The sequence below is a fragment of the Meriones unguiculatus genome, chromosome 1 (assembly GCF_030254825.1).
Source record: "Meriones unguiculatus strain TT.TT164.6M chromosome 1, Bangor_MerUng_6.1, whole genome shotgun sequence".
NCBI lineage: Eukaryota > Metazoa > Chordata > Mammalia > Rodentia > Muridae > Meriones > Meriones unguiculatus.
In genome coordinates, this window is record NC_083349.1 from 8,045,555 (window position 1) to 8,168,563 (window position 123,009).

Genomic DNA, 123,009 nt, shown 5'->3' on the forward strand with positions numbered 1-123,009 from the left:
TGTGCTGATCACTCCTGAAGTGAAGTTACTCGGGTAACAGGAAACATTCAGATAAACAAACAAAAACAAAAGCCCCCCACTTTTATAACTAAGCTCATTGCTCTCCAGGCTTTCCCTCTAAGTCAGCCTCCTTTATTTCCCAGCTTTCTCAACCTAAAGGATGTTTATCAGAAGCATTACCTCAAGTGTAGCCACCATCTGCTGTAGAAGCAGAAGCCTCAATCACAGTCTCGGCCTCTCTGGTTATTTGAAAGACTCCACCATGGAGCTCTCCAGGACGGACAGAAAACCAGACCAGCGAAGGTTACTCTTCCTTTCTAGAGATGGAGTCCCTCACCCAGCATGGCCAGCACTCACCTCTGGTTGCTCCTGGCAACTTCCCACCACTAACAGCTCTGCGCGGGGGAACTGAAAACAACTTCTGGCAAAGTCAAGCCAACCCCTGTATCCAAAAAGCATGCTCACACTGACATTCCCTAAGAGGACATCAATGCAGTTTTGGTTACAAGCAGACTGTGCTACTCAGCCATCAGCAAAATGAGGCTGGGAAGATGAACCAGTGTAGCATGTTTGCTATGCAAGCATTAAGGGAGCTGAGTTCAAATCCCCAGAAACCAGTTAAAATGTACAGTGTGGTTGTGTGCTCCTGTAATGCCAGTGTTGTGGGGGTTAGAGATAGGAGGATACCTGGGATTTTCTGGCAACCAGAAGAGTTACTAAAATTACAATAAATATGTTTTCTTTCTTTCTTTTTCTTTCCTTCCTCTTTCTCTTTCTTTCTTTCTCTCTTTCTCTCTTTCTTTCTTTCTTTCTTTCTTTCTTTCTTTCTTTCTTTCTTTCTTTCTTTCTTTCTTTCTTTCGTCTCTGTCTCTCTCTTTCTTTCAAGGCAGAGCTGCACCCCTCCCACTCTGCCTTCTGGGCGGGCTGACTGATGAACAACCTGGCAGTTGCATATTAAATAGTTCAGATGGAAGAGGAGTGCAATGAGGATTTTTTCCCGCTTCTCTTCTGCAAAGTCAGGCCTCTAGATTTGGGGGTGAACTTTTTGGGGGAAGGTTCATGAAAGTATTTTTATTGCTCTACATCATCACAGAGCTATGGATAAATCTACAAAAACTTCTTTTTGATTAAAATAAACCCATAATTCAATCCTCTGAAACCCCGGGAGGAAATGTATGACAAAGTATGTAGCCGGTTAATTTAAAAATGTGTAAAGATGTGTTGTCTGTGTGTGGGCATGTGCGAGTGCGCAGGTGCCCTCAGAGTGCTGGAGCTGGGGTTCCAGAGCCCATGAACCACCTCGTGTGAATACAGGAAATGGAATAAGATAACATATTTTAGAGTGGGAATACACTCGGAGGAAAATGTGAACATTTGAGCAACTGAAGCCTTTCTTTAAAGAAGTCCCATCTCTGCATTCTTCATGGTAAACCCTGATACAGCTGTGATGCCAGGAAATGGACACAATCCCACAGTGTTCAGAAACTACAAGTTCACACACAGCGTAACTGTGACACTTCCCAGTCCCTGGTTCAGTGAGAAATCCTGTCTCAAAAGGAGTAAAAGAGAATGGCAATATCCTCTTCTGGCCTCTGAATAGCATCCTATACACACACACTCAGATACACACATACATACACTCACACACACAATGTACACACTCGACAAACTCAGAGGTCAGTAAAACAAATCCTCAGTCTGGCCATCTCCCCATGTCCAAAAAGATGGTGGACAGGCAGGTGAAAATGTGTATGTGTAACTGAGATGTTGTTTTTCTTGTTTCATGGTCAAAAAGTCCCTTTAGTTGAGAGAAGCTATTCAGGCATACAGAGTAGTGAATTAACAAAGTGTGATGAATTGGAGCTCATGAAGAATTCATGAGTTCTCATTTAATGCTAATTTTTTTAAAGGCCTATGCTAGATGATTTTAAAACCCTGACTGACAAGCACAAAAATTAAAGTTCAGTGAAAATTCAATCTCAAACCACATAGTCAAATTATCCAAGAGTACATATTTATGCCCTTTCTTGCAGTGAATGCCTCAAGCCTGTAACATTAAAATAAAAATTTAAGGCTATTTTCTCGTACGGCAGTTAATCAAACTTTAATGGCCCTTTGATCCTTAAACAAGAAAACATTTGTGCTGGTCAAAAAGAGTCTGCTTTGTGCATCCAGACAAGTGAAGGATTCCTGTCTCTGTGGAGGATAGAACACTCCCTCCTGAGTGTAAGTGTCCTGTCACAGTGAGATTTACTCGGCATTGATTCTTCCTATTGCAAATGAAGAGATGTGTTGAGAAAACCAAGCTATTTTGAAGCTCTAAACAACTAATAGTCGTGGGGTAGCAAGATGGCACAGTGGTTAGAACTGCTTGCTGTCCACGCCCTGGCTGCCACCAAGGGCCATGTCTGTAACTGTGACCCTACCACAACTGGGGATCTGTGCTGACATCTGTGGCCCATGTTGCCACAGAAAGACATTTGGATATCCACGTTCTGGGCTGCTGCCTGAGATCAAGTGATGTCCAGGGGCTATACTGATGCCAGGGCCCAAACTGATCTGAGTGGCCTGTGCTGCCACCTGAGGCCATGGTGACATCCAGGCCCATGCTGTTGCTGGGGGTCATTTTCGGTCTGTGGTCCTATCACAGCAGGGGTATGGGTCTGTGCTGATATCCTAGGCCCATGTTACCATGTGGATGTTCCTGGTCTGGGCTGATGCCTGAGACCATGTTGCTGAGCTGGCCCTGTCCCTTACTGGATACCACACTCAGAAGAACTGGCCCCCACCCCTCGCCTGGGCACCGCAGAAGAGCTGGGTCTGGTGGCATGGGTGCTGGAGAACAGGCTCTAAGGGTGTAGGCATAGAAGAGTTGGCCCTATGGTGTTAGTGCAGGAAAGTTGGCCTCTGGCTACAGCACTCAAGAGAGCTGGCCCAGCCCCTCATCTGAGCAGCACAGTAGAGCTGGACCCTCATCTAGGCAGTACAGGAGAGTTGGCCCCGTTGGCAAGGGTACAGGCTAACAACTCAGCTACCACTCAAGCCCAAATCCTGGGCTTTGAGCTGGCCCACCCCAACATCTACTCAACTTATGAGCTGCTAGAGTGAGTAAGGGGCTTGTCCTGCAGAACCTCCATAACTCTGGGCAGCAGCAGGATTACGTGAGAGGAGTCTTGCTGAGGGTCCAGTATTGATGGTGTTAGAGAAGTCAAAAGCCTCCATCCGGACCAACGACTTAATCACAAAGAACATTTGCAAGTAGGCTGTCTGGACAAACGATTATACTGTGAGACGCACCATGACACACTGTTGCCTACATGATGAGATTTTTTTTGGAGGGGGACCGGGTTACAAAAGTGGAAGGCAGATATGGAAGGACTGGGAAATGAGTGGGATTGGGGTGCATGATGTGAAATTCACAAAGAATCAAAATAATGTTTTAAACCTTGTAATTTGGGAAACAGTATTATATGGCAAGTTTAGCGCTTGGTCTCACTGAAATAGTCAACACACAGTAGTTTCTGAATAGAAGAGAAAACATTCTAGCAACTGACTGGATAGAAAAGTACAAATTCACTCAGGTTAAATCCCAATACACACGATGTACTAAACACACGGCTCAGCTCAGTTAGAGTGGCGTGGTTACTCATTCATTTCTGTACACTCCCCTTGACAACCTCTGCTTTCGAAGGCACCAGGGATTCAGAGCCTCAATGTTCTAAAATAAACTTAAGCCTTTAAATTAAAGCATTCTGTTGGAATTTTAGAGGCATACAAACTTAAAAACAATAGTCTAAAAATCTAGTAGAAAGAACAATGAGAAGAAAGACAATAATCTTTCAGAGCTTATTTTCCGAAGGTTCAGGTAAAGAGGCAAAGGGAGTTGGGGAATGAGGAGTGAAAATAATGCTAACAGAAATAGGTTGGAGCTGGTAAAAAATGCAGATTGGAGGTGCAAGACAACAGGAATTCATTCCTGAGTTCTGGAAGAAATTCTTGGGAAGTTCAAAATCAAGGTGCTAGGAGACTTGATGTCTGAGGAGGACACCCTATCTAGTCACAGATCCTAGCTTGCTTCATCTTCCTGTGATGAGAGAGATACAGCTTTACACAAAGGGAAGAGATAAACGTACAAGAGTATTCCCTTGTGATCTGACGACCTGCCATGGGCCTTACCTTTAAAGCCAGCACAGTAAAGCTAAGGGTTTCAATACTGTGTAGAATTCCATGAGAATTCACACACAGTCTAAGCCCCAAATACTGCAAAAAGGTAGGTAAAAGAGGGTAATGGGATGAGTATACTCATATTATACACAAACACACACACACACACACACACACACACACAAAATCATTGGATAAGTGTTTTAGTCAGGTCATTTGATGCAGTGAGAAGAACTACAGTGCTGACACTAATTACATGCTGAAAACCTCACAACAAGGCTAGAGGTGGCCTTCCTCTTTGTGAAGCTCAGGAGCAGAGTGCTGGCCTGACATGCGTAGGGTTTGATCCCCAAGACTACACAGACAAAGAATATTCCTTTTATAATTGTTTCTCCTGCCTGAATAATACATATGAAATGCTAGCCATTTTACATTAAAAAAAAAAAACAAAAAAAACCTTGACTTTTCTTAAAAAGGAAACACAGCAAATTAATAATAACAAAAAACCTGGTAACACTGCTAATGATAGTTGCCATTATGCATAAAGAGGGTTCAGGGTCACAAGCCTTCTTCCCGTAAGTACATACTGGGGATACTCTGGATGAATCAGGATCAAATACACACTAGAATGCTATGCAAGCTTTAAGACCATTCTATTTTAAGATAGTCAAAGTATAAAGATGAAAAAGCATGAGGCCATATTCTTGGAGTGATTTCACTTTTCTTCAAAAAAAAAAAGTGTATGTTTAAGCACATATATGTACACACACATACACACAATAGAAAGTAAGTTTGAAAAAATACATACCAAAAGGTGAAGAGTAGAAAGTGACGGGAAGAGATTTTCTAGCTTGGAGCTTGCTCTGTAGACCAGGCTGGCCTCAAACTCAGAGGACCACCTGAGTGCTGGGATTACAAGCAAGTGCCATCCTGCCCGGGAGACACTGTCTCTTTCAAATCAGAAAAACGATAAAACCATAACCATTCTGTCTGGGCAGAAATTTAAAAGTAATACTTAACTTCCTTGAAAATAAGGCTCATTTTATCACTCAACCTACCAGGATCCTCTTTATCATAGAGAAAGGCAAAACACTGGTAAATATATCCCACCAACAGCCTCTGAATTAAATATACTGTAGCCTTATATTTTTGGAAATATCACTGTAAACTTTAGAAAATTTCTTAGGATAAGAAAAAAAAAGTTCATTCTAATCTACTTTGTGAAATTCTACACATATTTCTTAAATTGAGATTTATTTTATTCTCTAGAGAGGAAGTCACCCATACTCTGACATAACAGTTTATATAGCCAACACTTTCTACATATTTACTATAGGTATGATGTATTAATGAGTAAATGAGACAGGGTCTCATTTATTCTAAGATGACCTCAAACTTGTAGCTGTAGATGACCCTGAACAATCTTCCTGTGTCCATCTCCTGAGTGCTAGGATTACAAGCATATACAGTGCTGGGCCTATATATTATTAAGTAATGAATGACAAGAACCACTGCAGATAGAAAGAGCTTTTTTTATTATTATTTTTTGGGCTTTGTTTTTTACAAGAACAAAAATATCCAATACAATAAAACTCATATTGTCAGTTGATTTCCTTAAGAAAGGAACACACATTTGAATAATTTGTAATTCAAACATATCAAGTCCCCACTTATTTCCTTCTCTTAAGTCAGCCACAGTAGAAACATTTTGGTTAAGTGTTCACATTCTCTCTCACTTTTATTCATACTGAAATAATACAATATTAATAAACCAAAGTATTTGCTGCTCGGAAAGCTGGAAAGGTTCTTCGACATAATTTTGATATGCTAAGAAACCACACCAAACATGCATTTGCAAATGGATAAAAATAAGACTGCTCAAAAGAAAATATAAACAATAATTTCTTTTATCTAAATAATTTCAATTGAGTGAATATATTCATCTGATAATATAGCCTCTATCTTAAAATATAAAAAGTGCTCAGATTACCTGTAATAAAAATCACAAAAGTCTCAGAGAACTGAAAATAATTTAAATAAAGATGGTACACTGAGAATCAAAATGACACCTGTGCTGTCAGGCACCGAGGGAGGTGTGAATCTACCTGAACTCAGAAGAGGACTAAAGCAAGGAGACTGAACATGCATAGCTTCCTGCCTGAAGACGATAAAAGTGTCTCTGAAAGGCTTCCTTCCACGTCTTCCTTTAGATGAAAGCCACTGAAACTGAATCAGGTATTTCAGCTAGACTTTGCAAAATGCAAATTTGGGATACTTTTCTTGACTGTACTATTCTAGCTGCAGTAGACGCTCAAGAGCTCAGAGTATAAGCAAGCATTTTTTTTTTTTTAACCCATGTGTAGAGGCTAGTCTACCTTCTTTTAGTCAGGGTCTCTCAGTAGCTTGATGCTGACTCAGTAGGCTAGGCCACTGGCCAGTGGACCCCAGGTGTGTTCCTCTACTGATTCCCCAGTGATGGCATTTCAAACACACACTAGCAGACCCATGGTTCTAAAGAACTCAACTCAGGCAGGTCTTCAAGCTTTGCCAGGCAGGCACTGAACTGAGTTATCGCCTCAGCCCCACCCAAGTAGGTATCTTTGACAACATCTAGATCCCTAAGATTCCATACTATTAAAAAAATAGACTGTGGGGGAACACAGCGGGAAGAAGGAGAGGGGAGGGAGAAGGAAGGGAAGAGAGGGGAAGGGAGGAAGAGAGGACGGAAGAAGAGAGGAAAGGAGAACACAGCAAGAATTTTGAAGAATTTTCCGTGCCCAAGTTGCTCTGCAGCCTCACTGGAGCCACCCTATGGCAGGCTCATCAGTATAGAAACAGGGACAGTGAACCATTTTCCTGAAAACACTGCAGGAACGTACTATTGGAATAATTTTTTATAAAAAAGAAATAAAGTAACACTACCTCACTTTAGGGGGGATGCTCTAGAGAGTTCCAATCTGGCTCTCTTACACGTCCTCAGATTATTTTGCAGGTCACAACTCCAGAAGAATGCAGGACCTTAGCAATCAGAAAATGGCTTTCTTCCATCTTTATCCCTGGTAGCAAAGAACATGTCACAAAGAAGTTCATCCCCCCCTCCACATTATAGTTTATGTGGATGTACTAATTTTTAAAACCTCTTATTATCCTTTTTTCTAAGTAGCTGCAGATTACTATCTAATGTTTTATTAAAGTGTAGTGTAGTGCATTTGGGTAAGTTTAAAATGAGTATCGGGACTCAAACTAAGTGATACAACATGGCTTTAAGGGTACCAATCAATAGAAGAAAGAAGGATGAGGCTGAAAAAAACTTGTTGGCCAAGTAGGTAGCAGCAGAAGGAACCAGCTGAGAATGAGTACAAACAAAAAGCTAATATGTTCATCCAGCTTCCAACACACTTGAGAGCAGCCTCACCTCCCATGTCTGACGTGGTCTTTAACCAGCTAGCTGCCTGCCACCTTGACAGCAGGCATTTGGTGAATAGGCAAAAGGCCCAACAGCACAAGAGTGAAAGAGTGGCCAGCCTCCCATGTTAAAGTACCAATGGCAGCGCCTGTTCTCTGACCCACAGAGAATCAGAAAAGGAATGCAGAGGCTATAGGCCCCACAAGCTCCACTATGGCTTGTGCATAGTTGCAGGACTAGTTAAATGCTAACCACTTCTCACTTCTATCACTAACCACAGAAGAGCATCCTGAGTTCCAGAGAATGGAAAGTAGGAACCTATTTTCTTTGGATAAGCCTCAGATCAAGCAAAGGGTAACCAAGTTTCTTTAAAATGTTGTTTCTTAGATATGTAGATATAGAACAAACACCACTAAGGTCACTGTATATTTTATCATCCAAACTGAGCTAACTCTGGGGGCACAAGGGAACACTAGCAACAGGGAACACAATTATGCCAAGACAACAGACATACGCAGGACCATCCTGGACAGACACCCAAAGTGAACACCTGATGTTTGCAATCCTTGCACTTCCTTCTCAGGTTGTACATTAATGGCACACAATAACACTGGCAGGATTTAGTATCGAACAGAGTAATAGAGTTTTGGTTTGTAGGGAAAGAAATTTCCCAGGTGATGGAACGTGCTCTTCACCTTTGACCCCACCTAAATTTCTCAGCATATGCTAATGCCTTTGCATGGGTCATAGACAGTGGTTCTCAACCTTCCTAATGCTGTGATTCTTTAATAAAATTCCTCATGTTGTGGCAACCCCCAACCATAGAATTATTTTGTTGCTACTTCATAACTGTAATTTTGCTACTGTTATGAACTGTAATGAATCAGATATGCAGGCTATCTAATATTCCACCCCCATGGGCATCACAACCCACGGGTTGAGAACCACTGTTCTAAGTGAGCAGTCTCTGTGTTAGAATTTCTCTAAGACAAAAACAGTAACTGTGAGTAAATTACTTAGATTCACATCTTTACTTTCCTTCCTAAAATATTTACTGGAGTCATTTTTAGCACACTTTGCTCCAGAAGCAAACTCCAAAAGGACAAGTCCCAATTAAGGGACTAGATCATAGAGTATTTTAAAATCTTTATATTAACCACAAGATTCTCATAAATACAATTCCACAAAATATTTTTAAAAACCTCTACGAATGTACTTGGTGAGTGGCTGCGGGAGCCAAGACACAGGCAGGACTGTGGCAGGAGAGCCCGGGCTGGAGCTGGGCTGTGGCGCAGGCCTTCAGTTTCTGAACAGAAGCATCCTCTCCGAGCACTTCTGCCCCACAAGGTTTGCATACTCCAGCACAGCAGGCTCCTCACTTGGGTCATTGTGTTGGTTCTTAAAAACACCAAAAGGCATGGCGGATCGTCTATAAAACACCCGTACTCGGTCAAGGTCCTTACAACGCCCTTCATCCTCTGCAAAGAAACAAATACAGGTCAAAGACTGCAATACATCAAAGTCAAGCTAACATTGAAGTGTGAGACCTGAAACATGATGGACTAGCAGGTCCTCTTGACAGGATGCCTGTGAGCATGTTCCTAAGAATAAACAGGAGGTTCTCAGTGAAGGCAATAAGCATTCCCTAGTGTGCTAGTCAAAACAAAGAATTTCATTCAACTGAAAACCATGCTACCAAACCCTACCTTTCTGGTTTTTCCAAGTGCAGTAGCATCTGCAGTGCTCCAGAATGTTTCTAGAGTTCATATTAAGTCGTTGGTGTGTCTCTAGCTAACATGCTGCCTGACGCACTGGCTCTACATAAAAACTTATGGCCAACTTAGTAGGCATAAGGAGGCCTGGCTTTGCATAATCTTGTTCTTTACAGAGGGCAAAGGGCAGATTCTCAGCTTCCAAAGAAGATATAGCACAGAGTGCTGTGGCTGCTGCTATTGAGCTTTCTCGGCTTCCATATACAAGAGTTCACAGTTTGTATCAACACTGCAGCCAAGTAGAACATCTGTGTCCCTTCCTTCCCTGAAGCTGGGCATGGCCTCATGACTTGTTCAGGTCATCACAAGTAGTGCTCTCTGAGACTGCAAGAGCTTTTCAGAGACAACAAGTTCATCCGTATTGTCCTTCTGGCTATAATCTGTACATGGATCAGCACAAGGCAGGAGTCCTAACTTCTGCCTTGGAGCCTGAGGTTAGGAGCTGTTTTTGTCTTGGACAACTCTGACTTTCATGGAACAAATTGTCATTCCACCTGAGCTGCCCATGCCTAGATAGTTACGTAAAATAATGTTTAAGCCAACATTACTCTAGATTCCTATTACTGGAATCACTGTTAGTTCTAATCCAGAGAGTAGTGTTACACTACAACCATTAACATGTACACACATGTAAAGCACGGAGCCATGCTACCCATAACCTGACTTCACAGTGCAATCACTGGAGGAGGGTTTTAGGAGTCCCAAACATCTTAGAATCCTTCTGCAGAAATACCAAGTGCAAATTGGTGTGAATGAACTTTAAGCAGCAGAATTTTCCTAAGTATTTAAGTTCTCAGAGCAGGGCAACAGCCACAGAAAAGCTTCTGTGTACATAGTTCACAACGTGTCAGAAAACCACACACCAAAAGTCTGCCCGTGAGGAACTGGTTAAAGACAGCAGCACAGGAGAGAACGAAGGCAAAAAACCCAGCAACTGTTCTTTCAGCTGAAAGCCCAGTGCAGGCAGTATGAGTCCCTGACTCAAAATCCTCAGGATGAGCTGAGTGTGGTGGAGCACACCTGTGATCCTAGCACTTGGGAGTCAGAGGCAGGAGGATCATAAGCGCAAAGCCACACTGGCTACACAGAGTTCTAAGGCAGTCTAGGGTACACAACAAAACTCTTACAAAAAAAGACAACCCAACCAAACAAAAGCCCAAGCACGAGGGCTTTCGATAGTGAATTCTGGAATAGCTGCATACTTGTAAAGAGACCTGGGAAAGGAACCAAGCCAAAGCGTGAAACTCACTATGCTTTCTTATGCACTAAAAACAGACCCAGAACATCTTACACAATGTAAGCATGGCTGTGATCTACCATAAACGGTTGGAGGTGGAATCTGTAACTAAGCCACAACATTTAAGTTTCTTCTTTCTCAGAAGTTGTTGCTCTAAAGCAGCATCAAACTCAGAATTCCCTGCAGATCAGTTTGGGAGTGCCAATGTACTGCCTATTTGCCTAAATGCACATGAGAGTGAGGGAGCCCATCCAACCTCAGGCTCCAGGCCTGTCTACAGGTCTGTAGCAGAGCATCTGTTCAGTCTGTCGGGCTGCATGGCCTGTGGTTCCTTCCTTCTCAAGGAAGGCAGAATTATTTGTACCTCTCAGGAGGCAATTATGCTAGGCTCCTGTCTGCAATCATGGCAGAGTATTAATAGTGACAAGTGTTGCCTCTCTCCCATGGGGTGGGTCTCAAGTTGGGCCAAATAATAGGCAGAGCTTGGGGAGTTTTGTGGAAAAGTGGGAGGAAAGATTGAGAGGTCAAGGTCACCACAAGAAGACCTACTGAGCCCATGGAGAGAGTGAACCATCAACCAAACAGCATGCATGGGCCGGACCTTGACCCCTTACACGTATGTAGTAGATGTGCAGTGTGCTCATCATGTGAGTCCCCTAACAATGGGACTAGGGGCTGTCTCTGACTCTGTTGCCTGCCACTGGACCCCTTTCACCTAGCTAGGCTGCCTTGTCTGGCCTCAGTGGGAGAAGATGTGCTTAGTCCTGCTTTGACTTGAGATGCCAGGGAGGACTGGTAGTCCTTAGGGCCCTCTCCTTCTCTGAGAAGGAGAGTGCAGTGAGGGAGGAGGGGGTGTGAGGGTGAAACTGGGAGGAGAGAAAGGAGGAGGCCAGGTTCAGGCTATGAAGTGATGAAATAAAATGTTTCTTCATGGCCCCACTATCATACTCTATTAAAAAGGCACTGTAACACTAGGTGCACATGACTGCGTCTATCAGACTTTTGCCAACTTATCTTCACGCCATTTGCGTTTTTGTTTGTTTTTTGTGTTTGTTTTTCCAAGACAGGGTTTCTCTCTGTAGCCCTGGCTGTCCTCGAACTCAGGGATCCTCCACTTACCTCTGCCCCATGTGAGCCCTGGGATTGAAGGTGTGTGTCACCAATGCCTGGCTATTTCTTCACATCTTTTGATTTCATAGCTAATGAATGACACCTAGTACTCTGGGCTTCTCACATTTCTCTGAACCTTCAAATCTTAGTTAAGATGACATAAGTCAGCACTCACACCAATTTAAACTGGTAATTCTCTTGGGAGTAATTTTATTTACTTAACCAAGAAAGCATACTATTAAGCTATTAACATCTAAACAAATGACAAAAATTCAGCTTTCTATTTTCAAAGCAGCCTAGCTTTTCTTTTAAAAATCTTAAATTGGGCTCAGCTGTTAAAAAGACTTGCTGCTCTTGCAGAAGTCTTCTTGGTTCACAGTTAGTTCATAACCATCCATAGCTCTAGTTTAAGGGATCCAAGAAATCTACACACACGATGCACATGCATACATATACAGATAAGATAAATAAATCATGTAAAATCTTAATTACAACTCAGACTTAGAATATAAACAAAATTCTGGCCAACCAAAGAAGCCAAGGATAATCTAAAACCTCCAGCATTCAGAACGAAAGAACACAGATCAATTAAGATACATTTTAACAGAAACATAGGAAAGATGGAGTTACACATTAAAAAAAAAAAACTCACTATTTAAGAAAAGAATTATCAAGCTACTCAGCAATTCATTACTGACAAATTAATAAACATCTAGTAGCTGCCACACTGTTTAAGACAGTGACAGTGAAGTGTGAAGCATGCTGGCCAGCTCAGGTATGGCGAGCATGGCTCTGCAGGCCTGGCCCTCCTCCCTCATCCCCTCTGCCTTGCTAAAAAATTAGTGTACATTCCTAAAGCTGGCCACCAAGGTCTATTCCCTTATTTGGCCACTTCTTCCTTTGGAAGCTTACTATCAAGGGCTAGTCATCAAAGTACTGAAGTCCAGCAATCAAAAGCCCCCTTTGGTTCACCTAATTTACATGCTCAATCAAAATTAAACACACAGGGTTTCCCCTTGTACCTTTATAAACCACCATTTTTCCATGACACATCTGTCTCCTCTCTATCCAGAGTCAATCCTTTGTCCTACTCCCCTCCAGGATAAAATAGCCCTCCCCCCTCCCTTGTTTCCTTCCCTTTCTCCCTCATCTTCTGTCTCCTGTCTTTGTCTCTTATTCCCTGTTATCTATCCCTCTAGGGCAAAGAAATGTTTGTACTGAGAATTTGGTGCTGGGGGTCCTGAGCCAATACTTTCCAACTTGTGTTGTTAAACTCAGATATTACAGAGATAAAGTGGAAATATCACTCCACATAATATAATCTTTGTGCCTACATTTTCTCCCTTTCCTTCCCAAACTCTAATCCCAGCATCAAAAGCATTTAAATACTCAAAGATGGAGTTTTGGATCATTCTCCTATCGCACTTTAGGGCAGAAAACGGAATCACCCCAGAAGTGGGGATAACGCATGAACCCTGGAAACCCCTGACCGGCATCGCAGAAGCAGAAACACTCATTCTGGTGCTGGCTGCATGGCCTGTGGCTTATGATCATCTAGTCACAGCCTCAAGGAAGGGACAGTTATTCTTAGTATATCCTACACAGTGACCATTAAAAGCAATTTAAACATAAACAAAAAATCCTGAAAGTTACTTAAAATACTAAAAAGTATGATTTAGTTACTAGGAAGAAAAATATAGCTCAAAATTTTACAACAATCTTTTTATCAACTTATAAATACCAACATGACAACAGTGCTCACAGACAAATCTACAGTGCTAAATCAACAGGCATAAAGGCCTTTCCTTAGCAGGACTTGAAGACACCCAGGAACAAGCTATTTTGATATGAAGATGGTTGCCATGGTAGCCGAGGAACGCTGCCAGCTTACTGAGATATAAGAACTTGTACTTTCCCAAAACTGTATCACAGTTTAATTTCATAACATAAAAACACAAGAAGTCTTGCAAGATCTCAGAGATAAGCATTTGGTCACCAGTGATTCAAATGTGCTGCCAACTCCATGATATTTTAATCAAGGAAAACTCTGTAGGGGGGTTGCTTGATTGCTTACTCCCCACAACTGTTCACTCACAGGAGATGAACTGGTTAACAGGTGCTTTCAAAGCAAGAGACTCTAGAGAGCAAAGCTGTACTTCTTAGGGAACTCTAACTTATTTGTTCTCAGAGACGTAAGCATTTTAGAGGTTTTTCTAAAAATGATTAAGCAATCCACTTGCATAAATTCATAATTTATTGTTACAACATTGTTCCATAAGCATAGTTTTAAAAAATGCAGGTGTATATATGGCAAATAAACTTAAAAATAAGCAGGGAAATTGGTATAAGAACTAAAGTGCTGAGCAAATATGCAACAGGGAGATATGACACTAATATTAATGGTCACTTTACAGAAGCTAGAACCACCTGAGAGAAGGGCATCTGGATAAGCCTGTGGGGGTTATTTTGATCTTATTAACTGAGGTGAGTGGTGTTATTCCATGGCTGTATAACATACCCTCAACTGTGTAACTGGAGAAAGGGAAGTGAGCAGCAGTATCATGGATTCATCCCTCTCTCATACCTGACTGTGGATGTAATGTGGCCAGCTGCTTTAAGTGTTGCTTCCTTGACCTCCCCACCATGACATGTGTGTGTGTATGTGTGTGTGTGTGTGTGTGTGTGTGTGCAGAGTAAGTCTTTTATAAACCCTCCGTTGGTTTTGTCAGAGTATCTTATCAGAGCATCATGTAAACCAAGGTGAGAAATACACAATCAAAATTCATCTCTGGAATTTCAAAGTGATAGGTGGTATGAGTGCTATTCTAGCTACTATAAGAAAGAGAACACATGAGAAAGGAAGCTGTCCAGCACAGGACAGCAAAGCAGCATGGAGGTAAGCACAGTGTCGCTTCAGATAAGCCATCTCCTATCCCCTTCTTCAAGCTCATGTGGGGAGGCTCAAGATTTGCTTTCAGACAGAGTTGTCCTCTGAGAGGCACTATCCAGCAGTGCCTCAAAACAGATGCTGAGATTCACAAGCAAACATTGGGTGACGTGTGGAAAAGTGGGAGGAAAGACAAAAGGTCCTGGAGGTGACAGGAGCTCCACAAGAAGACCAACAGAGCCAACTAACTGGGGCCCAGAGGGGCTGCTGAGACTGAAGATCAACCAAGGACCAGTCAACCTAGGCCTCCTACAAAGATACAGCAAATGGGCAGCTTAGGCTTCATGTGGGTCCTCTACTAAGTAAAGTGGGGACTGAATCGGACATGGACTCACTTGCCAGCTTTTCTATCACTTTCCCGTGGCGGAACTGCCTTGCCAGGCCAGAGGGGAAGAGGATAAGCTCAGTGCTGATGCAACTTGATAAGCTGGGCTAGATGGGAAGGGAGCTCCTCTTTGCTGAGGGAAAAAAAGGAGGGGAAGGGAAGGTGGGACTGGGCGGGGAGGAGGGCTAGGGCTGTAACAAGGATGTAAAGTGAATACAAAAAGTTTTTTTTTTTTAATGGAGAAAAAAAATTGCTTTCAGAATCCATCACAGAGAACTTTAATACACTTAGATTTTCTATAAAAAATATTCTTAGCAACTTCACTATAAGTACTTCTTGATAAAAAAATAAAGACTAAGACAAATCTAAACTTAGCCTTTTTTGTAAATTATCATTGGATATAGCTTTATGAAATATAATTCAAATATCAAAAATTCACCAACTATATGAAGAGTCCTACCAAATAGTTAATAAATTTTAGCCCATTTCCATCACCTGAAAAATAAAGTTTCCGTCTGTTGGCAGTCAACATACTGAGGAACTGCCACACTGCTGTCCAAAGCACTGGTGTCCTTTTGGATTCCCAACAGCAGTGTACAGCATCTTACTGTGGTTCTGATCTGAATTTCTCTGCTGGTAATGATATTGAATGTCTTTCCATGAATGGCTAATTTTATTCACAAAGTATCTATTTGAATCATCCGCTCATCTTAAAATTTGACTGTCTTTTTTTGGGGGGGTGGTATGAATTCCTTATATATGTTCAGACATCTGTTTTTTGTTTTGTTTTGTTTTTCCTTTAAATTGAAGTTTCAATTTTCTTTCTCCTCCTTTTCAGACAGGGTCTCACTGTGTATTCCTGGCTGGAACTTGTTATGTAGACTAGGCTGACTTTGCACTCACACAGATTCACCTGCCTCTGCTTCCTAAATGCTGGGAGTAAAAGCGTGTGCCACCAGGCCCAGCTGCCTTCCTTCCTTACCAGTGTCTTTGGAAGCGTAAAAAGGTTTGATTCTAACAAACTGATTTGTTTTAATTTTCTCTTTTCCTTTCTGTGCTTGTCATGTCATATCTAAGACACCAGTGCCTCATCCATGGTCATGAAGATTTACTTTGTGTTTATTTTTTTTCCAAAGATCTTTGTAATTTTCTCTCTTAATTTAGGTTTGTTTTTAGTTTTTTGCAAATGTAAATCTGGGGACCAATTTCATTTTCTGCATTTGAATATTCAGCTAATACAAGGTCATTATGTGACAACACTATAATTTTTACCCACCACTGAATTATCTGAGCACATTTTTTTTAAAGTAATTAGTCATAAACATGAAGTCTCTTCTAACTCACAGTACTGGTCCAATGAGTATTATGTCTAGCTGAATGCCAAAAACCACAGTATTAAGCTCCATTCTTTAAAAAAAAAAAAAAAGCTACTCTGGGCTCCTTTAATTTCCAAACAATTTTATGACTATTTTTTGAATGGAGGTCAACCAGGTTTAAAAAGTATGCAGGTACAGATTGTGCAAAAGTGTGTGTGAGTGAGGTAAAAGAATAACTTAGTGTCATTCTCAGAAAAAAAAACCAAACCAAACCAAACCAAAACAAAAAAACCACCACTTTTTGTTGGGACAGGGTCTCCCGGCCTGGAACCCTGTCAAGCAGACTAGACTGACTAACCAGAGAGCTTGCAGGGATCTGCCTGTCTGTCAGTCGCCTCTCCAGAGCTACCACACTGGCTTTCCATGTGGTTTCTGTGGACTGAACTCAGGTCCTTAAACTTACAGTGGAAGTGCTGTGCCAACCAAACCATCTCCCCAGCCCTAAATATAAATTTTAAAGATAAAATATGATTTTGTAAAACCGTGGGATAATAATGAAAAAGAACTCTAATTTTTCTACTCTATGTATTCTGAACCTAAGCATTCTATTAAATAAATAGCTATAAGGTTGATGTGACAGGATACTTACATCTGAAGATATCTTTGTACAAAATATTTATTAACCACTTGACCTATACACTACACTAGTTCTGACGGTAGTACATTTTGCAACACACACTTTATCAGGTCACCACATGAGTGACATTACATGCCTGATATATAAATTCATCATTTCTAATATTCTTACCAAAACTATGTAACTTTACTCTAGTTACAGAGAAACATATGGTGAACACAAATTAAGGAATAAATACTCTATAAAATAACTGGACTGTATCCTTAATAAAGTATTAGGTCATTTTTATCACCACTACAAGTGCTACCATCATAGCTCAGAGTCTTGTGGAAGAAAGGGAAAAAAGAAGTTAAGATCCAGAGGACGGGATGGAGTGCTGTGAAATAAAATGGCTGTTGCACTCATGACTCACAGAACTATGATTGCCTCCACAAACCCCTCACAAGATCAAGTCAGACAAAGAGGATACTAGCTAAGATACCTCAGGACACTCGAAACATATGCCAACGAAACCGTGATAGAAACCAGAGGAACAAGTATATAAAAACTTCTTTTAAAAAAGTAGTACATTAGCTATATTAAGTATTGCCACGTGGCTCTTAATGTCCAACATTCCTTAGATCAGTGGTTCTCAACCTTCCTAATGTTGTGACCTGTTAATACAGTTCCTCATCTTGTGGTGACCCCAACCATAAAATTATTTAATTGCAATTTCATAACTGCCAATGCTACTTTAATGTTATGAGATGCAGAAATTCTCTGTAAAGCAATAAAGGGATTGGGGCAGACTAGAAGATAATTGTGAATGTTGTGGTCAACTGTTCCAATAATGAAAAGGGGAAAAAAAGAAAAAAAAAGAAAAAGAAAAGAGAAGAGAAAAGAAAAGAAGGTAACTTTTAAGACAAGGAATAGTAAGAATTTAATTAGAGATCTCAAGTTAGAATAAACATCATAGTAATCACTATTTTTAAAAAAGGCCTTCTAACACTATGGTCATCTGACCATAATGGTATGTATAGTCAAGGGACTTATGGCAGAGAATGCATGACCATGCTAAGGCTTTAGCTCAACATACTCCCACTGCTGACACAGCCTACTCAAACTGCAATCCACCTAGGTTTGCTCATCCCTTCACCTGGTCCTATCTCCAGCAACTCTACAACTCTCTGTGAACCACCTACACTGACTCTCTCTCTATCTCTTATCAGTTCCCTGCCTATCTCTAGCAAGGCACTTTCACCTCTGTGACTCTCTATTGTAGTTATTCCTTATAACACACACACACACACACACACACACACACACACACACACACACTTACGTACTCTGTGTTAAGTACATGAGAGATATTAGTAATTAAGATTCAGATAAAAGAACCGTAATTGCAAAAAGCCAGCAATCAAGGAAGATTAGGACTACTTGGTAAATTGAAGCTAGTGAAAATATGATAGCTTGTATTCATTGTTATTCAATAAATTCTGACATTGTGAAAAGTCACAAACTATTATATGTTTCTAGCATAGCATATTATGGTAATCAATAATCATTCCACTTCTGTTCTCATTACGGATTTGGCAAGAGAGACATACCTTCGGAGTATAAGTGCAAGCAAGTGGTTCACAGACATACATAGAGACAAAACACCCAGACACACACGATGATCCAGACACACACGATGATCATGATGACAACAATAAAATTAAAGAGCACAAGTAAGAGCACACAAAATAAGCTCATCTGATATCTTGGTACAGCAATGTTTTCATTCACTAACTTGTTATAGAAGCTAACAAAACTCCATTTTATTTCATACATAATTCAATAAAGTAAATCTGTAAAGAATAAAAGACAGAAGATTAACAATAAATGAGAGAGCAGAAAGGAGCGAGACAGACACTGACGGTCTCTTAAGCACCAGTTTGAGAGTGTCAACGTCTCTAAAGTAAGGATAGCCACAGCAGCAGTGTATATAATCTTGTCTTGTTACTACCACAACTTTAAAGTTTTTTATTTTCTCAATTTATTTCTTACTAATTTTTTAAAAGGTTCACTGAGATTTTTATACAATATGCTTTAATTATATTTACATCTTCCTTACCCAATTATCTCTAATAACAAGAAAGATTTTAAAAAAATCAAGTCCGACATGTGCAGCCTTATATTCTTAAACGTGTGGCCCCCACTGGAATATAGGAGACCTATCAGAGATCAGTACTCTTGAAGAAAGTAGGCCCTCCTCCCAGCAGCTCTCAATTGCCAGCAGCAGCACTTCAGCTGAGGATGGACGGTTCTTAAATGTCACCATCCTCTCTCTCCTTGCTGGTATTTGTTTGGCTTAAGCTTATGCAGGCCTCATGCATGCTGCCATGTCATCGTGGCTACACTGTGTTCACCCGTCCAACCGCCCTGTTTCCAGAAGAAAAACACTGCTTCCTTACAGTCATCTCTCGCCTATGGCTCTTAGATCACCCTCCTTTCAAAACTAATTTCTCAGCTTTGGAAGAAGATGCTGTGATAAGTATGTCTTGTTTAGGGCTGGGCCAAGCTAAAGAAAAAAGAATAATAATTATCCCCTTAATGAGATAATTAGTTTTCCTTCCCAGAATCCTTGGCCCCTAACAGAGACACTTACAGAGCCACGGCCGCGTCGTTTCATTAAGTCTTCCCGCTTTTCCAAATTACTCAGAGGACAGCAATTTTCCCTTTTCTTTCTACCTCTGTTCCAAGCATGCCTTCCCTAAAACTCTTTCTCTAAAGCCATGTGGCTGCTTATCCACCATGTAACCTCCATGCCAGCTGATTCAAAAGGCAGGCAGGCCTTTCCTCTTTTTTTTTTTTTTTTTTTTTTTTTTTGCTACATCTCCCTCTTGCAGGCAGCTGCTGAAATCCACAGCTTGCTGCCCTGCAGTTTTTCTTTTAAACTAATAAAATTGTCCTTGAGCTTCTTTTTGAGTCTGTTCTTTAAATTTCTGCACTAACAAGACTAAAAACCAAAGAGGGCACCCTAACTTCCCCAGTAATATGTGCTAACTGTGGTGAATTCTCCACAATTTCTGGTAATCATCTCATATTCAATGCACATAAACCAAGAGTTATGATTGTTACATTTGGATATGAGGTTCTGACTCGCTATCTGCCTCCACAAAGAAACTTTTACACACAAAAGAGATAAGCAAAATGCTCTTCAGAAAATAAGCTTTACTGTGTTCCTGGTGAAATACCTTCCTTTTAAGGGAGAAATGTTTTTTCAAAAACTCCTCTTGCTGTGCAGGTTGGATGTCCAGGGCTTTCATTTTATTCTGTCCTTCCACTCTGTCGTGTACAGCAGTGCATGGGCATGCTTTATGGACTTCAGTGCTCTCAGCAAGGACTTTTGTTAATGTGGAAATCCGCTTGCTATCTCCTGACTGGCATCTCCACAGTGACTCAGTGCTCTTGGCTTTCACTTTTACTTTACACTTTTCAACACCTGCTAAGCTTCTTGTCTTACACAGCAAAGCAACAGCCAATCAGTTGAAGTGGACCACAGGAGCACCAAAAGCAGCTTCTGTGCTTACAACACTCAGCTTTCACAGGGTTCAAAATCTTCCAAAGTCAAGACTTTCTAACGTCCAGTTTCTCACAGTTTAATCTTTCAGAACTCTTCCCTTATCAAAAAAACTTGGCTCAAAGAGCAACAGGAGTCTACAGAGCAGAGGGCCCTTCGAGGCAGCAAGGCCTTCAGTTTTACATTGATGTTTCTGTTAAACTCTTTAAGATAGAAAAGCATTTTTCTTCAGTGGCCTTTGAAAAGCAAAAGGAAGCACCATGGGTAACAGCAAAACAGCAAAGCTACAAAGCAGTGGCTTTCTCTGTGTACCCTTTCCTCCTTGAAATTTTTTTTTCAAAAGTACTATTTGTTTTCAGACATACTTTGAAAGTGTGTAGTCATATAAAAGAAATGTCTGTAGTTTGTAGTTAAAGCCAGAACAATGTCCAAAAGCAAACTCTAGCACCACTGGCACATCCAAAAAGTACAAATGAACTAAAGGGTTCCTTCTTTTGCTTGCCTTCCTGAGTGCAGTTTGAGTGCTTTAAGAAAACATGCTTGAAAACCCTAATTGAAAAAACGAAGTGTGCTGCAAAAGAGCCTCTATTTTTATCAAAGGATTTACAACAATGATTTTTCAAGGAGGAGATGCCAAAACTACAGTTCAAACTCTTAATTAAATCACACATTTAAGGGGTAAATGAACTTGTTCAAATAATAAACGTGTCTATAGTTAGTCCATACATCATAATTATCTAATGTCTTCACCTTTCTAATACTCCCTAACTTCCAAGTTTGCACAGTTCATAAGCAGTCAGTAGCCTGGGGGGAAAAAATAACTGTTTGGTTTAATTCACATTTGGGGAATTAGATGACATGAATTTAAAATGCAATCAGAGCTCCTATCTAAGCAACAGTTTACTGTGGACAGTAAAGGCTGGTACATCGTAGATGAGAAAAGTTCTGCTGAGAATGCCCAGGCACATGCATCACAGCTTAGCCGGTACAACACAGCTTAGGCTTTGGAGGAAACACAATCTGCTTTCCTCACTAAGAAAACAGAGCTGGACTCCAAAGCCACAACTTCTCCACACCAATACTCAGACTCTGAATGAAATGAGCCAAAAGAGAACAAATACCCCCTTAAAACTTCCTAATGTATTCAAATGATGTTCACTAGAGTACTTTTTTCTTTTATGTAAATAATAAAAAACTAACACATCAGAATTGGATGAAATAAACAGAAGGAAAAAACCCCAAGAGAAGGCACAAAATCAGACCCACTCATTCACACCCTCAGGAACCCCATAAAAACATTAAGTTGGAAGGCATCGATACACAAAATGTTTTTTAAATGCAGGGCTGGGAGATAGTTTAGTTGGCAAAATGCTTGCCAGGCAAATATCACAGATCCTCAGTACACACATTAAACGTCAGGTATAGAGAGTCTGCCTGTCATCTCAGTGATGGGGAAGCTCTGACAGGAGAGTGCCCTAGGGCTTGTTTGCCAGCCAGTCTAGCTGAACTGGTCAACTCGGTCAACTCCAGGTTCAGTGAGAGTTCTTGTCTCAAAAACTAAAATGGACAGTGACTGAGAGAAACACTTGATGTCGACCTTTGGCGTACACAGACAATCTGTCTCTCTCTCTCCCCTCTCTCCCCAAGTGTACATTTGAGTATATAATATAAACATAGTATTTCCATCTAGAGCTTGTCTAACTTCAAGCTTATAATGTCACACTTTTCTCAAAAGGCAGATGCATGGAGAATCCAGACACCTGGCAGACAAAAACAACTACATACAAGTTTACCCAATGAAAATGAGCTGACAAACATGTATGCAATCATCTGCTTTAAAATTTTTTGCCAAGACCAGCTTTGAAACAATCTTTAATAATTAGGTCACTGGCAACCAAAGTTTAATTCAATATGTCTGAGTATTGACATTTTAAAATGAACATATACAAACAGTAAAATCTTACCTTTTGTTATATGTGAAAACATTGTAGGAAGACCCTTGGTGCTGTTTCTTGGGTCTTCACTAAAGGGCAAAGCAAACTAAGGAGATCTGTTCTCTAATTTAAGATCAGGAGTCCCACTTAACATCCCTCAACATGCATTAACTTTGTTCCACAACTCCACACAAGTCCCCAACCCCCAGGGATGCTCACATGCTTCTAAAATACAATGTGAAGCAGTGTTCTGCAGACTATGCCTTGCCCAGACAGACTCTATTTTACAGCTCCTTTCTGAGGGGCAGAATGGGCACATGAACAGCACTGTCTGTCACTGCACATATGGCACAGTCTGCTGAATGACATATTTCTGGGTGTGTCACTCTCTAAATTCATCTGGGGACACACTGGGACTGTGGCAGTACAGAGATTATGTCAAGAAAATCAGGTCCAAAAGCCCATGGACATACCAAACCAAGGAAAGGGTGTTGTAACTCTCCCACCTGGATTCCGTAAAGAGATACATACTTAACAGTGTGATGGTGACAGTAACCACCAACCTGTCATCTCAGTACTTGGTGACTTCATCAAAGAGTGATAGACAACTTCAGACTGCCTGTCCCAAGGGCTTCGGCTTGGCTTAACCCCTGCTGTTGATACAGTTTACTCAAACTACTATCTGTCCATCTTCCTTTTTCCACATTTAGACTTGCTATCCTCCTCCTCCCGTTCATTTATCTAACTTGTTCTTACCTACCCTTTTACCTTTGCAGGTGGACTCAACTTTAACCTTACAGCTGGACTCTACAATAGCAGCCACAGCTGCTTTTCCGAAGACCTTCTTTTCAGTATTTTACCTCCTCGGACTCTACATCGCAGGACTTCTGAAACACCCTGAACTCTGCTGCAGTCTCTTAATATTTTTGAGCCACTCATGGCTAGCAGGCTGGCTGCTGGCTGGGTAAATGGACAGACAGATAAATGTACTGTGCTGTGTGTAATATGTGGTAGAGGTTAATACTAGTAATTAAGACTGTACTAAAAGAGCCTATGTTTGCCTCGGCCATGCTCAAGAAGGAAAGTGAGAGAATTTGGCACAATGCCGTAACTGAACCCTTGTAAATTAGTTGTCATTCATTAATTCTGACATCGTGGAAAGACAAAAATACGCTCACCTATGTTTCTAACAAAGTTTTTCCACAACACTTTAACAGTTTCTTTTTTCCATATTAATACAAATTCCCTAGACTTACCAACTATCTGAACCAAATGTCAGGTTATTTACTTGCTTCAATGCCTATTTCCTTTATAACATGTACTCTGGTACAACTGGTTCTGCCTCCAGCTGGCTACATCTAATCATCGCCATCATTACTGACAATAAAGAATATTTGTTTATTAATTGTCCTTCAAGCAGTACCGTTCATTTTATAACTTTGAGTAGTTAGGCTGACACCAAATTTAAAAAACAAACAACATAACCTCTCTGGGAGCTACTGACATGGCTTAATAAGTCAAGAAAGGTGCTTGTTAACAAGACTAACAACCTAAATTCAGTCCTGGAACACACAAGATAGGTGAGCTAGACACATATGTGGTAGTAAGTACAAACACACTCACACACAGGCACACACATGCTGTTTTTAAAGAAAGCATACTATTCTGAAAAAAAATAAAAATAAAAACACAACAAAACAATTTTATCCTCAAAAGTGGAAAAAGAACAGCAACTCAACCCTGCATCTGTTAGGACAGAGTCCTCCCTTTGTCATAAATTACCACTGCAGAGGATTCTGGGGGCCCTAAGGAAGCTGTGGTAAGTTTGCTTTTTAGCTAGGTGTTGTTCCCTAGTGACTAAGAGGACGTGTTGGCTTCATATGCCCTTCGGAGGGAGATAAATACAGTGTTCAGGAAATCACGCCAGGCTTACAGATACAGATCAGTGAATACAAGACAGAGCGCTTTCTGGACTGGCACTTCCACACACTCAATCTGAGTGAGTCCGGGTTTTCTATGGCCATATACTAGAGAAACTACAAAAGTATCAGGAAAATGTTAGAGAACCATGCCAGAAAGAAAAAAGAATGAAGTAAAAAGAAAAGAGACCCCCTTTGAAATAACATAAAATAACAGATTGGAGTTTTCGTGCTTCAGGGGACACACTAGTACCAAGCTTCTTCATATTTGCATTTCCAGCAACTCTAGGAAGAGTTACAGTGCTCTAGAAATAGTCTACCCTAGGAAAACGCACAAACCACTTGGTCCAAGTTAAGTATCCTTGTTTTCATAGCAAATTTCAATTCAAAAGCGAGTGTATGGGCTTGGTCACATCAGAGACAAACAGGAAAATTTCTTGCCAACATTTCAAAGTCTGTACAAAACTTTTAGACTAATCTATGGTAAAAGGTATACATGGCTGTAATTATAAGTGAAAACAGAAATAAAAATTATCCATTCTCTTAAAATAAAAACAAATACTTTAAAGAATACAGAGCAAAACTGGGATAAAATTTATTTTTATCCTTTGACAAAAGTGAATATTAGCTGTATTATTTTTATAACAAACATTCAGCAGTCAGTATAAAATGTTATGTTTGAGAATAAAATGAGTAACATGGAGAAAACAGGATGGTGCTTGGGAAATAATATATCCTCAATAAGGTTTTACTCTGAAAAACACTAAAGCAAGAACTATAATACCCTTGAGTAATACCAACTTGTTTACTCAATGCTGTGAGACAAATCAGTTTATCAAAGCTTAAAAACCAACTCCAAAATATTGGCTACTGTTTCAGCAAAGCGTGTGTAAGGAATGGTCTATGTTAGACAGTGCTTACCACGTAAGAGTATATTTTTCTTTTTTTCTTACCCCCCGCACCCCGTAGTATTTTCATTCTTACTTAATGATCAAATTAACAGCCAAGTAATTTTTACCTTAGCAAAAATGCCCTTTATCTGATCAAAAGTAAAGCAACACAGCCATCACAGAAGGATGACCCGTGACCCTTGTTCTGCTTTCTAAGGCATCCACAGATGCACTCATGGGGCAAACAGCAGGGAGAGCATAAGACGTTAGAACTGCAGCAGCAGCAAAGACTGTGCATCCTCCTAATTCCCTTCCCTAATTAACCCTGGGGCCTTGTGCACGCTGGGCAAGCACTCTGTTACTGAGTGACATGCTCACTCCACATCTGGGCCAAATTTCTACAAAGGCTCCCAGAAAATATTTTTAAAGGAATGATTTAAGGAAAAAAGGTAAAATATGGGCTGGTGAAAATGCTTGGCTGGTAAAGTGCTTGCCATGCAAACCTGACCCTGAGTTCATTCCCTGGACTTACCTAATGATGGATAGAGAGAACTGACTCCATAAGGTTGTCCCTGACCTGTATACACATGTCATGGCACTGTACCCCTATATACACATCTTACACACACAATAATAACATATAAATACTTAAGAAAGCAAAGTGTAACTGTTGTACTGAATTATTTTAAGTCTACATACAGCTAATTTCTAATTTTAAAAACAATGGGACATATTTTCCTTTGAAAGTTATTTGAGAAGCTTCTAAACTCATTTCATTGGAATAGGTAGAAGTTCTAAATTAAAAACAAAATACCTATTTTCCACAGAATAATTTCTTGGGAGTTTTTAGAAGCTAGACAGTCAATGCTTGCCCACATAGCACCCACAACACAGCAAATACAGAGAGTTTGCTGTACAGGCTTAATGGTTAACAAACAATCATAAAACCCAAGATGAGGAGGAAAAGGGTTGGGAGCAGAGACTGCCAACAGTACTGGGGGTAGGTATTTCAGAGTCTTACAGCAATTTAGGGTGAGGAAAACATGAGATTTTTCTGACAAGGAACCACTGATGCACCTTCTGTGAAACCACTTTCACAGAGCATGATGAGATCAGCTGAGGCACCTTCTGTCGTCACTTGAACCACAGAACGTCCAGGTTAGAAAAAGATTTGGTGACAAGATAAAAAAATATAAATAAAAACACAGACATGCTAGCAATATTACTCACATCAGGCTCTGTCCCCTCCCCCTCCCGAAGTCAGCATTTGGGTCATGTAAAAGTAAACTGGCCCCAGAGAGGGGGAGAGTTTCTAACAGTTTGCCATTTAAATCTCCGGTGACCATGTTTCACAGCAGGCTCAATACATTCCAGCATGTAACTGCATTTTAATTTCCTAAAACCACAGAACAGAGTGTGATTTCAAGTAATATCTGGACTGTGATATTCAATATTAATAAAACTATGCAATATTCTCTTCAAAGCTCCAAAGATTCAGCACATGGAAAATGATCTTCATTTGCTTGAAGGCACTACTCTCAAAGAAGTTTACTCTGTCTCTGTACATGAAGTCTAAACAATGAACAGTAACAGCTGGAGCGACTACCCTAAGGAAAGGAAGCCAGAAGAACACAGGAAATAACCAGAATAACCTGTCTTCCTGTTACCTGTAGGCAATGCAGGACTAAATTCTTGTTGCTGTGCAATGCTCACTAACACTTGTTTTGGGAAGGGATTTTAAATCTATAAGCTGAACAGGCTTTTACTTGCATGCCCATTCCATGAACAGAAATGACTCAGCTTCACAAAACATGGAGTACTTACGGGCTCTTGTATCTCCAAGTAACCTTTAAACTGGATTTAAGAGCGGAAGTAAAGCTGTGTCGTAAGTTTGGGAGTCAAGAACAAATCATAGTACTATGCAGATGGAAGGAAACTGTTATTAGTGAATACGAAATATTTCAATAAGGTGGGCAGCGGCACTCATTATAAGGTGGCTGGCCCCAAACTGACCCGGAGGAAGGCAAAGAGAAAATTGTTTTCTGAGGTGTGAGATAGTGCTAATTACTGGCTTTCTTCTTAAACATGATTGCCTTTAGCTATGGACCTGACTCCAAAGCTGACTGACAAGTTCAATGTTTGTTTTATAGTAACATTATCTGTTTGATCAGTAAAGTATAACTTAGAATAAAACAATCCCACTCTGATGAACAATTTAAGGTATAGAGTTTAAGTCCCATCTAGAAAACCTGGGGCAATGCTTGGTAAGTGAATTCTAAACAATGAATAGTAACAGCTGGAGTATCTGCCCTGAGTCAGTTGGGCCCCTGTGGCCTCTTTTTGGATTCTAATATACCAAGGGTAAGATGTTTCACTCTTGATTCCGTTCGTATCAGCTTTTCAAGGCAACAAAAATGTATGTATTACATGAACCAATTTCATACCCCCCACTAAGAAAACAACAACAAAAAGAACCAAAACACTGGTGAGAAAAAAAAAAATAGTCATCTCAGAATTGAAGAAATCAGCATACCTCCTTCCTCCCCTCATTCCCATTTGATTTCCATTTACCCTCAGCCAGGCTTTCTATTTCCTTCTGTAATCTAAGGAAAGATGCATCAGGTGTCACCTCAGAGGTAGACTGAAGAATCAAAGCAAGAAAGCACAATGTGCAACACCAAAGGATTTCAGTCCGGGGAAGTCAAACACAGCAGCATGCTATAAGTCATCCAGAGAGCATCAAACTTCCGCCAACTTTACTAAGCCACAGTCCAATACCCTGGACACCAAAGCGGTATTGTACACTTTGAGTGGCACTCAGACTCCCAGGGAAGTATGCTTGTCTGCTCTGCAATGCTTTCTTTTTCTTTCTTTCTTTTCTCTCTTTCCCTTCTTCTTTCTCTCTCCCTCTTCAGAGAGAAAAGGGGCAGGAGAAACAGGAATAAATGCCGACAAAAGCGTCTGGCATAAATCTGATGCAATATCCTAATTTGGGTAATAAAATCAAAATAATAAAAGGCGATTCTTAATATTTGGGTCTAATTTTCCTCTTATACTTCAGTAAGGTAAGTCTTTCTATATTTTTATTAACATATATGCAATAAGTTCATTATGGCATTTTATACTTACATATAATATACATATAATGTACTTTGATCAAGCAGGCGGTCCTATCTTTTATTTCAGACAGGGTTTCATGTTGCTCAGGCTCACTCCAAACTTAGGATATAGCTGAGGCTGAACCTAAATGGCTGATTCTCCTGCCTTTAACTTACACCTCCTGGGATTCTGGGCACATGTCACCACATTTGGCAGCTATTTTTATCTTAATAGTGAGAAATCGGAAAGCAGGGAAGCTTCACAATTGTGTAAAAGCTCATAGTATAACTGCTGGTCATTAAGCCAGGGTCCGACTCTAAGGCTATTCTTTTAGTGTCTACACATACTAATACAGACTAATATCCAAAGGAGAAGGAAGGCAAACAAAATGTGGCTGAGGCTATTCTTGGTAGGAAGTGGAAGAAGGCATTGAAAAAAGGAGACACACCAGAGATGTAAGAAGAAAGTACCACCACAAAAACTTCACAAATAATTATCTCCACAACGCTGTTTTACAACCTCACTTATTTTAACTGCTCAATATTTCTGTCTTTACGTTGGTCAAATAAGCAAACTAGTGACAATTTTTAAACTGTGATAATTGTTAAGGAATAAAAGATAAAAATGTCAGCCCTCAAAGCATGTGAAAACTAATCCAACAGGAGAAACATGGGCAGTAGGCAGCAAAAGTACACATGATTTCTTAACTGTCTTATCTTCCCTCTCATTCTCACGTGCATACGTCTGTACATGTGTACATATTCATACTATTCAATATATTGAAACTACCAAGAGCCACAAAAGGGTAATGACGTCCAGCTGGGCTCTGCTCCAGACATACCTGCTTGTGGGTCCTGGTTGAAACGACAGTACTTGGAGTTGTCAAGAGAAGGCAGGCACTGCTCAATGGGTACCCACACATATGTCTCAGGACACAGCAAATCAGAAGGTCTATACTGACCCTAAGGAAAAGTGAAGAAAAAAAGGCACAGGCATTAGAAACACTAACTCCTGAGTTCTGAGGTTCCACAGGGCAAGGAAAGGTATGGCAAAAGGCTTAATGTCAATCAAAAAGATTAGATATAAATACTAGGCCTTAAACAATATTTACAATAAGCAATAAATACTAGTGATCACTTTATTTCATATCTTAATGTTACCAAGTGTTAGGTGAAAAGATTAATATTACTAACAGTAAGAGTCAAACTATATTAAAAACTTATTTTCAAGTAGTTACAACAATTTCCCCAAACAAAAGTAGGCAGTACAGTTTTCCTGTTCAGTACAGTTTCCCTGTAGTATAACATCACTGCTGTAAGCAATTATTACAAATATAAATAGGGAGAAGCCACCACTAAGCATAGCTTGGTAAATAAGTTTCTTGACTAATGTAGTTCCAGGAGAGGACTAAAGGAGACAAAAAGGGGCAGGCGCCCAGGGGAACATCACACAATGTGCCACCATCACCACGTATTTCATAATCCACTGTCACAAAAAAGGTAATGTTTCCAAGTACACTGACCTAGAATATACTTGCTATAGCAGAGCGAGATTATTTAAGTATTACTAACGACTCCTCAAATTTCTCTGAACATATAATCGGTTTTGCATATCAAATGCTATAAACAGAAGTTTTAAACACTTTTATCTCATTTTGGAAAAGTTAACAGTACAGATGGAATACTCCTGAATTTTCTAAAATATCAAAACTTGGGGGTGAAACCAGAGAAAATATTATCTTTAGTAGATGGCTTGTGGGAAACACAAGCTCATTATTTTACAGGTTTAAAAGAACTGTGATCCAATGATTGTTTAGCAGCAATTTTACCAACAAGTATTATGAACAGATAATACTGAACTTACTTAAAAACCATGAGTGTAACACCAGTGAATATACAGGTCATGAATAACTTAAAATGTATTTCTCATTTTAAAAGGCAACACACAGCATACAAAAACCTATACTAAACAAATAACCTATAATATGGATACATGACCGATAGGAGGTCTAAAATGTTATATGTAGTACTTAATTGTTAATTATGTGATCAGAACATTGTTCTACACAATTCCCTTTATTCTTTACTTCCCCCAGAAAGTGAATTCTGAACTTCCTCTTCTAAAATCCATACAATCAAGTTATCCTTCAACATCAAATTATATTTCATCACAAATTTCGTAATCCAATAACGTAAAAATGTTTCATTTTCCCCCCTTTAAAAGATTTATTTATTATGTATACAATGTTGTCTGCATATATACACCTGCAGGCCAGGAAGAGGGCGCCAGATCTCACTATAGATGGCTGTGAGCCACCATGTGGTTGCTGGGAATTGAACTCAGGATCTCTGGAAGAACAGCCAGTGCTCTTAACCTCTGAGCCATCTCTCCAGCTAAAATGTTTCATTTTCATACTCATCAAGTATCTGCCAGTGATGAAAATAGGCACATGAAAATATTCTATAAACTTTACAGTACACTGACTCTAGTTTTGCTATAGATGATTTTTTTTATGTTAACCCTGCTGGGGAAATATTTACTGCTCGTCAGAAGACAGGCAGCACCATCAAGTGTGTGTCTTGTATAATCTATGACAGGACACTCTTTTGCAGTTTTATCAGCTGTACAAAGAAAAATCCATTGTTCAGTTGCTGTCCTTTGAGTACATGTATCTGGATGGCATTCACTCTGAAGTTTAATAGCAAGTCCATTTAGCTCAAGGCAGAACTGCCTTAAGTGTTCATACACTTAGGTGTCCATACACCTTCATTCTGGCCTTCAGGTAGTTCAAGAATTCTGTCAGTATTGGAGCGGTCTGCCCTTATGTTCTGTTGGATATACTGCTGAATAGCAAGTGTATTGTCCATTTCATCAAATGATTCACCAGGCCAATTATAGAAATCCTGCACCTTTGTGCCTGGCCTGGCCCACCTCAGCACTGCCATCCCCTCTGCCATGACCACAGTGCCAGAGTCTGGGCAGCTAGCACTGGAATCCGGATGTCTAGTGATCACTTTTGTATTTAGAGAATGCATATGTAATTCAAGGCTTTCTAAAAGTGACACAGCACCATTTGGTGGGCTATACTTATTTGGAAGTTGAGTCTTTATAATTTTGGGAAAACTCAAGTTATCTTTGAAAAGCTAGTGAAGAACAGAGCAAAGCTTCTTTGCACATGTTAGAAAACCATACAAAGCCATATAAAGGAAGCTTATTTTCAAAAGTACAATTCTACTGTCCTCAATCTCTAATTTCTTAGTTCATAGACTGAAGACTGATAATATTCAGTCTTGATAATGTTTTTAACAGTACAGTCCTAGTAAGACACATCCACTAACCACCTAAACTAGTGGATGTACAACAAAAGCTTTTAAAAATAGAAATTTTAACAAAGAATTTTTATAACTTCAAAAATTCTACTTTATAAAATAAAATAGTTACATACTTAAGGTATACCACACTATACAGTATTTGCTGGAGTAAATAAGTCATTCATTTATAGATAATAATATGTAGCTAAGAAATGAGACAAACTAAAAAAATATTAGTGAATTTTCAGAAAAACCAAAGCTTTCTTTGAACTCATTCAAAATTCCCAATGTCTTCTCTCTGATTTAAATCCAAATTTGATATACAGGTTAAATTTTTTAAAACTTTTTATTGGTTCTTTGTGAATTTCACATCATGTACCCCAAACCACTCACCTCCCCCTCCCATCTTACCCACCCTCCATCCTTGCAACCTCTCCAACAGAAAATAAATTTTGTTGAGGAAGCTGTAGTGTCCCCACAGTGTGTCCCACAGTCTACTTCTATACACATCTCTCTGACTCCAAAATATTCATTGCAATGACTCACTGGTCTGGTCCAAGGCCTCTGGCTTCTGCCACTCCACCAACACTGGACTCTCCTCACACATTCTGTCATTCCCCTGTGTCATGGAGATCCTGCAGCTTTGGATCTGCAGGACCGGCCCCCTCATGCACTACAGTTCGAGGTAGATGTTGGGGTGGGCAGACTTAAAGCCCTGGATCTGAGTCTCAGAGGTATCTGAGCTAGTCGGCCTACTGGCTCTCCTGCTCTCACACCCTTGGGGCTGGCTCACCAGCAACCCCTGCGATCAGGGCCAGCTCTACTGTGCTACTCAGGTGAGGTGCAGGGCCAGCTCTCCTGCCTGCCACAGATGGCGAGGGCCAAGGGGAAAGGAGGGGATATTTTCCTCATCCACAGAAGTGGTAGGACCAGCTCTCCCACTCATATCCCTGGAGTTGGCTCACCCAACTCCTGCAATGTGCAGGGCCACTCTCCCACATACTGCATCTGGACTGGGACAGGGTCAGCTCTCCCGCTTTCATGCCTCCAGAGCGGCTCTCCCAGGGTGCCCAGATGAGGGGTGGGATCCGTTTTGCACAGCCCTCAGATACTAACATGTCCCCTGGCAAGGGACATCCACCTTGACTTTGTGGTAACAGAGCCCTGCTGCTGCAAGGCCATGAACCCAGATGTGGCCCTCAGTGGCAGCACAGACCAGGACCCCACCATGGTCCCAGGTAGCTTCACTGGTTATTCACATCAGACTCTTCCTCATTAACCTCCTTCTGTTTCTCCTCTTCTTCCATTTCTCCACCACTTACTCGCTCCTCACAGAGGTGCCTGGGTTATCTGTCTCAGGCTCACTCTTCCCCACCCTAGGATGCCCATAGAGGCCTGACTGGTGCAGGACAGGTGGTTGTCTCAGGCTAGCTCCCTCACTGGGACGCCTGGTACTGGACTGGAGAACAAACCATGCATTTAGATAACTGGTAATCAACCCACTAAAGTGTCAGAGTTGCATGAAGGTGAGGCACACATGAATTACATATGTGTGACAGGTACAAAGTCCTCAAAGTGCCAGGGTTTCACAATGTTCTCTGAAGGAGGAATTCTGTATTTACTTTTAATTCTTTAAACACTTACCTCACTAAAAGATCAGTAATACATTTTGACTTCTTTGTATTATTTGAAATTTAATCTGTCAATTACATTAAATATTACTCTCCAAAGTATAGGCTTCTTTCAATACTTCAAATAGTCTCTCACCTTATCAAAGAATGAAGTTTTATGGCATAAACTACTGTGAAATACTGTGCTTTCTAAACTAAGCTGGATGAGAGGCATGTGACTGAAGTGCCTAAAACTCAATTCAGAGTCCCCATGCCACAAAGGAGAAGCACAGGGACATGAAAGCCACCCTGCCTGTTCCCTATTGTAAGAAAATGAGAGACGTTTGCATTAAGAATGTAATTACTTAAGGATTTGGACAGACTTTCCTGTGGTCAGAAGAAAAATATTTAATCAACCTCTAAGTATACTCATTCAAATTGAACAATGAAGTAAAAGCAGATTAATTCTTTCCTAGGGTGCTGACTTTTAGATAAATGAGAAATGTGAGTTAGCACAGATTTCTGAAGTACTCAGAATTTTGAAAATGTAACACTTTTGACAGCTTATTCCACAGCTTTCTGAGTTCTTTCAAAGTGACGAACAGTTCAGAAGAGGAGTGACTAGAGTCTGAGTTGCTAAAGAAGAGTTACTATTTTGTTCCAAATATAGCTATCATACTCAGTAACTGTCTATTTAATCAAAACTGCTGAGACTATTTGTAAAACTCAAACCTACCAAAAAAAAAAAAAAAAAAGAGACACTGAGAGGAGAGATCACAACATGGCCACATAACATTTCAATCAACTTTACTAGGTTGTCATAGAATAAGGGTTTAGAAAATGCCACAGTTAAATCTAAAACATGTACATGGAGGAACCCTCCAAGCCCTATCCAAGCACATTTCCTGCTCCACATCCATTAGAAAAGACCATCTTCCCAAAGGGGGACTGCTAGCTTTGGTTTTGGTCACTGCAATGAACAAAGGCATTCTTCTCACTTGTGTGCTTTACATCATTATTTGACGAGCATTCCCGTGTCTATTGAATTTTCCACCCTATCAAAGAGCCACTGGATAAATTATGTAAAAATACCTAGTGTAGCAAAATAGAATTTAGTCTAAAAACTGCATTCATATCAATAACCAGAGGTTAAAATATCTCACCATTCTTGCTGGGACTTGCCTCAGTGGTTAAGAGCACTTGATGCTCTCCAGAGGACCTGGGTTCAATTTCCAGCACCCATGTAGTGGCTCACAACCACCTGCAACTCTAGTTTCAGGGGGTCCAACACCCTTTCTGGCCTCCACAGGCATGCCTCCATACACAGGCAAAACAGAGATAAATGTAAAATAATAATTAAAAAATCTCACTATCACATCCTACTCAGTATGTATGTAGCATATGTAAAGCATGGCAGTAAGATAGACTAGTTAGTATCTTAGTACTTCCAATGAAACACAGCAAGCAACACTTAGGCATTTTCCTCCAGTTAAGATATCTAGTTAGAAATTCTAATTTCCAAAGGAAAAAAAAGTATCTAATGATATGAAGCAGTGACAAGAAATGGTTCTAGCAAGGTTTGTCATGATTTTTACTGATAGGACTCACACACTATGTCAATCTTTCTGTGTTTAAAGCTTTACAGGCATCATCCCTGTACATTATCAAGTCCTAAAGAAACCCTACACGCATGGGCCCTCATTATCTTACCCTCCTACACAGTATAGGCAATCCATTTAAAACTGGAAGGCATGACAGTGGGTAATGAAGCCTGCCACCAAGCCTAGTGGCCCGAGTACATCGCCAGAATCCACATGGTGGAAGGAGACAACCAACTTCCACAAACTGTTCTCACCTCTACACACATACTACGGCATGCAAACATCGCATCCTTGCCACTGCCCAAAATGTTTAAAAACAAAAGTAGCAGTGTGGTATTTCTTCATAGTGCCAGGCAAATCTGATTTCCACGCATGCTTGGTTTGTGGCAGAGCCTACAAGGCCCTCCAGGATGTGTCATTACCCTTTGTCCTGGGTTTCTGCAACTGTCCCCTCTTCCACCGTGCCAATTTGGCTACACTGTTTTCTTTGTAGCTCCTAGAACATGCCAGGTCCGCAAACCCCTCAAGACTTCTCAATGTCTCTCTCTGGACTTAGTCATTCTTATGCCTATGTGTGCGTGTGCATGTGTGTACACAGTATAGGGGACTGAACCCAGGGTCTTCACGCATATTATACAAACCATACACTGCAAAACTACATTAAAATCCCGAACTACTTTTTTCTTTAGTTTTAAAAAAGAATTTTTTAAATTATGCAACATAGCCTCACTAAGCTCTCCCAAGAGGCCTTGAACTTGAAATCCTCCTGCCTCATATTCTTGAGTAGCCAGAATTACAGAGCTTCACCACAAGGCCCAGCCTTACTCCATACTTTAAATTTTTCTTGATGTCACACTCCCAAAGACAACCATCAATCCTCCTTACTATTTTTTACCCATAGGGCATAACATACACTCTTGTTTATGTTTTTCAACTTGTACCTATCTAAAACTTCTTGTTATAAGACAAGGTCAGAGATGCCCTAGGCTTATCACTGATGGTCTATAAACAAATGGTAGATGAATCAACAATGGATCTAGCACCACAGTCCACCTTTGCTTCCTTCCTATAAACAGATGGGTGCCCTCCTTCATGTACTAATATGACATGCAAGAATCAACCAATATTTGTTGAATTCATGCTCTGCAAGCAGCTCTATCATACATGTGTTGTATAAAACTAACTTCCAGCTCTTGGGAAAGCCCAAATGCTGAAAGGACAAGTTCACTATCATAACAAGGTCACTATAAATGTCACTGAAATTAAAGAAGTTTCCTACTCAACAAAGTTAGAAACTCAAGTCAATTTCACTTTTTTCTCCCCCCAAAGAATTTACTTTTAAAAACCTCGTATTTTCTTTTCAAAGAAGAGTATGGCTTTTCCTATGAAGCTCCACTTAAATGAAGACAACAAAGATCCTCTTCACTGATGGTAAGGATAATGCTTTCTCCCTGTGTTCTCCTTAAGGCCAGAGAAAGTTTAGAGACCACTTGCTGCACTCACATGGGACCCAGGTTCAATTACCAGCACACACATGGAAGCTCACAACTGTCTATAATTCTATCTCCAGAAGGCCCCAATAACCTATTACGGCCCCAGGCATAGATATACATGTAGGCAAACATCTATACATATAAAACAATAAAATTTAAAAAGCACAATCCTCACAATATCTAAATCAAATCTTGTGACTGCTTTAAAAGTAGTGAAAATGGCATTCTTTCTTTCTGGTGGTAGAGGCAGGTACTAGGGGCCAAACCTAGGATCTGTGCATTGCTACAACAAACACTCTACCCTTGAGCTACATACCTAGATCTCAGACATTATTTCTACTGTAGAGATAAAACAGTAAGATTACGCAATGCCAGTGATGACCTATCAACTATTCTACATTTCCTTTGTCAGTGCATAGCTTAATCTAAAATTATTCACAATTTCCCTCATATTTACAAACTAACCTCCAGGTCTTAAAACTCAAAGCCAGTTCAATATATACACTTGACAGCCAACATGAGAAGATGGGTTGAGCCTACCTGTATGCTCACTACCTATGGAGAAAGAGGAGGCAGCTATGTCCGACAGCTTGCCAGACAGTAGAAGCGCAGACACTGAAAAGAATAAGAACCCTACACAAGCAGCTGGTTCATCAAAGGTCAAAGAATCAGCTTTCTCTAGAGAAGCAGCAAAGGTCCCTATGCATATGTCTTAAAAGCTAAGTAGCATCATGTTGAGAGAAAAAACAAAAACAAACCACGCCCTCACCAACAACAAATACAAAGCTACATGGCTGTCTTCCTCTGGCACTCCAAATCTATATCCATCAAAATTCTGCCAAATTAAAAATTAAAAATAATTTAAAAAATTCTACCAAATAGGAAATGAGAGACAACTGTTTCATCTTTATAGTTAGTTATGTGGTCCTGTGTCTGCACGGTTTGAGCAAGTGTCAAAAACAAATTTATCATTAGCTTTGCATTTAAAATGTGAACTTCATCTAACTCCATCTTCTTCCAAAAAAAAATTTCCATGCAGTCAAATTCACTGCCACTAACACAGACTGACACACTGAAGCAAGTTTCAAGTTCATGAATGGATCCATATATAATCTGGTCTTATCTGGAGAAGTATCATGAAATGCGGGCTTTAAAATGGCATTATGCTTTCTTTCATCTTGTTTCATCTCCTGTCTTCCCAGGTTCCCATCAAAGCAGTGCTTACAATTGAATGCACAACTGATCAGAAATAAAGAAAGTTGTAGTCTTTACATTATAATGAAAAATGCCCCTGAAAATCCAAAATAAAGAAATGAGTAAACCCCACTCTTTAAACAAATTACAGTGTTAGAAGAACTACTCTTTTGGCCTTTGGAGAATGAAGTATGTGAACCTTTATGAATCTGGGGCTGTGCATGCTTGCAAAGCTGAGATGTAAAAATTCTCTTTGAATACTGTACTTTTCTTTTCCAAAGTTTAGACAACATTTAAATGAGAAATTATTTCTTTAATTAAAGTTAAAGGATTTGAGACTGTTTTCTCAGAAAAAAAAAAATCCGAGAAAAGTAAAGAAATGCTTTCATACGATATTCACCCCAGTTACATTCTTGGCTTTTAACTGGAAACATCTGGGGATGGGCTTGGCAGATTGTAATAAAATTGAAGTTACCAATTCACACCCTGCCATTTTGAGGGTATTTTGTTTTTACAGTTTTCAAATCAAAACCAAACGGACTTTGCTTTGAACTGTGGTCCCAAACCAAAGACCTTTATGAGATTTTACTTTCAAGAATACTTTGTAAATATTTTGTAAAATGGGAAGGATTTCATGAGCATTTGAGAATAGGCTAAACTAGCAGGGTCTGTTTTGAAAGTTCAAGTTAAAGTGAAATTTAAGTATACGAAACAGATGAAAATCACTGAAACGTGCACAGACCCGCTCACTTCCCTTGCCTCTGCCTGAACACCAGTAGCAATGTACAAAAAAGAAGTCTCAGACAACTTAACTTTTTTATCAGGTAAAACTGGTATCACTATCCCACTTTCCACAAAAAACCTACTGATTTTACTAAAACCAATTGCTCTAACACTACCTAAGCAAAAATAGTTCAAAATGACCCACTAGAGTGGGCTGCAGTGCACTGCCCCTCGGGTCAGAATTCAGGCTTATTAAAGCCAGTCCCTTCACTGAAAGACAACCCCAGTGGAATCCCATCCGCAGAGTACTGCAGCAGACCCTTGCTCCTGACTGTGTTACATAAACAGAGATTGACTTTATCAGTCCCCAGGAGAGTGCTTTAGAAGTAATTCGAGCTGCTCTGTTTTCAAGAACTGCGGTTGTGCCACACTCAGCTGGGTGAGGTGTGCTGGGGCCAGGAAAGACAAAGGACCCAAACATCTGAATCCATTTGTGTTCCAAATTCTGAACACCAACAGATGTGCTCCATGTGCTGCTAGGCTAAGCTTTGAAATTTTAAAAATACATATTTTTTTCCACTGACAAACAGAAAGTGATGGTATTCTGTGTTTCTTTAATTAAAATCCAAGGGTTCTCAAAGGCTCCAGGACTTACTTTAAAGCTCCTTTAAGGCTGGGCTATTTATTTTGCTATTGGCAAATAATAGAGAATAAAGATTCTAATTCAGTTTTAATCACAATCTTTGCTTTTACTTTGGAAAGCCTGACTTAATCCTTTTTCTTTTGGAAAATACAAAGAAAGCTTGTGAAGAAAAGATTCAGGGAGTCAACTTACAGTGCAAATTTAATTTCAACTGAAGGGTCACAAGTTGAAAAGGATAAGAAAAAAAAAGAATGAATCAGGACAAAGAAAATAATATTCAGAAAAAAAAGTAAAATTCAAAGCTTTAATTTCTGTTAAGAATGAGAGAGAGATAAAAAAATGAAAGAGAATGACAGAGAGAGCGAGAGAGAGAGAGAGAATGAATGTGTGTGTGGTGTTTATTCACCATACCATGCTGGAGAACAGAGTTCATTCAGGTGTTTATCTGCTTTTTTCAGGCTTCAGAATCAGCACTCAGCAGCCCTTATTCTCCACTTCCTCAAAAGAGCCACCCTCACATGGCCAGCAGTGAATAGACTTTCAAGTTCCTCTCAGCCATAGTCCCCTGTAATCAACTGGATCAGGTCATGTGAATCCTTGCCTACAGCTCATTATTGGCTCCCCAGTATCCACAGCAAGTGAAACAATTTCTTTTTAAACTAAAAGTATATGAAGGTGTTTATGTGAGAACTGTGATTTCAGTTAGAGCTGGTAGGAAATCATACCAGATGAAATCCCACCACAAACTGAAGAGCCAGAATTTTATTCATCACAACACAAGCTGCCTAGATGTCTATGAAGTAATCCATTCTGTTCACATGTTCCTTGAAGGACTCACACATATTCCTAAGGAACACATGGACGTCCACAGGATGGATCCACAGACCTCCAGTCAGAGGTCCTCAGATAAATCAATGATGCACCTGAGTGCATGGCTATCCTTTCCATCTAGCCTCTGACTGGGAACACACCAGCCCAAGGGCACTCAAAGTGAGCTGCTACCTGATGCCTATGCATTTACCATGAATGCCGGTTCCCCTTTTGAAACCAAACTCAACTACTGCTTACTTTTTCTTTACTAAGACTTCCTTGAATGCTTTCACTTTAACACATAGATAAAATCCCTTCCCTGGGGGAGACATAAACAATGTCTGCCCCTGTTCATAAGGCCCCAACAACAAACTAAGGTTCAATTACACCAACGTTCACTCTGGGGAACCACTGAGTTACTTACAGAGTAGAGGTGAAAGGTTACTTACCGGAGTTATTTACTTATGGATCCTCCTCACATACATAGCCTACTACCTCAAAAAGGCAGCATCAGTCTCAGAAAAGAGCCCTGTGCCCAGATTTTTTGGTTCTGTTGCTCTCCTTGTGGAGTTCCTGTCCTCTCCAGGTCTTACTATCTCCTCCTTCTTTCATAAGATTCCCTGAACTCTGCCCAAAGTTTGGCTTTAAGTCTCAGCATCTGCTTTGATATCCTGCAGGGCAGAGCCTTTCAGAGGCCCTCTGTGGTAGGCTCCTGTCCTGTTCCCTGTTTTCTCCCTCTTCTGATGTTCATCCTCTTTGCCTTTCTGAATGGGGATTGAGTGTCTTACCCAGAGTCCTCCTTCTTGATTAGTTTCTTTAGGTGTACAGATTTTAGTATGTTTATCCTATATTATATATCAAATATCCACTTATGAGTGAATATATACCCTGTGTGTCTTTCTGCTTCTGGGATACCTCACTCAGGATGGTCTTTTCCAGTTCCCATAATTTGCCTGCAAATTTCATGATTTCCTTGGTTTTTTTATTGCTGAGTAATATTCCATTGTGTAGATGTACCACAATTTCTGCATCCATTCCTCAACTGAGGGGCATCTGGGTTGTTTCCAGCTTCTGGCTATTACAAATAAAGCTGCTACAAACATGGTTGAGCAAATGTCCTTGTGTACTTGAGCATCTTTTGGATATATGCCTATAAGTGGTATGTATAGCTAGATCTGACCACTCATGGAGATAACCTAGAACTCCTGCCCATGGCAATTCAGTGTCCAAGTGGATTCCATAGTAATGGGAACAGGGACTATCTCTGACTTGAACTGATTGGCCTGCTCCTTGATCACCTCCCCCTGGCGGGGGGGGGAGGGGGAGAGCAGCCTTACCAGGCCACAGAGGAAGATAATGCAGCTACTCCTGATGAGACCTGATAGACTAGGATCAGAAAGAAGGGGAGGAGGACCTCTCCCATCAGTGGACTTGGGAAGGGATATGGGTGGAGAAGGGGGAGGGAATGTGGTATTGGGAGGGGAGTAGGGAGGGAGCTACAAGGGGGATACAAAGTGAATAAACTGTAATTAATTTAAAAAAAAAAAAGCAGCATCAGAAAGTCTTTACCTAATAGAGATGATGACTTTCCCATAGCCACATAGATAGACAGCCCCATCAGTCTTCTCCAGCCTTTCCCTGCCTATTTACTCTACCCCTTCTGCTCTAGTTAAGGGGTCTTGTTGCCGCAAAGAAACACCATGACCAAAAGCAAGTTACAAGAAGAAAGGATTTGTCTGCTTACACTTCCACATGGAAGTCCATCACTGAAGGAAGTTAGGACAGGAACTCAAACAAGGCAGGAACCAGGAGGCAGGAGTTGGTGCAGAGACCGTGAAAGAATGTTCCTTACTGGCTTAGTCAATCATGGCTTGCTCAACCTGCTTTTATATAGAACCTAGGAAAAATAGCACCACATACCACGGGGATGAACTCTTCTAATCAAGCACTAATTAAGAAAATGCCCCACAGCCAGATCGTATGGAAGTATTTTAGCAACTGAAGGTCACTCCTTTCAGAAGATTCTAGCTTGTGTCAAAGTTGAACTAACCAGCACACTCTCCTTGAGGCAACATGCAATTCAGGCAGAGCTGTATAAAACAGTTGCCAGAATACTCAGGTGAGGGTCTCATGACCCTCCCTGCCCTCTGTGAGGGCATCTAAACACTCAACAAGCCCACATGGGATGAGCTTTTGCAGAGAAGCACAGCTGAACTCCCTAAATGGCAGCTCTTTTGTTCTGCAGACAGTCCAGGACAATACCCAAAACCCAGGTGGAACCATGTTCTCTGTCTTACCATTTTTGCACTCTATGTCACTGTTAAATGCCTATCAGCTACTAGATTTCACAGGGTCTTGGGCAGGCCATTGTGAACTCTGCTAGTTTGGAGTCTCAATGACCTTGTGATCCAAGAGGAAGACAAAATTTATGGTAATTGCTACATAGAAACATAAGCTTATGCTTTGTAATAAAGTATCATAGGCAATGCTACCCAGAGAACCCCATCAGAACAACAAAACGACTAAGTAACAACCGGCTTAGTGTTGGTGGGAGAGGCTCTTTTGGGGAACATGAGCTGAATTTCTACAGTGTACAACTCAACAGTCTGAAGGAATTCTCTGTCTATATACTGTTTTCCTTCAACACCATCCCTTCCTCTCCAAACCCCAATGTACTATTTTTTACATATATCAGTTTTTGCATTACTTGTGCCTAAAAATGCTTTTATGAACTGAGTATTCAATAAATATGTACTGAAATACTTATTAAATTAAGATAAATTGTGTCCAATTATATTTCTTAAAGAGAGTCAGCGAATCTTAAAAATAGATGGGCCTCACCTCTTCCTCGTTATTATTCTGATTCATTTTAATATTTTGAAAAAGGGTTGAAAGAGAAAAATTAAGCGAGCCAGAAAAGTCTAATTATTAATGAAGCCAAAATTACAAACTTAAAGTCCTTTTTTTTTTTTTGCTTGGATTCCCCGCAAACATCAATACAAGCATGAACACCCATGCCAGCAGTGCCCTTGGCCTAAGACTGGCCAGCTAGTGACACTTGTAAGGTGGGTCCATAGGAACAGGTTCCTGCTTTTATTTTTCTACATTCCTTTAAAAATCTGTAAGTCCCAAATCAAGCAAATGTTTTTTAAAAGTTCCCAACAAAAATATACCTTTAATAAAGTCAGTAAACTTTCTAACTGGAACTGTTGTTTTTTCCAGAATATTAAAACACCAAATGTTTCCCAGTGCCCCAACCTTAAATCATAAAGCTCTGTTTACTGCAGGACTAAGGAAAATGAGAAGCTGGCTGTCTAACCTTGTATTCATCCCAGGGGTGTGATCTTTGCTAATCATTTCTTTTTTTTTTTTTCCCCCTGCCTGATGGAAAATTCATCACAAATGACTTAAATAATTCAGGTTTTAGGATAACCTTCTTCCCCTCAGCTGTGTAGCAGCAGGGGTCCTGGTAGAACTGACATTCTATCCCCTTGGATGCCACCAGTATTCTGTGAGCTTGTGAAGGCAACAGCTTTTGTGGAATGTCTACATTTATCACATTCAAAAGACACCTCAGGGATGATGGCCTCCTTTCTAATGACCAATTAACTATTAATTACATAGTATTTTGGGTCATAAGATGAACAAATCAAGTTAATTTCACTGAATTTTAGTTAAATAAATATGGAAGAATGAATTATGATATAAATTCCTAAGTCTTAGATTTTAGTAAATTTCAGTAATAATTGTACAAATTAGAACACATACATCCAAACTCAATTAGCAACGCTGAGAGTACAGTTATTCCGTCTGTGAGAACCCAAAAGAGCAGAGTAACCAGTCTCCACAAGTGTTAGGGTTCTACCTATTATTGTATTAACCCGTTATAAACCACATATACAAAAAAAGTCTTTAAATTTTGTTTTAAATATTTTCATATGTGGTGTCTAAGTATCACTTAGGGCTTAGTGCTCAAATACATACATATGAAGGTAAAACTTCAGTGACTACTTCTATAATGACATCCATCTTGGACTTCACATACCAAAATATACTTTCCTAAAATTTAAAGAACCAGTCGTCACCTTTCTATCCAGTAACAGTTTGCAGAAACCAAAACGGCATAATTATCATTTTATCACATCAGAAATTTGTGGAGAAAGCAGGGATACAATTGAATCTGAAATCTACAACTTCCAGATGTGAGAAAGTGTAATCCTGACAAGGATACTACTATTACACAGAGCCTGCACCAGGCTGTTTTTCAGAGAGACGACTAGCTTTAAACTTAAAAGTTTGGGATGTTGAATGTGTTTAGAAGCTGCTGATATGCAGGCCAAGGACCTAGCAGCTGCTAATCTATTGGTTTTGGTGATGAGCATCTAAGTAACTCTAAGTGGCACCGAGCATACACGCTAGCAATGCTTTTTGTGTCATCATAAACTCACAGATCTGCAGATACTCAATGTGTTTGAATCCACTGCAGTTACCCCTTTTTGAGGCTCAATCTGTACACGTTCTGGCCAGTGGGAGCCAATTTAAGTTGTCTTTTGAGTGCTTCCAACATAATCCTAGTAGTTTATGATAGCTTCCATGCTTACTGACTTCTTTTTATCTTCAGAGACTATTTATTAAAGGCATCTTAACAATCCTCAGATCTGACTGAGTGTTTGTGAGCTTTGGATCTAAAGATCTATCACCAAATAAGCTACACTTGCATCCAGCTACTTAATCTTAGAGAACAGAGCGATCAATGAGCACTGCGGTCACTTTTTTCTACAGAAACAGCAGGAAGCACTTACACTACAGCTTACAAAGAATCACACAAGACAGAGTCAAGCACAAGTTCTCCAAAACATGTCTACTGAAGGTCTAACCTAAGACAAACATAACAAAACAAAACCTAAAAACAGAATGAGTCAATGGAGTAAGTTTTGTACTTGTTTTTAAATTCTATTTTACTTGGGATATTTATGCCTCTCCCTTCCTTCCACCAACCTTTTAACCTAGGTAAGAGTGAAAAGGCTAGTGAAGAGAAGGGGCACAGACCCTCTACTTCTTCCAGTTGTTTGGGGTCAATGGGTTCTTTTGGGGCCATACCAATCTCCGTCAGAGCAAACAGAGCAAGCAGTCTCCTCCATCTATCTCCTCCAAAATGCTGTGCCACGAAGCATCCCTCCCATGTCTCTTCAAGCTGCCACACTTTCTCTTTCTGGGTTCTCGTATTTATAGCCCTCAGAGTCCTAGACCAGGGCCCTCTCTCACAAGCCAAGACATTACCAGATGGCAAAGACCAACCCTACCTCCCACCCCAACCCGCAGGTGGCAATTATCAGCTGTGGACAAACTAAATCCCAAACTAAAATCCCATATTTGGGATTAAAACAAAAACATATTTACACAACATAACTGAGTATTAAAAAAAAAAAAAAAAAAAAAAACAACTTCCATTACAAGTAAGAGTATGGAATATGAAAAGAACTAAATAAAAGTTTAATTTTTTTTTCTATAGCAGCTACGAAATGTTAGTGAACATATAAAATTAAATAATTTATATAGCAAAAATAAAAACTTAGTATCCACTGGCTACTATGAACATTGACCACCATACAGTCTGCTATCCACATGCGACCACATTAATCTTCCCAATGACCATATAGAGGGGTGGTTATTGTCTTCATTTACAGATAGAAATAGAGGCTCAGAAAGGCTGTGTAGTAGGCATGAAATTAAGATTTTAACTTAGCTTTCTGTCTTTAGGAACTACATCTTTACTTGGTGTTCCTCTGCTAAAACTGTAAATTAAAATGCTTCAATTATGTAAGTATGTAGAGTAGAGCTTCAATGGCATTTGAGTAAGAATGCAGAAATACAAGTTAAACATCCGAGTAGTTTGTAACTAACCAATATTTAATTTATGGAACACCAAGAAATAGTTCATGGTTGATCACTTCATACAGTACAAATTTAATTTATGCATATAAGTATACTTTATAATTTATATCTCCAGCTGATGTTTGTTCTAGAAACACTGGATTATTTTACTACTGACTTTCATATAGAAAATTTTCCAGTAATTTGGTTTTGTGTTTGAAAATTCATGACTAAAATGTACCATAAAATACAGAACATGGTAGGTGTGCTCAGGAGTCGAACAAAGTAGGTTGCCAGCACACTGTAAGATAAGGGTCAGCAAACGATGTGCCCTGGTCCAAATATGGTTTTCTGCTTGTATGTGTTAGGCCCACAATCTAGGAATGTCTTCTATATGTGTTAGTTGTTGAAAAAATAATGAAAGAATGTTCTGTGATATGAAAATTATGACATCATTTCAACACTCATAAAGTTTTGCTCGGTCACTGCCTTACTCTCCTATTAACATGTTGTCATAGTTACTTTTGATATAATGGCAGACCACAAAAGCCTCAAATACAATCTGATTTTTACAGAAATAGACTTGCTGGCCACTGTTAAAAAGAACAGGATTTTTCAAGAGGAGAAAATTCAATTTCCAGAAGACAATGGGACCTCGTAGGTCTGTTTATTTTGTTCTATTCATGAGGACCTGTATTTCTACAAACATCTCTAAATGTAAAGACATCTCTTTTTAAGAAAAAAAGGCCCACTACTGTGCTAATTTTTTAAAGAATTTAAAGATGTACAAGTCAAATGTTTACAAAATTAAATAAAGTAAAACAGCAATTTTTCAACACCCTGTCAGAATCCGGGTTTGACTGTGATGAGGAGTCCAGACAGACGGCCACATATACAAAACACATCCACCCACCTACACAAACCATTCTGAGCAGTATAAGATAAGGTTAGACAGCAACAGTACCTTCCTCTAACTCAGGAACAACATGGGGTCAAAAGGCAGACTGGAAAATGTGGAGCCAGAAAGTTGAAGCAAGTTAGCACAGCTTGTGATCTAGCACCGAAGGGTCTACTGTGCAAGCATGTGGACACAGGTATACGAGACCACTCACAAATCCCAGGCAGATGCAGACTGGGGGCTTGTGTGCTGCTTGCCAATACTGACTCAAACCTATTTAACTGCAATTTGCCTGTATATATTTCATTTAACTATAAGTATGATTTTATAGCAAAACCCACATTATCCAAAGAGAACAGTAATGAATAAAAGCAAGCACTATAGTACATGTGTGACAAAGTCATGCCACACACAAACCTGCATATTCATGAGGTAGTTTCTGAGCCAGGTGATACTTGGCTATGAATTTTAGGTGACAGTTATTAAAGCATACTAAGGATACAACTCCCATATCTGTACTGGATATTTACCCTAGCCGCTTCGTTCTCTCACCAACAACCAATAAGCAATAATTTGCAACTATTTTTGAGTGTTCTAAAGCACTCAAATTAATTTTAATGCAATTCACATTTTTAAAAGAATATTATCAGTTCATGATATTTAGTTGAACATAGAATTATAGTATGTGAAACTGGCAATTAAAAAAAAAAAGAAGAAACAGACATGCAAATATATACCAAGGTGCAGTCCACCAGTCCTGAGGGCTCAGCATTCAGATAACCTCAGCATGATGGGGTGAATTTTATAAAGGGAATGATGGGCATTGGCAGAGGAAAGCCCATGCAAAATAGAGCCGTGGCTGCTATGCCTGACAAAGCTCAACCATTATACCTCGCTACAGGGCACTTGCAATGGCAGAGGACCAGAGCTGTAAGGAGCATCACAGGGTAGGCAGAGCTGAAAAAATAAAGGGATAAATTAACAGCTGAGCCACCCCTGTGTTAGTTACCGGAGAGAAAATGAAGCTGAAGAGAAAAATAAAACAGCAGAGATAATAGTCTACTTAATTCTTCTTGCTAAACTGTCCACTTAAATATTTAAAAAGAAGAGAACTGTTCTTTCCCTCTCTACAAAGGAACTGACATCACAGGGTTATAATTTTCCTTCAAGAACTCACAAACTGCGTCTGGAAGGACTGAAAGGACAGAGTAACCTTTTAGTCCAGCTCACAGATTCAAATAGCTACCAGAGGGTCCGTACCGCCAGCCACTTAAAATAGTATACAACCCATGACGCAGTCAGAGAACAGAGACAGGCTGACAGTTAAAATAAAATTAAAACTGGACATCAAATTTTTGTACTTTCCAAAACAGAACTCTGTCATATCACCAGTTGAAATGTGAGTAGCTTCTATTACCAATTTTTCCTCTATTCTCCTTTGGGAAAAAAAAAATCCCACATGATTACATCTATAACAAGAAAAGGTTTTTTACAATAAGTATGACTGAAATAATGAGAAAAAACTAATTCTGTGATTAAACTCTCCAAAACAAAACTACGCATAGATTTTTTTTTTATTATATTATCTAAAACAGAAAGTGGGAAGAACTTAGTTGCAGATTAAGTGTAAACTAATTGCAATATACTGGCAGAAAGAGTAGAAGGAACCACACCTGAACAATAATGTGCCTCAAGGCAAACAGGGAAGACTTGGAAGAAAAGAGCACCCTCACAGAAAAACAAAGGAATGTGGATTTAAGAGAACCAAGTGAAGTACAGATTTCTAGCAAAATGATCCCCACTTAACAGGTAAGTCACCTTTAAACAACACGTGACTCAGGCCACACACAAGTGACCGGAGTCAGGGGGCTGGCAGGAATTGCTGAAGGTCCTCCTGGCAGCGGGCACCTTGCTTCTCAGTGCTTGCGCTTCTAACTTTCTGCTGCATAGGCAAGATGATCACACTGCTCAGTTTTCTGGTGACACCAAGTTTGACAATAAGGCACTTGAATGCATTACATTTAGGTGAGTCAGATACATACTTTTAATACTTGCACTCAGGCTAAGACAAAAAGATCACAAATTAGAGGCCAGCCAGGATTATACAGTGAGTTGAGGCCTGGGCTGTTCGGCAAGACTGTCTCAAAACAAAAAAGTGAATCATTTAGTATGAAAAACATCTCACAAGGTTCTGTCTTTTTTGTTAGTGGTGGTTTTGTTTGAAACGTGTAACCTGCCTGGTCTCAAACTTACTATGTAGTTGAGAATGATCTTTAACTCTTGATTCTCCTGTCTTCACCTTCCACATGCTTGAAATATAAGTATGTGCCACTATATTGGCTTCAGATGGCCTACTTGTATCAGGAAAGATGAATATATTAAGAAAAAACTTTTCTCTATATCTGAAGACCTAAGCTATGATGGAGCACCCTGCCAGGACAGAGGGAGGTAAGAAAAATGGCTTTAGCGCTAACATCAGAAGCCAGGTAGAATACTGTACAGCAGTGCTCATATCCCATCTACGGCTTCACTTTCCACAATTTCAGTTACCTGGGGTTAAAAAGTATTATAGAAAATTCCAGAATAAATTTGTAACTGGGTGCTATTCTGAGTAACATGATAAAATAGTAAACCATCTTGCTTTGCTCTAATGGGGCATAAATCATCCCTCTGTCTACAGAATATCAATGATACAAGCCTGTTAGTTACTAGGTAGTAGTTCCTGGTTGTAGGACTGTCCCAGAAGCACTTGCTGCATTCAAGTAGCCCCATTTTACTTAATGGCCCTTAAGCACAACAGTAGTGCTGGCAATTCAAACATACCAAAGAAAAGCTATCAAGTTCTTCCTCTAATGTAAAAAGTAAAGCCACAATAAGGTATTTTGATAGAGCCCATTTGCATACCATTTACTATAGTATGCTGACAGAAATTGTTGTACTTTTGTACTACTGAATTTTAATATCTGTCTCTCTCCTGTATGTGTGTACGCACATGCTCAAAAAGATGATGGGGGTGGCACAGCACACACATGTAGGTAAGGGGACACCTTCATGGAGCTGGGTCGCTCTTCCACCTTTATGTGAATCTCAGGGATCCGACTGAGGTTACCAGGCTTGGACAGCAGGCCCTGTACCCACCCAGCCATCCTGCCACCCTGCTAACAGTAAACCTAACCACAAGTAATCAACTTTGTCAGTTAGGGATGCACAGGAAAAATTTATTAGAGAAGCCTCAGGGCTATCTGTAGCTTACAGAATTCTCTGAGGATCTTGGAATGGATGGCCCCTATGGTTAAAGGAGGCTTACCACAAACCAAAATAAACAAACAAACAAACACACACACACACACGAATTTGCACTTTTCTAAAATAACTCAGTTTAATTTTTAATCTTAACTTATGTATATATGCTTTGCCTGTAATATATATGCAATACATTTTGTAACATTTACATGCCTGATACATAGGGAAGCCAGAAAAGTATCAGGTCCCCTGGAACCTGAGTTACAAATGGTTGTCAGGTAACATGTGCATGCTGGAAATCAAACCTGGATCCTCTGGAAGACCACTGAGCCGTCTCTCCCCATCCCCTGAAACAACTTAACTTCAACTCTATAAAAGATTTATACTCAGTATAAGATATGTCTGTAGGGAGGAAGGGTGGGATTGGGAGGGAATGAGAGAGGGGGCTACAGCTGGGATACAAAGTGAATAAACTGTAACTAATAAAAAAAATAAAAATTTAATTAAAAAATGTTATGTCTGTCATCTCCGCTCAAGAAAGTTGAAGATGAGTGAAACTATACACGGCCTAGGCCAAGACTGTTTACTGAAAAGATGAGCTATACTTGCTGCCAGGATGAAAGCAAGCCAACTAACTCAATTACTATGATGTCAATTTTTTTTTAATTTATTTATTTATTATGTATTCAGAGTTCTTTCTGCATGTACACCTGCACGACAGAAGAGGGCACCAGACATCATTATGGACGGTTGTGAACCACCATGTGGTTGCTGGGAATTGAACTCAGGACCTTTGGAAGAGCAGTCAGTGCTCTTAACCTCTGAGCCATCTCTCCAGCCCCGTCAAATTTCTTTTTACCTCCGCAATAGCTTCTAAATACTTAAAAATCAGACCTGAGGCTAGAGAGATGGCTCAGAGGTTAAGAGCACTGTCCATTCTTCCAGAGGTCCTGAGTTCAATACCCAGCAACCACATAGTGGTTCACAACCATCTATAATGGGATCTGATGCCCTCTCCTGGCCTTAACATTTAAAAAAAAATGTAAGAAAGAAAGGAAGGGAACAAAGAAACAAGGAAAGAAATCAGACCCTACAGCACATCAGAACCAGAAAAAGAAAACATCACTTCCCAGGAACGTTTTATTCGTGTTGCTTCTGTTGCTTTACAGAGGCAGACAAATCTCCACAATTCCAAGGCCAGCCTGGTCTACCCAGGGAGTTCCAGGGCAGCTAGCTACATAGGAGACCCTGTCTCAAACAAAACCAAAACAAACCATAAAACAAAACAGAAAACCCACCAACCTTTAGATTTTCTGGCAGGACTCATTACACAGAAACATGAACTACCTTTAAGTTAACATGAAGGTCACATATAAACCCCCCACAAAGAAGATTTAAGGTAGTACTAGCATCATCATAAGTGTACAGCTGCATGGGTCATGAAATAGACATTAAAAAAAAGTCTCTCTGGTGCGTCATTTAGTTCAAGTTTGTTATGGCAAATTCAAAGCCAGTCAAATTGTACATTACCTTTTTTTTTTTTTTTTTGACATTGAGTCAAACTACTCATGAAAACATCATAGCTGAAAGGTCTATGAATTAGGATGGCAAACCAGTAACACTTTAAACAAGGTCCTTCCCACCTGGTACTTCTGACATTTTGGGCTAGGTAATTCCTTGTTATTTGTGTTATCCTGTGCACTACAGAAAGTTTCTCAGCACCACTGACCTCTACCTCATTAGAAGCCAATAGTACATATCCTTTTCCAACCATATCGGCTGTGGCCATCTCTACAGACATTAGAGACACTCCCAGAAGAAAAGCAATATTCCAAGAGGCAGAGAGATGCAGAGCGGGTCTGTGCTGTTCACTTCAGTGCCCTTCTCTAATATGCATGAAACAAGTTAATGTTACTTGCTAAAATGGTCATTACACTGTAAGGTTACATTGTACAATTAAACAAAGTTTATTATCATACTCCCCAGTATTTTATACTGTATTATCATACTCCCCAGTACTTTAAGGGTTTTACTTACAATGGGTCACATCTAATTAGATGCTGCTGAGGTCCAAATGTCTCCCTCCAAAATTCATGTTGAAAGTCATTCCTTTCAGTGATGGTATCAAGAACTGATTAAGTCATAAGGAAGCCATCCTCATGAAGGGACCAATGCTTTTTAAAGGAGCTCCATTCGGATGTTTGTTTTTTTTTATTAATTACACTTTATTCACTTTGTATCCCCCCCCAGCTCCCTCCCTATTCTCCTCCCAATTCTACCCTTCCTTCCTCTTCTCCACCCATGCCCCTCCCCAGTCCACTGATAAGAAAGATCTTCCTCCCCTTCCCTCTGATCCTAGTCTATGAGGCCTGGTAAGGCTGCTACCCCCTAGGGGAAGGTGACTGAGGTTTTTGTTTTGTTTTTGTTTTGTTTTTAAGGAAGGAAACTAGCTTAGGTTCCTTTTGTTCTTCCCTTGGGCACAGCATTAGTTCCCTGTGTCCTGTCCTTTCTAGGTGACACAGAGTTTAGGGCAACATCTTGAAAGCAGAGAGAACAGCTCTCACCAGACACAGAAACTACTAGTCCCTGGTTAAACTTCCCAGACTCCAGAAATCTAAAAAATACATCAGTTTGTTTGTTTTGAATTTTGTTTTTCATTTTTAAAACAAAAACAAAACAAAACAAAACAAAACAAAAAACAGAAACAGGCATGCTGTGGAGAGCTGGTTCTCTTCTTCTACCTTTCTATGGGTTCTTGGCATCTAATTCTGGTTGTCAGGTTTAAGTGCCTTAACCTGCTGAGCCATTTTGCTGACCCTGTTCTTTTGTTTTATTGAAATAGGGTCTTATGTGCCTCTATGAGCTGGCCTGGAACTTGCTATGTGGCCAAGGATGCCTTATCCTGATCCTTCTGATCCTCCTGCTTGGACCTCCTAAAAGCAGGAATTACAGGCAGATGCCACTACATTGGGGAATATTCAGTCCCAAGTATTCAGTTTGTTGTTTGTCTCTGGTTTGTTATTTAACAGTACTATAAATATTTCTGAAATAATTTTAATACACTGTAATTCAAATTACACTGTATGTTTTCACTATTACAAATATTCTAAGTTAATTACTATGCCTGAGAAAAATCTGAAAAACATAAATTCAAGGACATCTTGCCTCTCTCTGACAATTCAAACACAATAGTATTTCTTCTTTTGTCTTTTTTTATATTAATTATAGTTTATTCACTTTGTATTCCAACTGTAGCCCCCTCCCTCACTCCCTCTCAACTCTACCTTTCCTCCTTCATCCCCTCCCATGCCCCTCTCCAAGTCCACTGATAGAGGAAGAGATCCTCCTCCCCTTCCATCTGACCCTAGCCTGTCAGGTCTCCTCAGGACTGGCTGCGTTGTCTTCCTCTGTGGCCTGGTCAGGCTGCTCCCTCCTCAGGAGGAGGTGATCAGAGAGCCAGCCCCTGTGCTCATGCCTCTTCTTAATTAAAGTGAGCTTGTCTTTAATACTGTCAAAACAAGAAGATAACCTGCAGAAACGCCAAACAATGTAGCCATCTAACACAGATGCGCATTTCCCCAAAGCAGGGACTAAATGACTCATCAGCCACATATCTATATCTATACATCCGAAGATATCCCGAACATTTACTATTAAAGCAGAGAGAGTGCTGCAAAAATTAACGAGCTCAACTTCCATCTCTCCAAAGCTCAGAATCTAATGGGATAGATAGGGAAAAGTCCATAACTCAATGCCCTCAACACTGGCCGAGAATGCACACTGCAGTAGAAACAATACACTTAAGTCGGAAGGATGGCCAGATCTCAGAAAGGAAGCAAATTTAAGACGACTCTTGGAAGGTGTAGAGCAGGAAAGGGAGGAAAATGAGAACCACACTATCAGCTGAGTATGTGCAAACATGGAATATGAAAGCAGAAGACACAGCCATGGTCCACAAGTCTATTCTTCTAACCCCTAACAAAAAGAAGAAACTAAAAACAAAATGTTCCACAAGAAACAGTAGATCTTTAAATTTTACACAAAACCCTTTTCTCTTTCAAAAACAACATGATTCTTGGGAACAGTGAAATTTAAGTGAATTATTAAGTTTCAGTGTTGAGTTATTGGCTATTTATTTATTGTACTATTTAAAGAGCACCCAGGGGTTCAGGATATAGCTCAGTTGGTAGAGTGTCTGCCTTGCATACACAAAGCCCTGGCACCACATAAATCAAGTGTGATGGCTAAGCTTCAACTTTCAGCTTTAACACAAAAACTGTATAGATAAAAAGAATAATTTACTGTTGTGTTAATTCATTTTCATTAACCTGAAAAACAACAAATAAAGTACTTAATGCTACTTTTCTATTACTGTGACAAAATGCCATAACCAAGGCAACTTATAAAATACAGCATTTAATTAGGCTATGGTTTCATAGAGTTAAGAGTTCCATGATAACAGAACAAAGCATGGAAGCAGAAACAGGTAAGAGCTCAAATCTTGATTCGAAGGCAGGGGGCAGAGAGAGATACAATGGGAACTTCAAAGTGCACCCTCTTGTCACAAAAAAATTCAATAAAGTCATATCCCCTAATCCTTCCCAGACAGTTCCACCAACTGGGGACCAAGCATTCAAGCATATGAGCCTATGGGAATCATCCTCATTCAAACCTCCATGAATGAATTAAGTGATAAATTAGCAAGCACCATTTTCTTTGTACAGTCTGCATTTCCAGTGGATTTCTGTCCCTTTTTACTCTGTATAAAAATGCCTTAAAAATAGTAATTACAAAGATAGCGATACTCATTTACAAGAAGTCTGTTAACATGCCAGAGAACATGTTTGCATATGTTTATTATACATGACATCACACAATGATGTAGTTTGTCACCTTCTAAATCAATAAATTTGGATATCATCATTGCTTTAATATGTAGATCACAGATGGCCTTTTAAAAGCATGATTCAGAAGCAAGTAACCATAAATGGCAAAAATATAAAATAAAATCAGGCTATACTACATAAGGCATTTGCATGTCAATATAGAAGGTAAAAGTCTTAATACAGACACAAAAATACCAACTTCCATTATGAAGCAAATCTGGATTTTGAAATTTTATTCCTTAAAAGATATAATAAAGAGAATAGAATAGCAATGAGTCAATAATAGTATTCACAGAGCATTTATCCAACAAATGATTCTCATCCATGATATATAAAGAACACCTACAAATAACTAAGACAAGTCACCTATTGATACGTGGTTAGGAAATCTGGACATGTGAGAGAAAACTAATAATAGTATAATAGTAAAACATGGTGTTCAACACTTACAATAAACAGCAACATGCACAATGAAATTACAACATGCTACCATTCCCTACACACTTTTCAATATATTGAAAGGATGCTGGGAACAGGATTATTAATGTGTATGCTCTCTTTCAGAAACATAGGCAATATGAAATAAACAAGTATATACATGCCCTGTGATCTGTCAACCTAGGTCTATACGTGCTCCAGTACATAGTCATCACAAACATGTAAGTGAGTGTTCATAGCTGTACTTGCATTAGTCAGAGAAGGGAAGCAGTCCTTCCACCATAGAATGGGAACATGATGCAATACATCATTAAATATAGTACTATAGTATTGTATCTATTAAGACAACCTACCATTACACACAAACTGATGGATAAATCTCACAGACACAATGTCTGGGTAAAAGCTAGTCAAAATATTACATAGACTTCCATTTACATAAAGCACACGAACAAGCTAAACTAGAGTAAGGTCAAAAAACAATGGTAATCTTTGGGGATGGCATAGCAACCAGGAGAGCCCTTAGGTGCTAGCCATGTTGTTCTTATTTCAGGTTACACTCAGATGTTTGCTTTGTCAAAATGTATCAAGTTAGACCCTTGAGACTGATATATTTTCTGTGTGGGTGTGTGCGTTTGGGAGAGAGAGAAAACTCCAATAACCAAGTCTAATTTTAACAAAATGAATTACAGGTGGTGCACAGTGATGCACACTTCTAATCTCAGCACTCAAGGAGGCAGAGGCAGGCAGATTTCTGAATTCAAAGCCATTCTATTTACATAAACGGTGAGTTACAGGCCAGCCAGGGCTATACGGTGAGATCCTGTCTAAAAGGAAAAGAAAAGCCAAAAATAAAAAATTTATAAATTATTAGTAGAAGTAAAAATGATCCCCAGAAAATATAAGCTACACTAGAGATAAGAATCCTGAACTTTGCTAAATCCAAAGTTCCCACTAGAACCTCCTGGTTTGTATGCAGTACTCACCACTTCATTTTACTTCACAGACACTCATCTGACTTTTCTATACAATGCATACCAAAACCAAACCAAAACAAAAAAAACCTTCTGACTACTTTCCATCTGACAGTTAGCCTGCTGAACACTAGTGACAATGATAGACAAGACACCTGGACTCTGCCTGATCATTTTCCTTTGCCTTGGCATCTATCATGATCTTCTGCACAGAGCAGATCTTCCATTAACGTGGTCTAAGCAGATACATCCATAAGACAGGGCTCCAGGGAGCTACAGGTAAAGAACTTAAACTTCAGAAGAAATCTTAGAAGCAGAGATACTATACTTCTAGTTTTACCAATAAGAATGAAGTGCTACAAACTGTTAATAGGGAGAAAATGAAGAGTGGCTTTATGGTGGCACAAGTTTAGTTTAGAAAGAAAATACCACCCTGGCACAAGGAAGGAAAGACATTTCTAATGCAAGGGAGAGTGAGGAGCTCAGAGGTAAGACATTTGCAGGCAAAGAAAAAAGTGACTGCATTAAAAGAAGTATGCACTATCCTTAAACATTCTATTTCATTGAAAACAGATGATAAAAATAAATAATATGACATGTGGTTACAAGGAGTTGATTTTCCCCAGTTAGTATTTAACAAGCAATTCAAAGGCCAGCAAGATGGCTCACTGAGTAAAGGCACTTGTTACAGCACCAACCTGGGTTCTAGCCTCAAAATCCCCATGATGGCAAGAGAGAACAAACTTCAACAATTTTCTCTGACCTCTAATGTGCTGTGACGTGCATGTGCACTCACACAAATAATAAATGTAAAAAAATTAAAACTAAATAAACAACTTAAGCATTTTAGCATAGTCCAAGATGAAACATACACAAACACATATATATGTATATACACATATACACAATTTATCAACAGTCTGATATATGATACATTTATGTGATTCTTTAAAAAAATATTTATCTTTATTTTTGTATATGTACAATTGTGTGAGTGTTTCCATGTGCACAGGAGTGCCTGGGGAGGCCAAAAATGGCACTTGATCCTTCAAGCTGAGTTGTAGGTAGTTGTAAGGTGCCTGATATGAATGCTGGGAAAACATGTCCCCCACAAGAGCAACAAATGCTTTTAACCAGTCATCTCTCCACTCCCTGAATCTAATTCTTTAGTTTAGATGCCCCTTTTCGCTGCTAAAATTAAATGTGAGTTAATACAAATGCTGGGCAAGTCAACCACCTTACTTTTCTCATGTGTAATGAGAGGTTTAGAACAGACGACCCTCAAGAAACTACTTTTGGTTCCAATGTGCCACATGTCTTCACTTGAGACAATTTTATTTCATTATATTTTTGAGACAATTTTAGAAACATGATTTTGTGATGAGTACCAGATTCTTTACCTCCCAGTGCCTGTAGGAGGCATCAAAATCCCTTACTAAAGTTATTCTGTGGTGATTTGTTTTACTGACTATGTCTAATCCATTGGACAGTTGACATCAAAAAAACAGATGCTCAATCAAAAGAATCCAGTATTTTGTTCTGTGCTGTGGGTAACTGATGAGATCATTTGTATTCCTTTCAGCCCAGCAATAGGAAAAAGTCACTACCACATGTACCCATATGTAAGACCCTGGTCTGTTCGACTGTAGTAAAATAACATTTGCTGGTCTGTTTGGTCAAGAAACTTTGAAGCTCAGGGGTTTCAGTAGAACAGGATTTTGCTAACACAGCTCTGTTAATGCCAATTAACATTTTTTATAGGTGCTTTTGTACCAGTAATGCCAAAAATCTTTTTGTGGGCAAAGTCTTACAGAATTCCAGGGGTTCTGTCTGCCCGCAGTCCAGCAGAGGCACTCAGTATAAGAGGGACTGCTCAAAGATGAATTAGCCCTTTGTTTCTTTTCTGCTATTTCAGAACCCTTTCTGATGTTTCCACTGATGTCTGGCCATGTCATGACACCAAAGCAGACTGCTTGAAATCACTGTTTACTCTGGCCTGCATACAGCTCTGCTTGAAGGACTTCATCAGAACACCCCTTTCAGAATACACAACAGCCTCTCAGCAGTACTGACAGATAACATGAAGAGCAAAGTATTTTAAATTACGCCTAACAACACTTCAGTATACTCCAATTTTCACTTTCAAAAGTAATCAAGTAGTTTTTAAATGTAGCAAAAAAGTACAAGGTACAGGTAAGAAGAAAAATATAAGGTAAGCTTTTGAAAAGCATTAGAAATGCTTTTTTTAAGCTTTAGCAAAGTAAGTAAAATTTTTGAAGTAAAATATCTTTTCTAACACATAAAGAAAAAGTGTATAGAGAAGGATAAATATTGAGATGTGAATTAATATGGGAATTTGAGAATAACACACCAAAGATAAAATGATGATAAGGAAGGAAGGAAGGAAGGAAGGAAGGAAGGAAGGAAGGAAGGAAGGAAGGAGAGAGAAATTAAGCTCACTATGTACAAAGTAAAAATCTGAACAGAAGCTGAAAAGATTTGTTTTTAATAAAGGCTTACCCCATAACACTAGAGATAACACAAAGATAACCTATGAACACAGAAACACATTTATACCAATACAGTGGCTACAGTGATGGGTCAAGGGTTAAGAGCACTGACTGCTCTTTCAGAAAACTTGGGTTTGATTCCCAACACCCACAGAGCAACTTACAACTGTCTGTTACTCTAGTTCCAGGGGATCCAACAGCCTCTTTTGGCCTCCTCATGCATTAGGTATACTAGTGGTACACAGACATAGATTTAGGTAATACACCCATACACATAAAAATAAATCTTTAACCAAGCCCATCTTAGGGAATATAAACACTGTAAACTAAGGAACCATAATCAGAGAGGAGAACTTAACTGTAACACGTGCTGTTTACATAACTATGAAGATGACCACATGGTGATTTCATCTCAAACAAAAGCAAATCTGTTGACATGTGAAGATGACTTGTAGGCTCAGTAAGATCATTCAGCAAAAACCTTATAAAGAAGAACTCACATAAATCACATGGCATTTCTGGTATAACCACAGAGAAATTTGGTGGCTCTGCAAAACCTCTCACTTTGAGCTACCATTAACAACTGTCTAGATCAGCTCATTTCAGGGCATGAGCCTGTACAATCAACACAGGATAAAACACGATTCCCGTATCTACTCCACATTTCAGTCATCCAACACTGAGTAGCAAACCACCCCAACACTTGGTAGCCTAAAACAGTACTTCATAACTCGGGACTCCTTGCAGACTAGAGCTCAGCTGGTCTTTTGTTCTTGGTCCCCTGAATTCAATCATGCAGTTGCACTGAACCATCCAAGGTGGCTTCAGGCACCACAGGCAGGCCTCTGGCATTGTCTTTGGAGGTACTGTCTTGCTGTGCAGCCTGGAACACACTCACTGTGTAGCCCAGCCTGGCCTCAAACTAATAGCATTCTTTTTTTGTCTAGTTCACAAGTGCTGGGATTACAGGTGCACCACCATATGTAACTCTGTATTTTTAAAATTCGTACTGTAGTTATACCACTATTCACACTGTTAACAGCAGAGCTCCACCCCCTACTTAGATTAGACCTAACAGCTTCCTCTACCATAATCCTGCTCTACTTCCTTGAATGTCACATCAGCTGCCTGCTCCCTCAGTCCTGTCTCTACATCTTCCTTCCATCTGACGCAGAAGGATTTCTCAAGCCAGTAACATTTTAATGTTGACTTTTCAAATTTAGCTTTTATGGAATAATTACATACTTTCCCCCAATTTCCTGACTTCTCACATGAGTTTCCTCAGGATTCATGATTTCAAAAACATACCAAAAATGCCAGGAAGAAATTTCCATGTATAAACACTAGTCTTCATGTTTCCTTTGTTCAATTAAAAAAAAAAAAAAAAAGATACTTTAGAGTTTGAGTGTTTTTAAGATTTCATGTGTACAAATGTTCTGCCTACATGTACACACGTGCACCACGTGCCTAACTGGTCCCTGAAAGGCCAGAGAAGGTGTTCAGTCCTCGAGAACTGGAGCTATGAAGGACTGTGAGCCATCATGTGGGTGCTAGCAACCAAACCCAGGTCCTCTGGAAGAGCAGCCCGTGCTCTTCACTACTCAGCTATCTCTCCAGCCACTAGGATAATTTATAAATATACAAAAAGTGAACAATATTCTTTTTTTTGGCTTTTTTAAAATTTATTTTTTATATTAATTACAGTTTGTTTACTTTGTATCCCAGCTGTAGTCCCCTCATTACCTCCCAATCCCACCCTCCCTCCCTTATCTCCTCCCAAGCCCCTCTCCAAGCCCACTGATAGGGGAGGTCCTACTCCCTTTCCATCTGACCCTAGCTTATCAGGTCTCATCAGGATTGGCTGCATTATCCTTCTCTGTGACCTGGCAAGGCTGCTCCCCACCTCAGTCAGAAGTGGTCAAAGAGCCAGTCACTAAGTTCATGTCAGAGACAGTCCCTGTTCCCATTACTAGGGAACCCAGTTGGATACTGAGCTGCCATGGCCTACATCTGAGCAGGGGTTCTAGGTAATATCCATGAATGGTCCTTGGTTGGAGTATCAGTCTCAGAAAAGACCCCTGTGCCCAGATATTTTGGTACTGTTGCTCTCCTTGTGGAGCTCCTGTCCTCTCCAGATCTTAGCTCCCCCTTCTTTCATAAGACTTCCTGTACTTCGCCCAAAGTTTGGTTATGAATCTCAGCATCTGCTTTAATACACTGCTGGGTAGAGTCTTTCAGAGGCCCCCTGTGGTAGGCTCCTGTCCTGTTCCCTGTTTTGTCCTTCTTCCAATGTCCATCCTGTTTGTCTTTCTATATGAGGATTGATCATCTTACCCTCCTCCTTGCTTGGTTTCTTTAGGTGTACAGATTTGTGCAGGTTTATGCTATATTATTTGTCTAGTATCTACTTATCATATGTCTAGTATCACTTATAAGTTAGTATATACCATGTGTGTCTTTCTGCTTTTGGGATACCTCACTCAGGATGATCTTTTCTAGATCCCACCATTTGCCTGCAAATTTCATGATTTCCTTGTTTTTAATTGCTGAGGAGTATTCCATTGTGTAAATGTACCACAATTTCTGTATCCATTCCTCCGTCGAGGGACATCTGGGTTGTTTCCAGGTTCTGGCTATTATGAATAAAGCTGCTATGATCATGAGCAATAGTCTTAAACACAGGTTAAGTGCTAGTTGCAGAGTTTACTGGCATGCAGTGGTTCAACAAGAGGATGTTCTCTACAGAAGATTCCACATCATTTTATATGGTCATCCTCCATTTCTAGAAGATCTTACTGAAAGGACGACACTAGGCACAAAGGTAAAGGGCTGGCAGAAGATCAGACTGAAGGAAGACACAGAAGGCCTAGAAATTCACTATTCCTCAGAACACCTTCGATGCATGTTAGCACAAAGGCAGTATTCCCACACAGTCCACAAAGTGAGCCTTTGCATTTGCTATGCAACAGAGGAACTCAGCATCACTTTCCTCTGAGCAGAGGCAAGTGCACACAACTTTAAATGTTTTCATCGAAAGGCAACGTTGGTACCAACTAGGTCTTCCTTTCCATCTGAATTAAGAGATCCAGCTGACAGCTTGGAAGTTTGGTGCTTTTGTTAGTACACAAGCAGGAAAATGACTGACCCTACAAAATGACTTCGTAAATGCTATCCAACTGAGGAGACCACATATTCACATGACAACACTAACCAATTCTATCTCATCCTAAACCATTCTGCTTTTCAGGTATAAAACTGAGACTAGCTGCTGTCAAGCAACCTCTCCACTCACACACAACAGTGCTACTACTGTTTACCACCATCAGAGTAGTTACCTACACTCTGTACCCAGAGTCACAGACTTACCATATTCTCTTAGAACTATGTACTTGTTCCTGTGTTATATAACAGAACTGCAAAATAGAAGCTATCCTATTCACACTCCACAAGTATTTGTTAAGCAAATGGTTTTCTCACCATCCTACACAGCTGATGTTTAATCCTACCTCCTCATTAGCATTTCTATTCATTAACAAGTTTCCACTAAGTATTAAACATCAACTATGTAGGGGCTAGAGAGATGGCTCAGCTGGTAAGATACAGGAGAGAACCTGAGTTTGATCCCCAGAACCTAAGTAAAAAAGACAAGACATGGTCTTATAGTTCCTGAGCGGAAGGTGGAGACAGGCAGATCCCTGGAGCTAAACTCACAAGGTAAGCTCTAAGCAGGTGAGAGACCTGTATTTTTAAAGAATTGGATGGAACCTGAGTAACTATATTTGAGTGACAGCTGAGGTTTTCCTCTGCTTTCTACATGTACATGGGCGCACAGGTGCACACATAAACACACATGCACAAAATCTACTACGTGGCAGGGCCACTGTAAGTTAGCTAGGAAACAAAATAAATATAACTATCAACAGACTTCTTCACCTAGAATATATCAACAGGACACACCTGAATTTGGGGAAGAAATGCAAAATGCTGTTGTCATATGAATGTCAAATTTAGTTTAAGCATCCAAAATAGAGTGCAGGAACAGTCATTCCTAAACACAGAAATGATGGCTGAGGAAACTCAATGTAGCCAGTCCTACTTCTAGAGACCATGAGTGCTGACAATGGAACCATCAGCTATTCAATACTCAACCTCAAAGATTTAAAGTCAGGATCCCAAGTACTAAGTCCAGTGAATTATTCTTTCAAAGAACAGGAAGGAAAAAAGTGAAAGAACAAACAGCTTAAAGAGATTTAAGATATAATAACTAGATGTAATATATGATCCTTGTTTGGGTCCTAAGTTAAATAAACTGATGGTGAAACAGATTAGCAAACAGGAAATAGGATTACTGACTATACCAGATATGAGAAGATATTTAGAAACACTGTCAATACTCTTCAGGTGCGGTATTAAGACTGTAATCGTTTTCAAAGTGTTTTTGTGCTTTAGAAATACCCCACTACAATATTTACAAACACAAGGATATTCGTGGGGCTCAGGTATAACTCATGGTAGACCACTTAACAAGCATGTACAAGGTCCTGGGTTTGATTCCTAGTACCTCAAAATACAAGAGAAAGCGGGGGAGGGGGACAGTCCTAGATTCTTCAATTTAAAAAGATATCCTTAGTTGGCATGGCAGTTCATATTTTTAATCCCAGCACTTGAGAGGCAAAAACAGTCAGATAAAGAGGTTGAAGCCTGCCTGGTGCACATAACAAATTCCAGGTGAGCTATGGCTATATTAGAGCCTGTCTTCCAAAAAGGGGTATCCTTAGTATGTTCCACAATAATTGAAAAGGAGATGAAGGTGGGAATGGAGTTTCCCATGGGGTAAGAGAAAACGGAGTCACTGCAGAGTAGTGGGCACAAGGGTGGCAGGAAAGTTTTTATTTTTATTTTGCATGTTTTTGAACTGTTCACATTGTTTAAAAAAATCCTATTTATAGACAGTACAGGTCTTCCAAATGTTTAACTGCTCATGTGCTTGTGGGTCTGGCACTCAGACTCCTTACTTACAAGCATTTCTCCCTGAAATGTGCCTCTCCATCACACCTATCTTCACTCTTTGGAAGAAAACCCCATGTCCTAGGCCATCTACCCACCACTATCTGACTGTTTTATGCTATGACTCTCCCAGCATCACCTACAATACACATTTTGAGAGGGAGACCCCAGCTGTATCATCATGACCTCCAGAGCTGAGCACCACAGTGTGAAGCAGAGAGTGTGGTTGCAGGGGCAGGAGAGTCAGACCCTCTGCGGTTCTGTATCAGCACTTAGGAAATACCAATGGCCTTCACTAAAGAGACCCTGACAACTATTTTCTAAAAGGAAAATGCAAAACATACTTAAATCTCACAACAACACACAGGACCATGTCTGCACAGTAGAGGCTGTGAATCTCACTTCAGAAAGAGTTCCTTATGACCAAGCAAAACATCTCTTTAAAAACCTGTTCCCGCCTCTACATAAGCCAAGTTCTCTGCCCTGAGATGCACACTGTTCTGAAGATTCATCTTCTGTACTGAAAACAGGCACAGGCTTGAAACTGAAATTACCTTGTATCTCATCTTGGGACAGGAGTGGATGTAGAAACCCATATAATAATAGCTGAGCTGTGATGTTTTCTCATGCAGTTGTCGAGTGAAAGCAATTTCTCTGGAAAAAACAAAAAACAAAAAACCAAAAAACAGTACAGTTAATTCTGGTTTCAATTTTCAAATAAAATCTAATGGAAAGCGTCAAAATACCCAACTCTTTAAAAATAAAAATAAATTATTTTTATAACACAAGATGATTATTACTACAGTGATACCCCCAATAACCTCTAAATTATTTTGAACAAATACATCTAAGTTCAGATTTTATACTTTATTGGGAAAAAGAACTGACCTACAACCAACAGAACGTGAGAATAAAGATATCTATAATATTATTTACTGTGCCCTAGAATGTTCAAAGCATCCGGGCTGTTTTAACAGCAGAACAAAATATTTAAAGCTTAACAGCCATCACATTTCAGGAAAAATTATATATGCATTTGCACACAACTGTTCTGTCTGTATACAATCCATAGCTCTTGTATTGCTATGAGCAGTTAATGTGTTTCCTAGAATGAGAGGGCGGTAACACACCCTCTCTCCATACCCTCTCCATTTGTTAGCAGAGGACTGATGAAACAAAAACGCTGAATCTCCACTGCATGCCTCATGTGTGAAGTGCTTGTCATCTCTACTAAGATAAATCTTGGCACAACATTTCCCTTACTTGTCCAGAAGAATAAGCAAAATGTATAGGAGAGTTTCAATAAAATTTAAATTTCTAAAGCATGAAGCATACTGGTTTTGTCTTTTGAAAGTTTTCTTCCTTGTTCTTTTTAATAGCAGCAAGGAGTATAAACATATTCAAGAGCTTTTGTTTTATTTTGTAAGAGAAGGTTTCAATATGTAGTGTAGTCTATACCATAACTTGCTATGTAGCCCAAGCTGGCCTCAAACTCCCAATCTTCTAATCTCAGCCTCCTGAGTAACGAGATTACAGGCATATGCCACTCTGTCCAGTTAAGAAATTCCATGTTTAATGGAATACTTTGTTCATTTTCAAGAACAAACTTAAATCTTTAAAAGGTTATCAAAAATATTTTAAATGTTTCTTTAACAGAATAAACATTACTATTCCTAGAACCAATCCATTTTCAAGGCTCAAAATGAGGAAAGAATATATGTATCCAAGCAAACCTGACACCTCATACCCATCCATCCACACTCTTGACCACCCCCTGGCTAGTCAAGATGACACTTGCTTTCTTGGTCCTGCCTATTTTAGATCGCTGCACACCTAATTCACAACCTATTCTCATGTATCCAGCAAGTCACGGGGTCTGTCTCCAAAATGCAGCCTGAATTTGACCGCCTTCACTACCGCTACCTAGGACAGCGGATAAACAACCTCTCCAGACGTGGTTTCTTTTGAAAAATATATGTACTATTATTGTGTGTGTATGATGGCAGTAGAGAGAATGAATATGGCCTTTTTAGAGTTAGCTTTATTCTAGCACCTTTATATAAGTCCTGGAGATGAACCTCAGAACAACAGCCTTACCCAAAAGACACTTTACCTGCTAAGCCATCTCACAGGAGTCCCCAATGATTTCTTATACTCTAGAGTACATAGAAACATTAAAAGCTAGAGAATTACCATCAAACAATAGCTCATTTCTAAAGCTGTTACCTTTTTGAGAAAGGTTTATTTTATTCTCTCCCGCACAATTCCTCTCCTTCCCCCACCCCGTATGTATGTTTGAGTGTTTGTGTGTGCCTGCCCTTAGAGTTGGAGTTATATGTGGTTGTCAGCAGCTAGATGTGGGTGTTGACCAACTGAATTCCTGTCCTCTGAAAGAGCAGGAAGTGCTTTTAAATTCTGAGCCATCTCTCCAGCCCCCTAAAACTGTTACTTTTAAATATTAATATACAGTTATGGGCCTACAATAGCAGGAAATTATAACATATCATCTAAAAGGGATCCTGCTATTATATGATGAGATATAAACAAATTATCTGAACCTCCATTATCTACACCTATAACTGTACAAAGCCGTCTTACCTTAATGCTGAATAGACACCCAAAGACAGAAATGAATAATCAGGATCATAGTACAGATACACAGAAGACACACAGTATGGGAGAATGTCTATCACTCCCACAGCAATAATCTTCCCATCGAGCCAGTACTGCTGGTGAAAGGAGCCATAACCACACTCCGGCCCATTAGGAGGGTGCTCTGCCTAGGAAAAACAGACACAGAAACATCAACAGGGAGACATTTTCTTAACATTAAAGAGATCTCTTAATCTAAGTTTTTATTTTGTTCAGGTAATTAAGTCCTAAATTTGCTTTGTTGTGATCATCTTCCAGATAAAAAGTGCTTTACCATGAAAAACTTGATCTCTAAACATAAAGGGAAGAATGTGAAAGAAAAAGGAAGAGTAACAGAAGAAAAGAATGAAAAAGTGGAAAAAAGGAGAGAAAAGCAATTAATATGATCCACCTCATCTACAAGACTACTAAAGGAAACAACGTGAGAACATTAATAAGTGCAGGAAATACATGACACATTCCAACAGCTGACCGAAAGCTTTTAACAAGTTACAGGAAGAGACTTCTCAAGCTGTTTAAAAACAAAAAAACAATAGTTAACAGCACAGTCACAGTAAGAAACTAAATGTTTCCCTCTCCTTCCCCACTTAAGATTATGAACACAGCCAACTCCTATTAGCATTATTTGAAATCCTAGCTAATATAATAAGACAGAGGAAGGGAATAAAGGGAGCTGGGGGCGTGGAACAGTAGTGGGTGCTTGCTTAGTATGTACAAGTTCTGAGGGGAGAGATGGGGTGAGGAAGGGAGCAAAGAAAAAAGGAAAAAAGGAAAGAAGTGGGAGAGAGGGAAGGGCAAGAAGAGAAGGACAGAGGGAAGAAAGAGACAGAGAGGGAGCGAGATTAATTCAGAATAAAGAAGAGAAAAATCAACTTTAACATATGACATGACTGTAAAAATCCCAAAGAATGAAGAAAAAACTGTAATATATAATTATAACAAAGCCTAGAATGAAAGGATAAAATGTGAAATTCAATTCTTTTATAACAACAGGGCAATAGAAAGTCATACTCGGAAGGTGGGAAGGTAAAATGGTTACAGGTACTTCAGGAACTTCTCACAAAACCAAACATACTGTGTCATTAAAAAACAGCAATCACTTTTTCTGTATTTATCCATTTGGTTAAAAAACTTATCTAAAAACTTAAAACCTCACAAGTTGTTTACGACATTTATTCCTACTGGCCAAAACCAGAGTAACCCAGACATCCGTCAGTACATAAATGGGTAAATGCTGGCTCTTCCCTATAACATATTATTAACAAAAGAAACAAACACATATACACATACACATACACGAACACAGGCATGTACATGCATGTATGCACACACACATGTGCATGAGACAGAGAGAGCTTAAATGCATACTGCTAAGTAAAAAATGTCAGTCTGAAAGTCTGCATCCTCTATAGTTACACTTACATTGTGTAAAAAGCAAAAGTATGCAGACAGTTTACTCCACATTATCAGGAGTTTGAGAAGTCTAGGTGAGGGATTAAAAGATGAAACATAGGCCATTTAGAATATGAATCTGTTCTATATAACATCATTACAGCAAAGAAATCATACCATGCATCTTTATCAAAACTCATCATTTTAAAGGAGAGTACATCTTAATTATGCAAAATTTTGCAAATCATTGAGGTCTTATGAAGGCATACAAACCTTAACAATAAATATAACTATGAAATATAAATGTATGAAAGTCTTACTGAAAGAGTTGACAGAGGAAGAGAGGTGAAACAAGTAAGTCTGGAAATATGTGTCTGTACAGATGAAAACAAAAGGAAGTTCATGTAAATACTGATAAAACTACTTCCCATGGGGGTACAGGTTAACAATTCTGACACTGCTGTATATTTAACAAACAATTAAGCAAACAGCATATGGTAGGGTTCTCACTGCTGTGGCTAGAGTTATCCAAGTGATGATGAATTATAGTTGAAAATGTGAGAACTCATGCTTGGCTTGCCGTAAACACAGATGGTTACACACAGAAATGTGCATACTATAAGTATGTGCATTCTCAAGAGTTACTATACACACACATTTCTTTTTCTGTCAGCTGAGAGGGCCTAAAAGAAAAACCCTAGGAGAAATGAGTACACCCTACTGCCAAGATCTTGGTACATTCTCTGCAAGCAAAGGAACCAATACTAACAGGAGAAGTGACTGACTTTAGGAGTGGCAGGAAATACACAAAATGATCTTACTGGATCTCAGTGTCAGGGAAGTAGGACTCAAACAACTGATCCACACTCAAAGGAGCACGGGAGTTAACTGAAAGAGCTAATTCATTACTGAACTATTTTAAGCAACAAAATAAAAGTGATCTATAACCCAAATATAAAATCAGTGTACCTACCCTACTATGTATCATTGAAAAATAATAAAAGAACACATAGAAATCTCCTATGCAGAAAAATATCAAATTTTACATAGATGCTCTGCCCTGAAGCCAAGGGAACGTAAGATATGCATAAGGCAGGCCCAGTGTTATTTTCTTTCTTTTGTTTGTTTGTTTCTTGTAATTCAATTGCGTGATTCTCTAGTGTGAGTTCTATAGGTGACATGTCACAACATGAAAATGTTGGACATGCCTGACTCTCCTCTGCCACCATCATTTCAACCATGTTAGAAAGAGCTAAGTCTGAGAATAGCCCGCTTTTTCCAGAAAGCTCAGGAGCCCTTGCTAGAGAAGTACCCCCATGTCACCAAAGCTTACTGACTTGAGAATTTTACTTCATTAATGTGTGGTTATCATGTCAGAAATCTCTTTAGTTAAGGCCTTTTGTCAACATTGCTCAACTCTCACAAACACAGTGGGAGAAAAAAAATTATAGATTATACAGGAAAGCACACTATTTTGGAAAAAAGAAAGGAAAAGCCTGTTTGCCTTAAAGCCAAAGACATCATATAAGTTGACAGGTCTCAAACTTTGTGGCTTTAAAACCCCTTCATACTTAGAAAAGTAGAGAGAACTCCCAAGAGTTCATATCTAATGGAATACATCTACAGATATTTACCAATCTACCAAAACCAAAGTGAAATTTAAAAAACAAAAAACCAGTAATTTCAATGTATTTCATTCATTCTGTGTCAGAAAAAACAATCAAACATTGCAGTTTCCAAAATATAAAAAAACAATATATAGCTGGGCAGTGGTGGCCCATGCCTTTAATCCCAGCACTTGGGAGGCAGAGGCAGGTGGTTCTCTGTGAGTTTCAGCACAGCCAAGGCTATACAGAGAAACCCTGTCTTGAAAAACCAAACAAACAAAAGCCCCCCAAACACGACCAAAGTTACATGGTTCTGACTGTTTCCAAATCTGTATCAGAAGATCACTTGTGTCTCTCATGTCTGCCTCTGCATTTAATCAGCTGCCATCAGGAAGCCTCTGGAAAAGACTGTATTCTCATGGGCGAGTGAGTCAGGAAAACTAATGGCATCACAGCATTATGAGAACAACACCGATCTTGAGGATCCTCTGATATATGCAGTGGTGCATGAACCGCACTTCTGTATCTTTAAAATATGAGGAGCCTATAAGGTACACACTTAAAAGACAAAAACAAACAAACAGGATTCATACTAACGACTGCCCTCTGTTTCAATTTTGAGAAACAAATGGTCAGATACAAATAAAAGGAGACCAATGAGCACATTTAGGCCAGCTTTTGCTCAGTCTGAATGGTATATTCCTAAAGCCTGTGTTTACAGAATTATATAGTTTAGAGCATTTAAAAGCAAAGTCATGTAAACTACAGCACCTACCTTTAATTTCCTTATAAGTCAGTCAGTGATGGGATTAGCAATACTTAATTTATTTTCCAAGTCTGCAGTTTGCAGTTTAGGATATGTAAAGGAATTAATCAGAAATTTTTCACACGTGCCTCCATTTCAAGGATTTAGCTGATAACAGGAAAAAATAATAAAGCTCCCCTCCGAGATACAAAAGAGAATTCACCTTGAATTCAAGGGAAAGATGGCCGAGCTTTGGTGATTAATGAGTTATGCAGTACGTTTCCGTTTCTAAAGCAGCATGTAGAGATGACATGAATATTAATAGGCCAATTCTCACTTTCAGCCAAACTGCTCCCCAAATGGGTGCTTACTTATCCTAACAAAATACACCTGCCTCCTCACCTACCCGCCTTCCAGTGCCTCAGAGAGGCCCCACACATGCACGCTCAGAGTAACTAGCAACGAGGAAGTCATTTGAGAGAATTTTCCAAGGAGAATAAAGATGGGAGGGAAAAATTTCAGGACAGAACCTGAGTTCTCCTCCTTTCCAAAACAGTCTAAAACCAACCTCTCCCAAACCAGGACACAAAAACCTACGACTGATTTTTTTCTGAGTATGTTATTTTATAACTCTGTAGGACAGCAGTGAAAGTTCTCTGAGGAGAATGAACACTACCAAATGTCGGTCTACCACCCTACATGACAACTGGTAGCTGCTTTAAGCGATCTAGCAAGCTCATCTCAATCTTCTGTTTCATTAAATTATATCTGCAAATACTCTTTGAAACAGTTGTAATGTTTACTGGTTTGTATCGAATAACAAGTTGATTAAATCAGTTTATTTTATCTTTTCAATATAACGAATTCTAGTGAAGAGCTCTAGAGGTCATCCCAAGAGCAGGCTCACCGGATGGGGGACACGTGAGAAGCACTCGGCCAAGCATGCCTGTTCTTACAGGTGAGGCCCATGCAGTGCTGCCACTGCCCCCTGCCCTGTGTCTTTCTCTTTACTGGGTCTGCATTTCCATTTTCAGGACCAGGACTATATCACACTACTGTACTAAGAGACCTGATGGATGATGATGAGTTATTGTCTTTTGAACAACTGAAAATGGAGAATCTGAGGGTTTGTTTTAATTTTATTTTGTACTTATATATTGAATCAATTAATAGTAACAGTTCTTTGTGACCTGAAACCACTGTGTTTGACACATGGCTAAAGTTAGAGAACTGAGGAGTTTTTTACATGTCTGTCCACAATCAGAAAAGCTTTTACTTGTATTTCTATGTGAAATAGTTTCCCACTCCCAGGTGACATTAAATTGCATTCAAGTATAAGCTCTGTGAAGTTGATTTATAGAGATGAGCAGATAGATAAATCAAAGTCTTCAAATTCACAGAAAACAAACTCTTTATAGAAACAGCTTAGGAGCAATTTAAAGAACCCAAATGTACATAACTAAGGTAAATATGGGTAAATCAGCCGCATGAAATTTTTAGCTTAAGGAAAAAGTAGTATCTTCTCAATTTTACAAGCAGTATCACTGGATTTAAAACAATATACAGATTTATTTCTAATGAGAACAACTTCACTGAACTTTTAAAACTAAACCTTGATTTACATCAAAATAGTTAGCATTAGGCTACACCAACTGCAGTAGGAAGAGAGTTTACTGTACAAGCATGAGGACCTGAGTTATATCCACACAGAAAAGCCAGGCATGGTGGCACTAGTTAATAATCCCAGGACTTGGGAGGTAGAGATAGGCCCTGGAGCTCACTGGCCAGCAAGCCTCACCTAACCTGCACATTGTAGGCCAGGAGAGACTTGAAGAATACCATTTGAGAGGTTCTCCTCTGGGCGTCACACACCCACACACACTTGTGCTTGCACACTCACGTTAGCTTCAGTCATATAGTATGCTTAAAATTTGTAAATGTGTATTTGTATTCACAAACTAAACTATAATTCTAGCATGTTAAATACATTAAACTATTTTAACTATGGTAAAATATACATCAAATGTAGCAATTCAAATGCTTTCAAAGTGGAAAACTGAGTAGAGTAACTATGTCCTGACAATCTGACTACGGTATAGCCCTCGCTAAAGGAAAGAGCACAGTATCTGTCCTTTTACGATGTGCATAAGTGTTGTCAAGTTCCGTTCACTATTTACTGGTCATTCGTGCATCAAGGCACACCTGGGTTGGACCTGCCTTTTAGCTGCTGTCAACATGCTGCTACAATCACTCCTACGCTGTTCACTCTCCCCTCTTTGCTGTATAACGTCTACATCACAGTGAAGTCTCCAGGTATTTTTAGTTTTGGTTTGTTGTTGTTGCTGTTTAAAATAGCCTCTCACTATGTAGTCCTGGCTGTTCTGTAACTTGCTAAAAGGCTGGCCTCAAACCCACAGAGATCCACCTGAAGATGTACTACCACACCAAGCTCTATTTAGTTTTAAAAGGAACTAGTATACCTTCCTCCACTGTAACAACACCATATCATATTCCAGGCAATAATCCACAAAGGCTGCAATTTCTCTACTTCCACACCAACACTATTTGTTTTTCTTAAAAGTTAACCTGATGGGTACCAAGTTGTACTTCATGGTTTTGAACTGCAATTCCCTAATGATTACTGCTGTTAAACAACTGACATTTTATGTATTATATTTCGTTTCAGCTTAAACAATTTCTAAAACCTTTCAGTAATTTTAAAATGTAATGTAGATCAAGAAATATAGGGGCTGGAGAGGTGGCTCAGAGGTTAAGAGCACTGTCTGCTCTTCCAGGGGTCCTGAGTTCAATTCCCAGCAACCACATGGTGGCTCACAACCATCTATAATGAGATCTGGTGCCCTCTTATGGCATATAGGCATACATGGAGGCAGAACATTGTATATATAATAAATAAATTTTTAAAAAAAGAAATATAATGACCCCTCATCGGATATCCGTCTCTAGGTAATCGTAAAAATAAACAAATTAATTAAATAAATAATGAGCACGTGCCCTTCCTTCTTACTGACATACTCCACGTTACCACTGGGTCATGTCAGCACACGCATCTTGCCACTGCAACAAGTGTAACAGAATGTTCAAGAAAGTGAGGGCACTTGCACCCTCTTAATCAGCCACAATGCCTGTAGGTAACAAATAGTTCACAAGATTTCTGGCTGCTCTTATGATAAAGAATTACTTCACTAAAATAAAATTTACTGTTTGAGGAATAAGGATAAGTGAAACCATATTAAAAAATAAGATATAGATATAGATATGAATATGTAAGAAGATGGGGTGACATTTGTTTTGTAAAAGAAAAAAAATCTGAGTAAGCTTATTCTAAAGCAAAGTAGCAAGGTGTCCCAGATCATAAAGAATGGTGAAGAAGAGAGAGCATGGAGCAGAGAATGAAGAAGAGCAAGCCACAGGAGTGGAAAGCAAACTTTACTTCTACACTTTATGATACCTAAGCCCAGAAAGAAACCATAAGACCTACTAACATGTTGTTTAATCTGCTCAGTCTTGAGCGCTCTTCCTTTGGACACTCTTACACCACTGAGAAAAATGAAGTGTTAAGAGATTTCTCCAAGGTCACTAAGTCAATTTAGGGACATGCTGGGAAGGAGCAAAACCTGGACTTCCATCTCAAGTCAGGATTTTACTCACTGAACACAACTTCTGTGGCAAACCATGGGAACAGTCACAGTGGACGCACATGTGCTATTTACAATAAACTAAGACATTTCAGCAATTTGCAAAACCAAGTGATAAGGAAAAAGATATATTTCTTAGGAATTTAAATGCTCCCAAAGAGCAAAAACAGTTTCTCATCTACAACTTAAATAAAACAACATAGTATGACAAATCTTAACTGAACTTTACAAAGCTTAAGTAAGTGATAAAGGACTCACCACAAATGATTTTAATAAATGTAAAGAAGAAAGAAAAATATATGAATTACTATAGAACTTACAGATTTTTAAAAAATTAAAATGTTAACATTAAGTGCTTTGCCTTAATCTGATTTTTGTGTATTTTAAATCCTAACTCTCCCAATAGAAAGACTTTACAAAGTAAGGCACTTCCCAAATGGCTTACAAAAAGTAACAGAATTTCAAACTTTGACCCTACAAACCAGACAGTATTTGCTGAGCACTACAACACAACCTTGGGTTGCAGAGTGACTGCCGTGTGAGCGTCATTTAATGCTGTTCAACTGGCAACTCCTGCTTTCCCAGTCCTTCTTACAAGAAAACATATTCCATGATGACATCCCAGACTGAGAACTCAATGAATGCCAAGATCAAACAAGACTGATGTCCCCATGGAAACTAATCCACCCCAGGACTTACTATTCAAGCCTTTTCTGAAGCATTCACGCACAATTAATGGGCAATGAAAACTGTCAGAGAAGATGACCCTAATTTTGAACACAGTTAAAAAGGTCTTGGGAGTAATGGTGAATACTTCTACTTGCTTAAAAAAAGCCAGCTAACCCAGCAAGAAATATCTGGAATTTTTAAAATCCGTATACTAACTCAAGTTTGTGCAGAAAAAATCTTGAACAAGACAAATGTGTGGCACTTTCCCATTTAGTGTTTGGATTTCTACTTTAAGCACGCTTCCTTTATTCTCAAAATCAACTCTTACATTTTAGTCACCTTGATTCTTTCCAGGAAAGACTTCATTTTCATTTCATTGTCATTTCACTAGGCAATACACATTTTCAATATACACTGTTTCAACAATCATGTGATGTCCAAAACTTAACTGAAGTACATTCACCTCCTGACCAATAAGCTTTGGAAGCACGATCTGGCTACATGTGCAAGATGCTTACACTGTACTCACCACAGAGAACTCAATGATGTCTTCAGTTCAACTGTGTGGCCTAGTTACTAGCAGCTCTGCCCAAGCCAGAACTGCCCAACTGCCCTGAGACGTAAGGGAAGGAGACAGCAGTCAAGGGACAATCTGGTGCTTCTGTTCCAGATTTCTAATTGACACCTTTTAGTAATGACACTCAACTTCCAGTTCAAGTGTATGGGACACAATCTGAAAACTACAGGACTCTCTCCTAATGTACACAGCTATAAACAACAAAGCCCTGCTCCTCTCTTTCTGTTTTGGTCCAGTGGTTCAAGCCACAGTCTGTCTTCCTCTCATGATTTTCTATTATCACCAACAGACTGCTTACCATCACCTATAAGTGACCACAGTTTCATTAGATACCTCCTTCTATCTAGCTTTTCCTCCTCAAATAAAGCTGGGCCCAAGCACTAGACTAAAACAAGTAAAATCTCCAACCAACTCACCGGCTCAATCTCTTCCTAGCCCCATTCCCACAGCACTCCAACTCACGCCAGCTCTGACTGTCAGTGTACTCCATATTTATAATTATCTGATCTCCAGCTTAACAACTCGGCTTCTACCCTTCATGTCTCCAGGGCTTTTTTTCAGGTCTTTCCCTCCCACAACTCCTTTTTCCAAATTCTGACCATTGGCAATTCCTTGTCATAGAAAGCCACCTCACGATAATATTCTGACAGAAGAGACAATGAAGTTTTTGTATCGTCTTAGAGTGCCTTCCTAAGTCTTTTATAGAAAGCCAAGTAGTTGCCCACTCAAAAAAAAAAAAAAATCTTGAGGAATGATTTGAAAGCTTCATGGCTTGTTATCTAATACTATGAGCATTAATTTAAAACGTGCTAAAATATTAATTAAAGCATATCAATTTCAATATAAACTACTATTTTGGTGAACACTAAAACTGTAACATTCCACACTGAAGGATATAGTAATGGGGAGGATATCAAACCAAGTCAGATCTATTCTTCCCCGTTTTTTCTGTTTCTATGTAGCTCTGGCTGTCCTCGCACTTCTGTTCCTCTTACCACCACTTCCAGCTAGGATTATGGTATGTACCACCATGCCCAGTGACATCAGACCTTTCTATAATACTTAGAGAATTCAAAGACGAAGTGATACTTCTGCTTCTGAGATACCATTGCATATCATAACGCTAGCCACTTTAAGCAAAAGATTCTATGACTTTTCAGCAAATTTAAGAACCTGAAACTAGAAGCACAATCTGACTTTAGAACATTTTCAGATTTACTTTTTAAAGTGTGTGTGTTCTGTGTCTGTATGTCTGTGTGCGTAGGTGAACATGAAAGCAGCTGCCCACAGAAGCCAGGAGAGGATGCTGCAGCCCCTGAAGTTGGAAGATGGTTTGAATGCTGTTAACTAAACAGCTCGTGCTCTTTCTCCATCACTGGGCTGTCTCTCCAGAATCCTAGCACTTTTCTAGAGCCTTGCAAAATTCCCAAGCCCACCTGCAGTCAGCCTTCCACATTTATTAAGACTATCTATCAGATAGCCACTGACCACCTTTCTGACTCTAAATGCTGGATAAGTCACATAAAGGGAAATACAACATACAGTCTGTGTCTAACTTATGTTATCTATTATAATCTCCTTAAGATTCATCCATGGCCTAGTCAGAGCTGCTGCTGAGGACTCAACAGCCTTCTCAAGTCCCCTCACTTCTGAGTTTCATCCCGTCCCCCACTCCCAGGCCCATATCCGCTGAGGAAAAGGAATCGTATTGTATGTCCACTATCCAGAACTTCCACTCTTTCAACCCCTTTGCTGATGCAAGTAAGGGTGATGACCTGCTTCCTGCTTGCACTGAGGATTCTATGCACGTAATAACTCAACAGAGAAATGACAGGAAGACCCTTATTACTATCCAAGGGATTGATGATGATTATGATAAAAAGAAACGAGTGAAGGCCTTTAAGAAGAGAACTGCCTGCAACGGTACTGTAATTGAGCATCCAGAATATGAAGAAGTAATGCAGCTATAGGTGACCAGTCCAAGAACATGCCAGTTCCTGACAGAGAATGGACTAAGGACAATCAGCTGAAGGTTCATGGGTTTTAAGTGCTTGTAGCTCTGAAGCTTAAGTGAGGATTTCCTTGCAATGAATAGAATTTCCCTTCTGTCCCTTGTCACAAGTTTTATGGGGTCCACTTTTAACTTGGACTAGTATAACTCCTTCATGCAATAAACTGAAAAGAGTCAAAAAAAAAATTCATCTATGTCCTTTTCCATTGCTAACTACTATTCCATTGTATTAATTCACCAGCTGAGAGATGTTTGAGTTCTTTCTACATTCTGCCTATGATAAATAATGTTGCAGTAACCATTCATACACAATTCTTTATGAGGATACATCTTTTTATTTCACTTGGGCATAATCATCAATGATCAATCAAGAAGTGAGTTTCTGGATCATAAAAAAAATGGTAATGTTTCAAAAAACGGCTGAACTATGGCTCTACATTTTGCTTTCCTACCAGCAAAATAAAAGAACTCTAATCTCTCCACACTGTGCCAGTCTCCATCTGTTGTTTGATTCCAGCCATTTGGTGAGTTCATGGTGATTTCTCACTCACTATGGTTTTACTTCCATTTCCTACGTGAATATCAATGGACAGTTTCTCTAGTGTTTTCTAGACATCTGTCTCCTCTGGACTAGCACAACGCCAAGTCTCTCAACCACTTTTACCTAAGCTCTCCTGTTATTAGAATGCTATATAAGCATTCTGCTGGTTCTTGATGCCAATTTAATTACAGTTTCAATCCTCTTAAATTTAGTGACCTTTGTAAAATAGCCTAGAATATGCTCTGGCTTGATGAATATCCTTATGGACTTGAAAATGTACCTATTTTAAATGTCACAATGAAACCTCTAACTTTGCATGCTCACTTAAATTTTTAAAGGGAGCAATGAAGGGGATGTAGCTCAGTACTAGAGTATTTGTCTAGGCTATTCCATGCCCTGGGTCCAAGCTCTAATGCTAAGGGAAACAAAACAGAGGAGCAGCTGGGAAGCCAGTTAAAGCAAGAATGCTTTACAAATGAACCATGCCTTCTACAGTTTATGACTTGCTTGACTTCAGATCTTTTTGTCACTGAAGAATATATTATTGATAGACATCAATTAAGTAAAACTGTGACCACACTGTTCAGGTCTTCCAGATTATTTCTAACTTTGTCTAAATGGTCCCTCTCAAAGTATCAAGAAATTGTCCTAAAATCTTTAACTGTCACTGACTTTGACTATTTCTTCTTTACCTTCTATTGGTTTTTATTTTTATTTTAAGGGTGTTATTTTTAATGAATTACATTTTAGAAAATACTTGACTTTCATTTTTCATTATGAAGCATCTTCTTTCTGTCCTCAGTTTCTATCCTGAAGACTACTTTGTCTGATTTAACGACAGCTAATCCAATGTTTTTATGGTAAACATTCATTCATGGGAACAGCTTACTGCAGTCTTTTATTTCCTCTAAAGTCATCCACATCTTCAAATTTAAGTGTAGAGATTATTTTTATTTTTTTATCCAGCCTGACAATCTCAAACTTTTAACTGGAATGTGTGGCCCTATACTGTACAACAGCATAACTACTGACCACATGTGGCTATTGGAATTTAAAACAAAAATCTGAAAAATTCAAATGTAATACAATAGCCAAGATAGATTGGAACAATGCGAAAATAAAATTTCCCATGAAACCAAGTTTGATTTAAGATTTTATATTTAATGCAATAATTAATTGTATTTAAGAGGGCCATTTGCCACTGGTCTTATAGGTTTCTATTGTTGGTTTGTTGGTTTTTTTGGTTTTGTTTTTTGTCCCACTTATATTTTTAGTTCACTTTTCCTACTTTTTCTTATCTTTTACTGAACTGAAAACATTTTCACACCGTATCTTATCAGCACTACTGGCTCATTAATGTTCTCTCTTTGTATTGCCCCCCACCCCCGTACACGTCCCATAATGATTTTCAAGAGGGAACAATTTGCTTCTTAGTGCCATCTGGCAGTGTCATCTACAAGACTGTGCTTGCCATCGTAGTAAAGCGGGTGCTACTGGCATCTAGTGGACAGAAGCTGGAGACGCAGCTAAGCTTCCAACATGATCAGCATCGCACAGCACCGCACTACAAAGGTGTGATGCCTGTAAGGCTAAGGTTCATAAATCCTGCTCCGAAGTTCACTAAATCCATCTCTGATCACTAGTTTCCTTCAAGTAAGAGTCCTGAATGCGAGCATCTCATGGCAGTGCCATTCTGTCTCCTTCCCGTCTTGCTTTTCCTGTCCCACACTGTTAGCTGTGGTTCTCAGCACCCAGCTAGGCTGATCTACCTCCCTGCTCAATTTTCATCATAAGCATTAGATATTCTGTGAGAAATAACATAAGGAATGTGATAAGCACCGTCCTGCCTATTATAGATACTGGCTTCTCAGTAATATAACTCCTAAGAGAGAGAACTTGAATCTGAGATGAAGGATCAGAAGGACACACCTAAAGAGAAGTCCGAGCCCCACACTGACACATGATCTAACGTGTTAGCCTGTGCTGCAGCTATCTCTGGTCTCCAAGCATGAGAAGGAGACAGAAGCCTACTGGCCTGGGTGGAAAAGTCTGACTCTAAAGAGAATGTCAGGAATCTTTTGACCTCTGACACATAATCCCATTTATTTACCTGCATTTAATTGAAGACATCTGTAAGTGGCGCCACACAAAATATAACTCAGACTCAGAAATGTCAGGAAAAATGTCTGTAAGGCAGAAGTCCCACTAAACCTAGCAGGGAAGTGCACATCGGCAGCTACAGAGAGCCACTCAAAAGTAGAAACATAATAGAAATGCGCTGCCTGGCTTGACAAAGTGATAAAAGTTTTTTCCCATAACGCTTAATGATTGCTATTAGTCTTCAGGAATGAAAAGGGTCAGCCCCACAGAGAGAAGCAACTGACTCTCCACACATGGTCCATTCAAGTGACAACATATCAGATTACTGATGTAATTACTATAACCTGACAATTTCATTAGATTCATGTGGCAGTTAAATGGCTGGAGCTGACAACAGAAGAACCTGGTTCATTCATGGAACTTCTTATGGACAAAATGAAGCTCAAAGTCAGCTTTATCATCTGTAAATTTCCTACAGATTACTGTCTCTATTGGAATTATTATTTTGTTTTTTAAAATTAGGAAAATACCTATCCCTGGCTAAAATATACTCTGAATAGTAAAATTAAACACATAGAGGATTCCAGCATTCTGTTGACTTGGCTTTGCCTCTCAGGCAGTGTGTAGTGAAATGAAAGAAACTAAATCCTGACTGAGCTCAGAGCTACTGAAGGAGATCTGGGAATGGCTGCCATTCAGTAAACCATCAGGCAGCACCTGTGGAATTCCAAGCTAAAGAAATATCAACAGAAATTCTCAAGGTATATCCTACCAGGGAAGTGGGAGCAGGATGACCATGCTTAATTATTTTATCTTCCTCCTATAAGCCCAAAAACATCACTCACTTTTGATCATGTTATTACTTTATACTCTTCACCAAAGATTACAGATCTGATACAGTAAGCCCCAATATTTAACCAGAGTAGTGAGAAGCGATTTTAAAATCTTTATTTGTTGGTCTATTGTAGGGTAGTTGGTAAACTCCAACTTTCTACAACTAATAGCATCCGAAGATAAAAAAGACAAAGCGTCCAATCATAGTAGATTCAATCAAGCTGGGAAAACAGTTGAGTACATTAAATACAAACAGTAAACTTCATTTGCTGTCAATTGAGTTCTGTCAAATTATAAATAAAAGACTGCTACACTTAGCCTCAACCCTACCAAGTTCATTCAGTAATCTCTCCATCCATTTATATTCCAACCCATCCATCCAACAAGTATTTACTAAAGCAGTGCCTACTATGCACAACTTATTAAATTAAAAATAGGAACATCGTAGGGCAGGAGAGACAGTTCAGTGGTTGAGAAGACTGACTGCTCTTCAAAGAGTCCTGAGTTCAATTCCCAGAAACCACAAAGTGGCTCACAGCCATCTATAATGAGATCTGACGCCCTCTTCTGGCATGCAGGTGTACATGCAGATAGTGCACTCATACATAAAATAAATATATCTTTAAAAAAAGAACATGGGGAAACAAAGTTCTCTCCTCACTGAACTTACATTTAAGAGAAATTTATTGGTGAGACCCATTTAAAAGCATTTTTGCAAATGGTCAATAATCATCTAAATCAGCAGTTCCCAACCTGTGAGGGGTCAAACAACTCTTTCACAGGGGTTACATATCAGACATCCTATAAATCAGATATTTACATTACAATTCATAACAGTGGCAGATTTACAGTTATGAAGTAGCAACAAAATAATTTTATGGCTGGGGATCACCATAGCATGAAGAACTGTATAAAGGGTCACAGCAGTAGGAAGGTTGAGAACCACTGCTCTAAATGTTAACTGACCAGGGACGTGGACCTCCAATTCCAGCCTCCTTACTAATATGCTATGTATGGAAGGTACTCTAACTAACTTTATTATTTTAAACTGCATTTCTTACATTACTAATACACAATGACATTTTTTATCACTTGCATTATTTTATCAACTGCTTATAGCATTTAACATAATTTTGTGCAAAAGAGGAGCAAAAATATTTTATTGATTCTAAAAGATTAAATATATTAAATAATCCCTTTATTACAATTCCCATACTGCCTTAATTTTCAAAGATTTATTCAATTTTAATGTATACAAGTGTTCTGTGTACATGTTTGTATGTGTACTTCATACACACCTGTTGCCTACAGGGGACAGAAGAGGGTGTTGGATTCCCTGGAACTGGAGTTTCAGGTAGTTGTGAGCCATTATGCAAACACTAGGAAACAAACCCAGGTCCTCTAAAAGAGCAGCAAGTGACCCATCTCTCCAGGCCCTGAATTACCTTTAGCTACATTTGTTTTCATGTAAAAAATTATGTCTCTTTATACAGTCAAACAAAATTTTCCTAGCCTTTTCTATCTGGTACTTCTCACCTATGGTCAGAAAGTACTTCTTCAATTTCAGCAGATAATAGGTGCATACTGTCTTCAAGTTTCTTAGGATTTTTTATTTCTATTTTATTATTTAAAGTTCTGTTTCCTATACTATGCTCAGTGTTGGCCACAAATCACTTCATTTCATTATAATAACCTTGTGAGTGTTACTCCCTTTTCAGACTGGAAAGTAGAAAGCATTTAAACTCCAGAGGGACTAAATGACTTGACTATGGGCCACTCATATCCCTCACAACTCACAGCCCTGCATCCTTCCACCATTATACTTTGTCTCCATCCTAAGACTGAAGGATTAGAAAATGTGACCAAACCTGGTTGGTTACTGTTTCTCTGGTCTATTCCATTTCCCCTAGTGATGATTCAAACTGGTCACAGGCCATCACTCATCATTAAGAAAAATAACTCCAATAATCAAATGAATACAACACTATAGAAATAGGAAAAAATAAAAAACTCCCAATGTATGAGTAGATCAGAGATGGTCTCACAAAGAATACAAGGCTATGGCTCAACTCTGAAAAGGAGTATTATTGGAGAAGCTGAGAACTGAGAAGGGGGTTCTTAAAGTGAAACAAACAACAGAAGCAAAGAAAAGGATAAAATTAAGACCAAAAACAAAAAACAAAACAAAATGGAAAAAAAAAAAAACAGATTAGAGTACAAAGGGTTGATGTCCACCTTAAAAGAAGAAAACAAAATATTACAGGATTTGAACAATAAAATTCTGTTCACAAACATACTGCCTCGTTTAAAAGGATGGCTAGGGAAATTTTGATTTCTAGTGCCATGTGGCTTTAAGCAAAAGCACGTCTTGAACCCTGGCATGGCTCCAAGTCCAGCCTCTATTCACAGTGCTCTGCTTTTTTCTAAGTCTCCATAATCATCCACAAGCTTTTCTGCAACTACAGGTCACACGACTCTGGTTCTCTGATCATCCAGTGACTTTTTTAAACCTCACAACTTTTCCAAACGAGAACCAGGATGACAATGAAATGAGAAGCAAAGGAAGCACTGAGAACAGGGCCTGTGTTTTAATGAATGCTTCATGCCAGGCAGGTCCTCTGTTCCTCCAGTGTTTTATGCACATGAAGTCTCCTTGATGACAGCTTATGCCTATCCAGCTCTGCGAAGCATGACAGTGACATAAGCAGAGTATGAAGCAACACAGGGGTCACAGAAATACAGCCTAGGGCTGACTCCTCTCTACTTACTGAGAAAAAGAAATATATCTAAGGGGCAACGACCAGTCACAAAGGTGAATAACTGTTACAAAAACTGCCTGTGTTCATTCCATTACTATTACTGAAAAATGTATTGCTTTAGAACAATCACTCCTAAATTATCAAAGAAATGCCAGATGAAAGAAACAAGCAGAGCTACTCTATTGGCAATACTAACACAAAAATCTAAAAGGCATCTCTTACCTCCAATGGTGAGTTGCAAAGGAATCTTGTGAACTGCAGAGTCCAATTTGATTAGAGCCAATTTCATCCAGGAAAGGGGCAGGAAGAGAGAACATACAAAGAAAAGTTATTATACAATTTTCCAGTAATAGCATCTAAAGCAAACCTCTATACAAAGTTAATGTTTTCTACACTGATAATTCATCCAGAGTGCAGTTTAACTCAGCCCCTAGGAAGTACACAACATTTCAACTCATTTACATAAACAATCATTTATCTGTATAAAAGCAAATACAGAACAAGTGGTCCTAAAGTAGTTCAGTTTTAAAGTTTTATCTCACAACCCCTGACCATTAAAAACAACACCACCCAATAAGAAAGGAATCAACAATTGTTCAGATGCTGAAAGTAAAACAAGGTTTAGTTAATGCCAAAAGTGAGTAGAACTATACAACTCAAGACACAGCAAAGAGTGAGAGAAAGTGTGGTATCCCTGCACCTCTGCTGACATGTTTACTCTATCATCACTCTTCATCTGATAGTCCTTCTTTCTTTTTCGTTCTCTCTTTCTCCTACCTCCACATTACTCTCCTTCACTTCTCTTTGATTAATGACTCATACATAGGCTAACAGAATAATAAATGTTACTATTACATGTTGCTTGTCTCTCTTAAACAATTCTGTAGAGAGGGTGGGAACTATTGACAATGCAAACTGTCAGATGCCTCATACATACACATGACAGGAAATTCATGTGTTCATAGATAGATTTATAAAATCAACATTCCAAATCCTTTGAGATTCACTGTGATAATCAAATATCCAAGTAATACAAACTCATCTTTCTAAATACATATTAACTACAATATGCTGTTATGACCGGACTGTTTCCAAGCACTTTTGAACTATTCTACAACAAAGCTAATTTGTACTCACAGGAAATGCAAATATTTTCTGTTCTCTCTGAGACATACATTGAAGAGCTAAGGATTCAGCTCAGTAATAAGAGTACTTGCCCACACAATGAAATACTACTCAGCAATTAAAAACAAGGAAATCATGAAATTTGCAGGCAAATGGTGGGATCTAGAAAAGATCATCCTGAGTGAGGTATCCCAGAAGTAGAAAGACACATGCGGTATTTACTCACTTACAAGTGGATACTAGACATATAATATAGGATAAACATACTAAAATCTGTACACCTAAAGAAACCAAGCAAGGAGGAGGACCCTGGGTAAGATGATCAATCCTCACATAGAAAGACAAACAGGATGGACATGGGAAGGACAAAACAGGAAACAGGACAGGAGCCTACCAGAGAGGGCCTCTGAAAGACTCTACCCAGCAGTGTATCAAAGCAGATGCTGAGACTCATAGCCAAACACTGGGCAGAATGAGGGAATCTTATGAACGAAGGGGGAGGTAGAAAGACCTGGAGAGGACAGGAGCTCCACAAGGAGAGCAACAATACCAAAATATCTGGGCACAGGGGTCTTTTCTGAGACTGATACTCCAACCAAGGTCTGTTCACGGATATAACCTAGAACCCCTGCTCAGATGTAGCCCATGGCAGTTCAGTATCCAAGTGGGTTTCCTTGTAATGGGAACAGGGACTGTCTTTGACATGAACTCAGTGGTTGGCTCTCTGACCAATTCCCCCTGAGGGAGGAGCAGCCTTGCCGGGCCACAAAGGAGGATATTGCAGCCAGTCCTGATGAGGCCTGATAAACTAGGGTCAGATGAAAGGGGAGGAAGACCTCCCCTATCAGTGGACTTGGGAAGGGGCATGGGAGGTGAAAGAGAGAGGGTGGGGTTGGGAGGGAATGAGGGAAGAGGCTACAGCTGGAATACAAAGCAAATAAAATATAATTAATATAAAAAAATAAAAATTTAATTTAAAAAAGAGTGCTTGCCCATCCTGCAAGAGGTCTTGGGTCTGAGCCCCAAAACTAGGAGAGGAAGAGACTGAAATAGCAGTTAAATTATATAATGTCTGGGATTCCCTTCTACATCACTGGCGGAAGATTCCCCTCTACATCATCGAGCTAAGTAACGAAAGCTGAAAAAAAACAAGACTATTCATATTACATTAATTGAGAGTAAGAGATGAAGACAAAGGATTCCTTCATATATGATTGACTCTACTCAGTTTAGTTTTCTATAAGAAATTTCCCTAATAAAGTTTTTTAAAAGTCAGCTACACCCTCTCCAAACTATATAAATATACCCCTAAAATAGCATAGGGCATATCAAATCTACTACCATCTAGACTGTAGATTGCAAAATGCATTAAAATATAGATACTGTACAATTTTTCTTTAATATCAAACACAATTCTATTGTTAGAACTTTTCTGAAAGTACAAGTTATACCAAAATGCTGTTCGAAATGCTAACATGACACAATTAATTTTATAAAAATGCAAATTTTATGGTCTTGGGGTCTTCTGCAATAGCTCAGCCTAAGAGAATCACCTATACTCCTCATGGCAGAAAGTACCAGTTGAGACACTAGATCATTTAACAGTGGAGAAAAATGGGGACTAGTACATTTTTTTTTTATACCAGAACTTTGATATTGTAAGGTTTCTGTGCTTTGCTCCTACAGGTACATGTCAACTCTGTTATATGCATACCTCTGAATTTGCAGGCAACCCAGTCCAAGTTTAGCACCAATTGATGCATCAAGCAAGTAAGATACAGTCACTTAAAATAACAAATAAGAACTATATAAATACAGTCTAAGAAAGTTAATATCTTCTTGAGACCAAAATAGTTCTTTCTGTCTCTCTCTCTCTCTCACACACACACACACAATAACATGAGTATTTGCTAACATTAGTGATGCCAAGTTTTCAAAATAAGAAATTTGAAATGTTCATACTGTTTGAACTGTCAAAATATGAAATACATAGTTTTCAACCTTAAAACAGCAAAAAGAGAATAACAAATCTCGAGACATACACGAAATTCCTAAGTCATGAGAAAGATGTCAGAAATGCTTCCTATCCCTCAGTGTGAAGGTGAGGTTGTTGCTGTTTCACTTCAGTGACTGTCGTAACATCATCATCCAGGTTATGTTCTCAGTACAAATGCTAACACCTTAAAAAAACGACTGGCAAAGTGGCCTTTGTGTATCCACTAAGACTGACAACAGAAACACATTCCTTTCAACAAACAGCATCATGATGACTGCTCAAGGTAAGAAAATGACTATGTTTAATTTTGTTGTGAAATTAAAGCTACTAAAATTTGAGTCAAAAAAATTACTATGGCCACAGTAATATCTCAATGTCATTTCTAACATGGGAATACTCATGACAGTTAATAGTTTATATGATCTTACTCAAAATATCAAGGTCTATTGAGGAAATAAATATTTTTATCATGTTTTACAAAATTTGTTCCTTATTGACGTACAGATAGAAACATACATTTATCACTCCAGAAACAATAGGGTGAAAATACAGTCACCTTCCCAACCAATCTATATTCCTTATCTTTCTATTTTAAATATGACTTCTAAAAAAAATCTTAATCTAATTGAAAACAGGCATAACTTGACTGGTAATTCAGCTTTTAAATAACAGACAGGTAAATTTTAAGTAAATAACATTGTTAATTTGATTCACCTAATAAAATGTGTATAAAATTTTAACTGTTGACTATCTTAAATTTTGAAATTTATTTCACTTTGTAATTAGTTGTGTGAGCGTGTGCATGTGTCTCCCCTAGAGCTGGAGTTACAAAAGGCTGTGAGAAACACACATGGGTGCTAGGAACCAAACTCAGCATCTCTGGAAGAACACACTCTTCTTAACCACTAAGCCATAGGTACATCCCCTGATCTTGAAATTCAAAAGATAATAACCATGAAGATTATGGTCTATATTAAGAATTGAACATACAATGTATCATTGCCAATTTTAAAATCCTTTACACTTCTAAAAATAAAACAAGAAAACAGTTACATTGACATTTGTGTTTCTTAACAACTGGCTCATCTTGCTTAGAAAGAAGCATTCAGAGTCCTGATCCTGGTACCCACTACGCCACCCATCACTGGTAGCCTGTCTCACAACACCTACTAACAGTTTCTGAGAGGCAAGTAATGCTTAAACTGTTTTCCTACACAGTATTTATTCCAAGTGCAAACTGTCCTCCAAACTATCAGTTACATTTACAAAGTTCCTTCTTTTCTTAAGACTTGTTACTTGTTTTGAATGAGGAAAGGGACACACTTCTAATTTTATCAAAAATCCAGTCAAATTATTATCAACTATTTTATCTGTGTATTAAAAATATTCAACAGGTAAATTCTGCATTAAAAACTATCGGCTTTTTTTTTTCAACCAGGCAACAGAGGCACATGTATTTGACCCCAGCTCTTGCGAAACAGCGAGAGGCAGGTGGATCTCTGTGGGTTAGAGGCCAGCCTAGTCTACAGAGTGAGTTACAGGGCAGCAAGAGCTACTGACACCCTGTCTCAAAAAAAAAAAGCCAAGTTTAACTAATTAATCAAAATAAAACAATATTTTTCTAAAACAAAGAATGGCAGTGAGTGGTCTCCATCAACGTGGAGTTCCAGTCGTGTAACTGTTCATTCATAATAACTATCCAGAAGCTGCTGTAACAAGTTCCTAGTTCTTGACCTTTCCTTTATCTCATGGTCTCTACTGTCTTTTTAAATAATCTCATAAAATCATTATTCAGAATTTTGTAATGATTAATCTGAAGGTAACCTCAAGGTAACTTCTCAGTTCTCTAAGGAATATGGAAGTCTTAACTGGGCTATAATTCTACATTGTGTTAAGTCATACTTTAGACTCCTTTCCAATGCCCTACAATTTACATTCACACTATCTTATGCTGTTTTCAAACAAGATAAAATTAAGTTTTATGGTACAAAGTGGCTCTCATAAATGTAAAATTCTTAGAATTTTAATTTCTTCTAGAGGACACAGGTTCAATTCCCCACACTCACATGGCAGGGCTCACAACTGTCACTCCAGTTCTAGGGGATCTGATTCCCTCTTGTGACTTCACCAGGCCAGGCATGTATGTGATACACACATACATGTACAGGCAGAATACCCATACACACAAATTTAAAAAGAAAGAGTTCTTTTCTTGAGTCAGTGAGGTTGTCCAGCAGAGAGAGAGCCTGCCACTATCACCAAGCCTGAGACCCAAGATAGATCCAATGACTGCAGCCAGTCCTCTGACCTCCATTCAAATGCCCACACAGAAAATAAACTAAAATATAATTTAAAATTTGTTTTAATGAGTACTGGTCCCTCCCCAATGATGCCCTTCAAGAGAATCTCGGTAATAACAACACTTGGGATTCATGAATGGGCCAACAACCACAGGAGTAACTATAAAATGCCTCTTGAAAGATTCTGGTTATCTGTTCCAAATCATTAAAATTACAGTAGTTAGTTAACCTCTGAGTGGTAGTATGCAGAACAAAGATGGGCATATAAGAAACCTTTCAACATGCAGCAAATGCTTTGCCTTTTATTCTGAGTAGTAACCCTAGGAGAATACACACATATAAAAATCAACATGCTGTGTAGCTAAGATTTATGTTAATCTCCAAAAGGAAAATTACTTCTAAATTTCTCCTAGAAAGGCTTCAAAAAAGAACATTAAAACACAGGTTCACTGAGAGATCCTATCTGAAAACATATGGCATCAACCTCTGATCTCTACATACACATGCACAATCACACAGAATTCAAGGTGACCTTGAAAACAAGATGCCTTCAAAAAAATCAGAATAAATAAATTGAGGATAAGCAGAAAACATCACAAAACCTACAAATCAAAATTAGCATTTCTTGTTATTTATTTTCTTAATGACTGACAGTCTGACTGGAATAAGATGAAATGTCAGTATCATTTTGATTTGCATCTCTCTGACGGATAGTGAGGCTGGAACATTTTTCATGGTTATTGGCCATCTGTATTTTTTTTTTCTCACAAACTTCCAGTTCCTTAGCCCGTGTTTTAATTAGGTTGTCTCTTTATTGTTTTTTCTATATTCTAGATATTAATTCTCTGTCAAACGAATATCTACCAAAGTTTTCCTCCTATTCTATGAGCTGCCTTTTCTTTCAATTAACTACTTCCTCTGCTGTACAGAAGAATTTTATCTTGAAGTCCCATTTGTCAATTGTTGGCCTTATTTCCCAGACAACTAGAATCCTATTCAGAAAGTCCTTACCTATGCCTGTCTCTTGAAAGTGTTTTCTCTAGATTTTTCTCTAACAGTTTCAGGGTTCCAGATCTTATATTAAGGTCTCTGATCAATTTGGAGTTGTTTATTGCAAAGGGTAGGAGATAACAACCTAATTTCATTCATTTGTTATGAAAACTGTCATTTCTCCAATGTGTATTTTTGTATCTTTATCAAAAATCAGATGACTTTAGGTTGTGCAGTTGTATGCGGACTTTTTGTTCTGCTCCACACATCAGCTTAACCTATTTTTGTGCCAGTATTATTTTGTTTGGTTACTATGCCTCTCTAATAAAACTTGAAATCATCAGTATTTTTTCTTCTCAGGACCGCTTTGGCTATCTTCATGCTTCCAAATGAATTTAAATATTTTTTTCCTGTTTCTATGAAAAATGACACTGAAATTTTTTTTAATTTTTCTTTTTTTAAGATTTTTTTTTATACATATGAGCACTTTATTTGCATGTATGCCTGCATGACAGAAGAGATTAGATCCCATTAAAGGTGGTTGTCAGCCACCATGTAGTTGCTGGGAATTGAACTCAGTACCTCTGGAAGAGCAGACAGTGAGCAGACAGTGCTCTTAACCGCTGAGCCATCTCTCTAGCCCAGCACTGGAATTTTAATAATTTTTAAATCATATTCACAATTTTAATTCTTCCAACCTATGAACACGGGAGGTCTTTCTGGCTCACAGTGCTTTGTTCAGTTTCCTTCATCAATGTTTTAAAGCTTTCACAGCAGTGGTCTTTCTATGTTGGTAGGAATGAAAACTAGTTCAATCTCTGTGGAAGTTAATATAGACATTTCTTTAAAAATCAGAGATACAGAGGCAGGGATGGTGGCACATGCCTTATTACAACTACTCAGAATACAGAAGCAAGCAGATCTCTGAGTTCAAAGCTAGCCTAATCTATAGAGTAAGTTCCAGAACAACCAGTGCTACACAAAGAAATCCTGTCTAAAAACAACAAAATAGCCCACAACAAGTACATTTACCACATTTATGTGAAGGACTCCAAAGAAACACATAGCAAAGACACTTGTGCATCAGCATTTACTGCAACACTATTTTAAAGTGCATTTTTATTTCTTAGCTAGAATGTGCAAGACTATGCCATATTTCTACCATAGTGACAGAAATACACAAAGAATTAATATGTTGATATGATTTGGTGAATAAAAGAACCACAACAACCCAGGGGAAAGAAATATTGGAGTTATTCTAAATGTAAATTTTTGAGCTATTTCAGAATGACTGTCACATAAGAGCCCAAAAATATGTGCACCAATATTTAACACAAATATATATTCTCTATTTGGATATACCTTAAGGTAGAATTATGCTCTGGATAAGATTTATTTCTTACTTTTATGATTACCAATTAAGAGAAAATCTACTTTTAAATCACACATACTACTGCAGCAAAACCACAAGCTCTCCTTGTTTAGAATAGGCATCAGGAGGCGTGTTGCTCACCTGACAAGCGCCTCAGATTTAATGGAGAAAGTAGACCTAACTCTGAAAATTTAAAGCAGCTTTTACTTTTACAGGAAGACAACTGTCAAGAACTTTTGACATCATTCAAAATTTTCTTTTTCTTTCTGAGCAGTTTTTATAGTTTGGCAACAACTAAATTTTCTCTCCAGTTGTTTCTTAAAAACTTCAACTTTGAGACACATTCACTGGACAAAGCTCACTGGCCTCTGAGTTACAGGAACACTGCTGGGTGCTATGCCTTTCTTCAGACTCTGGCAAAACATTTTCCTAAGTTGGAATAACAAGCACAAAGTATGTGACTTTGGTAATCCAATATGGCTAATTTATCAAAAGGCAAAAACTAGCCCAGGTCTAAGCAATTTCTACCACCAGATGAAACCCAGAGATGCCTATTCTTCCTTCTTCTCTGGTTCTAAGGAGAGAAAAGAAATACACAAAGTTCACAAGGATGAGCATAAATAGCATAACTACCCCTCTAAGATCAAAATTGCCTGCTGATGAATCTTATTTTCCCCCCTTTGAAAGAAATTAATACTAAAATTCAAAACTAGGGTTAGGGGTTTAGCTAAAGTGCGTGAGGCCCTGGGTTGAATTCTCAACACTGCAAGAAAATAAGTAATTAAATAAAACATGTGACCTTTCAAGTCAAATGAATATATTAATGTAAAAGGAAAAACAAACCAACAAGAAAAGGATTTTATTTGCCAGTGCTGACTGAATGGGCCAAAAGTCTCATTTATTTGCTCCTGATCTTCCTGAGAAGCCAGTGAGCTCTTGTCAAATGAGTAAGCAGCACGGCAGACTATTTCTAAAATCCAGATGGAAAGAAAAATCATGGCTGCCAAACTGTAAACTACTCAGGAAGAAAACAGTGGTCTTGATATTTGTAACATCCATGACTCCTATAGGACAGATGGACATCACCATCCACCCACATCCTGGGGTCAGACACCTTTACAAGGATGATCTTATTTTTCCTCCTCACAGTAAACACTGTTGTAGGTTTCCCTCCTCCACGCTGCACAAACAGGAAACTTAACAGTAGAAGCAGCTGAAGGATTGGGAACTCTCTTAGAGCCACACAGGAAACAAGTGGAGGGCTAAGGTTTACGGCAGAAAGCTGATGAGTTTCCACCTTACCCTTGGCACTCCTCAGCCCGTCACTGTTCTGACCCTAACAGATGGAACTGCAACTGTTATCATCTCCTGTCACCAGTCCAAACAATCCATCACTGTACACACTGGCTCTCAGGCAGCATGGTTGGTTCATCAAGAATCACCATCAGGGGCTGAAGAGACGAAGAGCACTCTGGCTGTTCCTGCAGAGGACGCAGGTTCATGACTTCAATTTTTTCAGGAGACCTGATGCCTCCTCTGACCTCCATGAGCACCAACGATGCACATATCGTTGTTGAGGAGGCAGGCAAAGCACTCACATAAAATAAAGTGAGCAAATCTAAAAAAACACAAGTGACTTCCACAAGTTGCTCTCTGAACCCCACATACGCATCACAGTACACACTCTACAATCAATCAATCTCTTTCATAAATAAATAAATGTAATAAACTTCAAAAAATTACCATGCCTTTCATACCAAACAAGCCATTTCACATCTTTCACTTCATTTCATTCCTTCAGAAACAACGGAAGTGTGCACAGATTGCTTGGAATAGTTACTGCACTTACTAAGTGATAGCTAACTAGAGTTCAGGTACAGAGCTACTCCAGAACTTCAGGTACTCAACCCACGACCAAACCCCTGAAGAGAACAATGACGGTTAACATGAAGAAACAACAAGTGTCTGGGGCTGGAGAGATGGCTCATCGGGTACAAGCACATACTGTACTTGCAGAAGACCTGAGTTCAAATTCTCAAAACCCACGTTAGAGGGCTCACAGCTGCCTATAACTCCAGGCCCAGGGTATCTGAAACCTCTGGCCTCAGCTGGCACTGTACTCGCATTCCCATACAAAGGCACATACACATAATTTAAAACAGAAATAAACATTTAAATGGTTTTATTTACCAAAGCATCTCTGAAGCATTTTTTTTTTCATTTTCTAAATTATTACAATTAACTTGGTAACCTGGTTTTCCAGCTAATGACCAGTATCTCTTATATTTATGGTTGTGAGCCCTTAACGGCTGAGCCATCTCTCCAGCCCGACTAGTATGTCTAAACCACATTTATATTTACCTTTTCTACAATAACCTCTGCTAACCTCCAAACTGCTAAGTCATTATACTTTTTGTTTAATGATTATCTCTAGTCACTCTCAGTCTTACTCTACCAACGGAAGCTCCACAAAAGTAAAGAATCTTTATCTAATTTTTTTCACTGAGTTGCTAATTGTACTAATGCCTCTGAAACAGTACCTACTCATAGGAGGTACAAAGTATGAGTTTTAACAAACATTTTTAAAAAAATTAAAAGGAAAACAAATCTGAATACTAGATAAACTAATACAAGAACTGAAAGCAAGAAAGGTGATAGGGGATGGCACAGAGCAGTAACTCGGTGGGGAAGACAATGGTAAGGGCATGGACATACTGAAATAGAGCAAGAGCAAAAGAATACTCCCAAGGGCATATGAAAGTCAGAATTAACAAGAAAGTCCTGCTAAGTATTCTGTTTAAGAACAGACAAGATCAAAATATACCGTGGGAAGATGACCATCTTTAATTTTCAGAGAACACAGAATGTTCCAATTATTTGGAAAATTTGTTTAGGTCAATACTTAATTCACTAATGCTGGTTACTCTGTATTAATTATTTAGGCCAGCTTCAACCCTCCGATATGGCAGCCCCATGCTTTTACATAAAAAGTACTAACTTTCCCACATGTTGCCCTGTACTAATCATTTGTGGTTCTTTGCAAAATTTCTCTAATTCTCTATCATATGTTGAAAAAAAGTTCAGCTACATATAACTATGAAGATCCTTTTATCTCTAAAGTTGTATGTGATTCTCACTTGTGATCTATGGCAATGTTTAAAAAATTTTAGGGAAGCTGAGTGCAGTGGTGCACAGCTGTAATCCCAGCATTCAGGGAGGCAGAGGCAGGTGGATCGCTGTGAGTTTCAGGCCAGCCTGGTCTACAAAGTGAGTCCAGGACAGCCAGGGATACACAGAGAGACCCTGTCTCGAAAAAAACAGAAAAAAAAGGAAAAACAAACAAACAAACAAACAAAAAACCAAAAAAATAAAGAAATTTTAAGCAACAGAAATTGTAAGAAAAAATGTTCCCTGGACCAGTTTGAACTCCCTTTCCTCTTACCTCCCCCAAAAGTACTAAAAACATTATGCTGCCAATTCAAGAGTACCTGTGCATCAATGAATTTAGGTAAATGTTAATTCATTATTTAAGTGTTAAGAATAAAAAGCCTTGCTGGGCACAGTAGCACATGCCTGTAATACCAGCATTCAGGGAGGAAGTGGCAGGTGAATCTCTGCAAGTTCAAGGCCAGCCTGGTCTACAAAGTGAGTCCAGGACAGCCAACGCTATACAGAGAAACCCTGTCTCAAAAAACCAAAACAAAAAACTAACAACAAAAAAAGCCTTTAACAATTTAACTACTCTCAGCAGCAAATTCTTATAGTTTATGACTGGCTACAATATACCATCGAGTTTTGACTTTGGAATTGCTCTTAAAGAAAAAAAAAATTTTTTTTTAAATTAAACTACCTAAGATGCCTACTGTATTCAAATTAACTTGGGTTTAAAATTTTTATTTTGAGGTCATGGATATAGTTCAATGGCAAAGTGGATGCCTAACATGAGACCCTAGGTTCAATCCCCGGTGCTCCCAAATTCAAAACACTCAGATCCTACTATCATACAAACTCAGCTAATTATAAGCTAGAATATCTGTAGAGTGATATGTGACAAGATATGACTGGTCTCTGCATAACTGACAGATGTCCAATAATATTTAATAATATTTTAAATATAATGGAGTTGAACTACTAAAAGAAAAGAAAGCTGGAAGCTTCTCTGGGCTAAATAACATTAAGACATTTAAAGCATTCACATGTGATAAATCACTTGTACTTTCACTTTAATTCCCCAAAGCCAATTATGTCTAACAAATGGTAACAGCATCTTCCATACTTCTAGGGCTGCAGACATCCCACTGCACATCTCACAGGAAGAACACTGAGCCACGAGGGAACAGAAGAGGGGTCTCAGACCTGGACCACCACCTGATAGCTGACGTAAGACAGCAAATCAGCACTGCACCAGCTCCTGTCTCTGATGGTCAGAAAGGCATAGAGCACCACACCCAGCCCTAGTAATTAATTTCTTAACAGTGCACTTACATGTACTTTTCTGTATATACATTTTGCTTCGACATTTTTTAGCTCGCCTAGAGGAACTGGAGATGCAACTCAGTTGGTAGAGTGCTTGCCTAGAACACACTTAACTCTGAGTCCAATTCCCAAAACCAGAGAAATGGGGAATAGGGGCAAAAACCCAGAATCTTATAATCAGGAGATGGTACCGTAAGAATGAGAAGTTGAAGATTAGCCTTAGCTATACTGCAAGTTAAGGCCAGCCTGAGATATAGAAGACCCTGTCTCAATGAAATCAATAAATTCAACTAAAGATAGAGTAACTCTTTAACTCGTAAGAACATTTAATAACATTTAATATTAAAACTATATTAACTGTAGCCAGGCGCAGTGGCACACACCTTTTATCTCAGCACTCAGGAGGCAAAGGCTGGTAGGCAAGACTACAAAGAGAAACCTTGTCTAAAAAAAAAAAAAAAAAAAAAAAAAAAACAAGACTATTACTAGTAAATAAATCCTAAGTAAAGGTTTCTCAAAAGCCCAAAAGGCTGCACAAAGGCTTAGAGACATTTTTTAAATTTAATTTTTTTTCAATGTGGGAAAGGAAAGGGTTTATTTGGTTTATAGCCTGCATTTCACCAGCCAAGATAGGAACATAGAGCAGGGACATGGAGGCGAGAACTTTAACATGGCTTTCCCAGACTCCGCAAAGATATGTTAGGCAGACTCATGTCCAGAAAGCACATTTCTGAGAGCAGGCCTTCTGTGTGACTCCAATTTTGAATCCCTGGTTCTTAGAGGAGATTCCGTTTTCTTCCCTGAGGGCTTTTAGAGAAGTGTTGGTACTTTTGGTTGTCATTATCCATGAGGACACCGGATGTTCCAGGCATTTATTGGGCAGAGGATACCAGGTAAATGTCCTAATGCACAGGACGATGCTGTTCTCCCTAAGAATGATCTGACCCCAGATGTTGGTAATAACAGGGTTGAGAAACCCAGCTCCCAATGAGGCCAGAGGAGACATACTGAGAAACACCATTCCTGCAGCTCTCAGCTTAGAACATTTGTCCTTTTGACATGAAAATGACACAGCGAAAGCACACTTAAATACCACAAGCGGATTCTGGGTCCGACAACACTGCCACTCCATATAGTCTCAGTGGTAACAACTGCAAATCTGCCCAAGTGACTATGTGGGCACCTCGCCTGCCCCTCCACTGAGAGGTTATGGGCCACCAACACTTTGCTCAAGTTCTCTTGCTCTTTCTCCCCCTATCTTCCTTCACCCACGGCCACAGCCCACCTTGTTCTCCAGCTTCACAGCTGAGATGTCCACCTTGCCCTGTGACCCACCGTTCAAACCAGCTGAGCACACACTGAAAGCCAGGCATGGTCATGTGCCCCCAGAGCCCAGTGCTGTGGGGATGGACAGAGCAGTTCTGCGGGCTCTGTAGCTGCCAGCCTAGCTTCATCTTTAGTAGAGGGTGTTTTCTCAGGGAAAAAGATGGATCATGGCAGAAGAAACGTGTGCATATATAATATATATATATAACATACACATGTGTATGGTTTGGATTGAACGTAAAAAGGGAGAGTAGCAATAGAATAAGGTTGTGGGTTAAATTTAATTTTTTAAATTTAATTCTTTTATGTGTCTGAGAGTTTTTCATGCAGGATGTCTGTGCCACATAGGTGCCTAGTACCCATGGAGGCCAGAAGAGCGTACCAGATAACCTAAAACTGGAGGTACAGACAGTTATGAGCTACTGTATGGGTGCTGGCAATCAAACACAGGTCCTTTGCAAGAACAGTCAATGTTCACCTTTTTTTATTTTCTTTTTAATGTTAAAGTCATCAAATCACAATTTTTAAAAAGTAGCATATGGAGGTCTGGTAAAAGAGGCTCAGCAGTTAACAGTACTGTAGACCAAACTAGCCTCAAACTCAAGACAATCCTCCTGCCTCTCTCCCTGTCTCCTGTAGTCCCAACACTGGAACTACAGGCATACATCATCATACCTGATAATCAAAGTAAATTTTCTTAGGTTTATAATTATATTGTGTCATATAGAAACATGTCTCCCCTTTTAAAAATGCTTGCTGATGAATTTAGTAGTGAAATTTCAGGTGTATAAGTTAAAATGCTTCACACAATAGCTGGGCACGGTGGCACACACTTGTACTCACAGCACCCAGAAGGCAGAGGCAGGCTGATCTCTGTGAGTTTGAGGCCAGTCTGGTCTACAAAGTAAATCCAAGACACCCAGGGCTACACAGAAAAACTCTGTCTCAGGAGAAGAAAGAAAAAAAAATGTTCACACAGGAAAAACAGGGCTCAACTTAGAGGATGGACACATGGGCATGAGGACACTGTCTTTCAGCTTTTCTGTGCTGGGAAACGCTCACCGGAAAACAATCAGTCACTATGAAATCTGAGGCCACCAGGGCTATTACCACAGCTTCTGAGATAAGTAAAAAGAGCTAGAAAAGTCACTGTAATTATTTTAGGAAAGAATTTTTATTAAATAATAGCATTTTTCTAGAATTTAGCATCAATTTTTCAGCAAAAAGCACATTTATATTTATATAAAACTATGGCTTTTTAGAAAGCAAATATTATTTGTTTGTTTTTTGAGACAGGGTCTCTCTGTATAGCCTTGGCTGTCTTGGACTTGCTTTGTAAACCAGGCTGGCCTCGAACTCACAGAGATCCGCCTGCCTCTGCCTCTCTGACTGCTGGCATTACAGGCGTGCACCACTGTGCCCAGCTAAGCAAATATTCTTAAATGTTATCTTTGTACTGTATTATACACAAGGTAGGTCATACATCACCTATTTTATTTATAAAAATTATTTTCTGAAAATCTGACACCTGCCTGAATGAAAATCACATTGGAAATACACACTGGATTAAGTTTTAAGTCCTATGTAATCTTTCTATGTCCAACTACATGATAATTTCCTAAAGATGCTATTGAAAGAAAAACTGACTTTCTATCAGGAATATCTAACAATCTATATTTATCTTTTTATCAAATTTCTAAAAAAAATAGATATAAATAAATAACCTCTGAAGGAGTTGAAGGAACTATTTTATGATTAACAACATAGCCAAAAATGGATTTTGTATACTAATGAGAAACTATTATTTTAATTTTCTTACAATAGAAAAGCAAAAAAAAAAAAAGAGAAGAAAAAAATAGTTCTCCATTACTTTAACAAAACTACACCCACTTTCATGAGTTACTATAGAGTATCTTAAAACAAGTCAGGAAAAAAAATTTTTCAAAATATAACATTAAAAGCTTAAAAAAAAAAATGGAGTTGGGGATTTAGCTCAGTGGTAGAGCGCTTGCCGAGCAAGCACAAAGCCCTGGGTTCAGTCCTCAGCTCTGGAAAAAAAAAAGTTTTCTTTTCACCTCATGGAGCACAGAATACCAGCTACTTGCTCATAAAGAAAACTGAAATCATATACAAGGGGAAATTTCTCTTGGAGTTCATGTAAAAATTAGCTTTTTTTTTTAACCCCATATAAAACATACTTCACTACCGGGAAGAACAAAGCAGCATGCGCAGTTCCCTTTCTCTGAGTGGCCAGTCCACAGACAGAGGTCACACCTTGGCATGTGCAGTAACAGCTCCCAGGATGGGGAGGCAGCGGGTGAGTATCACAACGAAAACCACCCTTACACACAACTATCCCTGGGTCAGTGGGAAGGCCCTGGGAGTCAGGAGTTCCAATTTATTTCTCTTTGGAGAAGACTAAAGCTTTGAACTGTGTACAGCGCCCTGACGATAAATTATTCAGCAAAGTTACAAAAAACAAACACAAAAAACCCAGAACAATTCTGCACAAGCCAAATGAGCTTTGAGCAGGAGGATAAAGAAGGGAGAGTCTTCTCTGTGCCCAAAGGAACTGGCTGTATTTGGGATGAAGTATGGGGGAGTTGAAGCATAAATACTATTGACAATAGTGGAGATTATGGTGGTTAGCAATTAGGAAGCCAGAAGGTCCTTCTGAACAACAGCTAAACTTAGGCCAGTGGCTTAGCAGAGAGAAGCAGAAAAAAAGACAACTGAAAGAACCCTCTCAGATCACAGCAGACCTCAATGACTGCCCTCAAAAACTGCCCCAGCCAAGAAATCCAGATTTAATTACATCTGACTGCAAAGCAGCATTCACCTCAAAGCGCTGCTGAAAACAAAACAACCACAAGAGCATAAAAGCTACACATGAAGCCAACAGAAGCAAACATTTGAAAAGATCAAGGGAAGAGACAGAATACTACTGAAGCCACTGTCACTGAATGACTACACATATGCCCCACGGCTGAGCCTCTAAGGAGGCTCAAACACGAGGGTGTACTCTTTTCTTTGCTTCTCTGATTTAAAAAAGCAGCTGTAAAAATAGCGTGTGCATACTTGTTTTGTTGGGGCACTAACACACAGATATGAGTGCAGTGACTATAAGGCTGTAATGAAACTAGTCAGGGTTGTAAAACTGCTCTACAGTTAGAAAGTGAAACCATTATAAGACATCTTAACTCTGGTTCTCAGCCTGTGGTCATGACCCCTTGGGATTGAACAACCTTTTCACAGGGATTACCTAAGACCATCAGAAAACACAAATGCTTACATTACAATTCATAATAGTAGCAGTTATAAAATAGCAATGAAAATAAGTTTACAATTAGGAGTCACCACAACATGAGGAACTGTGTCAAAGGGTCACAGTATCAAGAAGGTTGAGAACCACTGTCTTAAATCCATAAGAACAAATAAAAGGCAAAAGAAGAAAATACAGCTAACAGAACAAATTGTGGATACTCTTTAAAATGTATTAATTTTTATGTCTACAGGTGTTTTGCCTGCAAGTCTATCTGTGCATCACATGCATGTAGAGCCTGCAGAGGTCAGAAGAGAGCATCAAGTCCACCTAGGGCTAGAGTTAAAGCTGTTGTGAGCTGCCACGTGGGTGCTGGGAATCAGACACTTAAAATAAGCCAGTTCTCCAGCTCCAATAATTACTTATTCCTATCCCGCTTCTCAGTTTATAAAAGACATTTCTTAAGGCTTATTTTTCTTATTTTCAATCATGTGCATGAACGTCTGCCACGTGTGCATGCCTGAGGAGACCAGAGAGGCTTTTGCATCCTCTGTAGGTAAAGTTATACTTGGTAATGAAGCACCTTACATGGCTTGCTAGGAAACAAACTCAAGTTCTTTGAAAGATTACTTATTCTTAACCACTGGGCCATTTCTCCAGCTCCAAGACATTATATAAAATTAACTCTATAAATTATATAATTATATAAAATTATATCTTATATTTATACATTTAAAATCACATAAAATATAACTGTTTCATAACAAAGAATGGCACCAAAAGGGGCTAGACAAGAGCTACATATAAGTAACACTTTTTTGTATCTATAAGGAATAAAGTTATTATAAATCTGAAATAGACCCTATAAAGTAAAATCCGTAAGAGAAGTTCTATATTAGGCACCTTTAAGATATTTCTATGTATCAAAAATTTAAATTAAAAATCCTGAGAAGTTCTATATTAGGCACCTTTAAGATATTTCTATGTATCAAAAATTTAAATTAAAAATTCTTAAAAGGATTTTAAATGTTATACAAGAAATGAATCATGTATTACAAAAGAAAGCACTAAAAAGAATCAGAGGAACAAAAGAACAGAGATAATCCATCAAGCCTTCTGGGCTCTGCCCTGACACTTCCCATTCTTGAAAAAGACTTCCTCCATATGTCTGCCACCCTGGTGACTTCACACCAGGCAGGATCTTAGAAGATCCAGCATGCCAGTAACCACTCCCTCCTCCTCAAGACTTGTGGTTAAGGTAAAGAGCCTCTTCCTCCCATGTATGTTCAATTCCTCACTGCCCCAGCTTCTTCTGTGGCTGGCTCTAGGAAAGAATATACCTTAAGTGGCCAGGCAGGACATCTTGTAACTTTTTCACTGAAGCCATCTGGAAAGAATCATGTTGGTTTTTCAAAGCTGAGGTCAAGACTATTAGAATGAGGAACCCTAAAATAACAGCATTCATCTCTACCACCATGAGTCAGTCTGAGATTAAACTATTTGTACAGAAAACTGCTGCTGGAAAACAATGAGCAAGATACAAACCTGATATTTCCAAAGGAATAAAGCTAGTTATAAATTAAATATACAAGTAAAAAATAAATAAAAAAAAGTATCACTTCAAGAGCTAAATTGTAGCTCAGTGGCAGAATGCTTGCCTATTATGTACAAGGTTCAATATCTAGCACAAGAGAAAAAGTTCAACTTTGGTTTCTTTTGCCTACTAAGTTGATTTTTTTCTCAGTAACTAAAGCATTCTGTACATGTTTTTAATTCTTTCTAGATTGTCTTAGCTCATTATCAGACATTTTTAGTAAGTCAAGACACACTAATGTACTTACAGACAAAATGGTACAGTGGCTAAGATTTGAGAAAAAATCTAATACAATAGCAAAGAGTATAAAGAAGGAGACAAAAATAATGCAGCATGCTAAGAACTGCTGAAAATGGATAACGGTGTTTGGCGCTTCCAAAATAACTTTTTTTTAAGACTTATTTATTTTATTATGTATACAATGTTTTGCCTGCGTGTACACCTGAACGACAGAAGAGGGCACCAGATCTCACTACAGATGGTTATGAGCCACCATGTGGTTGCTGGGAATTGAACTCAGGTCCTCTGGAAGAGCAAGCAGTGCTCTTAACCTCTGAGCCATCTCTCCAGCCCCCCCAAAATAACTTTTAAAAGAAGTCTTGCTCCTAACTAAATCTGCACAGCCCATTCATTCTACCGCCTGACACCCAGCCGATGCTCCGACCATACTGCACTAAGTGGTGGTTCCTCAAGCACAGCACACAGTTCAGCCTGTATATTGTTGAGCATGTCTGAACTATTGCCAGGAACACCTTTCTCTCCTCCAGTCCAGATATAGTCCTGCTCATCTGCCCATGCCTGACTCAGGGTCATAATCACCTCTGTACCTGTTGGTGCTTTTATTCCAAGACACCACTATCTCACTGTTACAACTGTAGAATCTCTCAATCATTTTAGATCCACAGCCTGGAAAATGGAGGCCCTCCAAAAGTGCTTGTTAGACAATGCTGGATACAATAATCTCAACAGGTTTGCACCATCCATTTTAAGGTAGAGTCAGTAAATGTCTGCTGACTTAGGCTGGAGGACAAAACCCTAGTAATGCTATATTCAGGTTTCTGGTGAGAAAACCTCTTGAATTTACAATTATTTTTTATTAAAATATGTAAAATAGTAGGGTAGAATCTTTTCCACAAAAGCTCATTAAGAGACACTCAAAGAGTCATCAGCTTTATTTAACAGTTAAGATATATCAGTACAGGGGAAAACGTTTAAGAGACAGTACCTCAGTCTTTCCACATTCAATAGGTGAATCCTGGTGTATGGTCACTTGATACTTGGCATATAAAGAAAAGGACTGGTTGAAGGATGACTTGAACTCTGGGTCCTCAAAGGAGGCAGGGACTAGCCTCACCTTCAGAGCAAGGAAAACATAAGCCAATGCTATTGAACCAACTCTGTCTGTTAACATGATTCTGAAGGTGAGGCTAGAGGGAGATCCCCTCAAACTGCTTCCAAAGTTCAGCCCTAGAATCTGTCATAAAACAGCAGGAGCTGAGAGGCACTAGGCCTGAGCGCCAACTTTCTACCAACATTCAAGAAAACCTTAAATTCACAAGAGCCAGACAGACAATTTGTTTCTACTTTGGTTCTTCCCTATCACCAGCTGTGCTTTCACATACTAGTTACCGGTGCTAACTGAGCATGCCCGCCACCTCTACTGAATGAAGTGTTTTAGGCTTTTCTCATTCCTGGACTTTTTTTTTTAATCATCTGCTATATAAAATTATAAGTGGACAAGGATGTCTATTAAAGACCTCTACATTCTTCCTTTTCTGGCCAATCTTCGTTTTATGCAGGTACTCCATTAATAAGAAATAACTGAGCTGCTATGAATTCTTCCTAGATGACTCTCCAACATGGATGAAGAGTAACAACACACCAGGCCAAGTACACCTTGCTCTCATGGGTGTTTAACTGGAAGCTCTATAACCGATTTGTAGATAAATGTGTCCAGACATAGCAGCTTTGAATGAAGGCAACTTCTTGTGTGACTTTCCACTTTGAAATTATGTATGACTGGCACTTAACATGACAATAGTAAATTAACATTTACAGAATGTCCACTCATTCAGTCTTATCATTGTGCAGATATGCTACAAACTGGATATAAAAAAAATATATAGTACAATTATACCAAGATCTCATACTTGGCCTGCTGACCTGGCTCACAGTTGGTTTATCAGGTGGGTCCTTGTGAATAACCATCTGGTAACGCTTATAGACCTGGTAAGACTCCTGAAATGTGGCTTTGAACTGAGGACTCGGTGGAGAAGATCTCACCACCCTCACCTTCAGAAGGAGTTAAAAGACAATGTTCATTAATTCATTCACTGATTCAGTTCTACAGAATATACACTAACAAAAACTCTCAATTTAAAAAAGCACGTTTCAAGAACATTAAAGCATAAACATATATTTTAACATTAAAAATCAACTAAGTTAGCAAATAAAGAAAAAGTTATTGCTGCAATCTACAGTTTACTTAAAGAAAGCAAAAAAGGATCCCCTCTAAATTTAAGCCTCACCTCTGACAAATTAAATACATCAATCTCTACTGTAAACTGACACATTTCTCTTAGCTCTGATAACACAAACACTCTCTAATTTTACTAAAAGTCAGAAACACCAAAAACTGTAAAGGTACCTTTGGGTACCTTTAGTCATCATTATTAACTCTAAACCTACAACTGTGTATCTATGAAATGAAATTCTCGCAAAAGTGTGTGCGCTTCACTGTAGTTAGATGCAGACTCTCGTGTTTCCTCTACATTTGTCTTTCAATGTCAACAACATCTTGGGCATTTCTTTCTGGGCCTTAAATGAGGCTAAGTTAAAAATGGTAACTGTGTACAAGATTAGCTAACATTTATCTTAACGTTAATTACTAACAGTTAGATGTATTAGTAGAAAAGCAACAAAAGGAACTTACATGCAATACAATGAGGGCGTACCCGGCATTTCATGTTGGAAAAGGAAAAAGAGTGCCACCCATCAGAAAACAAGTCACTCACATCCTGGGCACTACCGTATTTAACATGTAAATGCCGACACCTACACAACTGTTATTTGAGGTATGGTTGATTCCCTGAATACACTACTTATGATCAAAGGATAAAAGCCTTTTTGTATTTTAAGTAGTATAGTCAATTCTGGAAAGAGGAAAAGTCAATACCTATTATCAAAGTAACAAGTGGCTGTAAGAGTCAAAGTTGTTAAAATTTGTCTGCTAATCAATATATTTAGCAAACCTTTTAAAATTTTCGTGTCAGTGTGTGTGCAGTGCGCGCACAGGGGTACATGTGCCTCTGTGTGGCAAGCTGAATGTAGCTCTGCTGCTCTAATCTTAATGCCTCTCACAGACCCAGAAGCTCACCATGTTGGCTAGGTAGGCTGGCTAGCCAACAAGCTCTAGAGAGCTGCCTGTCTAAACCCCAGAGCTAGGGACAAGGGCACACACAGCCATGCTTCTTCAAACTCAGGTCTTCACTCCTCCCCACTGAGCCATCTCTTCAGCCCCATCAAGACTAGCATTAATATCCTTGAATAATACTAAGCTACAAATTCAAATCAAGCAGAACATTTTTACAATGTTATGGCTAGTGTTTTAGAAGATAATTTTAACGTATATGATTAATATTAAAAACTTAGTTTGTTGTTGCAATATGAAATAGTTTGTAATGCAAATTTAGGACAAAAAAATTAGCTAAACTGGCTGGGATTTCTTAATGAGAAAGAATCTGGTAGTTGTGCTGGCTAATTTTATACCAACTTGACAGAAACTAGAGTTATCTGAGAGGAGGGAGCCCCAGCTGAGAAAATGGCTGTAGGGCATTTTGTAAATTAATGATTGGTAAGGGAGGACCCAGCCCATTGTGGATGATGCCATCCATGAGCTGGTGGTCCTCAGTTCTAAAAAATGGAGGCTGAGCAAGCCACAGAAAGCAAGCAAGCAAGTAAGTAGCTCTCCTCCACTGCCTCTACATTATCTCCTCGCTCCAGGTTCCTACCTTGCTTGAGTTCCTGTCCTGCTTTCCTTCAGTGATGAACACTGATGTGGAAGTAGAGCTAACTAATCCCTTTCCTCTCTGACCTGCTTCTCCGTCATGGTGTTTCATCACAGCAATAGTAACCCTGACTAAGACAGTGTATAAATTAATACAGGTTTGTATACATGACATTGGTGCTAACTACCTTGATCAAGACCAAGATTGGAATATTATGATAAAACCAATTTGCTTATTATAATCTAGTCCTTTAATATCTAAACTATCTTTTACCATTTTAATTTCTAAAATAAAATTAATTTACAATATTTTTGTTTCTATAAACTACTTAATTGCAATCAAGTAACACAAAAGCCTGAATACCGTTAACATGCTACAACTGAATTCTTTTAAGTAATTTTAATAGTCACCTAAAATATTTTTAAAAGCTCTGAAAAGAATTTTCTCAGATAGCAGTTGATTTACTGTAACACACATGCTAAATACTAAAATATCAACTGGTAAGTACTAGCTCAAAGAAAGTACCCAACACAAAACAAAATATAACCAGCCACAAAACCCCTCCAAGTACCTCTAATTTGTGTGATGAGTTCTCTGGTAAAGACTCAAAAATCAAATCTTCAAGTGACTTGGGCTGGTTGGTTTTAGCCTTTGGTAACAAAGATACTGGCTGACCTTGAGCCTGGAAACCCTCAAAGGCTCCAGCTGAGTTCTGCTGCATGAGTTTTAACCTTTTCCTTTCTTTCCGCATTTCCTTTGCTTTTCGACATGGAGGCTTACTCAAATCAGCCCCTTTACCTAAAAAGAATGTCAAAATATTAGACCACTGTCATTTGGATCTAGAAATGTTGTTTTTTTTTTTTAAGTCTTCCAGATTATATAGAGTAAGTCCAAAGTTTACCCTGAAGTTTCGCAGGATCATTAAAGTTCTATCCTAGAGAAAGGAGCAGTCAAAGAAGGCAATTTATTCACACAAACATCTCACGGCAGCTCTCTTATTGAAAGGCACTCATTTGTTCATCTATTCATCCATCCATTTTAAATATCTGCCCATTTTTCTGCTTCTGCAAGTAGACACCAATACTTCAAAAGGATCTTCTCCTCTCTGGCTCACATTTCTAGGGACATTCTGAATCCAGAAGTACTCTGATGGATGATGTCTGTGATGTTTCTTTTAATTAGGAAGAATTCTTGCTCATTTTAACATATTTGGGTCTCCAAATAGTGCTCAGAGAGTTCAGATTAATGAATTCTGTTCTAATTAAAATATCATGTATTAACTGATAGCTCTTTAAAACTATCTGAGTGTGCAGGCTCACCCCTTTAATTCCAGCACATGAGGAGCTGAGGCAGGTGGATATGTTAGCTCTAGGCCAGCCCACAGTGGGTTCTAGTCAGGACTACATGGTCAGACCTTGTTTCAAAAAAGGGAGAGAAGGAAACCACAACTGTCAAGGTACAGAGAATAAAAGACAGTGCACACTCTTCTCTAAGGCTTAAGGATCACTGTAGGAGAGGCAGGTGGAACCATTGTAAGAGTCAGTGGGTGTGGATAGCTAGAAGAAAACTGTCTTCCAGACACAGCAGGGCAACTACACACGTGGATTCACAGTGGATGATACAGCATGTGTAAGACCTAAGCAAACTCAAGCCAGGCAAGAACCCCAACATAGAGAAGGGAGCTGGACACAAAGTGGCAACTGACGGCTGCTGGGAGAGGGAAAGGCAGTTTTAAGGTATAGGGCTCTGTTAGTGAAAGCCATACACCCAAGAATATATGGACAGCACATGTCATATTTTTTTAATAAGTGCTTCTCACTGAACCTGCTCAGTGATTCAACAAAAGTAGCTGACCAGCAAGCCCTAGCAATCAGTGTGTCTCTGCCTCCTCAGAATATTACAGGCATACTTTGCTATGCCTGCCCTTTTACATAGGCCTGGGTATCCCAAAACTTTACCAATGGAGCCATCTCTCCATCCCTAAGGTAGTTATTATTACTCTAAAAACTGTTACGTTCTATGGGATAAACAAATAGTCATGTGATGTTCCAATCTAACCAATAGCCAGGTTTCTCAGTGTGGAAGAAAGAAAATACAACTGTAAAACCAAAATGAAACTAAGCAGTAAGACAAAGAAACACTACAATCACAAATTTACAAAGACATGTCACTATGTACTCATGACCCCTGACTCTATTCCCTGAAGAGACCTAGAGGGCAAAGACCTAGCTAGGTGTAATAATATAGACTTTAGGTCTAGTTTACAATCTCCAGCTTTCTGTGCAAGAGGACAAGAGCAACCTGACGAAGGGCAGGAACAAGATGACTCAGGAGCTTCGTATCAGAGTAAGGAAGCTTTCAGACTACAAAGACTGTGTCAAAGGATGCAGATGTGAGTTTTTAAGAGCTGTTGCAAAAGCAGTGCAAGGCAACAAGGAAAATACATTTCATGAGTTCATGATATCAAAGAAGTCTAACTGGTCAATTTTACATGTTAATATGAAAAATAGTAATTAAAAGAATCAAGAATTTATGCTGCCTTTGAAATTTTATGAAGTAAGTATGTGAGAGTATCTCCAAGGAAAATCCCAAGCAGGAAATAAGCAATAAACCATTCATTTAGGCACCACTCACTCTAGAACACCCAGGGCTACACAGAGAAACCCTCCCTTAAAAAAGCCAAAAAAAACAAAAAACAAAAACAAAAACAAACAACAACAACAACAACAACAAAAACTGTTCTAAAGAAATAAAATAAAATAAAATAAAATAAAATAAAATAAAGGAGGCACCCAGTCATTGCATATTTCCTGAAATATATGTAACCAGCCCTAAGGCAATCTTACCTGTCCCCAAATAAATAATTAACTAATGTGGTTAAGATTTTCCCCAAAGCCAGTTGTGGCAGAGCATGCCTTTAATTCCAGCACTTGGTTGGCAGAAGCAGGCTGGTCTCTGATTCAAGGACAGCCTGGTCTATAGAGTGAGTTCCAGGACAGCTAAGGCTACAGAGAAAACCTATCTTACAAACCCAATTTTTTTTTCTAAGATTTATTTATTTTGTATACAGTGTTCTGTGTGCATGTGTGCCTGCAGGCCAGAAGAGGGCACCAGATCTCATTATAGATAGTTGTGAGCTACCATATGGTTGCTGGGAATTGAACTCGGGGACCTCTGGAAGAGCAGCCAGTGCTCTTAACCTCTGAGTCATCTTTCTAGCCTCCACAAACCCAAATTTAAAGAAACAAAAAGAAGAGAAAAGAAATAACCTTATCCTGACACACCTGCAAAGAAACAACAGAAGGAAATCTAATCAAAGTCTCTAGGTATAACGATCGACTGATACAAAATATACACTACCTGGTTTAGGACCAATATGAACTTTGATTGAATGTGATGGTTCACCAGAGCCCAACTTCTCCTCTATAGCTTGTGGGTGAATTAATTCTTTAGATCCTTCTTTCTTTATACTTTTTTCTTTCTTCTCCTCACTCTCTATGCTTCCTTTGAGGTCACTGCTGAGTGTTTTAAGATCACACTTTATATCCAACTTGTTCATCAATGCAAAGTCACCAGCAACAGCATCCTCCATTGTGGAATCCATAGGCTCATCTACAAATCAGAAAAAAAAAAAAAAAAATGAAAACCCATCATCAGCTGTATTATGTGACATATTTAAGATTCTGTAATTGTAACACTGTTACTGCAGTGTATCTACCAAGTCCAAGTCCTGCCTTCCAAAGCAAGGGAGCTACTATACCTGAGACATGGCACTCTAGCAGGAGAATGGACCAGTCATTGTGCCAGCTGTGGTCAAGCTCCCAATGATGCAATCTACCCAAATGATGTAGCTAATTTTGTCTAACTTAAACAAGATTGTGACTTAAGATTTCAAAAACTCCCTCATGGCCCCCAATGAAATTAGTTTTAGACACAACTGAGAAGCCAATAGCAAGTTAAACAAACAGCTAAATGTACAAGCCACATGAAAACATAAGCAATCATCAATTTATATATGGGCTGTGATTTCTAGACACCAAAAGAAACTCAAAACTTATTTAATCCTTATAATTATGTACATATAATACTCCATTAGAGCTACACCAAAACTATTTCCAAGGCTTTAATTAGCACTTAACCTCTAACACCAAGCCTTCTGGCCTCTTTGCTGACCCCAGCTAAGTCAAGCCTACTCTAAGTTTTCTTTTCAGGACAGTGCATCAAGCCAAAAAACATACTTGCTAAGCTGTCCACTGTCTCTCCAGCGCTTAAGACAGTGACCACAAAGCCCACCAGCATTCAAAACCTACTTGTGGAATGGATGAATAAACTAAACTGGGTAGGGAGTTCTCAGGACTAGGTGCTTCCTATGGTAGTAGTGAGAGAGAGCTCAGAAAATGACACTCCCAATTTTTATACTCCCCATATTTGGTATCACTTACAGGAGAGCTTAGAGGTTTAAAAGTTAAAACACTTAAAAAGAAATCTGAAAAGGTAAGACACTGATAATTTAAAATTCACCAGATAACTAAGACAATTTCATAAAATTCCATTTAGTAATATAAAAAAGCATTATTTTTAATTGTGCGTGTCATGTATGCTCTTTATGTGGAGGACAGAAGACAACTTTCAGAAGTCAGTCATTGCCTTCTACCTAGTTTGTGAATGAGGATATCATTTTTTTTTCCTGCAGTGTGCTGTGTGCACCAAGCCTGTGCCCAGCGATGCAAGCTTGGGGCAATGCTTTCATCACCAGCTCCCATCTCCACTCAAAACCCTGGGATACAAAGGCACAACACTACCTCTGGCTTTTTACCTGGATTCCAGGATCCACCTCAGGTAGTCAGGCTTGCACAACTAGTACTTTAGCCCGATGAGTCATCTCTCCTTGGTCCCACCAGGTCTTTACCTGACAAAGTAACTATTCAATCTTGTACACACTCATTTAAGCATCTGCTCCTCTATTTACATCACAAGAATATCATTAGGATCAAGTCAGATAGGTTGTCAAAGCATTCGAATAAAAGACATTTCAAGGAGAAGAGGATGTGCTCAGTCCTGATACAACTTGATATGTGGGGGGGGAAGGGAAACGGGAGGCTCCCCTTCGCTGAAGAGTAGAAGAGGGAAAGAGAAAACAGGAAGGCAGCGTGGGACCTAGAGGAGTACAAGGAGGGGGCTACGACCGGGATGTAAAATAAATAAATTAAAATGAAAATTAAAAAATAAAATCGATTTCAATTAAAAAAAAAGAATCATAACAACTTTACAATAACCCTCAATTTTCTTTTAAAGATAAACTCTCCCTGTATGTATTTTCTAAATCCTTATTTTGGAGAGTCTAGTGAGACAAATAGTAGTGTTACCATGTCACTGGTCTTATGGTATTAGGATTATATTATAATAACCTCCTTCTTCTACCTGACTGAGTTAGACTTGTGAAAGTGGAAGCCTTGGAAAGAAACATTAGTTTACAGTAAACAGTTTCCAAACCAAATCTCATCTTACCCTCACAACTGCCTTTCGAAATCTCTCCTTTAGCCAGAAATTTCAGCATTTTTTTCAAAACTTTCTTGTGAGATTTTGATGGCTGGAACTGTAAAGGACGACACCTAGGAAAGCAAACAAATATTTTAAATGTGAACTAAAGCTTTAAAGAAAGAAATTAAAGAAGATATCAGAAAATGGAAAGATCTCTCATTATCATGGATCAGTAGAATTAACATAGTAAAAATGGCCATCTTACCAAAAGCAATGTACAGATGCAACTCCCACCAAAATTCGAATACAATTTTTTATAGAACTTGAAAGAGCAATTCTCAACTTCATATGGAAAAATAAAAAACCTAGGATAGCTAAAACAATCCTGTACAATAGAAGAACTACAAGTATCACCATCCCTGATTTCAAGGTGTACTACAGAGCAATAGTAATAAAAACTATATGGTATTTGGCATAAAAACAGATAGGTTGATCAATGACATCAATCAAAGACCCAGAAATAAACCCACACACCTATGGACACTTGATTTTTGACAAAGAAGCCAAATCTATACAATAGAAAAAAGAAAGCATTGTCAACAAAGTTGCTGCTCTAACTGGATGTCAGCACAGAGAAGAATGCAAACAGATCCATATTTATGACCCTGCACAAAACTCAAGTCCAGGTGGATCAAAGACCTCAACATAAAACCAGATACACTAAATCTAATAGAAGAGAAAGTGGGAAATAATTTTGAACTCATTGGTACAGAAGATAACTTTCTGAACAGAACACCAATAGCTCAGGCACTAAGATCAACAATTAATAAATGGGACCCCATGAAACTGAAAAGCTTCTGTAAGGCAAATGACACTAGCAATAGGACAAAACAGCAGTCTACAGAATGGGAAAGATCTTCACCAACCCTACATCCGACAGCGGGCTTATATCCAAAATATATTAAGAACTCAAGAAACAAAATATCCTCCTCCCAAAAAAAAAAAAACAGCCAGGTATGGTCGTACACACCTTTAATCCCAGCACTCAGGAGGCAGAAACAGGTGGATATCTGTGAGTTCAAACCAGCCTGATCTACAAAGTGAGTCCAGGACAGCCAGGGCTATTTGGCTATTACACAGAGAAACCCTGTCTCAAAAAAAAAAAAAAAGGAAAGAAAGGAAAGAAAGGAAAGAAAGGAAAGAAAGAAAGAAAGAAAGAAAGAAAGAAAGAAAGAAAGAAAGAAAGAAAATACCAACAAAACAAATAACCCAATTAAAAAATGGGGTACAGAACTAAACAGAATTCTCAACAGAGGACTCTCGAATGGCTGAGAAGCACTTAAAGAAATGTTCAACATCATTAGTCATCAGGGAAATGCAAATCAAATGACTCTGAGATTCCTTACACTTGTCAGAATGGCTAAGATCAAAAACTCAAGTGATAGTACATGATGGAGAAAATGTGGAGCAAGGGGAACACTGCCCCATTGCTGGTAGGAATATAAACTTGTACAACCACTTTGGAAATCAATCTGGGTTTCTCAGAAAATTGTGAATCAGTTCTACCTCAAGACCCAGCTACACCACTCCTGGGTATACACCCAAAAGATGCTCCACCATACCACAAGGACATTTGCTCAACTGTCTATAGCAGCTCTATTCATAATAGCCAAAAGAATGGATAAAATCCACTGAAGAATGGATTTAAAAATGTGGTACATTTACACAATAGAATACTACTCAGCTATTAAAAACAAGGACATCATGAAATTTGCAGGCAAACAGATGGAACTAGAAAATATCATCCTGAGTGAGGTAACCAAGACCCAGAAAGATACTCATGGTATGTACTTACTTTAAGTGGATATTAGCCATAGGTACAGGACAACCTTGCTACAATCCACAGACTCAAAGAAGCTAAGTAACAAGGACAGCCCAAGGGAGGATGCTTGAATCTCACTTAGAAGGGGAAATAAAACAGACACCTAAAGTAGATTGGAGGGAGGAGACTGGGTGGGAGAAGGGCTGGGGAGGAGAATGGGAGTGGGGTTCAGGTGTGGGGAGTATGGGGTAGAGTAGGAGCAGAAACCAGTGACGGGAGAGGCGTCTCTGGGATAGGGGAGGCTCCCGGGAGTCTATGAGAGTGACTCTAGTTGGGGATATGGAGCCTGAAGTGGCCGACTCCTAAAGCCAGGCAGGACTTCAAGTGGAGGGCAAAACCATCGACCCAACATTTGTCCTACCTACAAGAAGTGCAGGGATAAACAGAGAAGAGACTGAAGGAACGGCCAAACAATGACCGGCCCAACTTGAGCCCCACCCCACGGGAAAAAGCCAACATGCGGCACTATTAATGTTACTCTGCTCTGCTTGCAGACAGGAGCCTAGCATAACTGTCTTCTGAGAGGCTTCATTTGGCAGCTGATGGGGACAGATACAGAGACCCACAGTCAAACAATAAACAGGCAGATTCAGGGACTCTTTGCAAGAGTACGGGGAAGATCTGACAAGAGTTGGAGGGGTCAAGGACACCTCAAGGAAGACCTACAGTCTACTAAACTGGGCCCCTGGGGGCTCACAGAGACTGACCACCAACCAAAGAGCATGCATGGGCTAGGCCTAGACCCCTACATATATGGAGCAGATGTGCAGTTTGGTCTTCATGTGGGTTCCCTAACAACTGGCATGGGGGCTGTCTCTGACTGCCTTTAAATCCCTTTCCTATAGCTGGGCTGCCTTGTCTGGCCTCAATGGAAGAGGGTGCATATGCTTAGTCTTGCTGTGGCTTGATGTACCAGAGTGGGCTGGTCTCCTGGACGAGGGGGTTGGGGAGAAAGTGGGACTGGTAGGAGAGTGGAGAGAATACAATCAGGCTGTAAAGTGAATAATAAAGTAATTTAAAAAAAAAGGAAAAAGAACAGCACCACACATGGTGGCGCACACCTTTGATCCCAGCACTCGAGAGGGAGAGGCAGGTGGATCTCTGCACGAGGCCAGCCGGGTCTACAAAGTCAGTTCTAGCACAGCCAGGGCTGTGTACAAAGGAACTGTCTCAAAAAATAAAAATAAATAATAACTAAAATAAATGTTTAAATCTCCCATATAAGCATTGTTGTTTTCTTTTATACGTGGCTGTTAGCTTTTAAGCCTTCGGTAGGTATGCTACAATCCATATAACCACAGAAGTTAGAGATCTAAAAAGGGCCTAGGGTGAAAAGAAGGCGATCCCCAAGAAAAGAAATTGCATATACAGTTATGGAGGACAGGGGGGAAACTGAAATAGGAGGATGAAACTGGAAGAGGGATGGATAAGAAGGGGAAAGAGGGAACGCAGGAAGAACTCCCAGCAAGGGCCGTTTAAGGGTCATAGGAAACCGACTACTCAATACTCAAGTGTAAGCTTCCTCAAGTGTAAACACAAATGAAAGAAATAGAATCTGGGTCACCAGACCATGGAGACAGAGCCACAACCACAAATCTTTTGCCACCAAGTGAGATACCCAGCGACAGTGAGTGGGTGACATCCGGGGAGTCACTGACCAAAGGCATCCATAAGAGCTAGCTCTAGGTCATTTTTTCATATCATCTTTGTATCAGGACTAATTAAACAGTATTAGAATCTACTTGTCAATATGTGAATATCAAATCAGTATGTAGAAAAGACAACTCATTTGCTTTCCTTTTCCTTATAATGTCTAACTAAAGTAGAAAAAGCATGTTAAAAGCCTAATTAAATATACAAAATCTTTTCATTGTAGATTCTTACCTTATTGTATACTGAGGACAGCATGTTTGATTCATAATAGGTTTGTACACATATTTTCCACTCCTAAAATTATAAAAATAGCTTATTAATGTCTTCTATAACATTTTAATTGAGGTGCTCAATCCTAGCTTTAGGGAACACTGGCATTCAGTACTTAATGCTTAATATTGCTTACATTTATATAAAAACTTTCCTAAAAGTAACTTAAAGATAACTATCCAGCCAGGCTTGATGTACACCTTTAACCCAGTGCTCAGGAAGTAGACCCAGGCCTACATAAAGACCACCAGACCAGTCAGGGGCACACAGTAAGCCCTGTCTCAAAAGAAAAAAGAAAACACATTGTATAAACAGAGTCAATTAATCAACTGGTATGTGAGTGTGTACGCGTGCATGCATGCACGTGTGTAAGACTATCTTGGGTCAGTGAGATGGCTCCATGGATGATGGCATTTGCTGCCCAGACTGAGGGCCTGATCTGATACCCAGACCCCACATGGTAAAGGCCACTCCCACAAGTTGTCCTCTGACCTACAAATACATTGTAGTACATGTAAGTCCATATCCAAACATAAGTAAACATAAAAAAATGAATTTTTTAAAAGACAACCCAGGAACCTGGAAGATGGCTCAGGTCCCCGAAGCCAGGTAGCCATCTGTAATGCCGGCTTAGAGGGGGCAGACAGGAACTCCCTAGGACAAGCGGGTGAGCCCAACTACCCAAAATGGCACTAACTCGGGTATAGCCAAGGGTCCTGCTATAATACATACATAAGGTGATGGGCAATCAAGGGAAACCTCTGAAATCAACCTCTACACACACGTGCACTCAAACAAAACACATAAAAGCAAAAGAGAACAACCAAAACTCATTAACGAGCCAGCAGAGCCCATCAGGAGAAGGTGCTGGGTGCCAAGCACACACAAGCACGCGTGCCGTCACTCTCCCTCTCCCTCCATCATTCACACACACATAATAATAAATATTTTGAAAACAATTTTTTTAAATGAGTGTCATGTACCATCGAAAAATAAATTATAGACGGACGTGGTGGCACACACCTGTGATCCCAGCACTCAGGAAGGCACAGGCAGGGGGATCACTCTGAGTTCCAGGCCAGCCTGGTCTACAAAGCCAGTCCACGACAGCCAAGACTACATACAGAAACCCTTCTAAAAAAAACAAAACAAATTACATTCATTTTTGTTCTTTGGTTTTGACAGGGTCTCACAATGTAGCCCTGGCTGGCCTGGAGCTCAATATAATTTTTTAACTTTACTAATAAATTTCTGAAAACAAATAACTATACAAAAGAATAAACTTTCTTAAACTTCCTTACACCATAAGACAGTATTCTGAAGGCAATTCTCACTGGGCAGTTATAAGAAATAAAGCATCTATGTTAAAGAATTTTACCTTCTCCATCCTCGGTCTATAAGATCCTGATAATCCTGCACTGTCATGGAATGTGCCCACAAGCCTGCAAAGGTAAGTACCATGTTAATTCCAGCACACTGCATCGTCTTCTTTTTAAAATTCTAAGTGCTCTTTGAAAGAAAAAAAGGGTAAATTAGACCAGGTGTGGTGAAACTCCAGTGGCAGTGACAGATGGATCTCTGTGTGTTCCAGGCCAGCCAGGGCTACCTAGTTAAACCCTATGTAAAAAAAAAAAAAAAATTAAATTTAAAATAAAAATGGCAAAATTAAACTAAAATGCTAATACATTCATACCGGAATAATGAAAAGTTTGCATGTGCTTTACACTTAACATAATGCATACAACATAAAGAAAAATAAGATATATTAATTCTAAAATAGGAGTGGTGACACAAACCTGTAACCCCAGAATTTGGGAGGTAAATGCAGATAGAGGCAGATGGAACAAGAGTTTAAGACCAGCCTCAGCTATGTAATAAATTTGAAACCAACCTGAAACCCTGTGTCAGAAAAAAAAAAAAAAAAATTAAGTCAGGTGTAGTGGCACATGCGTTTGATCCCAGCACTCAAGAGGCAGAGGCAGGAAGATCTCTATTGAGTTCAAGGCCAGCCTTGGCTTCAAAATGAGTCCAGGCCAGCCAGGCAGGGCTATATAAGAGATATCTTGCCTCAAAACAGGAACAAAAAAATCTATATCAAATATATCAAAAAATGATCCAACTCCATTTAATTAAATCTAAATTCTCATTGAAATGGCATTTCATCATACAAACTTTCATTAATATCTCCATTGTGTTGACACACTGGTCTCACTTATTTGAGAGTTGCCATTAGTTTGCCTTATATCGCTGGGATAAACCCCATGATCAAATTCAGTTTGGGGAAAGGGTTTATTTCATCTTACAGCTTACAATCCACCAAGAAGGTTAAACAGGGCAGGAACTGGAGGCAGGACCCTGGAGGCAGGTACCTTGAGGCAGGAATCTGAAGGCAGGAACTGAAGTAGAAGACACAGGAGAATGCTTACTGGCTTGTTCTCTGCAGCTTGCTTAGACCAGTTTCTTGTACATCCCAGTACCCTCTGCCCAAAGGCAGCAACAGTCACAGTGAGCTGGGCTTGCCTACACAATCACTAACCCAAAAAAATGCCACAAAAGACTTAATTACAAGCCAATGGGATTAGAGGCATTTTCTCAGTTGAGGTTTTCTCTTCCTGGTTGACTCAAGCTTGTGTCAAGCTGACAGAAAACTAGCCAGCACAAAGGTATGTTAGTTCTAATAATTGATATGCATAATATGTACAGCACAGGCTCTATCTAGGACAAAAGCCAGGCATGGTGGTGAATGCCTTTAATCCCAGCACTCAGAGAGATAAAAGCAGGATCACTATAAGTTCAAGACCAGCCTGGTTTACAAAGCAAGGCCAGTTTGGTCTACAAAATGAGTCCAGGGGGCTAGAGAGATGGCTCAGTGGTTAAGAGAACTGGCTGCTCTTCCAGAGAACCTGGGTTCAATTCTCAGCACCCACATGGCAGTTTACAACTATCTTAGATAGATAATAAATAGATAAATAGAACAAACATATATAGAAAACTCATTCAAAGTAAATGATTCCAGTAAGTGAACTGACAGTGAACTCAGATCCCAGGGAACAAAAAGATGATGACAGGGACTCTGACATCAATACAGTGGGCTAACTATGACACTGTGGGGTCGGGGAAGGATGGACAGTGATGATGAGGATTACTATGTAAAGGGTATACCTGAACTAAAGTTTAAAAAGACAGGAATTTTTTTCTTCCTTTTTTAATTTAGGAAACTGTATTAAAAAAAATACACATATATATATATGAACATGCCTTACAGAACAGCATGCAGGAGGAAAGCAAATGGTGTCAGAGTCCAATAGGAATGTCAGTAACCAAGCTATAAGGTTCCTGTCTCCACTTCCTGCCCTGACTTCCCTTCATGATGGGTTGTAAGCTGTAAGATGAAATAAACCCTCCCCAAATGGTACTTGATCGTGGTGCCTATCACAGCAATAAAAAGCAAACTGCTAACAACTTCTAAATGCCAGTCACTCACTGATAGCAAAAAGTTACTCTGAACCTCAAATTAACCCTCTGTGGTTTGAGGCCAGTCAGATCTACAGTAGGAATAACAGTTATCTGACAGAAAGGTGCCCTACAGTAAAGATTAAATTGAAATGTTACAAGTTTATAGTTATTTCTCTAGATGTAAAGGCTTTTCTTCAACAAATCTTGAAACACAAAACATTTCATGTTGGCCAACTTTCTCATTTACAATTCTTGGGGATACGGGGTGACAAGTCCTCCCTATTAAAGTATTAGTTTCAGTCACATTTATTATAACACTAGTACACAGTACAGTCAGAATATAAAAGTTCTGAAAAATAGTACCTCTACCACTCAAAGGCAGACTATTACTATTTGACGTGCTTTCTTGAGCCTTATTCCTCTCAGCTGTCACGTGTTCCATCTGTATCCTGTTTATTTTATTTAACCCTATGCTGTAAGCATTTTTCCACTTAACTGGTCTTTGTGGTCGGTACGTCTAATGATGGTGTAACTGTCTATTCAAGACTGCAGTTCACTTAATAACACACTTTCCCCTAATAAACACTTTTAATGAACCTGTAAACCAGCACAACACACAAGACCAAACCATTCCCCAACTTATAGCCTTCCAAAATGGACAAATGTCTAACCCAAATTTACATTTCCATCGTTATCTTGTTTTCCACATGCTGGATTATTCTAAACTGTCCACCCTACATTCCGTATGTGTTAGTCATGACACAGCAGACAGTTAAGTACGATGTTCTGTCTACCAACAAACCTTCCTTAAGAAAACTGGATCCTAGCAAGAGGTGGTGCCACTCGCCTTTAAACCCAGCAGAGACAGGCGGATCCCTGAGTTCGAGGCCAGCCTGGTCTACAGAGCGAGTTCCAGGACAGCCAGGGCTACAGAGAAACCCTGTCTGGGAAATTCAAAATAAAGAAAAGAAACCTAAATCCTGACAGAACACCGTGTGTTGTTGACTTTCTTGCGGTCTTTGATGTGGGCTGACACAATGACAAGGTATGAATCCCTTATCCGATTTTTAAACAAAATGACAAGCAGCCCCGTGTTTCCAGTACGTTCTCCCAGACCCACTTTCTCCAAAGATGACAGTGCGCAGGTGTGCACGCACTCACATCTCTCACAGGCGGCCGAGGCCTCGGCTGCCCCGCACCCGGCTCGGGGAGCGGGGCTGCAGGGCAGCGGTCGGCTCCAACGAGCTTCCCCATCTCCCTTCCCGCCTCGCGGACCAGCAGCTGTCTGCAGGCGGCAGCAAGGGCGGAGCACGGCCGGGTCCTACCCGATGGTCCCCAGGTCGCAGCCCCCCCAAGTCCCGCAGGCGCCACCAACACAGACCCCGAAAGCCGCGTCACCCGGCTTCCCACGGCCGCCGGCCGGCCCGCTCACCAGTGGAGACATTGCCCGAGTTACTCTTGCAATAGCCACAGTGGCAGGCGGACTGGCCCTCAAAATACTCTACGAGGCTGGGCGAAGGCGCGCTCCAGGAAGCCATCTCCTCCGGCCCGCCGGCGCTGCGCCACCTAGTCCAGCGCAGCCGCCGCCGCCGCCGCCGCTGCCGCCGGACCACAATGCAGCGCGCGCGCCTCCGAAGCTCGCGCGAAGCCACTGGAGCGCTCGCGGGCCGGGAAAACCCGAGCCCCCTCCGTGACTGACGCCGCCCGCGCCATATTGACTAAGGGCAGCTTGCCGCTATTTCCGTTCCTCCTCTGCAAGGGGCGGCTATCATCTGTGAGGGTGAGGCGGGGAGAGCGAGGTGGGAAGGAGCCGGGCTCGGAGAGCGACCAATGGGACCGGGAAGCTGGGGTCCGGTGACCAACGACCTCTGCCCGCGCTGGAGACCTGCCTGGACGTGGCGAGAGCCTGGCGGGAGGCCGTCGCGGCCACACCCGGACGGACGCGGGGACACTCACCGCACGACGCCTTGCCCTCCCTGGACTGGCAGTAGCCGCAGTAGTAGCCGGCCTTCAGGCCCTTGTATTCCACCACCGAGGCCATGGCCGCCGCTGTAGGCTTGAGGGCCCAGCCACGCCTCTCGGCGGAGCGCGGAGGATCCCGGCGGGAGGGTGGAGAGGGCGGCGGGTGCGGGTTCGAGGCTCTCCGCCCAGTTCGCTGCGCTCCACCCGACGTCTGGACGCCAGCCTAGGTTGCTGGGGTGCACCTCCGAGCCCTGGGCTTGTGCCCAGCAATCAACAGTCCTTATCACTGATGAGAGTTATCGATTGGTTTTACAGATAGGGAAACTGAGGCTCCAGGGCATGATCACCCAGTCGTTTTCTGCAGCTCTCTGGTTGAAAGTTAGAGGCCTGACCACCTGTAAGGGATAATCAGGGTGGTTGGGTTTGGTTTCCCAAACCAGCTGGCTTGACAGGAAGGGTTCTAGGATTGAAGCAACTCGAAGCTGACGCTAACTGCCGAAGGGCGAAGTGCCACGTATCTTTTAAAGGGATTTTTAAACTCTTCAGGCCAAAACATTTATATAGGCTGAATTCATTCCGTGTGTCTCCAACTTGCAACCAGTTTTAAAGAGCATTTTTAGGGGAGAAGGGTGTGAAACAAAGTATAAAAATGACTTCTGCCAAGGTAATATTCCTTAGCCTTTCCCTCTGGATACAAAGACAATTTAAGTGTATCTGGCATCAAAATTTCTATACTCAACAGTAAGGTTAATTCTTTTATGCAGTGACTAGGAAGTAAAATTATGAAACTTAAAAAAAAAAAGTTTGTGGGTGTTTTGTTTTGTTTTTTCCTGCAAGTAAATATGTGTACCACCTTTATCCAAAGCCAGTGGAGAGCAGAAGGCATTGTACCCCCTGAAATCCGACTGGCAGACAGCTCTGAGTCACCATGTAAGGTGCTGGGATCTGAATCCTTCCTCTTCTGCAAGATCAAGGAGTGTTTTTAACCAATGATCCATCTCGTGCCTGGGAACAAATTTATTTTTCAACTGTTAATGGAGCCCAGGATGGCCTGGAACTCTGGACCCTCCTACCCCAGGCTCCACTGTGCTGGAATCGCAAGTGTGCACCCCTGCACCTGACAAAATATATAGATTTTTAAAGTAAATTTCCATGTTTTCGACCCTAAGGTTCTGTGTGCTGGAGATGTATCTAGTTAAGTTTGATAGTTCATGGCCCAGTAAGTTAAATTGACGAGCATCATTTGTACCGCATACCGTTGTTTAAGAAGCTAAGAGGTAAAGGGTAAAATTGGAGACACCTTGTTCCAGTTCAGTGCCCACATTTTTATGAAAAGCTTCATCTGTTTTTTGTTGTTGTTTGTTTGTTTTTATAGAAGGTTTCACACTTGCCAGGCCATTCCCTGAGAAGTTCTAATTTTGAATAAAAGTAAAGATCTGTGGATTGGCTCACAAGAGGGCAGAATGCCAATGCACTACATAAAAGTTAGGAAGAAAGGCTTTTTGGTCTTTTTGTGAGCAGTCGCTCCCCATCCCACACCCCAGAAATGGTTTCACATTTTTAAAAAGATTGTTTTGTTTTCTCTAGTGCCAAAAGAATCCACAAGAGGGCACGGGACACATGGAACTGGAATTACAGTGGTGTTCCATGTTGTAGATGCTGAGACTTGATCCTAGGTCCCCGGTCATAGCAAGTGCTCTGAACTATGGAGCTATCTCTTCAGTTCTTGGTTTCACTTTTTTTTTTCTTTGAGATAGGATCTTACTATGCAGTCCTGGCTATCCTGGAACTCACTGTGTAGGTCTGACTGGCCTCAAACTGGGATCTGCTGGCCTCGGCTTCTGAAGTGCTGCAGTCCAAGGTGTGCACTGCCATGCCCAGTACTATCCACAGTCAGCCGCTGTCCAAAGTTAAACTGTATAATATTCTGAAATAAACAACTCCGAACTTTTCAGTTGGGGATCATCCTGAGTAAGGTGATGAAAGTACTCATTGTCCCAGCCTGCCCTGCCTGGCATAGGAATCATTTGTCCAGAAGTTCCGTGCTGTGTATGTCACCTACAGTCACTCAATAGCCGTCTCCATTAATGACTATCAATGTATTGCAATCCCCGTGTTCAATTAGTCCTTGCTTACCAACTGACATCAAAGCATTAGAATAGTGATGCTACCATTTGAGGCATGCCAAATACATGAATTGCTTCTCTTAAGTGAAAAGGTGAAAACACTTCACTTAGTACAAAAAATAAAACCCTGCTGACGTTGCTAAGATACAGTGCAATAAGATATTTTCAGAGAACTGAAGCAGGAGGATCCCAAAGTGGGAGAAGCCTGAGCTACAGAGCAAGATCCTGACTCAAAACAGTATTTACTTTTTCAAAGACCAGATTCACATTCTTTTGTTATTATGGTACATTGTTATAATGATCCTACTAGTATTAATCTTTTACTCTGCCTAGTTTATAAATTAAACTTGGTCATAGATAAGTATAGTATGGAAGAAAAACTGTATATATAGGCTTCATTACTATCTATCTGCAGTTCCAGATATCCACCGGGAATCTTGCAATAATAAAAAATATAAAACTACTGTTTCCCCTTTGCCTTAACCTGAGCCAGTGTGCTCTAGAGAATGTTCCAACCTTGAAAAATAGTAATGAGAATGCCCAAAGTCCTAGGCATGTATTTCACCTTGCATTAAAGCAACATCACCAGATGGAAAATGTAAAGCAGAGAAAAACTTGCTGAATGCCATTCAACTAGCAAGGGACCTACAGGAGGAATAAAAAGAAG

At 39.5% G+C, this 123,009-nt stretch overlaps 1 protein-coding gene and 2 pseudogenes across 8 annotated transcripts; 1 reads left to right on the plus strand and 2 right to left on the minus strand.

Moving 5' to 3' along the window:
• Positions 1–5,676: 5,676 nt before the first annotated feature.
• Ate1 (arginyltransferase 1) lies at positions 5,677–120,716 on the minus strand. Of its 8 annotated transcripts, none has more exons than XM_021647879.2 (13): positions 120,211–120,716; positions 116,177–116,240; positions 114,760–114,822; positions 111,021–111,124; positions 108,873–109,124; positions 106,084–106,310; positions 103,669–103,797; positions 102,731–102,859; positions 83,287–83,319; positions 66,117–66,298; positions 64,073–64,172; positions 29,145–29,265; positions 5,677–9,048 (listed from the first exon to the last, which is right to left on the minus strand). In XM_021647879.2, exons 1-13 carry the CDS (start codon positions 120,293–120,295, stop codon positions 8,870–8,872), a joined length of 1,668 nt encoding a protein of 555 aa, XP_021503554.1. In that variant the 5' UTR covers positions 120,296–120,716; the 3' UTR covers positions 5,677–8,869. The 8 variants fall into 8 exon arrangements, with proteins under 8 accessions (XP_021503554.1, XP_021503553.1, XP_021503549.1 ...); XM_021647878.2 differs by lacking the exon at positions 120,211–120,716 and adding an exon at positions 119,687–120,006; XM_021647874.2 differs by lacking the exon at positions 103,669–103,797 and having other exon boundaries at positions 120,211–120,714.
• LOC110554953 (MOB-like protein phocein) lies at positions 30,120–31,260 on the minus strand (annotated as a pseudogene).
• On the plus strand, positions 76,532–76,938 carry LOC110554950 (eukaryotic translation initiation factor 1-like; annotated as a pseudogene).
• Positions 120,717–123,009: the final 2,293 nt, after the last annotated feature.

Coding starts and splice junctions, on each gene's coding strand:
- Ate1 (XM_021647878.2), bottom strand. CDS start 119,792: ATGGCTTCCTGGAGCGCGCCTTCGCCCAGCCTCGTAGAGTATTTTGAG. Junction 114,823..116,176: donor ATAGACCGAGGATGGAGAAG/GTAAAATTCTTT, acceptor TTATAATTTTAG/GAGTGGAAAATATGTGTACA. Junction 106,311..108,872: donor TCATATTGGTCCTAAACCAG/GTAGTGTATATT, acceptor CATTCTTTTTAG/GTAAAGGGGCTGATTTGAGT.